This window comes from Nothoprocta perdicaria, unplaced genomic scaffold (assembly GCF_003342845.1).
Source record: "Nothoprocta perdicaria isolate Ctin4 unplaced genomic scaffold, notPer1 scaffold_88, whole genome shotgun sequence".
NCBI lineage: Eukaryota > Metazoa > Chordata > Aves > Tinamiformes > Tinamidae > Nothoprocta > Nothoprocta perdicaria.
Window position 1 is genome coordinate 928,462 of NW_020456176.1, and position 144,179 is coordinate 1,072,640.

Here is a 144,179-nt window from a genome sequence, read left to right on the forward strand (position 1 = left end):
TTTAATCCAAATTTGTGGGAACTTTGTGCTTCAATGACTGTTTAGAAGTATGGGAAATATGTACAAATGATGATCGGAAACTATATATGTTAGCTCAGGTTGCCTAAATTCTATCAGTGGCTTGAGGAATTCTTTTGTTTGATATATTCACAAAGATCCATATCACCTTGCTAAGCTTCTAGTCTGAAGTCTATTTATAGCTTCCTTAAAGATTGCAATTGCAGTTTGTTTTTTATGAAGCCATTTGCAAATAGGAATCTACATTTGTGTGCAGCCCTCAAGAGAACAGCTTTTGACAGAACTATGTGGAATTTATAACTGCAAACTTCATGTTCAGCTCAATTATAAAATATCTAAAGGAAAAATATATGTGCAACGGATGTCATCAAAATTAAAGTGCTTTTCAAAGGAAAAGACCTCTGAGTAAATTCATGTAACCCTTGAGAATAAAGCAAACCACATTTCCTAAATGAAATGACAGAAATAACTGTATAGCTTCTGAAGTTTCCAATTTTGAATGATTTTTGATGAAGAAATCAGATAATATACAGCATTCAGTAATTTTGTATTCTGTTCTATAAAATACAACTATAAAACAATTGAATATATGTATTCATTTTTAAAATCATTTTAAATCTTTCAAAAACTGAAATACATTGAAATTATCAATTTTGAAGTCCTTAACACAGAGCAAACTGTATGAAGAGGTTAATATTTCTGCAGAGATACAATGGCATAATAATAAACAAAACCCACAATCATCAGGTATAAAGATGAAAATTACTTCCTGCAATTATTTTTCCACAAGTATAAAAGCTTTGAACAAACTTGCTAACCTCAAGAAACATTGTCTTCAGGCAATTCTCTCAGCTTCCCTGTTAGGCATTAGAGAACATTTTCTCTTATTCCCCTCCTACTTGCCTTTTACAAAAATGACACAACTCTTCACACCTTTGCCTACCCATTTTTCCCAGAAATCCAGTCTCTGATAAGAATTACTGTTTAATTAACATATTACAGATGCAGAAAAGTCATCAGCTTTACCACTCATCAAGATACAGCCAAGTGCTGATCTTCGGGAATGTTAGGACCAGCTTGATCTGATTTAGTTGGAATTTTCCTGGTGTATTTATAATCCCCATATGTAAACTTCTGTTCACATCTAATAAGGATTTGTTTAGCTCCATCTTCTATCCTTACAGTCAATCAACACAGGTTATTTTGAACAAAAGGGAGAAACAGCTCTACATAATTCTTTCAGCATTTCTCCATCATGTGACATCCATACATGCTCCGTATAGGGGCTGGCGGGAGCGTGCTAGCAATCATGTTGTAATCCAAAGCTCAGTACCCAGAGCCAACAAAACTTCTTTATCTCAGTTATATGACTCTGAAGCTGTCAAAACAAAAACATTTCTTCCCTAGAGGCGTAGAACACTTTCTAACTTTTCTATGCCCTGATTAGTCAGAAGCATGAGATGATATCCTCTTGCATTCATACACTTCTGCAGCTATTAGTGTGCCACGTCTTTTGATTAGTGCATCCAATACAACCAGTCTCTGAATCTTTTCTGTCTTGTTATTCTACGAGAATGACCTACTGCATGATCATGTTTCTGCAGCCCAGGGCTTTTTATAAATGGTTATGGATTCTTCACACATTTTTCCTCCAGCTAGTAGTGTGTGGAACAAGGCCTAGGTAAAGCTCACTGAAAGGATGAGGCCACTAATTAAGCAATCTGACAAACAATTTGCATTCCTGTATGAGCCTTAGACAATACTTAAATCACTGCCAACATGGAGGCAAACGTGGAAGGGTCTCAAGGAGGAACATACAAGTTGCCATACTTGTACACCTAACATACAAGTTCCAGACTCTGAGTGATCAGAAATAATGGCTTTATATAAATTGAAGGACAGCAAAGTCTTATTTTTCAGCCCGTTTCACAGCAAATTGACAAGATCAACTCTACTGTCTTTTGTGTGTGTGTTTAATTGCTCTCTTTACTGGAGATTACCAAGGCCTTATATATGCCTGGTGGGTCTCTCTCAGCTCCATATCCTCACCAACCATCCCTTCTGCATCTGAGCATCCCTTGCGGCCAGTGGGGAGGGAGCCAGCAGGAGCCTACTCCTGCTTCTATATGTCCCTCAGGACCTGCACAAGTTCCAGTGAGACTGCAGCTGCTGGCACTTGTCAAAATGGCTGGGAATGTGGAAATGTCCCAAAAAGCCAATATGGAGGATGTGGTCAGTCAGAACGAAGCAAGACTTGGATGCAGCCCTGTGCTACGTGCTCTAGGTGACCCTGCGTGAGCAGGGGGGTTGGACTCGATGACCTCTGAGGTCCCTTCCAACCTTCGGCATTCTATGATTCTATGATTCTATGACTACCTAAAAAAAAAGAAGTTTGCATGACACAAATCTTTCTTCTATTAAAATGGAGATCCTGTGCCTGTTCTGAACTCCAACAAACAGCACTTGCTGTAACCTGATAAAGAACTTGTCCTTGGATACTGTATGAGTTTGATACCTACTTGGTGCCATATGGGATCCATAAGAATTTTCTCCAAACATTCATCATACTGAAACAGTGAGTCATTAACACTTCAGCATTTTGTATCTTCTATTATAGCTTTTATTTTTTTTAAATCAGCCCTTAGTTAAGAACACAGAATCTTACAAATAGAGAAGCCTCAGTTATCTCATTCTCTTCTACAGAATCATAAATTGTCTCATATAGTTTCCAGATACATCTCAAATTAGCAGTGTATTTTTTTCTTAAAAATCTTTGCGTAATATTAGATTCTTTTCAAACTCTAGATTCAAATTGCCATGAATGGTATCATTTATACTTCTGTGAGCAGCTAGAAACTTCTTATTTGTTCTGACATAACACCTGTACATCATCCTTTCCGAACGGAGAGTGGGAACAATCGTTGAACATTTCCTGGACAATTATTTTCACCTTAAGCGTGTCCTATTTTATAATGGCCTATCCCATTAGTAGGATCTCCTTTGTTCATAATGTATTTGAAAAAATAATTTATATTATCCTTTTTACTGGCAACTATAATTTTCTTGTGTTATTTTAGTTTCTTACCAATTATCTTTGCACTAGATTGAAGATCATGTCTATCTGTTTTGCTTTTCTTCTGTTTGTAAAGACTTTTTCTATTTCTACTTTTTATCTTCATTGCATCAGTGAATCAGCTTTTAAGCAAATTAGTCTCTTTCTTGATGTGGAATCGTGGCTTTTAAGATTTTCTAATGACTCTCTAGACAGCAGAAAGTTTATTTTCTAATAACTCTTCTTAAAGGAACCACACATTTATTTAATTTCCTATCCAGCCAAGTTTATCCAACAAAATAAGATCCAAAGCAGAGGTGACTTCTGGAGAATTCATGTTCTGGAAAATTACTGCATTTGTTTTTTAAACATCTTGATAGTGCCTGGAGGTTCTGACTTCATAAATTAGTTAAATTCTTCTTCTAATTCTTTTTCTTCCTCACTACACATTACAGTAAGGTATTCTCTGTTTTTAAATCATCTAGAGGAGTTTTCTTTTGTTTGTTTTGTATTTGCTAGCCCTTATATGGAGTCCTCATCCCTATGTCAGATATGCACCAAAAAGTGTGTCTATTTCAATTCAAATGGTAATACAAGTGGCAAATGGACAGAAAGGTGTTGTTGGACAGACACTAGTAAAGTGTTTATTACCATAAACTGTTACTATACCACCCTCTTCAGATATGGATGCCTAAAATCTGACTCAGTAATAAAGCACGTAAAAAGAGCTATGTCCAAGATATCTTGGAGGGACTGATCATTAACAGAGAGTTTTTTTCAGACATGGTATATTTTTAATTGTTAGTAGGCATTTTTTTTTATTCTTAGCAGTCATTATTCTCTTCACTGTAGAACTCTAAAATTAGTCAAGAGCTTCTAAATGTTGTATGCTTCCTAAGGGAAAACAGGAGCTCATAGTGTCGATGAACTTGAAATACCAGTGGTCCCACATGGTGGAGAAGGATGGTCTTGGTCAGGTTCTGACTCAATTCCAGTCATACGTTATGCAGAGTAACTCCAAGACCATAGCAATGCTGATGAGTTCAGGGCCTGGTCTTGACCATACTTATCCTGAAAAATGAATGCAGCAATTGTTTTCAGAATAAGAGGCAGCGTCTGTGTCTCTGCTTTTTTGTTTGTTTGTTTGTTTTTCCATATTATAAAAATACATTTTCAGTGCTGTTGAAGAGCTTTTACTGCAGCTTGTTCAGTCCAACAGTTATTTGTCATTAATTTCAAATATAACTTAAGTTACAAGCCACGTAGAGGATAGCATAGAATAAATGCTCACAAGAAAATAAAACATTCCTCCTTAGGCAGAGAGACATAAAAATAAATAAACTGTGTGTCACTTCATTGTCTGTAAAATGGATGTAAAACAAGTTTAGAGAGAATGAGATACCCTACTAATAGATCATTTGCAAATATAGAATACGCCAATGTTAATTACATTTTTATTTCACATTTGTGTGTTTGAGGTGTCTTTCTGAGACCTCCCACTGATGTAAGATGTTGTTCATCATTTGCAGGAGAGTACAGAGTTTTTATTCTTTCTTCACCTCTTGGCCCTGCCAAAATGTACAAATAACTATGCCAAAAATGATGATCTCATGGAAGGTCAGGACTTTTTTTTTTTTAATAAAAGTGAATATTGTACACAATTTTCTTTTTACTCATTTATTAAAAACTGAATACATTGATAAAACGAATGATGAAGGCGGCATGCATACTTGCTTTTCAGGTTTTCACCTGCCTAATTTTGGCTATTAATTTCATTTCAGCAAAACAGCAAGTCTTTGGCCCACACAATTAAACTGTATGATCTATTTCTAACAGTGTTCTTGCATACTCATGTTTTATTTCAATTAGTTATTTAGATATATGAATAAATTGCATGTCTTCTCTCACCTCAGGCAATCGGGTAAACAAAATCTAGGCCTCATTATGCTGTGCTCTCCTCCCTCATGCAAACTCTTTTAATTGCTCCCATTCCAAACTCTGAAAAGTGCAACCAGATACTAGTGTTGACAAACCTGAGCAATAAGATAAAATATTTTTGTTGTCACATCCTGTGCCCTATTTTTCACCTTGGCATTTCATCCCCTTTTGAGTGTGGATCCTTTTAAGCATATAAAAGGATGAAGTTAACAAAAAAAAAGAGTTTGAAATTGTACTCAGTCACTAAAAGCTTCTGTAGTTTGCATTTCAAATATGGTTACACAAATTCCACTTTTGTTATTCAGTGTCAAAGGGTGAGATCATGTTGTCCTTTAATGTAATATCGTTAAAAAGTCAATTACTTAAATGATAGAAACTCACTGGAAATCAGGCTTCATTAGTTCCACTGTTCACAGAACTATTTATTTAAACATACGTTCAACTGTCACTTATCCATGAGCTCTTTGTCCATATGGTGACTCTGTTGTGCCCTGGATGCAGAGCAAGCTTGGTCTGATAGAGCTTCTTACCTCAGCCACAGCAACAACAAAACAGAGCCACATTAATCCCAGGACACCTCTCACACACAGGCACTTCAGCTACATGATAGTGGCACTGAGGTCATAAACTCAGCAGCACTGATTCAGCTCCTGAGGAATCGTTTCAGTGCCTCAGCTTTACACTTCACAGCATCCAGTTCTTGGGTGGACACAGCAGGATGTGCCTGTGAGGAGCAGATTGGAGCCCAGCAGCCTGGTCACCAAGGCATGTGATAACTTTACTTGCAATTGCAAATGTCAAACTAGAGCTAAGTTTTGCTGAGACCAAGCTAAGGTCTAAGTGACTCCAAAAACATTGTGCTTTTCAGTGAGTTTCATAATATCTGTAATATCCAGCCATTTCCATTACTCTGGGGTATCCTAGTCACTCTTCTTTAGCATAACACAGACTTGGCTATGGCCAAAACACAAAAAGCTTAAGTCCCTTACTGCGTTCATTGGTAGATGTTAAAATCACAAATAATGATGTATGTTTGACAGAAATATCCACTATTTATTTCTATTCTGTATTTGTAATGAAGCAGAAGGACATGTTACATCCCGTATGATGTTAAGAATGCAATAAAAAGTTTACCATCTGTTGACAAAGAAAGATGTGAGTCATGGAGCATTTGCTAAAATTAATTACTTCAGATAAAGCTGGATAACTTGCATCCAAGATCCCCAAAGATCACTGGAACATTAGTTTTACTGCTAAAACAGTTATTCCAGAGAGTTGGAAGAAGTCTCGGTAGTCCAAATATCAGCATGAGCAAGCTGGAAGGTAAACGGGGCCCTCCAACCAGTAATCATCTGTTATAGGACAGGGATGAGGGTGGAAACAATTGAACGCCTGGGCTCGCTCCAGCCCATGGTAAATCCACATCTACCATGCACAAAGAGGACTGGAGGACAGTAATGCCAGTCCAGCTTTCAGGTAGTGCTTTATTTACCAAAATGCATGCTCTGGGTGTTCAGTCAGCTTCTTACTGGTATTAGGAAAATTTCTCTTTATTTTCCGTGCAACACACAGTTGGCAGATGTATTCAGAGGGGCAGAAGGCTTTCTTTTAAGATCCATGATATTGACCAACACTGGAGATGGGACACAGGGCAAGTAAAACTGTCCCATTTACTACTGCATAATACACTCTTTCTTAGCATGTCTGAGTGTTAAGCTTACGTGTTTGTATTTTCATCACAGAATTTAGAAGGCATGAACTTCCTCTGCTGCTTGCAACTGGTCATCCAGGCCTGCCAGTATCAAGAAATGAAACATTACACATTGATAACATCTGTTGTCCTTCCCTTTACCAACACCATTGATAACAGCATTGTTTTGTCTCCTGAGGTCTGGAAAAATTTTCTCCAAGTGAAGTTTTGTATAATCTCCAAGGATTATACAGAGAAATCAATGTTCAGTATAAAGGCTTTGATACACACAAGGTGATTAATCACACAAGGTGATTAAATGGTATTCAAGCTGATCACCTGAAAAAAATCTTGCATATTCCTACATGAAGGGAGAAATAAGTTGAATTTAGAAGAAAAATAAAATAGAAATAAATTCCCCACAGAGATTATGCCACAAGCTCAGAGACATGAGTGCTTCTTAGAGTGAACAGCATGGACAACTGGACCACTTCCAGCAGAAATTCTACAGAAAAACATTAGTTCACCAGGTAAGCATTTTTTCTGTATCATAGACAGAATGGGAGGGATTCATCTAATTATGGCAATGGGTTGGGTAAATGTCCTAGTTTAAATTGACATAAGTCAGTCAGACATTGTAGGACATGAATTTAAAATTAAGTGATGCAGACAAAACAAGAAATCATATTATACAGTGGTTGCATAGCCTTGTAGCCACTTATAAAGCCAAATTTTTTAATGGAAATATGTGATGATCGCATATAGGACAGGGTATATTAAAGCAAAAGACATCTTTCTTTTCAAGAACGTAATATGTCTCTACAAGCTTCCTTCCTCACTACTTCTGGAAGCTTAAAGTACTGGGTTAGTTGAGAGGCAGCAGAAACAAGCCCCCAGCAGTAAGTCATGCTTTTACATTTTCCTTGTTGATTTTTGCTATTCTAAAAATATGCCTGGAGAAAACACAGCTACCACACACGCCAGTGTGAAAGTATAATTCCATAAGCACCAAACAAGACAGAAACAGCACTTGCATATGGTTAAAATCAGTCACAGTAAGTGACAAAGCTTAAGCAGAACTTGGAGGTACAGATGCTACTGGTGTAATACAGGACACACTAAAGGAGAAAGATACAGAGCAATTTCTTATTTGCCATATCAATATCTTGTTCCTTCCTCTCTACCTATGGGGAAAAGGACAGATAAGTTAGTCAAGTTTGACAAGTCATAAGCAAACCATTAGCCAGATTCACTGTATTTTACGATTCCAGTTGAAGATTTATGAGTGGGTAGAAAAAGAGTATTTCCACTCTTTCATTTCATGTCTCCATTTCTCACATATCTCCTCCTTCTACAGGGCTACAGAGGTCAACAGCAAAGCAGTTTTCCTTCCCCTGTGGAGCTCTGGAGTGAGACCTTCCTGTTTGTTTCGTACATCTGCATTCTGCAGGAGAGATGTATTACTACAGTTAATTTGTTTTCTTCTCTTCCTGCCTTCTGTTAGTAATAAGGCCAAACTCAAGACCTCCTGAGCTCCAGAGGAATGAGGAGAATGCACAGAGCAGTGTTCTCATGGTGATTCCAGAACAGGAGCATCGTCTCCTTCATCCTCTTGGCTCCAATGTTGAACAACCATGGTACAAACAGATGAAGGACGTTGCTGATTCAAGTGGTCCCTTTTAGCATATTGCAGTACAAAAGCACCTAGCACAAAATCATATTTTCTGGCCAACATGTGCATAAGCTTTTTCACAGTCAAATTATGTCAAAACAAGTCAAAACATATATAGGGATCATCTGGACTGTGATTATGGAAAATAATTCTCTGTATGATATGATTAACCTTCCCATTTAAATATTAATTATTAAATGACAACAGTAAAATTTCAGGTATGTTTTTAAAACCCAATTCACATATTTCATGTCCTCTGAACCATAGTTTGCTTTGTAAATATTTGCTAATCTAACAAACATGTAATGCTAGCGTCAGGTCATAATTCATACAGATAGCAAAGGGGACTTCGTGCCATTTTGTGCTATGACTTCCCCATTTAATTATCTCATTTAGTCTGTCTGTATCAGAAGGTTTTTTTCCTGGCTCTTGTGTTTTTGCCTGTGTGACTAAAAAGCTCTGTGTACCATTCAGCACAGGTCAGCTTACTCCCTCTCTCATAGCAACCAAATCCTGACTACCTCTGAAGTGGATACACAAAGCGGGAGGGATTTCACATCATCTCTCACCTCTCCAGCTACATGGACAGAATGCCACAGTTCTGCTCAGAATATGTTTTCAGCACCAACGGTTTTGTGTGTGATGTTAGTCAATTTGCTATTGCTGACTATCTACTCAGTAATAAACATGAGGAATACAACTAACCTGCTTCAGCTTATTGTTTCCTAATTCAATTATATCATCTGTTTATTACAGATTTGTGTCAAATTTTAATTTTTCCAGACACTCTGAGTGTAACAGAGTGCAAACTTTAAAAAATCTACATACTATTCTACATGCTATTTCTTAAATAAGAAAGCCACAAAATGCTTCACTTTGGAAAGACCTCGATTCTATCAGTGTCTTGCAGTGATATATTAAAGGTTATATTGTATGCTGTGTCCACTTTTTCTGACACAACATAATATTTTTTGCCAACACTGAGCCCAGTTTTCCAACCCTGATTCAAGCTGCTCTCATGGGAATCATTGGTGCTATTCAATATTCCACTCTGGGCTGCTGAATCAGACCATTAGTAAAGATGTCCAAATACATGCCATTCAGCCGTAGGCAACTTGAACTTCTATGTTTCTAAATTAATGAGATTATCCTGCAGCATAAACAGCTCTGATCTTTCACAAAGCTATAGAAGAATGAGCATCGTCAAGAGTTAGAGTCTTCCTTTTTTTATTTTGCTGCCTATTTTCTCATCACCCATTCCTAAATTTTGTTACGTGTCCTACAGTCAATGCTTTGTCACTGCATTCAGGTGAAAGGGTGGGCTCATCTATGAGATGCAACTGAGTCTCCTCAACAGTTTGGTGAGATTCTGAGCTCCAAGGCAGCAGCAGTAATTAGCAGTAACGCAGCACTCGCTCTCTTTCCATAGTTTAGTCAGACCATTTACAACAGCAGAACAAAATCTGAACATGAGCATGTGCAGGACGAGGGCTTTTGCAAGAGGCTGTGCACAGAGCGCTCCTGACGTAACTCCTCGCTCCTCAGGGCAAAGGAAGGCAAGGTCACCTGTATCATGGGCCATCTTGAAATGGAAACACTAGGAAAATAATTGAAGTTAATGGTTCTTTGACCTAACGGTAAAAGAAAAATTAAATAAATGTTCAAGTTTGGGGTAGTAATGTTGCCCAGGCCAATTTCCTGCATTCCTGCTCCTCTATATGACTGCAATGATGTTTCTATCCTTTTATATAAGTAAATATTTCAGTTTTTCTATTGGAAAGAGAATATGAGAAACAGGAGGCCTGCTGCAGCGAAAGGGAGGTGGAAAGATCAGGACCTTCAGGCTGATTACCACATGCATTGCCTGAATTTTCCTTCCCCTCTCCTTGGACAAATAAGAGTGCTTCTCCTCTGGGTTACCATAGTTTCTGGTTTCCTTAGTAACCCTTTGAGAGCATTCATGTGTTTGTGTCAGCAGCAAGGGGTAGAGGTGCTCTAAAACGCACCACAAGCCTCTCCGATCTGAGGGGTGGAAAATCCCAGATGGTCTCATTAATCAACAAAACAAGGACAACTTAAAACAAGCAGGATCTCACTGTAGATCACCTGAAGTAATTACAACTGGGCACAATTCAAGTCCTTATATGACCAAAGGACAAATTTGTTCTCAAGCCAGAACCATTTAGAGTCTCCAGGGTAAAGTTGGAAGCTGAAGAGAAGAAAAGAAAAACACTTTCCCTTAATGTGTGCACTGGAGCAATGAACTCTGGCTCGTGAGGATATCTACTTGCTAGAGTTCTGGTGTGTGGTAGTGGCAAAAAATGTTTTTACCTGCCTGTAGTGCGTCATATCTGAGCAAAGGTGAGGTAACCAGCTGAAAGAGGATGCTGTGAATAGCAGAACTTGAAGAAGTTGAAGATTTATGGAAGGAGGCACCCAATCATTTCATATCAGATGTGCAAAAAGGCTGTTTCCCAAAAGTAAAACTTTCCTAAATTTATTTATAGAGTTTAACAGTTTAAACTGTGAGCAGTTTTGTGGATGATATTTCAATATAAATAGTATAGATTAATAACTACAGTGTTGGCACCAAGTGAGTCTACTCCTAGCAACAATTTTGGGAACAACTGGATTTTCATTCTGTGGAAGCCAAAAGAATGAGAAGTTACATTTGGAAGCGCTTCAGCTTCCATATAACAAAACTTGGCATACAAAAATAGTAGAAAGATGGGTAACAAATGCCTAGATGAGAGGAATGCAAAGAGTTCAAAGCCATTAGAAGAATAGAAACATAAAAAATTAAGGAATTTGCTTGGTCATATTTCCCATATTGTTGCTACCTTGTCCTTTCCCTATGCTAAAGGCTTGTGCTATTATTTAAGATTGCAGTGGTAAAGATGTTGTTACAGTTTTTCTAAGTTTTGACTCCTGTGCCAAAGCTTTTTAGCTTATATAAGAACAGGTTGAAAAATACATTATTTGAGACTTTTCTAACTGATTTTTCAAAATGAAAATAAAAAAGAGTTACATTGAATGGTGTGTAATATCTTTAATCAGGTAAGCAGTTTCTGTAGGTGGCTTGTAATCAGCTTTCTTCTATGTTTCAGAGTTGATTTATTGATCAGATATCCCTTGATTATCCAGAAGAGCTATATACCTCAGTATATATGCCTCTATTGGCAGGTGTTAAAGTGTTCTCTGATCTTGCATTTGTCTGATGCTTCTTTGTCTTAAATTCTTGTATAATTTTTACGTCAATAAAAGGTAAGAGGAAAACCAGAACAGTAACACTGTGTATCTCTTTTGCTGAGATGAAAATAACTATCTATTGTCCACATCAAAACACAGTTGGGTCCTTTCCGTTTAGACAAGCACCAGTAACAAACACATGAGATCACAGGGCACCACTTAAAAGTCTGATTCAAATCTGAGTAAAGTCAGTGGGAGTCTTTCCATTTAATTTAAGAAACTTCAGATCAGTGCCTGAATAGCTATGGCTTTTGTATACTCAAGATCTAAGCCAGCTTCTATTGTAGTCAGAGTATTCTCTTAATAATTAAGAAGTGACTCCCCAGTGGCTTCTTGAACAGTAAAAAAACTGTAAAGATGTGACTGCAGAGTAACATAGAAATAATTGAAAATACCATTACTGCAGTTTATTTCTTATTTACTGACCACAAACTCTAAGATTCAACTCAAATATAGAAAAAAACTTTCCTGTAAAGACTGTAGTTTGTGTGTGTCCAGACAGCTAGAAAATTGCTCTCTTCATACCTAAACAGTCTGGAGTGTAAAGATGATTTATAGTTTCTATATCATATTTGATTTACAGACTGAAAAAAAAAACCTCTCGGATGAATTAGGTTGTTTTTAACATTAAATATTAGTATAAAGCATAGGGATTATTGCTAAGACTGTAATATTGTAGAAGAGCATGAATTGTTACATACTAATAATTATCTTTTTAGTAAAGTGTGTTTATTTATTCTCTTGATGTTTGTTACTTAATAAGAGAAAATGAAGCTAGTTTAACTATTTTCTTCCATCTTCTGACTCCCTCTTTTAACGTTGACTTTCAGGTTTCATGAAAAAAGAGTGACCACTCTAACAGAGAAGAGTAGCATAACTGAAGTTCTATAACCAATTAGGAACTATTTCATATGAAAATAATAGTCTTTTCTTACCTCAAGATACACATAAAAAATGACTAAAGAATCATGAATTAGATATATTTATATCACAGTAACACCATTTATGTATATATTGTATATATCAAAATCACAAGATCATGTATGAAGCATCCAGTGCAGTACACTATCAAAATGCTTCTCTTATTAAGATTAAGATGCTATAATTTAAGATTATATTACAAACATCTTTCCTAAAAAAGTATCTCCATAAAACTTGCAATAAAATGTCTTAGGGGGTTAGTAAATCAGTGCTTATATTTTCACTTCCCCGTACATTATTCCAATGTCTAAGGGCTACATTTATCAAAACTTGTCATGTTCAATAAAATACACAATCTAGGTCTCATTCCACTTTTTTGAAGCAAATATGATGCCCCATATCAATGTGAGATATCTACTGGTGAGCCTTGTGATCACCCCAGCAAGAGGATCTTCAATAATGGAGGCTTAAATAATATCTCAGCACTCAGAACGTTGCCCCAAGCTGGGGCTTAGTCAAAATGATATAGGGAGCTTCTCATTAACACTGTCTAGCCTTGAAACTGGAACATAAAAATATTGCATTACCATTAAAGGGAGCCCAGGGGATAGTCTTATTTTGTACATGATGGCTATTTTTAACAGTTCCTATTTTTAAGTGGTAGGTACCGGTACAGCGAGTCACTACTAATCTGCAGTTATGAAGTCAAAACAGCAAGTCTGCGTGACACTGATATCAGCAGAAGCTGTCTGGTAAAGTCATTGGGCACCCAGTCAGAAAGGTGTCTCATCCTGATTAGACTAGTTGTTTTCAGTAACTTGTGTGATTTGCTCAGGTTCAGAAACAATGAGGGAAATTAGGGAAGAAATTATAAACCCATGAACTTTGAGCACTTACTCTTTTCTGGAATAAGAAGCACTGAACTTCCAAGGTAGTATTAAATAGAGGCATTTTCAGTAAGATTAAGAAAATCCCTGCTCTTACACAGTTAATTAGTCTTGTTGCATTAATTGAGAAGCAGTCAGAACTCAGATCCGAATAGAGGGTCAAGTGGGAAAGGGAGGATATCAGGGAGGGACACAGAGCACGTCTCTCCCCGCCTGCACATGGACATTGCCCCACATTGCTGCAGAGCAGGGAAAATGGGACAAGAAGTGCTGCTGAGGAGCCATCTACTTATTCTAAGTAATCGCATGTAGTAGCAGTAATAACAATGAAATAGGTGAAAAGGGAAATCCTTTTAGAGGGCTTTCAACAATTAAGAGGCAAGTAAAATACTGTCTTCCAGCAGCGAGGGTGTTCAGAGGGCAGTTTGATAATGGCTAAATGCTCTTCAGGAAATAGCTGTGCCCTCTTGCATGTGTTTGTGATGCCCAGAACGCTTTTTCAAATCTTTTTTTTTTTCATCCCAGCTTTGTTCTTTAAAAAATCAAATATTAAAACAATAAAGATAAATGAAAAATAAATGAAAAATTAGAACTAATTTACAAGACAGAACCCACAAGACTAGAATTAAAGTGATTTGGGGGAAATGGAAAATTGAACATACAGACATGTTTGCTCAGCTTTTCCTGGGCTTCCACACTGGAAGAAAAGATGAGAAAGAATAATGAACTACCATAGGAGAACCTACTCTTATGAAAAGGCTAAAATATTAAAAAAAAAAAAACCTTCAATTATAGAGCTGAAGGAGAAATCTTACAGTTTTCATTTGGATTCAAGATAACATCTAGTTTATGGAAAACTAAATTACAACATGTTTGTCTTAAGGAATATAAAGCTGTTTGAGTCAGAAATTTTAATTACCAAATATCAGGGATAAGAGTAGATTACACAAGTATCTTAGTAAGGCAAGGTAATAGCAGAATTCATACTTCTAAATAGCTGAAGCATATTTTTACATTTTTTCAATACAAGTTGATCCAAGTTAAATCTAATTGTGCATTGAAAGTTAACAGCAGCACTTAGTCATCCGAAAAGCATATAGGTCTTCAAAGAGGAAAAGAGTTTGTTTTCTGGCATAAGCTGATAAACTGCTGGAGAAGATTCAATTCTTCTGGGAAATGACACTTTGAAATAGGAGATGGTGTTGAAATTCTGTCCAAAAAAAAAAAAAAATGTGAACCTGAAGGTTCTCCTGGTTTTATCACATATGGGTTGGTCTAGTAAAGATATCAGTGTTCTGAATTCTGTCAGCTGGTAAGAAAACTTTGCAATTGAGACTGTAAATAAATGTCATATTTCATTGTTATATTGTGTATTTTGCTGTGGTTTTATTCTTTTTCTTCCTCCCATATAAATGTCATAAATTCTTATAATTACAGGTATTTATTATAGGCATCCTGATCATGTGTATTATTTTTGTCTTTTTGCTATTACAGCTTTTTTATTTCATAACTACAGACAGTTTGTGACCTGTACTCTTTTTGAAATAATGGAAAAAAATGGGATTAAGCCATGCATTTTTCAAAAATTGATGTTTGAATTATTAAATAGAACTTTATTCCCATGTGGGTTGAAAGACAAGTAGAAAATGGAAGCTGTCTATAATTCAGTTATAACACATACAATAATAATCAGTTCTCATTTGGACCCCAATTTTCATTGTGATCTGCAAATCATGAAATACCCAGTTCACCTCTGTTAGGCATTTTATGGTTCACAGGGCACAACTAGGTCCTTCTTTTTTTGTGCAAATGTACTTTTTAAATTTATTTCTGGCATTGAATTCTAACAATTTTGTGGCAATAAAATTCTTGTACCTGCACAAAACAAATATGTGGCACTAATAGGTATGCTAATTTTAAAAATCTCTAATTTACAAATAATTTATTCTCAGTCACAACTGATGAATCTATCCTAGTAAGGAATCAGAAACATTATTTGTTTTTTCTAAGTGATGCCTATTTAATCTGTGATGTTGGGCTGCTATGTTGAAAATAAATACCATAATTCCAGCTCTCCAGTGATGAAAATTTGTTGAGAGCTACAGATATTTGGAGAGTACTCAGACAATTACTGAAGTAGATTGATCATGCAAACCCTAACAAATAAGAACAGATCAATTCTGCTACCATTTTAAGAAGCTTTAAAATGCTTTAGGAATAAAATTCCAGTAGTTCAAGACTGAGGACTGTGCTAAGCACTACCCTGAAGCAAGGCATGACAGCTACCTGAAGATTCCCTTTGACAAGGTGAATACTCAGGTGACCCTGGCCAAGGAGGGGCTAGCACAATGCCATGAAATTCTGAGAAATATAAAATCTAACTACTACAGCTGTGCAATTCAAGTAATGGCAGCTGAAGACTACAGCAGATAGGCCAAAAAGAAATGACTGGCAAGAAAGATGCCCACTGGCAGCTGAAGGACAAGTGAAAGACACACTGTGGCACTGGGTGGAGAAGGGCATACAGTTTGGGAAACAGCAGTAAGAGCTTCCAAAAATGTATAGCCTGATCTGGGCATGTGGTGCCACTAAGGACTAGAGCTTGTGTACATGGTCAGCATGTGAATAAAGTAATTAACCAATTAAAAGGGCACATGATGGATATGATAATCTGTAGGATTATGTCTAAGGGGCTGATTAAACATATCTGAAGGAGAGGTAATTTAGATTCCAGTGGCTGGACTATTGACACTGTCATGCTTATTATGACCAAGCAGTAAACCACTGTTGTACTTTTCAGCTGCTATAGAGTTCTATTAAATAAAAAGAAGTCATGAACCAAGTGTTAAGTGAGATATTGGTAGATTTGGTAAGTAGGAAAGGCTGAGTAACTCTGGTCCCTACAGTAGATGGGATCAGAAGTAGATTTAGCTGCTGGGCAGTCAGTAACAGCCTCTTGCAGAGCCCATGAGCCCTGTAGAGTCAGGCAAGGCAGGGTAACCAGCAGCAGGGGCCAGAGGCAGCTGTCGACACATTCTCAAAAGTGCTTCTTTTTTCACCCAGGGAATTTCTAAAGAAAATATCTTCACTTTTTTTTTTTTTTCCTCCAGTTTTCAGATTCAGCAGAGGATCCAGTTCTGCACATTGCAACTGGCTGCCAGCTCTCACTGGATTTAAAAAAGATCAGATGAAGTTTCGTTTTCAGTTACATAAAACGAGTGAACATTATCTGAAAAATATGTAAGAACAAACTCCAGACTAGAGCTTGCCCCCACTGCTAATATACAGTGGGAATTACAAGGCTGCTACTCCAGCAACTAGATTACTGACACTGTATGCCACAAGTCATACTACTTTCATTTAAAAAAGGCTTTAACTCTCAAACTGATGCAACAAAATGAGACTTGCAGCTTTCCTGCAACCAAAATAGTGATTTCAGTCTCTCATAGTTGCAGAGTCGTTCTTGCAAACATAACTCAGGTGCACCCTACAGTTTTGGGAACCAAAACACAGACCTGTCATTTACAGACCTTCAGTTGCAGGACTCTTGGAAGAGTCTACCCTAACAGCAACATAATATTCCTAAGTTCTTTTTTTTTCTTTCTTATTAGACAAAAGCTGCAGTTTGATCCAGTGCTAATGTAAGGAATTCCATACTGATCAGAATAAACCTGTCTACCTGGTCTCTAGCAGGGACCAGCACACTCCACTCAAGCTTTGCATCACCAAGCACATCTGCAGAAGTGCTCCTCTGTCTAGTCCATATATTTATGCTATGAATTTTCCCATGGCATTTGCCCACAGAATTATACATTCAAACTGTACTACCATAAATTAAAAGAAAATACACCTTTTTCTAATTGCTTCTACTTTCTCCCATTTAAATTATATTGCCAATCTAAATGCTTTCAGTTACATAAAAATTTTAAACTACTTTGAGTAAGATCACAATTAACGATTGCTCCATATCTTGTAAGGGCTCTGTCATTAGACTCATGATTTTTTCTTCACTGTGAACAAGAGCATTTAAAGAAATGAAAATTAGAATTTTTAACTTAAAAAGAAGAAAATATTCTCTAGTTAAGAAATAAATGTGAGCATTTCACCCCTGGAAAAATACGCATATCATGATACAGTCTTAATAAGAAGCCTACCCCTTTTCATCTAAACATTTTTTACACCTTTCATATAAGACTAAGTATAGCCTGATTCAGTCCTCTGCCACCATATGCTGCCAGTTTCTGAGTGCAGCCAAAGTGCATTTACTTTTAAGAGGTTCTATGCAAATTCCAGCTGCTAATAGCATTCATTTTTATTTTCAAAAGGATTTACTGCTTACATGCTTAATTTCTACTTGTAGTTACTTAAAGTATATTCAGACATCAGATGGCACTTGTCTAAATCTTATATGGTTTATTCATACTGTACACCTGTGAAAGGCTCTTGAGAAGAATAAGGTACAGCTAGCTAGTCATAGAAAATATTTAGTTCATAATAAGCAACAAATTTTGAAAACAAGTGAGCCACGTCTTATATTCAGAGCCTATAGAATATAGAGCCTTCAGAATATATTCATTCCTTAACTATTACTTCTCCTCAAATAAAATGAAAATTATGGTCTTTTATTGCACAGTTCCACAGGCAAAATAGGGTGCCCAGGAGCTTGGTTACAGGAGAAATGCCTCCCAACGTTCAGGACAAGACTCTTACTCCTAACCTGTACTGCAACCATCTTTTTGAATGAAGTAAATCCGTAAGTGGACACCACTATGCACATAAAGCAATGCAATAACTTCAGAAAAATAAGCCTCCAATTAGACCCACCAAATAGTAGAACCGAGCAGCAACACTGTGGAGAATTAAGCATGCCAGATTCCAGTAATAAAATAACACTAACAGAGTGCTCCGGATCTCTCATCCCACTGTCTGCTGCAGGTGAAGCAGCAGCTTTGTGATGCCTTTATCTGTATCATATCATATCTGACATGAGCTCAGTAAAAGGCTGAATCACAGATTAAGTCACTTTGGTCATCTCTCTCCACACTGATTCAGCACAGCTATTTTGTGGGTCAAACACTTCCAGTGAAGCTCTCAATTCAGTACAGATAGTGCCTAATTTCATCTGCTCAGCTTCTCAGATCCAGCCTGTGTCACCTCACTGACTTTCCCCAGTCCAGGTAGAAAAGTTGTGTTTCTATGCATAGAAAAGGGTAGGAGAGATGTTGACACTGCTACATCCCAAAATAAATACTTTGTTTTGCTTCAGCTTGTCTTTAGTAGGTCTTCATAACATATTTAATACTTATGACTTCTCAGACAGTTTTTTTTTTTTTTTTTTTTTTACTAATAGACCCTGAACCAGGAAAACATTTTATGGCCTGCCAAAGTTCATGTATATTTTAAAGAGTGCCTTTGTACCCTTCCTGAATACAGGGTGTTGTCCTGACTGTAGGCCACAACAACAGAAAGGACTTAGAAGACCAGTATGATTGCCTGATAGTTTATGCAGGGATAGTGATTCTCTATAAAGTCTAAAGAGAGACCTGAAATACATGGGAATGCAAAAGTCTTAAAATAGCTTGGTAGCTCAAAATACTGATTAATCATTTTCTTCAGTACTATAGAAATCATTAGTAGTCCAGCTGAAAGTGTCATTGCAGGTGTGATACTTTGTCAAACACACACCCCTTTCTGCCTCCTAAGAGACAATAAGGAGAACAAATAGAAAAAAAAGCAAAGAGCTTGGGGTACTCACAAACTTGTGAGTGTGTTTTTTATCTATAGATGCCAACTTGAAATATTTCCTGGGGTTTTAATTTGCAGAAAGCTCTGCACTTCCTTTCTGAAGACCAGCCCTTGTAGGTATTTTCAGAAGTTTTGTCCAAAGATGGTTCAGGTTTTCTTAGCTGTATGGTTAAGCCGAATATCACACCACGGTAGTCAGTTGGTCTTCTAAAGAGGTGCATGCTTTACAGAATGATTTGAGATTGACTCTCCTTGAAATTCAGATCAGGCATCAGCAATCAATTATATAAAATTGTTAATCCAAAGCTTGTATAACTAGTGTGTAACTATTGACTTATGTAACTTGTGGAACAGTTACATCATCCTATTTTGCATTCATATTTTTCTGCTTTATATAATTAGAGAAAGTGACACAAAAAAACATCAAATAGGTACAAGATGCATAACAATATGTGCTAGTATAAAAACGTTTTATTGGCATGATTCTGGGAAGACTATATTACTCACAAAGAAGTTACAAAAGTCACTCTTACAAGTACCAATAAATTTTTTTCTGTCCTTCTCCACCCTTTCCTATATAAATGCTAGCACAATTTTTTTTTCCTCTATTTTGGGATAATTTATTTTATTACCATTTTAGAGTTTAGGCTTGGTTTTCATTCACCTAATTTATCCATTATTCTATATTCTATATCTGTGTGAGGCTTTCAGCAGCACTGAAATATATACATATACATATATGTATAAATATATACATATACATATATGTATAAATATAAATGTAAATCATTAATTCATTCTATCCCTCCTTCATGTGTTAGATTAAAAAACTAAGAATCTAAAAAATATCTTAGGTCATATCTGGAAATATTTATTGCTAGGCCATGCCATTCTGAACATATTATCTTGTAAAATGGCGTAACTGGAAGCACATATCTTTTTGCACTGGACTACTAGGATTCCAGTCTCCCCAAACTTTGAAGTATTTGCACTAAATGTCCTAGTTAGAGAGTCATCAGTCATATAATTAAAACACTCATTTATAGAGATAATTAAGGGATCCATTTTTGAGTTTTGCATCTTACAACAGAGAAAAAGGTGTTATTGAATGAGTGAGGCAGAACTTGATCAGGAAAATGATGCTGCACAAATTGCCTCGAATTTCTTGGGACAGACCAGGCAGGCAGGTATCTGACTGTTACATGCTCTTTTTTTCACATATCAGTTTCTCTTCTTTATAGAGTACTGCAGATTTACAGATTAAGTGTTTTTTCCTCTCTCACAGACAAAAACTTAAATAAAATCCTAGAAAAAAAAAAGACAAATACTCAGGGTTTAAGCCAACCACTATGTATAAGAAATTAGGATGGCACTTCCATGTGGAAAGGTTTTCTCTTATTAGAGAACTTTCTGTACCATCTTCTTCAATCTGTATTACCAGTCACTGGACGCTGGAAAAGCTGGGCTTTGATCCAGCACGTGCATTCCAGTATATATGTTCTGTTATTCATTGCATTAGCAAAGCATCATAGCTTTACAGACTGAAAAGACAAAAGGGATGCCTAAAACACCATTAGGGTTTTTAGCAAATCTAAAGAACCCATAAATGGTATTTCTTCATTCTGCTATCAGGTTATGTGCCATACAGATGAATTCCTCCAAGATGGCTCATCGGTCTCAGGCAAAGACTTTGCCTCCTATAAAGTTGCAGGTGCCGCCTTCTGCAAATATTAATAACAGTGCTAGAGAGAGGGCCTCAAGCGTGGGGAGCTCAGCCACCCCACCCCTCCTGATACACCCATCGTTTCCTCTGAAAATCCTTCTTACAAGGCTGCAGCCATAAAGGAATTTTTCCATAGATACAGGCCAAGGACACAGGTGAAGTAAAGGAAAGACCGGCACAGGGATATGCTGAGGAGTGACAAGGCCGCAGCCAGGTTATGTCTTTGCTCTTCCCTCACTTTAAAACCTCTTGTGAGAACTGACTGCCTTAAAAACCAACTTAGCAGAGGCAGAAATTGCCCCGTCAGTGTTCCTCAGTCAATAACTGCTTTTTTACCCTAAGCTATGGTCCTTGCCCACATCCCGTTGGACATCTCCCATGTCAATACTCTGATACTAGATTTTTTTCAGTGACTGCTCACCACATGCCATTACCCTTCCAACCGCAAGCGTTATTTCTTTGTGCAGCTTTCCTAAGTAACCTCACTAATTCCCTACTAAAAGAGATTAGGGATCCCCCAGAGATCCCTCAGGGATCCCTCAGAGAAACCAGGCTACTATAAGTAGCTGAAGTCTCCAGATCACAAGAGGAGGGAAGAAGCTAGGGAACAAAAGGGTTGTAACCTCTCAAGGTTAGATTAATAGCTGTACCTTTCCACATTAAGCCAATGATTTTGAAATTTCCATTAACATGAATTTATAGACAGAAAAAATAGGATTTTTTTATATTTAAAAGGCAGATACAAAGTTATTCATTTGATAGGAAAAAGCTAACAACACAATCTCTTAAGAGTCATATCACCAGTTCACAGAGGGGAAATCCCATATATATATATATATATATATAATATATATATATGTATAAATATATATATATATTTCCCTGCTGCTTATGTATAACTGTAGTGATAATTTCTTGGAGTAATAGAAAATGAATGAGAGTCAAAATGGGAAAGAATCAATTAATAAAATTAGGCAGTGGATTTTTGACTATAAAAGTCATTAGCCCAAAAACTAATACCCAAAGGTTTTTACAGCTGAGTAGCTTGAAAGCTGAAAAAAAAAAAAAAAATAGAACTCTATCACTGCTTTGTGACCTAGTTTCCATGGTCATGGCTAATTCAATCTTCTTGCCTTTCATATCTCTCTGTCTCTGCCAACAGACAGATGAACAGGAGAAGAATAGAAGAGGCAGGTTGGGTTAAGAGGCCAGATCAAGGAAAAGCATGGCACATGAGAGAATGGAAAATTTCAGAGACCTAGTCACTAAATAAGCAGACGATTACTCTTATTAAGAGGAAGTCAAAGGACATTATTATCACAAACATAATATGTCTCATAAATTGCCCCAAAGTGTCCGAGTAAATGATCTATGCACGGATAATGTAATGTCTGAAACAATTATTATACCATTTGTAATATGAAATTTAAATTCAGCAGATAGTTAATCAAGACAATTGAATAAATATGTTTTAAAATATGAATAAAAATGTGAATGTTGAAAATGGCACTTCAGACATAATAGGGGAATAGGGAAAAATGAATCTGTCAAAATAACATTTTCTGAAAGAATTGTTAGTTTTTGCTTTTCTTTTGAAACAGAAGCAATTTTTCAAGTGCAAAATAATCCAGAAATAATATATGTAATTTCTAGTCCAGTGAAATATTTTATCTTAGCAACAGAACAAAAATTTAAATTAACACTGTATTTTTTTCCCCAAAAAAACTCTGTCTGCAATTTGGTCTACAAATTGATAGCTGCTTGGAGATAGCTGCTTGGAGAATAGCGAAGTGCACGGGCCTTTTTAAGGCACGAGAGTGTAACCACAGGAGCTCCAGCTGTCCAGCGAGCACACGCAATCTCAGCCAGTCCCTGTACACACTGCTACACACCCAGACAAAAACACAGGTTGCATAGAAGTGCTCTAGAAGTTAGAAAACCAGAAGCAGCACAGGAGCGTTAGCACATCGGGAAGATCTGTTAGGTAAAGACAGGGGGTTTAAGATGCAGATCAATAGGAAGCTGATCTCTATTATTTTTATAAATGTTCACTTTTTCTTTCTATTCAGCCCCCCAACTCTGGTTTGTACACTTCTAATTAAATCTTAAAATAGGTATAAACTACATGAGAGAGGCCTAGAAGACAATCTTCAAATGGTCTGAAAGAGGTGTATCTGAAATCTAAGTACATTGCACTGATATTGAGGCCCTGCCTACAGAGGTCTTGGTCAAGTATAAAGGGAGCTGTGGATTGCAGCAACCCACATGGGTTCCTTCCTAAAGCTTTGACAATATTGTGGGGAAAGCATGCACTCCAGCCAGCTCCTGGGTCTGATTTCTTGATTGTCCAAGTCTGAAACCTCTCTGAACAACCCACGGGTCCTTCACAGCCAGCGAGGCTCTGGGAAGAGACTTGAACAGAGTGCAGGGACAGTCAGACATGTTTCCACATCCCACTTTTGGATTCTACAGCTTGTCACAAGTAACTTGTGACACTTGGTTCTGGTGGCCAAGGAGAACAGCAGAGCCTTGCTACCTGCTAAGCTTCTGCCATGCTCTATCTTTGGCCCAGTGTATCTCCGTACTCAAGGTGAACCAGGAATATGTGCTCAGGAATATACCTCCTAAAGAACAGCCATAATGTACCTCTACACTTACCTCCAGGAAGCACAAAGCGCACTATGTGTATGGCATAATCCAGGTGTTTGAGATGAAAACTTCTTTTCTTGAAAATAATAATTAGGCCTGAGATAGAGGTAAAGTTGGTTAGAGTACCACATATGTGGGTATCTTCCTAGTCCCAGCACATGTATATGCGTATGTAATCCTGAATTAAGTAATGTGCTGATTTTTTCAGTCTTTGAAGATCTACTATAAACAATAGAAATTTTCATGTGTTTTGATGTAGCAGGAACAGTCTGTTGAAAAAAAAGAGTTTTATAAGTTCTATTATTCTACATAGTATGTGTAACTTTCACCTATCCAGACGTAATAAAACATTTACTGCAAAATTCTATAGTTCTTCACTGAAGAGAATTATGAATCTTGAAAGGTCAGCTATAAATATCTTTTCTAATGCCTTTGACTGAGAAGAGCTTCATAATAATGACTACAGTCCTTGTCGGTCCAGACTTTCTTTTTCAAGGAAATCACAAATTGGTAATTTCTATGTGTTAAACTGATTTCTTTAACACCGTTCTTGACAGTTGCTCTGTAATATTCTTTCTGAATAGCAAAAGAAAAAAAAGTGTTTATTATGACAACTCCTATAAAGGGAGTACCTGGCACTTTTACAAAGTAGACTGAAAGGCTATTGTTTCTGCTTCAATGTGTGAAACAAAGTGAAACATTACTGGATTAATATAGAGAAACACAGGAAAACAAGACTAACAGGTAAGATTGCTCTTTTCATTGTTTCCATTGCCCTGTCATGGGCCTCATCCATGAAAGGTGGTTCCCAACATCAGAACAGAAGTAAAAGAAATGCTGAAGAGAAAGCAGGATCTGTATATGGACCTGTCAAAGTTACCATCTTCAGTGACTTTTACATGAAAAACATAATAATAGGGATGGGTAGTGAAGCTGAAGATGTGACAGACCTCTAATGCAAGTGTATCTCATCTGATGTTTAAGAGACAAAGGCAGTTCCCACAGAGGATGTTCTTCTCTGTTTATTTAAATCTCACCTTAACACCATCCCCTTACTGCAGTCTTAGCCAAACAAGGCACCACAACATGGAGCCAGGTTAGCAGTCCAAGACACACACAGAGCATGAGAATGTAACTGAATTCCTAATTTCTAGATTTTGGGGTTGTTTGGGGTTTTTAATTATCATCTTCTCAGTTGGAGCATAAAAATTATTAATTTCATGGCAACCAGCAGGGAGAAATATATTAACCTCAGTGAAATGAAAAGCTGTGCTGGGATACATCACCATATCATCTGTAATGGCTTGCTTGTGACAGAAATATGCTCTTATATACAAATACATATACATACACAACATACTTGTAAGAAAACAGGAATCACCTTTAGGTAGCAGGTACCAGGTACGTGCCTATTTAGCAAACCAGATGAGGAAAAACAGGTTTAAATCTTGTGCCTCATTCAGAGAAGAAGAGTAGATGTTTTTTCAGAGTAGCATCAGTTGACCCCAAAAGGTTGCATTTAAAGGCCTGTCAACAACAAGTTGTGCTTGAAGGATATGTGATGAGCTGAACACTGGCTCTCAACAATCTGCATGGGGAGAAAGGTAATCCTGAAGTAATTGCGTAGTTCTTGGCTTTCAGGTGTGCTTAGCAATACATACCAGCACTGATTCTCCCTTTCATGTCTCCTGAAAGACAGCTTGGGAAGAGCAAGTGTGTGGGAAAGGAAGGGAGGACAGAGAAAAGATATTGGCAAATCAAACATTAACAGCTAAAAGTGAAAGATTTGAGGCATCAGATCCTGAAGAAGAAGACTGTCTAGCCAAACAAACATCAAAAACCCACAGGAATAAAGGAGAGTGTTTGAAGGAGCCAAACAAACCCTTGTTAATGTTACTCTTTAGATCTGAAGCAAAACAGCACACAAATCTCACAGCCTCTGTAAGGGCTGCGTGACCATTGACCACCCTGTGATGTCAGGAACAGAAAGGAAACGCCGTTTACAAGCTGATCGTCTCCATACAGAGATGACATTCTGGACATGTGCAAAATGACAAAGAACGTACAAAATAGCACTAGGCTCTGTAAGCAGAAGCAATGGGACTGACAAAAAAGCGATTAACTCAGCCTTTTATCTGAGATGGATCTAAGGCATTTGGTGCATGCAGCTCTGTTACAGAAATCTGAGGATTATTTCATGTCAATGAGCTATAAAACGGGTCCTCATTTTAAAGGATACTGAAAGGATACCAAATACTGAAGTTTTCAGTGCTCAGTTTGATTCAGCAATGCTTATTTTGTGTTACAGCAGCCAGGAGAGCAATGCAATGTTTTATATCATGGCTTCATAATTGCCTTAATCCAGTAGGGATCGGTACTAGTGCTTGAGCGAGTTTAGATGCCCTCCCTTGAGCCAGTGCCCAGGAAGGTGTGCATTGGACAAGGCACAGGTATCATTCAAATGGAAATTACATTTTGGGGGGCCACATTAATATTTAGCCAGCCCAGTGCCAGACCAAGCTCACCTTGCAGCACCAGTCATAACTACTGGCATTTTCTCAAGAGAAGGGTCATGAATAGGCATCTGAGGTTGTGCCCTTCAGTAGCAATGCTGATTTATGCCAGATTAAGTTGCTGTTAGATCTTGAGGTAATGGTTGCCACAGAAAACAGATGGGGAGACCAGGCTTTTGTCTACTGCAACTTTGCGTCAGATCAGTGACAATGATTCCTCAGCCATCCCTGGCAGCTTCTTTCTCTACTAGACACTTTAGATATTTTTCTGTTCCTTAATCTGCTCAGTTGCAGTTATAAGACTTATTCCAGCCTCATTAGTTAATGAGAATTATTGCCCATTGTCATTTTTATTAAATCCCTCCGTTTAAAAAAAAAAAGTAGCCTTGCTTCTTACTTCTTTCCTCCAAGCTGAACAGACCTAGTTGATTTCCATTGTGTTTGCAAGAATAGGATATTGGCTTAATAATTATGGATGAAATCCCTGCCCAAATTGAATCAAAAGCATCTCTCTCTCTGATTGTGCTGCCAGTTTGATTAACCTATTGTCATTTTAACGCAAACGCATCCTGCAAATGCAGCTCCAAGACTCCCTTGTCTTCTGTGTAGGAATCGCCACTGCCATTTGGGCCATGAATTCCCCTAGTTTTTGACTATTTTTGCAGTGATGCTGCCCCACTGTGAAGTGAGGTGTGGATTCCACCCTCCAAGCACACAAATCTTCCCAACTGCCCTTAGCCGAATTTAAAGACCCACAGAAAATTTGCCAGACTGTTCTGGCGAAGCAAGTGGAACTGCTGTAGTCAGTGCGGGCTTCATGAGCCTGTATTATCATGTCGTATAAACATACAACTAATTAACTAAATGATGAAGAGGAAACATAAAAGCAGTTTCTTACGCCTGGGGAGTTAAAGAGCCTAAGGCTCAAATGGCAGCTTTAACTAAGCACTTCTTCGCTTTTGTTAGGACAGGTTGTTATATTTTGACATACATTTTATATTAAAATTAATTATATTGTATATGGGACTCTGTGGTTATAATTTGTAATTTCTGCTTTATGTGTCACTCACTCATTAGTTTCCTAAATAACAGGGAACACACTTAGTCAGTTGGCATTTTCCAGTGTTTTAATTGCCTGCTGTGATATAATTATTGTGACATTTTGGGATGTTTTTAACATCCTGAATTAAACATTCTGACATCCCACAGAGCACTTCATGAAAACAGTCAAACTGTATTCGAGTCATTAAGAGTCTACAGTTGTCTTTTAATATTAAAATTATTTTTGACACAAAAAATACAGGTAAAATTAAAGTATTTAACAACTTATACCTTCTGTCAGTTTTCATTCTTAAAAGTACCTAATGTTATTTAGTATAATGTGCAAAAGCATAGCTCACAATACTGCATAGTTCCTAGAGAGGATTTCACAGGTAATACTCTTGGATATTTAAATAAAAGGAAAATAAAAAGTGAATATTTGATGAATTCTCATGTTAAAATATGCCATACCTCTTTTAAACTATTTAAAATATCATGCTCCTAGCCCTCTTCAATGATGATTATGAAATATTGTATATTGGTATCTTTCAAAATCCTATTTTTCACAAAGAAAAAAGAATAACTTATGACATCTAATATGAAATGCTTTGACTTACAAATTAGAATTCCACCCTTCAAGCAATAATTGTTTAGTGGGTAAAACAACAGGAATGACACTTGCCAAGCGAAGTGTGGTGAATTAGCTCTGAAAAGGTGTAAGAATGAGTAAAATAATTCAGGTAATAAACAGCCATGTCTCCTTGTTCTTTTTTAGGAATTTCATGTATGGGCTAAGAGAGCTTGGTAGTAAGAGCTTTTGGGACACATAGAGCCCGTAGGTCGGTCCCACTTCAAGTCCACCTGAGCATGTTGGCCTCCAACACCACCAGTGCAAGGATGGATCTTGCCTGGGCACAGAGAGGAGCTGGGAGAGAGAGGCTGCACCCTGGACATTTCCAATCAACCTGCAGTCCCTAAAGAGCAGCACACCAGTACGGTCACCTCCTAACCTGAGCCTAGCCCAAAATAGCACTATTAAGATGGTGCTGCTAAGCCACAAACAATGTCTGCTTATTAAATATACTCTTGACATGCTCCATGATTTAATATTAAATAAATGTTTGATTATCCTTAGCAATGACTCCCTAAAAATTTGGATGTAAGAAAAATCTCAAGGTCATGCCTGCACATTTCTAGGCCTAAATATTTTTTTTTCTGACTTCACTGAAAATTTCATTAGTCTACAATGCTAACTAATACAAATTCAACAAGTTTTTATTACAGGCACACTCAGGCAATTAGAAATAGGTACAACATTAATCTTGAAATATTATCATGCCAATCTTATTCATGATCATATACTTTTATACAAAAAAAGCATCAGACTATTGAGCGAGTGAGATACCATATTGATATTGATTGAGCAAGATAAGGGACCGAAATAAGACTTACAGTGTCTTGTGTGGAAATCCAGCAGTTGCTATTACCAGAACTGAAACCAAAAGGAAGCAACAACAGAAAACAGCCCTATATTTTGTTGGTATCAATTTGATAGTAAGCCCATAACAAGTAAAAGCCTTCCTATTTCTTAATCACAGCACAGGAATATCTTTTAAATCAAATCCATTATCTGACACAAATGATGAAGATGACGTTCTTACTGAGGGCTATGTGTGCAAAATTAATGTCCACCATAACCACAGTTAGAAGCTGGAGGGGGAGATAATGGAGTTATGGTGACGGGGCCACTGTGCAGCAAGGATGTTACTTTTACGTGTACGATTACCTGTCTCCTCTGTGAGTTATAACTTTACTTACATAAGTACTTATTTACTTTATATCTTCCGGATTGTAAACAAATGATTCATATTGACTTTAGCACGCCTTAGTGTATTTACTGCAATAAAAGGCACTGAAATAATCCCAGTGATATAATCAAAATCTTCAATAATCAAGCTGACATTTAGTGCTGATGCTCTGTCCTTATGACGAGGCTCTGTGCAGAACTGAGAGAAGAAGGACTGTGCAGAACTGAGAGAAGAAGGAAGTAACATTTTTGTTGTCGAAATTAAGTCTTCACAATTCACATGTCTCAAAAGGATTTTAAATAACTTAATTACAACTCCAAATAGTAGACGTAGGTTTTAACAGACATAGGATTTGCACTAATAGCAAAAACCCTGTTAAATTAAGTGAAACTAGTTTTCTCACAGAACAGCTTGTATATGAAGCCAAAAATGAAAATACTACAAAAAAATATTGCTAATATTAAACTCCTAAGCGCAGTCTGCACTTAGTCAGGAGCAGATCTGACTTGGACTCAATTTACCTCAGTCCTGACTCAATTTTTTGATCCTATCAAAGCTCATCTACTTCATTTTAGCTCCTGTTCGGCCAGACATCCAAGCTAACTGAAGTAAAAGCACTCCCATCCAATACAATACTTGAGTATATGCTTCACGTGCCTGAATCTAGTGTCAGCTTAAGCACTCATAGCGCGCATCATGCTGTCCTGACTTTGCTTTCCCTTCTGCTTGTGATTCTTGCCAGGCTTTAGAATAGTGACTGGTCGCCGGGAAAAAAAAAAAAAGAGAGAGAAGTTATCCAGAGCTTCACATTCAACTGTGCATTTTCAACCACAAAATCTGAGGGGACTGAGGTTTTGAATTTGAAATATGGCCAGCTGACATTGCGCTCTGCTGCAGTGCAGTATTAAGAAACAAAGGATAAACCAAAATGTTGTTAAGTGCCAGGAACAAGATTTCTTAGGAAGGCTTTCCATAAGTGTTAGGAAAGTTACGTCTGTTTTGCAGGAATATATGTTTAACAACAAGTACTTTTTGTCCTTGCTTTTCTTAGAAAGATGCTGAAATACCATCTCTTTACTCTCTTAGAAGATGAAGTCTTGCCTAACAGAAAGCCAAGTGTACTGGTAATTTCATTCATGACTTGTTCTGAGACAGTAAGGATTTACTATTATATCCCTACTTACACAGTTCTTTCAGATACATTGAAGCAATATCTGAGGTTATAAGCAAAATCTCTTTCACAGTTCAACATTTTCAGATGAAGTACTTCACTATTAATAAATTGGAATTGGATCATTATCTTTACTGAAAGCAAATTATATTGGGAGCACCTACATTAGCATTTATTTCAATCAAAAAACAGTGTTGTAAAGCAAATCTCTCATTCTCCACATGTACCAAGCTTCAGTTCACATTAGAGCTGTTTAGAGTGGAAAAGTGTGGGATTTACTTTAGATAAAAATAAGCTAAGAGATAAGCCCCAGAAGCGTTCCTAATGTGGTCAGGCCAGGCATTGCCATGAAGCCAGCAAATCAAAAGAAAACCTCCCAAAAAAGCCGTGAAAATGGGGGCTATATAACTATGTCTAACTACTAACTGTGTAAGTGCACTAGTCCAATGAGTCAGGTTGCACTTGCTGATGTGGACTTAGGCATTCTGTCCAAAAAAAATTGCCACACAAGGTTTGATATTTAAATGTATACATGACTAAAAAAAAAAAAAAAAAACTTATAAGAGAAACTGGAAGCATGATAGCAACTGAAATTGATAGCAGCAAGTTTTCCTCTTACACAGTATATAAGCCTTTAGGGGAAGTTCCTTTCCCTAAAGTTCACCTCCTAATTCTGTGGGTTTCCCAAAATATCCATTGATAAGCCATTCATGGGATTTAAGCTTCTGTGTTATCTCTGACAAATCCTTCCTGCTTCTTTCCAATACATCTTCACTTCTTAAATAACCAACCCAACCAGGTGATCCAGACTGCACTCCTACTGTAGGGGTTTAACCCTCTCCATCTCAATACCTACAACATGACAGTGAGTAATCTGAGGGACAAGAGCTCTCCGTTCCCTCCGCTGATGCTGTGACACCATGCAGAAAGGAATTTATGATATATTGGATAGGAAAGAGAGAACTCACCTCTGAATTATTGGTCAGGACATTTCTGTTAAAGAAGGGAATACTTGGTGACAGTCCATGGGAAGGTAGTGGTGCCTAGCTCTGGTTTCAAAAAGAAAAAAAAAAAAAAAAAAAAAGGATGCATTTTACCAGTAATCTTACAGTAAATATTAGGTATGCTCTGTGGATGTCCCCCAATCAGGCTGTTTAGAGGATTTGGTAGAGAAGCAGTCTCCAGCTCACTGCCAGACTGAGGCAAACACACACAAGCTCTGAGCAGCCCTGGGCAAACACAAAAGCAAAGGTCTGGCTACAGCTGGACCCTTAAAGGCAATTAAAGAAAACTTAAAGGCAATTTAAAGAAAATAAAGGGCACCTGGAGTGAAACAGCTACCGAGCAAGGCCTTTTTGAATCTTGTTCTGGGGTTCAGCCCTTTATTTGGGCTAGTACTTATGTCTTCTGGTTCTGGAGCATCTCACTACTTTATTAAAGTAGTGGGACCCTGGGGAAATAAGTGGAGGCCAAGGCCACCCAGACAGGAGGGCAGAAGGAGGTGCCTGCTGAAGGACTGTAACTGAACCATCTTTAAGCGAGGCCGCTTGAGCCCTGGCCACGAGACGGTGAAATCCCGGGAACGGGAATGCGCGGGCGGCTGTGCTTACAGGCTGCCTCCCTGCCCGGACAGGCAGGTTTGGAATCGGCTCCGAGGCTCCGGAGCTCGGTCAGTAAGTGTAATGTAAAGCCAGGCCAGCCAAGAAGTTCAGGGTTGCACTTAAGTTCATTTCTAATTAGGAAAGTGGGTAAGTGGATGCTCAAAGTTAATCACCTGCTTAAGCGCTTGCCTGAGTTACAGCCACGCACTGGTATAATAGATGACTATATCTTTATTTAGAATCCATTTTAAAATTCTATGCAGAAGCAGGGTAGGGAAGTATCGAGATTAAAGGAAGGGGGGTGAAGCTCAGTAAATTCTATCCATGCTAATGTTGTAGGCTTTCTGAACGCTGTCATACCAGCTTGACCTTTGTTTAGAAATCTGTTTCATTTTGCCATTTGAGATGGATGCATTTCTGAGCTTTAAACTGTTTTTGAGAGAAAAACATTCCGTCCTTTTCCCTCCCCCCTCCACAGTATAACTGTAGATAAGGATGTTAGATTTGCAGTAATTCTAACTACAATTGTTCAATTATAGAGTGTGCTCCTGGCCCTCACTCTGGTGAAGCAGCTTTCTTAGTAGATATTTATAAAGAAATAAAAACACAGCTTAATTAAACTGTTCATTTTTAAGAATGACAATTATATTGTAATGAAACAAATCAGATAAAAAAAATTACAAGTCAGAATCATTACAACCCTATTCATCCTTATAAACAATGGAACATTTATTCTTGGAAAATATGGTTTAACACAGAACAACTTATGTTTATTGAATTCACAAAAAAAAATGGTTATACCTTTCAGTTATTAAACAATCCCCAACATACATCACAGAAGGCAGAAATTAAATTGTTAAACATTGTGAACAAATCCCCGGGTTTAGTAAATAAAGATTATACTGCTCATAGGCGAACCCTGAAATTCTTAATCAAGCGAGACACAGTTGCAAGAACAACCACTAGTTCAAAGTTGGAGCTTCACCTTCTGAAACTTGTTCTGGCTGTTATATATTTGCTGCATTTTGTGGCACGGGTAGAAAAACCATCCCTGTGTGCAGTACCCATCAGTCTGGATGTAGGTTTTTTTCCTTCCTATCAGGACAAAAGACACTATATAGTGCTTCAGTCTTGCATGTCTTGCATATTTTAAACCAAACTCTACTGAAAATTCACTTGTGAAAGAATCCCAACAAATGGCTACAGTATTACAGCTGAACCAATCATTTTGTAGATGCATATCAGGGTAATGACACAAGGACACAAATATTTTACTTTTTAGCTGCAGCTATATGGATTTATTTTCAATCAGGCAACCCGGAATGGCATTTTTAGCGTATCTCTAGGAAGAGTAAATGCTTGTCCATGTAACTGCCCTGCAGAATCAAGGCCTAAGCTTAGTCAATACAGAACCTAAATTCATCCAGAACCTTGAGGTCAGACAAGTTTCAGCTTCTGTAGACATAAACACATCACATCTGCTGTATGTTTATGATCCCTAGAAATTGGTTTCATTACATGAAAAATAATAAAGTAGAGCAAATTAATTCGGAGCTCGAGCTAGAAATTCAGAAATACATTCAGAAACACATTCAGAAATATTAAGACATATTTCTAAAAAATGTTTTGAGAACAAACCTTTTCCCTGAAAGCTAAGTCCCTAGAGGTTTTCTGACCAAAGGACACCAGCCAGAACAGGATAAATAGGCAGCTATCATGTCTGTCCTCAGTCAGAGTCTTATTAGTAAAATATAATTTAGAGTAAGTTATGAACAAAAGGTCTTATTGCCTATCATTGTGGGACTGATTATAACACTAAACTTGGGTTATCAGACTAGGTCAAACTCCAAGATTTGTGTTTTTTTCCTGATTTGTGTCCTATCTCCTACACTAAGATGTATATCTTTTAGAAGGAAGTGTTTCTTTATAGCACTCATTTGGGGTGTGTTTCACATTATTCATTGCTTTTACTTGGCAAGTAATCAAATATATTCTCCCTATCTCTGTTTTCTTCCCATTTTTCTAAGCAAAGGTGCTGCCTCCAAAGCCTGTGGTAAGGGCTGGAGATGAGAGATTGGCTCCGTTAGAGGGAAGCTAGAACCAGCGCAAGCAACCTTGGCACCTTCTGATAAACTCCAAAATATGTGCTCCTCTCCAGAGAGAAGCAAGAGGCCTCCTAGAACACATCCTGGTTGAGGAAAGGTGACTTCTAGTCATCACTTCTCAAGCAATTTATGACGAAAGGAAATGAAGGAAACCTTGAGGAGCTTTGGTAACTTGGGGGTTTGTGTAACTTGTACCAAAGGATCTCCTCACAGCCTCTTCCTTCTGCCAATTCCACAGAGAAGCAGAGGTTGTTTTCAATTTAGAGCAAAATATCTTGTTGTGATGACCCTTATTTTACATACTTTTATTGGAATGGTAAGAATTACACTCATCTGCTTCTTTAATTCTTTCATTGCTCTAAGAAGAAGTTAAAGGGGAAAGAAGGTGTTTAACAACATCTTTCAATGTTTCTTTCTTTTGACTTTCATTTTCACGCTGATCTTCACTTGCATGGTAAAAGCTACTAGTTTGCTACTAGTTTGTATGTTGTTTGCTACTAGTTCGCTCATATGTGTGTGTGTGTGCATGTGTATGTATATACATATATATACACACACTGATTTCTTTCTGAGAGCTAAAAATCTATTTTAGGTTATCTGGATTCTGCATGGAGTTGAACTGCTTCTGCACCTCTGAGGCTTTTCCTTTTAGAGTTATATAAACTGGCATTTTAAAGAAACATATTAGCTTGGGAAGACTTGTTTTAAATGCGCTTCCATGCCCTAAGGCATGTTATTGCTTGATTGAATACTTCTAAATAAGAGAAAATATCTTTCCAGATAACCAATATGAAAGAAAACATCTGTTTTCACATGTCTAAAATCACTACTGTCACTTAAGCTTATCTTTTTAGATAAGACCATTAGATCTTTTCTGCTTCTTGTGGGAGTATAGCTATGCTCCCAACAGAAAATTTTTCAGTAGATGATATAATAAATTCCCATGTTGGCTAAAACAGTTGCTTCAGATGATGTATGAAGGCTGACTGTGAATTGTACGAGAGAAAAACTCATAAAACTATCAACTGATATCAACTCAGGTTGATATCAGGTAAGATGTCTCAAACATAGCCGGTATGTCATAAGTTTTGAGAGATGAGGGACAAACAAGGGCAAGAAGAAATTTTACATACCTTTAACTCAAATTCTGATGTTCTAGCTAGGTTTAATTAATAATATTAATAAATTCAGAAGACCAGACTTGCAATAATGAGTAAAATTACAATTCATTTTCCACTTATCTTTTACATTTTGGGAACAAATTTAATGTTCTATTTAGTTACTTCTCTTCATACATTATATATAGTCATTGGCTTACTGCAACAAGTTGAAACTGTTGAAATAGTGAGGAAACAACTTATAAATGATGTCACTTTATAGTCTTGTAAGGTATTTGACCTAGTGTTGAATGATGTTTTTTATAAAAAAATATAGTATTTGTAATCATCACTTGAAGGTGTGAAGCAGTTGACAAATGCAGTGGTTAACAGGGAGTCACCATTGAATAAGGATGTATAGTGGGCCTCAATAAAGATCAGCAGAAGGCACAACAGTATTTGATGTTTTCAGAAATAGGTTTCTAAATTGATCTTTTCATTAATGATCTGAAACAAAATAGAAAAGCCCAAAGATTATTGCAGCTGTAAATAATGGAGAGGACAGGCTTATTTTGTGGGGCCCAGATTAACAAATAAAATGTGGGTCTCAGTGTAGTAAAGGGGAAAACTAAGCTTCTAGAAGGAAAAAGAAATGCAGACAGTTCCTACAGAAAGGGAAACTCTGCCCTAGGCGACAATGACCAAAAAAAGGTATGGACAACAGCCCAGAACAAACCCGCTCCTGCAGGAAGGCTAATGTGATCCGAACATACTCATATTCAAGTAGGGAAGTAGTAAGCATCCTTTAACCAGAATAACTTTACTTTCATTGTCTCACCAATGAGTTTTTTTTTTTTTTTTAATTCAGCTACTTGCTCTTACTCTTCCTATTTATTTTCTTAGGGCATTGAGATGGGATAGGAAAAAACACCCAAAACCAAACATCAAACCAAAACCTGAAGGAACCAAAACCTGAGGAACCACTTAGTTTTTGATTTCAGTATTTAAATGCCTTTTTACTCTCTCTCGTGCTTATCTGAAGATAAGCATTATCTCCCAAATATTTCTGAGGCACTGCATCTAACATGATTTTTTTTTTGTCTCAATAAATTTACTTCATGCTGAAGCTTATTTCTTGAAAGAAAGTTGCCATTGTTTATCTGTTTTTAAAAAAATACAGTTCTGAAGACCAGCTTAAAAACCTCACAGATTTTGATTATAATCACCAGATATTTCTAGACTGAGCACGGTGTTCTTGAAATGAGAGCTTTATGCCCTTGTAACAAGGACTGGGGTATGGGGATGGGAGGGCTCTGCCAACTGGGACTCTTCCTTACCGAATAGTGTTGGGTGTTCACTGAGGCCTAGGAGAGCCAGAACACATTATCATCTTATCTTGGGCTTGTTTTTATATTGTATCTATTGCATCACTTACATTAATATTATTTGATTAGGAAAGTGGGATTTTATTTTTGTGAAACAAATAAAAAACATCTGAAACCACATATTCAGCACAAACTGATATAAGTGATATAATATTTAACATTTAGTGTTGAGCTCTTTCCGTATCAAGATGTCCTTGGGTGATGTTGATTTGCTACCGAGTCACATATGTAAGACTTGTGTTTGTGGTATTTTAATCAGAAGAATACTCAGGTACTGAAATTTTACAACCAGGCCACAGATGTCAGTTATTCTAGTCTTCGACTGAATAGCTTTCATAATTGGGTACACATGGAGCTGTTTAAACACTAAGCACAATGCTCTTAGGTATCTTTAACAAAAGAAAGTACGGCTGTTTTAACCAAAAGCATTGAACAGAGATTAACAGGAGCGTGGAGGAGGCAGACTGCTGTGGTTGCACTTATGTTTGCAGAGAAAAAGAAAGAGCAAGATCAGAGCGAGATTTTGGTACCAGCCCTTGAGGCAGGGGCGGCTGGAGCCCTCTTAAGCCAGGACCCTGTATTTCCACAAGGAGGGCACTTTGCAGAGAAGCTGCTTGAAATTAAAGTGGATATGAAAACAAATTGACCAAATAAGTCAATTTGTGCTATAGAAAAAAAATCACCAAGATTTGAGTAGTCTCGTGAGTTCTAACAGAATTCCCATTTGAAAGAGCTGAATTACTAGAGATGTAAAACCTCTCACATAACCAATCATCAACAGTGTTATCTTGAAAATAAGTTAATCAAGATCAACATCAAAATCAGGATTGCTTTGCATTTTACAAGCTTGCAGGATTTCTGAAACTGAGCTTATAAAGCAAATTCATTATTTGTAACTACCTCTATCCCAGGCTGATAGTCTTGTAAATATAATGACAAAAGGTCACAGAGCCAATTTTAGCCAAAGAACATTAGCTAAACCAGCCCAAAATTTGTGACTTGCATTTTGTGTAGCACTGGTTAAAGATATTACCAGCATCTCCTTTTGACTAGTCATATCACACTGGATATGCATTACAACATTAATCCAGCTGATAAGTGTTCTAGGAAGCTGATGACAAGAATGCCTAAGAAAAAGGAACTGAGCTATATGGTGGCAAGCAGGAGGGACTGTCGCACTGGTATGAAAACACTCAGTATTTTGAAAACTTGTCAATCAAATCTGATGAAATGGTTAACAAGTTTTCACACTTGTCAGACCAAGCTCAGGTAGAGCTTGGCTTGTTTTCAAAACCAAACCAAATCAATAACCAGAAAAAAAAAACACCCAAATATTTTTGCAATAGTTATTTCTATAATATCTATTACTAGCTTGTGGGATTTTTTAAAACTGTAATGCTACAGTTAAGATACAGTCTCTGCCTTAAAGAAGAATGCTTTAAGAAAGCATTACCAGCCTTTAGAGTGAGGTTACAAATTACTTTACTTCTTAAAGCTAAAGATTGTGGAAGCAAGTGAAGACATGAAGCTCAGCTGTGAAAAATCTCTAGTCATAATATTGCACAAAAGCTTGAAAACATACTGAGGTTTGATTCTAAGCTGAGAAGCAAAAAAAACAACACAATAGGAGAAATAGTTCACAGTTTTGTTTTATTTTTTTCTTCATTGAAACCATACTAGATGTGGTGTGTTTTCTAGTAATATTTTTGGGGGGAACACAGCTGCTTATATCTCAAAATCCACCAAATCACTATACAATTGTCTTATACGTGGATTAGAGCCCTAAGGGCTGATAATGGCAAAAGGAGATGTTGTAATGGCCCTGTAAGTGAGACAACCTATAGGGTGGTTTCTGTAGGCTTCAGTCTGCAGAAAAAAATCTAAGGCTAATAAGCAAATATTGGTATTACTACAAATTACAAATACCATGGTACTTTGTGAATCAAAGTTTAATTTTGAATTATATCTTCTTTAATTTGTTTATTGCTATTATTGCATTTACAAATATTACACTATTTCTTGGATCTTAGTTTAGTTTTTAATTAACTCTTCTTTAATGTATCTAACTGCCAGGCATATAGGTAATAAACTGTGAAACTCTCTCAGGGCAAATGGTGGAAACCTAAACAATTCAATTTTGAACACAAAGAGGAAAGGGAAGGAAACAAATGTTTGCTCTTTCTGAGGAAACGGACTTGCATAAGACAGAGAAGGAAAATATTAATTCAATGAGCATCTGAACAAATGAATAGTGCAGAGAAGAAAGGCCGTCCAGAGATGATCAAATTACTGGAAAGGACGACAGCAGCTTTACACTTTTCTTACAGTGATCTGCAGTAGATCTGCTCTGTCATCTGCCTGTGTCAGCGGGATCCAACGAGGAGCTGTTCAGACTGTCACAGTCAGTCTACTGTGACTTACTTTTTTATTATCTGAGAGAATTATTTGATATAGGTCCAAAAAGGAATACTTAATGTGAATCTATAATTGTTGTGATAAATTGCTTGAATTGCCTAATTCAAATGTACTCTTTAGCTCAGATGAGAAACTCTGTGGTCAGACATTTTAAATCACAAGATCAAGTTTTTAAAATTCTGCTTGAGAAATAAATTTAAAAAATCATTCCATATATTTGATTTGAAATTCTAAATATGAAAGACAGGTACAACAAGAAAATCTCAATTACACTGAACCAATTAGCAGAAAATCTATTATTTTCAGTCCTTTCTCAGCAATACTGAGACTGATGAAAATCACGTGAGAAGATGCCCACTGAGAATGAGTGAAAACAAAAGAAGCACAAGGCCATAGGAAAGCAAACCCACCGTCATTGTGATTTAATGAATGAAATAGCTTAAGAAAGAATGAGTTCTTATTTTCAAGATATTTTGAGTCTGAGAAGTTGTATTACTGTCTCCTAAAATTTTCTATATGGGTAGTGAATTTAATCCACAGCATTCCCCCTTTCCTTTTCTTCTACTTTTTTTTCAGTTTGAGATGCATAACTTGAAAATGGCAGAGAAGGAATTGATGGCAAAGGAGGCAGAAGAGAGCTGAGTGGGGATTCAGAAGATAATATCACCTAAAACACGGATAATTTGGCTAAAAAACAGGTAATACATAAAAATGATAAGATGAAGCTTATCAAAATAATACAAATATTTGTCCTAAATCAAACCATGCAGAGCTCTGCTTTCAGAGGTAATAACTCCGCAAGGGAAGTTGCAGGAAATAAACTGCTTTACTCAAGTGACCAATGAGCCATTCAGTCCAATTTCCTGCCACTTCCTCTGGTGGAGGCTGCTTTGGCGGGCTATAAAATAGCAGTATATGCCAGAGAGTGCAGCTGAAAACAGGTGTGGAGGCCTCCACCTCTCCAATTTGCAGGGCAGAGGATCCAAAAGCCGGTGACGGCAGCACCCCTTCCTCTCCCCTCGCCTTCCTTGGATGCTGATTGATCTCTGCTCCACAGTGGCAGGACTAGCAGCCCTTGCAGTACTTGGCTTGAGCTAGTCCTTAGTGCAATTGCACGTGTCATTCGTGATGACAGCAAACAGTTCTTTGTCTCTTTAATTACAGCATCAGTTTGGATTACGAGCGCATGCTCTGACGCCTGGCTCGGGGTTTCATGTCTATCTCTAATATTAAGCTGCAATTAGTGATCTATTCTCTGGGGGTTTAATGGCAGTATATTTTCAGCTGCAGAGTTGCTCTCGTGATGGCATACTTAAATTACTTAGCCACTTGGGAAACTTTAGAGGGAGTGAGTGACATTACTCAGCTCTGCGGAACACAGGGTAGCAGTTTAAATGGCAGGAAAAAAACAGCCATATTTGATAGATAGCACTGTGGAGACGTTACTTAGGACTGCATATAGGATTTTACCTTCTCTCTAAATTTAATTTTAATAGTGAAATAATGACATGTTAAAACAGCAGCCCAATCTATAGAAGACGAATTTCTTATTTTTTGGCATTTCAAGCTGGCTGCCCTCATTTGCACATCTTTTTCTGCCAGGCTAGTATTGAAACACATGATATATAATATTCAGAAGAACACTTTAAGAATTCTAAATGTTTTAAACTAGCAAGGAACAAAAATTATATTTCTAGCTGCAAAGTATTATTTTAATGCATTGTATAAAATAGGCCCTTAGAATATTGCATGAAATTTATATGTTAGCATTTAGTTTTACCTTGCTAGTCTATATTGTGTTGTTTAAGCAAATATAAAGCTCTATTTTTCCAAACTTTTCACTAAAGACATCTGTATTTGGCAAAGTGGTTCTGTAAAGCACCATTCCAGATTCCATTCTGAACATGATGCTCAGCTCAGCATAAAAGTCATATTTTTTCCCCAGCTCTAAGGAGCTGCAATATATCCAGGGGGATCATAGCCCTCATGCACTGGTCCAGTTGCTTCATTGGATGAGGAGACTGAGGGCCTAGACTGGGCTGCTAAGGCCAGATTCATGCAGCCTGCCCTCCTAGGATGTCAATGGGGAAGGCAGATGTAGGACATACAGTAAACAATGCTCTGCCATACTCTGCTCTGGTTTCAGCTCGCGAGTGCCTCGATGGCATGTTAGAATCATAAAAGCAGGGAACACTGCCACTGGATAAGAACACTCCTTTTTCTGTTCAGGAGCCCACAACATGCTTCCCGCGCCTATGAAAAGCAAACTGTGGAACTGGGTGATAAGAGGCTTTGTTATGAAACCCAGAGCCTCCCGCAATGTTCTGCAAACAATTCTGGTCCGGGCTTGGCTAACTGCCTAAGGAGTTATTTATTTTAAATGTGTTTGGGGGAAGGGATTTGGGAAACAGAGAACTCGCCATGGTATCCTCGGACCTAGGAATCACAGAAGCAGAATAGCAAAATGCCGACTGTATCTTTGTAAGGCAGAAATAACGTGAGGTATTTCCTCTTCCTTTGCAAGCATTTTTCTACCTCGGAAGAATAATCATCTATTACAAGGGAAGTTGGAGCATGAATCTATCCCAGAAATCTATTTCTGAAAGAAAGAATAAAGCACACACAATATAATCACGGAGATAAAAAAAAAAAATGAAGTATAAAGTGCAAATAGAGGAGGAATGAAAATGGAGAGACTTGGAAAGCAAAAAGGATAGTGGGGAATACTTAGAATGTGCTCAAAATGACACCAAAAAGCTCTGTGCAGCCCAAGTCCTTGCATGGTCATGGGAAGGTATAAAATGGAGTAAAAATATTCCACAGGTTTCTGTCACCCCACTTCTGTCTCACAGCTCCATGCAGCAGATTGAAGGCAGAATGGCTGGTTGGTCCTTGGGCCTTAGAAAACTTAAAAAAGAAAAAAATCTGCAGGGGAAAGAAGGACAAACCCTGCCTTCTCATGCAGCACGCCGGTGTACCATTGTGGAAAGGAAAACAAAAGGAGTCGCAGAGCCAAGAAGGGTTGCTCTGTCACATACAATTCTCCAGCTTGTGTTAATATTATTATCAGAATTGCACTTCATTTGGTGTATTTGATATTTTTTTAAAGAACATTCACTTCTTGATAGCTAATAGGTCAACACTTTAGAAATCTTGGCTTGAATGTATAAGTTTAGCAAAAGTATGTGCACGTTTAAACACTACTCATTGGCTGCCTAACTACAAGAAATGAAGAACTGCAGCTATACCTAGAGGATTTAAGTATTTTGATAAAAAAAAAAAAAAGGTAACACCCTTTCTCTCCATAGCAGCTAATACCTTTACATTTTGATGTTTAAGTCATCTAGTGTCATAGACACTAGATCAGGGGGTTCTTTTGGAGGCAAAATCCTCTTTCTTTCAACTCTCTAGATGAACTTTCCACTATCATGCTAGAATTAAAAACATATTAATTTTCTATACAGTTCCTTGGCAGAGCACAGTATCACCAGACACTTAGCCTGTAAATAATAGTGATAAACTGAGGTCTGAAAATAAACTATGAAAATTTCAATGTGTACTTTTGAGTCCTATAAACTGAAAGCTCTATTCATATTATAGTGAATCATGTAAAATGGAGTGTGCCTATTTTACAGCTGTTTACCACAGACTTTTTTTATAATGCTTGCTTGTTATAAGCAAGCCTGGCTGGCTTTACGGGGGTGATATCTCTATTAAAGGAACTAGTATAGTTGATGTAGACAGGACGTGAAGAATATTGCTGCATTTGAAAGCTTGGCTGCTCTTTACCAGGTTAATTAGATGGCTAGATAAAAAGACACCTGCTTGCACGCAAACTTTGTTTTACCTATTCAGATCCTCATTGCTTTAACAGCACTATTGCTAGAAGACATGATAAGAAGTATTCCCTCTTCCCTCCCCTTTTTTTCCTTCTTCTTCTTCAATCTTCCCTTAACGAGGGCTAAAGATGTTTGGGGAAGCTAGTCAGCTGCCTGCAATAATGAGGTTTCCTGCACTCTAGGTCAATAATGTGGGCTCACACAGAGCACTGACTTGCTTGGCTTCATGCTGCTATTCTGCTCAGGGGAAACATCATGAATTTCCTGTTACTTTTCTCTAGTTAGAGACTCAAGGGTATGTTTTTGGCTAAAAATATTAATGTGTGCTTATGTATTCATGTTGGCTTTATTTGTTCTAATCTGAGCAGGGAAATAGGTGGGCATACATGCTGAAAGGCACCAAAATCTAACAGCACTGAAGAGATTTCTAAAATCTGTTCTCTGTAACTGAGAGTTATTTCTGATATAAACTAGTACCATTTTTACCTTTGCCCACAAGATATATGATATTAAGTTACAGCCTATGTGGGCATCATCGTTTGTAAATTATTTTGAATTTTACAGCAAGAGAAAAAGGAGCTTCCCACAGGCAGGTGAGCAGTAAATAAAGAGCAGCCCCTGTAATGGGGCATTTTGGTTGCACTGCTCTTCAGCTGCTGCTTTAGTTTCTTTTGCTGCAGGTTACTTTACCCCTTGATTAAGGGGAGGGAAAAAAAGTACAGACTGTATATCAGACTCAGAATAGAAGAAGTATCTTTTTGCAGCAGGTGAAATAGTAGATGGAGAGGTAATGCCTGAAACTACACAAATCCAGCTGTCGTGGCAAGGATTTACCGTTCCTCACTGTCTACTCTTGCCTCCCTTTTGGAGGCTGCCATCGCTCAGTGACGGTGGCAGAGTGGCCTTGCGTGGGCTGTTTAGTCACGGCGTTTCGCAGTGTGGAGCAGCAGTCGAAGGGGCTGCTCGTGGCGTTTTTGCTTGTGAGCCTGTGCTTTTCTGCATCTTGCCAGACTCCCACCAAGCCGCTCTCTGCACTGGCTGTCCATTCGTCATAGCCTGAATCTGGGAATGAGATGGTGTCTGAAAAATCCTGTTGCTTTTGAATAGGTCTGCCTTTTTAACACCTCAATTCTAACTCTAGAGCAACTTAAATATGAATACAAGTGCTAAAAAAAACCCTTAATATGCATGTGACTGTAGGAAAGACCAAGAGAATTCAAAATATGACTTCAAAGTTTGAATAAACATATTTAAATCTCTGAACAAAGCTGGAAGGTTTGCTCCTTGGTGCCCCTTCTGTGCAAGTTATGAATTAAGCCCCTTAAGACCTCAATGAGCAATGAGGGGGGAAAAAAATGACAATTTTAGAAAAAAAATATAAAACAGATTGTATGATTGATTGATTACTTAAAAATCACACTTTTTCCTCTGTTTGACCTTACTAAAGAAAGTGGCATATCTCATGAGTGTCTTTGAATTCTTTATAATGGACTAAGTCATTGGAAAATGGATATTGCAAATAGGTTTAAGTAGTCACATATTGGCAACCTAATACTCGCAATGATTGTTAAATAACCCTTGTTTGGTCTGGCTAGATTCGGTGTCTAAATGATCACGTTAGTGACTATGCCAAAGCCTCTTCTAGTAATATTTTTTTTACCCTTTTATTTTCTGCTGTGGCATAGCTTCCAAGTATGTACAATCCTCTGCAATACTGAATGATTAAAGCTACCCAACAACTCGCCATTTAACCCTTTTTATTTTACGAGAATGCTGAGGATTTCTAGATGTACAGATTGCTTTCATTTGAGAGGGCGAGCTCATCGTTTCCCTTCAAGACAGCAGCCTGCAAAAGGCTTACAGCAGGGCTTTGACTGTTCAACTTAGGCTGTTTTAATTACATTTCATCCCCACCCCCAGTTTCCACAAAGCAGTACTTACGTGACAAAGAGCCGTGCAAAGCTGTCTGTACAGGAGTGAATTTCACCTTTGGGGATTAATTATAAAGAGGTTTTGGTGATGAACAGTTTTGCAATGTTTCAATAAGATAGTTAAATCTCCCCAATGTGCGTTTAAAAAAATTAATTCGAAATGTCAAATTTTGATGGGGTTGTGGTATCAAGCCATAAGCCTCTGTGAGCATTTTATTTTCTCTTTACCCCCAAATTAAAATACAAGAGATGAAACATACCATAAAGACCACCAGTAATAATTCTTGTGGCTTCAAACAAAATTACTCCAGACTATGCCCTCAGAACCATTTCTAAGTAACTAACACTCGGATCCCATGCCAGCGAGCTAGGACAGGCAGCTCAAATGAACTGTTTCAGAATTAGCTCCCACTGCTCGAGCTTCTCCCATAGATCAGTCTTGGAGCCTCGATCTGACTCGTGCTCAGGTAAATGCAATCACTCTATAAAATCGCGTACCAATAATGTACAATCAAGCACTGGGGCTGGGGAATCATTTTAATAGAGAAGAAGGAAAGCCATGTAATAATTTAGGAATTATTCCCCTAATGGTTTGACTGAGCACAATCCTTGGTTTGCCTGGATTTGTCTGACTTTGGAAGGGAAAAATGTCCACATGTCTGAGATTTGGGAGGTTTTTACAGAAGCCCAGGAACACAAAATCTGCACAACTAAATTGAGTTCAAGACTTATCTTCCCTTTTCTTCTCTTCCCTTGAATGTGCCCGGCTTGGTTAACCATATTTATTTATTTGTTTTTCAATGCATGGAGCAAGTCTCTCAAATGTGAGGAATCCTAAAACAAAAAGAGTGCCAAATGAAAATCAAAAGCTTTTTATTCTCTTTATTTAACCATAGGCATCTTAAAGTAAAACTCATTAAAAGAGGAACATTTTTGTGTCCCTATGAAATTGATTCATTCAATGCACGTGATTCAGTTGGATGGATAGTATTTAAAAGTATACTGTGTGTTGATTTCAAGAAACTTAATTTGTTTTAAAGAAGCAACAGTGTTTATTTTACTGAAAATTCTTTACAAAAGATGTGTGCTAAAAAACTATTTTTTTTTCATTCCAGTGGAAGCAGAATGGATCTTCATGGCTGTGCTCTACAGGGAGTCCCTGAATATGCCCTTCACACACAACATCACCTTTAAGAAACTTGAACAAAGTATCCGCAAAGGTTTGTGTGAAAAGCAAGTGCACTATAACTCTTTAAGCATATCTTGTAACCAAAAAGTATATGTGTTTTTATAACTTTTCCTTTAGGGAACAATGTTGGTTTGAAACTAAAGCGTTTTATCCAAATAAGGTACCATTTTATTTTGTGTGGGTTTTTACCATGCGCTATGGAGAGTTTTCCAGGGTTTTGCTGCCTCTCTTTGAGGAGAGGCCAAGGGTTGTGTTGCTGATTGGAAATTCAGTGCAAAAAAAGATGTCAAGATGTTCACAGCAGATCTGGGGTGAAGCAAGAGGAAGGAGGGCGACGGCCAAGCTGCTGCTTGCTGTTTATTGCTGCCTGCTCTGAGGAAAAGCTGGGAGAAGCAATAGGCTGTCGTTCGGCCTGCAGTTCTGATCTCATCGTTCTCCTGAAACACTCCATTAAAAAGCTGTAAGGGCTCCATTCCCCAATAGCTCTACCTCTGCTTTCGCCTTCTTTCTCCGGAGCTACGTGGAGGGCAGGATCAGTGGGGAATTACTTCCAGTTCTTTGTTCCAAGTTGAAATCCATTTGTGTTTGTGATGCAGTGTCACCACGGCTCTATTGGCCTACCCTACAGCACAGGACGAGTGTGTCTGGATGGGGTTGACATTCTGGGGGAAAGGAGGGAAATCGGGGCATCTCCTGCTTTTTATGGCCTTATTAAATCCTGGTTTATACCACAGCGCACAAATAAGCCCAGATAAACGGTGGCTGAAACAAGGCATATCCTGAGGAAGGAGGTGCAGAGCAGGAGGCAGCACTCCAAGATGCACCAGGATCAGAGAAAACAGCGAGATCTTGATTTTCTGTCTCGGGAATTCAAGGCTGCTAATTGCTCTCTTGCACGGCACGGGCGGCAGCCGTCACGTTAGCGTGGTACCGATCGGCGTCTCGTGCGGGAGCCTGGAGGTAGCGCTGGGGGCGACCGCCTGCGCGGCACGGGGAGAGCAACTGCCCCAACGGCTGCCAAGTGTTCGGGTAATCCGGTTTGACACTTGCATGTTAACTTTCTCGCCGTTAGCTTAACGTGACTTTATTTCTGAAGTAATGCCTGCGTGGACAGCAGGCTTTCTCATGCACATGTGCAGGTGAAGCATTTCTAAGACATGAAACCTCTAGGTTTCACACCAGCCCTGTCCAAACAGGGGTGGGAATAGCCCCATTCCACATGACACTCTTCCTCGCTTGCTCTCCTTCTTTGGCTCGAGGTCATCCTCACAAAAAGCAGGCAAATGGCATGACCATAAAAAATGCTCTGGTGAACTGAGCGGTGCCATGAACAGCTTTGAACCCCCTCTGGAGCAGCTGGAGCAGCACTTGCGCCGTGCCTGCGGTGGAGCTGCCCTGCTCAGCTGTAGCGGTTAAGAGCTGGCTCCCGGAGAGATGAGGTATCGTTTCCTGAAGCCCCGTGGCAAGTTCTTGAATAACTGTGGGAGGAAAAGCATTTGCTTTGTTTTCTTTCAATGTGTAAATTCATAGTGTCCATGTGGACATCCCGCCGGGTGAGCGTCCCAACTGCCACCCTGCAGAGAGCACCGCGAGGGTCGGAGGTGACGAGGAAGAGGCTCGGGAGGGCACCAGGAGAGCAGGTGAGGCCCGGGCGACCCAGGGCCAGGCGAGGGGCGGCTGAGGCAGCACGAGCCTCCCGCCCCCAGAGGAGCGGACTACAACTCCCAGCATCCCCCGCTGAGGCCGGCGCTGGGCGCGGGGCGGCGGGCGCCGCGCTGCCCGACGGGACTTGTAGGCTCGGGAATGGGGGGGCGGCGCTTTCCGCCCATTTACGGAGCGGCTCTGGGCGAAGTTTTTAACGCCGCGCGGGGGGGTGGAGCGCGCGGGCCGCCGCCGCTGCCGCGGGGGACACGTGTCCGGAGCCCCGCGAGGCGGCGCGCGCTCCCCGCCCCGGATGCTGGGGGGGGAGAGCGGGAGGCGGCTCGTGCACGCGCACGGCGGGGCCGGGGGAGAGGAGGAGGAGGAGCAGGAGGAGGGAGCAATGGCGGGCGGGCGCGCGGCGGGGCTGGGTGGCGCGCGCGCCCGTATGTAAATGAGCGGGCGTGAGGTCAGAGGCAGATGGAAAAGGGAACAGACAGAATGGCCGCCGCGGCGCCCGCTCCTCCCGCCGCCGCTGCCGCCTCGCAGTGCCGGAGCCCCCGCTGCACGGCGGAGCGCAGGGGAGTCCGCCGCGAACTCGACTCCTGGCGGCACCGGCTCATGCACTGTGTGGGTAAGAGCGGGGAGGCGGCGGCGGAGCGGGGAGCAGCGGGTGCCGGAGCGGGGCCCTGGGGGGACGCGGCGGCTCGGGGAGCGGCGGCTCCGCGGGGAGGCACCGCGGCTCCCGGGGCGGCGGAGGGATGGAGCAGCGGCTCCTGCCGTAAGCGGGGAGCGGCTCTGCGGGCAGAGCGCGGGTCCCGCGCCGCCCCCGCCGCGCGGAGCGGGGCTGCGGGGGCTGCCCCTCCATCCCAACGGTCGCCGCCGACCCGGAGCCGCCCTGGGCTCGGGCCCTTTTGTTTCGGCTCCTCGTCGCTTGCGCGGCGAGTGGCGGTGGCTGCCCCCTTCTCCTCCCCCCTCCCTGGCAGCGCCTAGGGGACGGGGACGGGGGGAAGGGAAGCCGTGTGTGTGTGTGTGTGCGCGCGAGGTGCGTGCGCCTTTAAGAGGGAGCCGCTCCTGCACTGACGGTTGGGATTTGAAGTTTTCCCTCCCCCCGCTTCTAAGTTGTCATGGCGACCGCAGCTCCCCCCCCCCCGCCCCGCGGGAGCGGGGGGGGTGGGTGTCCCGGAGGGTCTCGTGCCGTGAGGCTCCCGCGTCACGTGGCCGCGCGGGGGGGGGTCCCGCGCACGCGGAGCGGGGTGGGCCGCGCCGAGTGCCGGGCCCGGCGGCGGGAGCGTCTCCCCCGCGCCGCGGTACCTGCCCCGCCGCGGGCCCTGCGCGGCGGGAGCGGGCGCAGCGCGCCCCAAGGCGGCTCTGCCCGCGCCTTTCCGCCCCGTCCTCCGGCGCCCTGGCCGCTGGCGGCGCGGGACGGGCCCGGAGAAACCCGGAGTCACTTTAGTCTTTTTATATTTTATTTTTGAGAACTTTTCAGTACGTAGAATTACTTATTTTTGTCGTTTCTGCAATGATCTGCCCTCTTAGGGAAACCTTTATTTTTGTTATATATATATATATATATATATATATACACACTTTTTTTTTTTTTTTTTTTTTTTTAAAGCCCACTCTTCAAACAGTAGCCTAGCCTCTGTGCTGATCTTCCCTCATGGCTGAGCTGTGAAAACATATCCAGGTGTAACTGAGGGGATAAGCAGTAGTTCACTCGTTGTTCCTCTGTGTACTTGAGAAAGATTAAAGTAAGAATTGAGTATCTAACAACTAGGCAGACTTATAATTACAAGGGTTTAACTTTGACCATGCTCGTGGCCTTTTTGAGCATCTCTGGTAGCTGCTTCGTGCCCACGTGTGCTTTGTGTTCTTGTGGTGTTGCCGCTTTTAAGGCACCTGTTTATAACACCTGTATGTATGATACAGTTGTATACTTGCACTGTCTTTTTGAAGTTGCGATCCTGGTTAGGAAGAAAGTGTTCTTGTGTGTGTGTTCAGAAAGGATGTAATGGCCTTTATGGAAAGAATGTGATTTAACCAGAATCCATGGGGAGGGCTAGTTTATTGATGAGGAAGCTGTGATAACCCATTAAATCTGACAAACTAATGTCTCACAAATAATAAAACAATTTCCTTTCTTTTGGTTTCCTGCTTTGTGACATTTCACTTTCTGGTTTGAGAAACAATCCTGACTGTTGGATTCAGCAGGGGACTGACTTCTGTTTTTAAGTTGGTTATGTTATTACTTTATGCTCCACTGTATATTCTTATCTTGGAATAAAAGCTATTTAAGATAGCATATAATTTATTTGTAGCTGTATTATGCGAAATGCAACTAATATAAAGGAACTCGGTGTATACGGTTACAATCCGCTGAGGGGAAAAACTTTGTTTACAGTTTAATAGTAGTTGAGGCCAGTCTTTATTGAGAACTGGTATTTAGTGTGCCTATTGAGCTGAGCAGCCCTTATCTGAGAGAAAGTGTAAACAAAGTGGCAAGAAAGTGAGTAGTCAGGAGAATGGAAGTAGTGTACTTACAGACTTTTTTTTTTCTCTACTACTTTGAAACTCTTCAGTAAAAACTTTTGTAACATAACATTATCAGTTGAAATAACTTGCAAAGTGAAAAATTAACTACTTTGAGTCAGCAAAGTATTCTTAAGAGATTTGAAAATTCCAAGTTAGTCTTAACTTGCAGAGTCTGAAAGATGATCAGTTGATGGCTGGAGCAATAGTAGTGGCACGAGAGTGGTGAATATGGTGTAACTTTTTTTTCTCCAACCTTCTCTGTTGCCATGCTTCTGGAGCAATGTGAGGAAATGATATTTTAAAGTAGTAGTTCCAAAACTTAGTAGTCTTTAAAAGAAGGGGGTGGGGGAGAGCGAGGGGGAAGCTCATCATTCTACTTTGTGAAAACTTTACTTTTCAAACTGTTTTTCAAATTTTGAAATATAAGAAAAAGTGGAGTCTTTTATCTGTAACTTTTTAGTATTCTGTTAAAAGAATGAACTAAAGAGAAGTCAGGATGTGCTATATTGTTTCTGTGGACCCTTTGACTAGAAGTGTGTTTTGATGTCCTATCATATTGATACTAAATTTGATGTTTGCATTTGTGTATTTACATCTGTGCTGTAGCATCACTTGAGTATCGCTGTTAGAAGGCTTCCTCATCCACTTAATTCATAGAAATGGCAAACCAAGCCAGAGGTAATCCCTCTAAGTCAGATTGCCCCATGTGAGGCTTGTAGGCAACAGATTGTTCATATCCACAACACCAAGATAGAAATATTACTCAGTTGTCTTCTGTGTGTGTATATGTATGCATAGTACATATGTTTGAGGATCAGTGAAGGTAGGGGACCTCTGTTCTAGGGGGCTAACTTCTCTTGTTATATTGGGGGAGAGTGTGTGTGTGTGTGTTTTGTCAGAAGCCGTTTGCAGACTCATATCTTTATAGATTTAAGAATTAAGTTTTTTTCAACCTATTATGTTAATTAGTGACCTACAAAATATGAATCAAAGTCAAATGTTCAATTTAAAATGAGTTTGAGAGAGAAGTAGTGATAAAATTTCATTGAAATTGCTGGAGATATTTGATTGTTGCTTGAAATCTAAAAATTTGAAGACTCAAGCTGTATTTAGAATTTTTGTAAATTTATTCCATTTATTTTTAAAAAGCTGTTTAGATTGTAATCTTGTGTGTATTAGATTGAGTACTAACATTCCTAAAATGCCTAAGGTCCATCTTATAGATGTGTTTTAATCTTGACGACTCAGCTTTCACATGATCCTGAGCAGAGTTTTAAAAACTAGATGCTCTTTGAAGTTGTCTGAATGGCTTGATTCTATAGGTGTCCTTGCAGTATGTGCCAAGTTCTGTTTACAGCAGTGCTCACTGGTAGGTTTTGTCCTAAGTAGCATCTTTGTTACTTTACTAACAGCAACAAAATACCCTAATTCTAAATTCTGTTTATGAGTAGGTCTCTAAAAGCTCAGGGTTGCTCTCCACCAGCCAGGTTGTGCAATGTTTTAAATTTCAAGATATTTTAGAGATGAATAACAGATATTTTCACTGCTGTTTGTGGTGCGTTTTGATTACAATGTTACTTGTTAAATCTGTTCCTTTGCATTGATTTGGTGGTGTGGAGCTATAAAAGTCTAGTCTAGCTTCATATTCTCTTCAATTCTCTTCTCTGGTCTGTCTGTGTTCTGCTAACATCACCAGTTTGCCTGAACTTTACCTGTAAGGTGAAATAAAGCCTCTACCTTTCATGAAATGGATACAGGGGACAGAAGTAGTAAATGATGGGGCATAAGGGAAGTACAAGTTACAAGTAAGGACTGGCACAGCAATTTAAGGCCTTTCAAGGGAAGGTGCAGGTAACTCCAGTCATCTGAGTTGATACCTTTTTTTTTTTGTTAGGGCTGTGCATCTTGTTGAAATATTTTTAGAAATGAGAGTTTAAATAACATCTTGGCTACTTTTTAAAAAGTAAATGCATCATTATTTATTGATTGAGGTTTCTTTTATCTGTTGGTTGAGGTTTCTTTTGTGGAATGTCTTATATAGGTGTTTCTTTTAGTTCAAGAAAGCTTCCATTCTGCAGGAAGTATGCTTTGTATTGCTTTCTGGTAAAAACTCAAATTTAATCAAAATTAAAACTATTTTTCGTATGCTTGTGGAATCATACCATCTGCTTTATTTCTGATGTATTTTTTATGGCCTTTTTCCTTTAAATTAGAATAAACAGGTATGTCCAGTTCTTTGTTTTGGTGGATCTAGGCTTTGGCCTTCTCTGTAAGGGGAGACTGTGTTTTGGCTCTGCTTTTGTAGAGGATTGCTTTAAGACTGTGAACTGTTTTTGCAAATACTTTATCTTCTGCTTTAGCTTACTGTTCTTGAACAAGTTATCCCTCATGTTCACTTGCCAGGAAAAACACTTCACACCAAACAAAAGATTTATATCTACTGCATTTGATATCACCTCCACACTTGCACTACTGCTGTGCTAATTGCTTCATATCCTTATTTCTACAATATGCACAGGTATTTGCACTTTCACTGTGGCTGTACTGCAGCAGATTATTTTTTTTTTCTCCCTCAAATGTGGCTGCAATTACAAGAAATGTCTTGTAGTGCTAATAACAGAACTAGTTATTTCACTTTAAATCTATGCTGTTCTTGCCTGTCTTTCAGTGATTGCTTTGATGGCTCAGTGCTTTATTACCTTTCAAGCTAGTAGCTATAGCTAGTAACTGTATGTAAGAATGATCTGAAAATTATGTTTATTTTGAGCTCTTTTTTTTCCCTGGCACTTCAGCTTCTTAAAACAGCAGGCAAGCTTACTATGGATGTAGCATGGTCATCCAATAGGATGGGTAGTAATATTGGTTTAAGGTAATCCTGTGCTGCTGCAATGCTTTGACTTGCAATATGAGTCTCTTGGTGAGTCCTGTGTGAAACATATTGTGGAAGTAATCTGTTACCACAAGCATAACATTGTTGGGAAGAGGAATAGGAATTAAATCTGGGATGAGATGCATGGCAGCGTAATGAATGATAGCAGAAATATAAGCCTTTAAACTAAACTGCTTTAGCTGCCTGTGGCATTCGTATCAGCCGACAGTGAATAGCCACCTGAAATGTACAATTCCTATTTCCCCCAAACTGGATTAGTAAACAAAATAGAAAAAATGGTCAGGCTGTGTGTGTGTGTGTGTTCGCTGTGCTGGAAGTGCTGCAGCTGAGCATAGTGACTGTCTTAAGGTCAAAAGAGGAAATTCATAGGGCTTGTTTGTTTTGATATTATCTTCACTTCAAATATGTAGTGTTAAAAAAAACTTGTGCTGTTTTTGCCTTACCACCTCTTTTCTCAGTAGCAATGGCATACTGCTTTCAAAATGTTTTTTAAAAGGTTAACTTATGTTTACATCTGTATTTGAATTTTGAAAAGATTTTTTTTTATTCTTTACTGAGAAAATAGCGCAGGAAAAAATGGAGACTTGTTTTAAAAAGGAAAACAAAATTCTGTATGTGTAACAGTTCTATGTTCACTGATATATTCTGATATATTGAGAAGGTGCAATTGTAGGGATATATAGAACATAATTCTACAAAAGGGAAAACTGCTACATGGACAACTTCATGGTCTACATAGAATGCAAGAAAAGTTTTGTGAGTTCTTTGTACTTGAAACAGAAATTTATTGCAGAGTTAACAGATACTTTTCAATAGTGTGGGTGAAACTGATTATCTTTTTAGTGCTCCATAACTCTGAGTATGTGTATGTGGTGGAAGCTGTTCAAATCTTAATGTTTCATGAAGCATTGTAGGTTCTGTCAATGTTAGATGTGGATTGAACTTTCTTATTGTACCTTCTTATGCAATAGCTGTTTACTTTTTATGTGACTGAAGTGATCTGAAAAACAATCTTTTTTCATTGCAGGCACTTAAAGGAGCTCCTTAAGTTGGAGCTTCTGTCAGCCAAAGGAAGCAGAGTTGTTTGTTACAACTGGCTCTCCATTATTGCTTTGGGTTGGCACCGAGTAACTATACTAACAATTGAAATGAGTGGCTTTGCATGACAAACAATTCTGTTTAGTTTTTCTTTCTGAACTTGATGTACATCTGTGGTCCCTGTAGAGCAGCGTGAACGTTGATTCATTAAGCTTCTCAATACCAAGTGGATAGTTCTAAACTAATTAGTTTAAAACTAACCTGGAAACAGGAGGGGAACATAGCATGAACAAGAACAGGAAACTTATCCAAGTTTCCTAATTAGGTTTATTACCCACTAGCTTTTTCTCCTAGTGAGTGAGGTATAAGCAGCTTGGCTAAACAAGGCTGCTGATTTTAGCAGTTCTACCTCTTTTAGCAGTGGTTCTTTGTAAGTTGAAAGTCATCTGAAAACTAGTTAGCTGAACAAGATCCTGGTCAACAAGATTATGTTACTGTAATCTTGTCAACAGTAATGTTTTCACTTGTTCTTCTCTTGAAGGGAAAATTGCAGTGATCTAATAGGGAACTACTTTTCTGTTTTAAGTTGCTTTGGGGGACTGCTGTGGTTTCTGGGATTTTTTTGTGGCCTGGATTTTGTTAGCTGAGCCTCCTGAACTGTCTTGCTGTGGTAATAAGTGGTAATAGTTATATAAAGGAAATAAATGTCATGCTGTTCAATTTATTGGATCAATTTGTGCCCTTGAGGGGTTTTATTCCAGGGCTGGTACTACCTACAGCTGGAACATGAGAAATTAGTACTTCCTCCTCTTCCTTCCCCCTGACTCTCCTCCTTTTTTTTTAATTATTCATATTATATTAGTGTTCTGAGTAGTTATGATGGTCTCTTCTTGAAGTATGACTGAAATATGAGGGCTTAAGACAAGGTTGTTCTAACCTTCAGAACTTGCTGTATTTATATAGATTGCAGAGTTCAACTCCAAATTCAGTAACTTAAAATTCTTTATGTTAGTCAGGACCACTGTCTTTCCTGTTACTCTTGAACCTTGTTCTCTTCCTTGTGTTTGTTGGAAACTTTGATAAGAGAGGAAGCAAAACAATTGTGATCAACATCTCTGGTACCAAATTCCTGGGGGGGGGGGGGAAAAAAAAAAAAAAAGAGGGAATTGTAAGTTTCACCACTCTCTCTCTCTCTCTCTCTATATATATATATATATGGAAGGGACCAAAGGAATGCAGGAAATAGGAAATAAAACTATTATGTGGTCTGTCCTTTTGTCATTATTAATCTACTACTTTATCCTTCTATCTGTTAAAGGTGTGGGAAAGCCAGGAAGAAAGAAGAAGAGACTAGAGAAGACTTGACAGTAATCCCTCATCTGACTGAGACCATAAGAGGCACAGATATGTTGCAAAGAATAGGTGGTGCAGAAAGTAGGGGACTTTTGATGTAGTTCTGTAGATTCAGAAGCAGATGTGCAATGTCCTTTATGAGAAGGTTATTAGGCAAAGGTAACTGTGGATCAAAGACTTATGCTTCAGGTTGTCTCTCTTGTCTCTCCATTTCTACTTTTGGCACAGACTACCTGTGTAATATCTTAGAAAGCTGGATTAGTCCCTTCTTAGATGTTTTATTCTACTGACCTCTCAACTGCTGCTATTATAATTGTTTTGAATTCCTGACCTGCATCATAGTAGGACCGCAGGGTTTTTGTTCAAGGGAGAATTGTGCAAATGACTCTAGATGTGGAGATATGTGTGTGTATATATATAAGGTGTTAGAAGGAAACCCACAATTTCTACCTCCTTTAAATCATCTTGGTTAGATAAAATCCATTATATGAATAATAGTTTTCACCACCATAATTCTACCACTTTATAAACTGAGGGCATTTCTAGTTTGCTGAGCCACAAATAGGTCAGAGGGCAGTGATTAGACTAAGGCTGAATATGGGTGTCACATTTTTATAACTCCTGTTTAAAAAGCTTTGCAGATCATACTTAAGAAATCACTGAGCAATTAATAAGGACTGGTTTTTTTTTGTTGGCTTTTTTTTTCTTGGTGTCAGTGGTGTTCTAAATACTTCATAGTTAATGAGTAACTAATATTGCTGCTATATATAAGGTTGATTACAGAAAGCTACTTTAAAGTGCTTCAATTTGTGATTTTTAGCTGTCGGATTTGCTGACAATAACAGAGAGCATATCACAACAGGGGGCCAGCTAAATGTGAAAATTTGACTTCATCTGAGTGTAGCCATTGAACCCCCTAATCTTGAAGGAGGGATTTTCCAATGGCTACTGCTTTGTCCTAGAGGTTGATTGTGGGTCATGCCAGTGTAGCCCTCTGATGTGGGGAAGAAGCGGGGGGGAGGTGGAAACCCAGGCTCTACTGCCTTAGCATCTGTGTAAAAGTTGTACTGTCTCCTATGCCAAATTTGATCTCAAAATTGAATTTTCTCTCAGCTTTTTTTCTTTTTGGCATGCTTTTGTCTCAATGGCCACTAAAATCCTGTTGACCCAGACAAGTTTTACCTTCTCTCTCTTAGTCCAAGAGACTTCTGTGATGTTATCTTCGCCTGAGTGTCTAATCCCGTTTCTTTGTTTATGTATTCCTGATGAATATCCCTTCCTCTGGTGCTTGAGGGAAAGAAGTATCATCCCTTATACTACCTTATTCTGGAAGTTCTTTCTCTTACAGTCTTGTCAGGTCAAGAAGTCTGCCCTCCTCACAGGCTTCCATGTAACTGGTCTGTAGCCATTTTAAAGGACTTGATTTTTGTTTCTGACTTTTCTGTTTGGGAATGTGTCCCCAACTCATTCTGGGTATAAGTGTTAGAATTTCCAGCCTAGCTTAATTCCCAGGTTACGTATAGTTGCAACGTTGTCACTTTTTTTTATTTCCTGTGAGTTATTCCCATTTAGATATTCTCCGAAATATCTAAATTATTTGCTCTCTCAGGCAAATTCAGCATTGCATGAGTAGTAACAACTCCCATACAAATGGATGGATTCGAATTAGTTCGAAGGCAAGGGAGTTGGACTAGATGACCTCTGGAGGTCCCTTCCAACCTTACGCATCCTAGGATTCTAGGACAGTGGAAAAAGGATTGCTATAAAAATACAAGCTAGTGTAGGCTGTTAGCACCTGCTATTATTCACACTATGGTACAATTAGGCGTACACACTATGTTACAATTTCAGCCGTAGGGACTACTCTGTTCTTGTGAACTGAGAAGTCTTTTCTTTACTCCCATTCAAGTTTGAATGGAGTCTGTAGTGTCATTCTGAATACTATTTCAAATATACTCAGGACCATATTCAATAGGAAACATAAACTGTAGAAGATCTCTATGGGATCAGAGCAAATATCTCTCTAATTGAAGATCCCTTATCAACAGCCACTGGTGAAAATTTAGGTGGAGAAAAAAAAATATGTATTTTTGAAATATTTCCAGCCCTTTAATGCCTGTCCATCTTCTGGAAAGAATAGCTTTCTTGTTTCTGATAACTAATTTCCTGCATTATTTTTCCACAAGTAATAATTCAGCTATATCATCCTTGAACATCTTTAACTTAGGTTGTTCACTTTTTTTCTGCCTACATGAGGCTGTGAAGTTAATATAGAGCATCTTGTTAATGTTTTCTTAGAGAGACAAGAGACAAGCTGAGGAGACTGTTATTGGGCCCTCTGCGGAGTAGGAGAGGCTTCTTCCTTCCAGATATTGCTTGAACTTGCTTGAGGAAGAGAAATGATAGGATGTAGTGGATAGTCACAGCAAGAGACTTAAGCTTGAAGGCAGATTAAACTGGAAAGAAACAAGTATGAATAAAATAGAGATGTGTTAGTTGCTTGATCTGAGGGGTTGGAAAGAAGTTTTTGTACGTCAAGCTATACAGAACTTGCAGAATTCTGGGCACCCTATTCCAGTGTTCAGTCGCCCTGATAGTGAAGAAGCTTTTCTTATGTTCAGTTGAAATGTCTCTGTTTTGGTATGTTCCTGTTGCTGCTTGTCTTGTCACTGGGTACCACTGAGAATCTTCTATCATCCCATTTATATCATCTCTTCAATTATTTAAACACTTTAAGATGTGTCATCTTCCAACTGTGTCTCTCTGTCTTCTCTGTATTTCCTCACATTGAAAGAACATTTGTAGGACTTTCTAGAATGCCTTGTATCAGGAGTCAACCAGCATAGCAGGCTTGTATCATCATGAAGCGCTTCCTAAAAATATTTATCTGTAAATATGTAAATACGTGGATTTCTTATTGAACTAATTGATACTTTCTGCAGTGTTTTCAGGGGAGTAAGCTGAGTGAGAAACCATAGGCAACACTTTCTGCAGTGATTTTTGGGGGAGAAACCCTAACCTTGGTGTGCCTGGAGGAGACTTGCTGATTTGGTGTCTGATATTTCTTACGTTATTTACTAAAATGTATGGTCTTACTTGATAAATGTGCGTTTCAGCTTTAAGAACACTTGTCTGCTGGCTTGGGGAAATGATTTTTCAAAGTTGTTTTGAGAAAACAGATATTAGTGAGACCTTAGACTAGAGCTACTACTTATTTTATCAAGGAGTTTGATCTGTATCCTAGGCAGGAAAAATGGATTGTTTATCTTCTGCTCACCTTGTCTGCTTCAGTCAACCAACATGACAGATTATTTCTGTCGCAAACTTGGAAGAACCAGAGCAGCATCTTCTGCTGATCCCTGAAGCTCCCTGCAGAGGCTAGAAGGTTTACTTGGAGAGCTGGAAACTAGTCCTTTCCTTCTGTGTGGCTCTGCATTTCTCCCCAATAGAGGGAAGTCTCTTTTAACAAGCAACTGAGTTGATTGTGTGGGATGCTGACAGTTCTAACCTGGAAATGAGAACATTTTTAGTGTACCATACAGATATACTACTGTGTTTTTTCTCTTCTTTCTTCTCATTCTTGCAGTTTGAGAGTAAAAACTGGATTGCTATTTGCATGGGGTGTAGCTTTGACATACAAGATGGATCAAGATGTTTGGTACACAGTAACAGTCTGCCTTCATATGGTGTTGGCAGAAATCTGAATTGGAGATTTATCTGATTCCTGCAAGAGTTTTCCTGTTGCTGAAAATAAAAATCATACTTATATCTTCCTTTAAGAAGTTGTTGCTATTGTCTTTCCAAACTATTTCATGGTGGGGGGGCTGAACAGAATCCTGCTTGTAGATGTGCAAGGTAGTGATGTTTCCTGTTTTATCTTGAGACGTGTTGTGAGCAATAGGATATGACTCTTGAATTAAAGAAGCACACTCAATTATAAAAGGAGTAATGAAATTCAAGATTCTGCGTTTCCTAATTCTCTTACAATTTACAGTCTTCCAGACCTTTTTGGGTGGGAGGAGCAGCTTAAATTGTGGTTAGGATTTGCAATAAAGCCGTTGCTACAAGAAACAAAGTAGGTGCTTGCCTTTGCCTTTTATGCTGTTTAGAAAAGGAGTTATCTGCTATCTCCATGTTTAGAAGACCCCTAAATTAGGACTCGATTTAGGATCAATGCATCTGTCTAGAGATATTTTTTACAAAGCGAAGGAAGAGATGGTGTTGGAAGCAGTAGAGTTAGAATGCAGGAGTATGAGATTGATAGATTTGACAAGTCATCCTGATTTAGGAACAGTCTTGTGCAGGAGCCATTGGCAGGACTCTTAAGTACTCTAAACATGCAGAGGTACAGAACTAGGTACTTGAAATATATGTTTTTCCTGTGTGCCCTTCTGTCCCTCTTGCCTCCCCCAACTTAGGTTTGAAGCTTACTAATACTGTGAGTTTTATAGAATGTAATCTGAAATAAATTAATTAAACTACAGATTCTTTCAATAAATTCTCGAAAGTGGTCCATGGCCTCGTTTTGGAACTGCATGAGTTCTATTCTAGCCCAGGTGCAAGCCTAAACCTCACAATTTGAATGTGGTCATGTGGTGTTTTGTCTTATGCCATTTAATGATTGGGAAGAAAATGATCAAAAGTTTTATAAATGTGTATTAACTTCTAAAAAATGACTTCTTAAAGTGTGTTTACTTTGCTTTAGAAGTATTTTGTTTCCACAGTTTTCCTTTTTTTAATCTCCAGTAGGAAATAGTTTCAGTTTCTCTAATAAAACACACATGAGTACATGTTCCTCTTAACCACATTACACTAGTTCAACAAAAAATAACTGCCATTGTAAGATGGACTATCAGTCTGCAACTTGCATAGTATGTAAATGGAGACACAGTATCTACTTACCTTGCAGAATGTAGTCTTGTATGGATTTGGCATGTTTAGGAAAAATTGTGAAATCAGTTTATCTGTATTCAGGATTCTTTCAGTCAAACGTAAGTATTTAAAACAATTTATAAATTCTGAATTCTAGCAAAGAAATTTTACAGAAAAAGAGGAATTATTATATTTTCTTTAAGAAAAGCTCTTGCATGAGTGTGAACAACTCATTCTTGCTGACCTAGTTGACAGTACCGGGTTAGATTTGTGTCTCAGTGGCTGATCCAAATGCTGGTAGCACATCTGATTTTAAGCTGGTCATTCATAAAATAAAATGCTTTAGGTTAAAAGTGGAAATAGATAGCTTAAGTATCATAAAATAAAAACTTTCAAAATCGCTGGTTTAGAAGGTTCACTGTATTTTCTTTCTGATAAAGTTGTGGTATGGCTAAGCTTATTATAACTACTTTCTGATGAATGGTTTTAAGAGTTTATGTATATTAATGATCTATTGGAAATAAATACTTTAAAGACTTTAGCATTAGCAATGGATAGCCGTATAAAGACGACTGGGATGTAACAATTGTAGATTGCTTGTAGAATTGATAGTTTGCTTACCAGGTGATGCTTTGCGATCCAGATGTCAAAGCTACTGGATTGATGGGTGGATGAGGAGTAAGTGTTGATTTCAGTGAGTTGCCGTATGGGTGCACTGAGTTCCTGCAGTTATTGTTTTATAATGGCAGAAAAAAAAATAAAATAATCTGAAAGAGTTTGATCTGATGGGAGATAAGAATTACTTATCTTGCTTTATTTCTGAAAATACTTGAATTTTGGGGGAAAAGACAAACCCACTGAGTAGGGCTGAAATGGTAGTTTAAAAACTTGGTGAAAATTGTCGTGAAGTAGAAGTTCAGTCTCTTCAGAAAGTCCCCTTTCTTGTTAAATTTGTCAGGCATCAGTTGCATGAAGCACTTCCGAAAGGTTGAAGGCTCCTAAGCTTCAGTTTTTTGAAAATTCATCAGGCTTGGAATGTTTTGAATTAAATAGTTTTTTGGCTCAGTGAACTGACATTTTTTGATAACTGTGTTTTCTCCAACAGCTTTCAGCCAGCTTCCCTTCCTTAACAGAAAGCTTCATAATCTTTAATTTTGATAATCCAGGAAGCCTGCCAGACCTATTTATTCATTAGTTGACTGCTAGACTTCCCAGATGCTGGTGAGATGCGTGGTATTGCATAGTAGCAAAGTGATGTTGTGACCTATTTATTGTTACCGATTTCCATGTAGACTTTTCTTTTTTTGTGAAGAAGAAACATGTTACTAGGCCTCCATAAAGAAAAGAAACCTAGCAATCCTGAACTTCTCGGGTAAAATAGAAGAGGACTGTAAAGTTCACCTATTACCTAAAATCATGGTTAGGAAAGTTTTCAGAAGAGATAGCAGCTTCTGTTTTCTGTCTTGAGAATAACTTTCCTCCTGCTGTATAAAGGTAGGTATATCAAGCGCTTCTTTCCTCTCCGCCCACCCAAAACGATGATATCTTATTAACAGTGACTTACTCTGGATTTTTCTTCTTTACAAGTTTTTAACCTGTACCCTTAACAAGCCCAAATAGTCATTGGGGTAGTTGAGAGATATTGTTGAGGTACACATGGTATCTCAATACTATTTTGATGTAGTGCTTTGAACAAAGAAAGACAATAGGATAAACTTCAGTGGCTGAAAAATTTCTAACCAGCACTTGCATCACAGAATCACAGAATGTTCCAGGTGGGAAGGGGCCTCTAGGGATCATCTAGTCCAACCTTCCTGAGCGTGTGGCACAGGGTGGCATCCAGGTGGGTTTGAAAGATCTCTAGAGAAGGAGACTCCACAACCTCCTTGGGCAGCCTGTGCTAGGGCTCTGTCATCCTCACCTGGAGATGGAACTGCCTGTGTTTCAACTTGTACTCATTTTCCCTTGTCCTGTCACTGGCCACCACTAACACCTTGTCCCCTTCTTCCCTGCATTCTCCCTTCATGAACTTATACATGTTAATTAGATCCCCTCTCAGCCTTCTCTTCTGCAAGCTGAACTCACTCAGAGACTCAGTCTCTCCTCATACGAGAGATGTTCCAGTCCCTTAATCGTCTTTGTTGCTCTTCTCTGGACCCTCTCGAGAAGCTCCACGTCCCTCTTATACTGGGGAGCCCAGAACTGCACACAGTACTCCAGGTGCGGCCTCACCAGAGCTGAAATACAGTTAAGGTCTTTTGGAGCCTTTAGCAGCCTGTGGTCAATTCTGTGTTTGCTGCCAGGCTGGCCTGTTTAATGAGAACAACCGACAGTGAACATGGAGCTGGAGGCAGCAATAGGCAGTTCTTGTAAGAACATGTATCTGAGATCGCTGTAGGGGCCTGAGGCACCTGTGCCGATTTGCATGGTCTTGAATTTGATCAGCTTTCTCCCCAAGTTTTAACTGTTTTCAAGCATTGAAGCCATAATTTGTGAAATATTTTTGCTCATTAAACAACAAAGAAGAATGTTTGCTGTTTCAAGACTGGCCACCACAAGTAGTTGCAAAATTCCTGTCTGGCTGTCTTCATTGACTTGCAGATATGTAAAGATAGGGTAATCATAATTTATGCATGCAAGATCAGTACAAACCCCGTATGAAGTTAACATTCCCAGTGTGACAGCTGGGGTTATGCCATTGTTCAAAAGACGGTGTAATTGTGTGTTGTTTGCATTTTTTTAAAGGGCAAGTTGGAATTAAATTCTGCTAATTGTCATTTTAGAAGCAGTTTTCTTTTCCCTTGCCCACAGCAAACTCTGTATCTGAAGTGTCTTGCTTGTGTTTCTCAAATTATGAATAATGCACCAATCTTGCCAAATACCTTGCTGTCATTATACATATTAATTTAATTTTAACTAGAAACTACAATAAGGGGTGTCATACTTACCTTCTGTTTACAGGGCCACGAGGACAGTCATTTTTTTCAGTCCAGAAGATTGCCCTGGAGTGTGGGGATGTTTCATTTTTGTCTATTTATATCAAATCTCATTTTTGTACTGTGACTTACAATTACCTGAGAAGCTGACATACTCTCTGATTTAGTGCTGATTTTGATCTTTAGCTTACAAATCTTAATATTTGTCTGTTGCCACTCTCCTCTTAAGAGGTGAACAGATGAAGCGGGTGGGAGCAGGACATTTCTTCTTCTAGTTTTGCCTTTGAGATGCGGCTAGCGTCAGTCTCCTGACACAGGGGGCTTCCTTCTTTACATTCGGCTGAACGACTTAGTGGGCTCACTTGTTCATTTGTCTCCTTGAAAGCTGTTTTCTTCAGCTGTCTGCATCTCCTGAAGATAACGTGGAGGGTTGAAACCAAGGATGATTTTTTTTCCCCTACTTTTTCAGTAGCTTGTTAGAACTGAAATTGTTTGTAGATCCATTTTCTATCTCCTTCGGAAGCAGCAAATTTGGCTTATCTAATCTGTCCCTGCTGGCAATAGCAGTGGTGTGCTCAGCTACATTAATTTTTGGAGTTGAGATCTGCATTGAGGACAACAAATATCTTTTTTAGCTATGGTTCTGAATTTGTGCTGGAATCTAAATAGAGGATTTCCTCTCTTTCACATTGGAATCTCTGGTATGTTGGTTCCTGTTTGCTCAGGGACCTGAATCAATATGGTAAAGAAAATGAGAGTGTATTGAGGTAAATGTTTTGAAACTTCCTATTCTGTGAATACTGTCTTTGGTCCTATGGGCAAAAAGTAGATGCGAGTTAGGAATAAGTTTGCCCTGTGCAAAAGCTGTCTGAAATTGTGCATGTTCCTGAAAGGGATATGGGCTGCTACTTTTAATGAGAATATTTTCAGATTTTTTTCAAATAACACATTTTACCACAAAGATGTTCTGTAGTAACATTGAAATATTTTTTCCCATTTTAATAAAAATATCATTTTTTCACCTGTTGCCATGCTCTAGATTTTGAATATTCTGTGCAGTGAGTTAGTGTGTTACTGTGTGGCTTGCTTTTGTTTGTTTGTTATTGTTGTTACCCTTTGTAGGATTTGTACCATTTTACCATTGCTCAGTTTTGATTCTGAACTCAACTGCTCAGTGGTTTCACAACCTGTTAATTTTTCCAAATTATTATTATAATAGATTTCTTTTTAAAAAGATCAATTGTGGAGTTGGATAGCTATGTAAATACGTAAGTAAAACTAGACTCCAGATATGAATGCATCTTCATTCTTGTGTGTGTGTATGGTGGGTAAGGGAAGCCTTCTCTGACCAGAGAATCCTTTCTAGAAAGGAGAGGTAGAATAAACTGTCAGACCCTCTACTGTTTACAAGAGTTATTTTTGTGTTTTATAAATATACAAAGTAGTCTTAACAAATGAGGGAGCTGCTGTTTGTGTTCTGAAACAAATAGGTGTAGGAGTAGAAAATTGATGTAACTGTTGGACACTTTGAAAAAGTCCTACAGAAAACTTACAAAATTAAGAAAAAAAACTTTCAAATTGAGAGCAATCTGACATACCAGAGTAACCTGGTGAAGAATGAATATTAAATGTATATATTCTTAAATAGACTACTTCATTAAAAAATAAAAATAACTGCTTCTTTGAGGGGAACGAGCATCTCTCTGTAGTGTCAAATACAGTGGAAAATAGAATGCAAGAAACACTTGTAAAATGGCTGGGGGATGTTATAACTTGGAAAGTTTTAACTTGATTTATTTAGAAATGAAAGAATGATAAAAACATGGGTTCCAAGCCCAATTCTTATGAAAGGGGTAGTCTGTAAGAAAGGTATAGAGAACTTACCTGCTTTAATAGAAGGCCAAAAGAAAATACAGCTTTCTGTTCTTGTGCCTTAAAGGTAAATGTTGGAGCACTTTTGAGAGAATTGGCTGAGGAGGAGGAAAGTTTTTGAGACCTTTGTGTGCTTAGGTTACCTCTTTAAAAAAAAGAGTGATTCTAGTGCTTGACAGAACTGATGAATTTGGGGTGTCTGTGGTATGACTTAGTTGAATTCAAGGTAGCTCACTTGCTAAGCAGTGCAAGCCATAAAAACTTATACAGATGGTTTAAGTCAGTACAGAATTCTAAATAATAAAGTCTTGAAATTGTATGGAATGGGAGGGGAATATTGCCGGAGTTTTTCTGTCATTTTTTTTTTCTGATTGCACAGTTTGTTAGAAGGGACCACTTTTAAATAAGTTAGAAGACTGTATATTTTATTCTCTTCTACTAACCTATTATGGAAGAACTATTTAAAAATAATTTAAGCTTTTTAAATATTTCCATACACAAGGAGAATGCAGCTTTTGTGTTTGTTATTTCTTTTAGTAACATCAGTATTGATGGGTACAGGGGGCAATTCCAGAGTGCTGCTATTGAGGAAGGTTTCAGCTGATGTCGTACCTTGCAATGAAGTTGTTGCTACTTGAATAAAAGCATATGGAGCAGAAGAGGCTAGTGCTTAGGGAGCAGATTAGCCTGTTCTCTGGGTACTGGACCGGCACGTGGAGGGCCTGTGTCTTTGTCCTTGCTTGTCCATAGTTGCTTTCCAACGTGACTTGCGTTTCTGAGCCTCCTTCTACAATTTGTGTCAACACTACTTACGGATCAGGAAATGTCACTTATAGGCTGTGATGTATGGCTTCAAAATAGGAGCAAAATTTATTTGAAGAGTATATAGTGATGTTTCCATGGTCAAAGGAAAATCCAGAACCAGGGATTAAACTTTTAGCTGTACTTCCAATTTCTTTAGCAATCAAGTAAAGTTACAATATAGTTGCAGAGCATCAGGGGGAAAAAAGTTTAATGCTGTGTCTGGCAATAGTGTGCACAATCTCATTAAGGTTAATCCTGTTCTCTGGATTTTCCTGATTACATTTTAAAGAGCGTTTGTTAAATTTTACAGTCCTCTAAGAATTGAGATCATCAGTTATGAACCTATTTTAACATTTCAACTTTGATTTAGAAAGCAGCATTAGTGTGCTCAACTCCATACTGCCTACAATGTGTAGATTTTTTTTCTCGTGTAACTTTTTGTTCTATTTACTTAGCTTAGAATATTGAACAAAACTCGGATAACCTGCATCATTAAGGAAGATCTATATCTAGTGCTGAGCTTTAACCGCTCCTTTTTCTTAAGTTAGAGCAATGATACGTGATTTTTAACTCCAAATAAGTTATTTAGCTTAAAAAAAGGACTGTGTATTGAAAGCAATTATAATTCAAATATGTTTTATAGTGTAGTAAGCCACAAAGTAGAGAGTGATGGAAGTTCTTGGGAGAAATTAATATTTAGACATCAGCAAGTGATGAGGATAACACTAACACTGTTAGGTGGGCTATGTGATCTGTCTTGCAGATCACAAAGATGATCTTTGTGTGCATGTGCCGCAAGAGGCTGCAGTGTTTGTTAAAATAGCCTTGTTTTAATGCAGTAAATAAAAATACTGGTGCCTGAGACACCAGTGTATGGCAGCTGTAGAGCAGAAGGGGAAAACTAGAATTTGACTGGCAAGTACCTGCTATGTTCAAGTTTCATAACATGTAGCACACATGGTCTCTTCTAATGGGAACCTTTCACCGTCAAAATGAAAAATATGAATTGGAATAGCAATGTTGTTATGCATCTGTCTCTTCCAGTTGAATTTTCTATGTCTACATAGATGAAACTTATCTACCATTTCTGTTCTGCATCCAGAGAGATGAATAAAACATGGTCTGTGACCTGGATAAATATCAAACCAAAAAAAGAACTTTTTAATATTTTGATTGAAAACATCTGGGTTTTTTTCTGTCTTACTAAAGCGTAAGAAGCTGCAGCAGACTGCAGCAAGCATGAATGAAGGCTTTTCCTGCTTTTAATTTACAGGAATGTGATTTGCACCAATGGAAGTGGGAGTGCAGGGTTTTCCTTTGCTGGTATTTCTGCTTTTTTTCTGACCACAGTGTGGCAGGTGCTTTCATAGACTTCAAATTCCTCTTGCAAATTTCATCTTCAAATCCTCTTTCAAGTGACTGTAGACAAGTACTCAGTGTATGCCTGCATCAATTGTAACTATTGTTCCTTACCTGATCTCGTGAGGCTCTTCTTTGAGATTATTTAGTATTATAATATTCTGGCATGAAGTAAAAGAGCAAAGAAATAGGCATGCATTCTTGTGGGGTGTTTTTGTCTTTTTTTTTCCAGCAAAATAGGATTAAATTTTACTTAAGTACTCCAAATTCTTTAACTATAGCTCAAGCACTGGAGTTGGATTACTTCGAAAAAAAATATATAAATGAAAAAACTTAGAAGGACTGAGTAGAGGGTAGATATATTTCTGTCTGCTTTTATTAAATGGACATTTATTTGGGGAAAAAAAAGAATATAAACACATGAATTAATATGGTCACAATGCTACAGAAATCTAGAAACTAATTGGATCGAGAAGTTCCAGATTTAGCATTTTAATTTAACCAGCAGATATACTACTGTCTTCTTTCCAAGTGCATAGCAATCACTTCACCTACTTTCTCATGTGCCAACTGATGCATTTGAGAGCAATACTCAGATGTCAGCTTCCATTTTAATGTGTGACATTTGTTCTTTTTGGCTGTAACACATGATCAAAGTTGTTTGAGGAAATTTGTTGAAAACGTGCAGTCTCGGTTGTGATCACCAACACGGCACGAGGAGGAAAATGGGAGAATGCAGTTGGACATGGAATTGATTTGAGTTTAAGCAGGAAGCTAAAATAAATAAAGCTAAAATACCATAATGGAAATTCAACTTGTAGAAAAACAGTTACTAATGCAGAGCTGAACTTTCGCACTTCTTATGTCTGACCTTAATCTGTATTGTAAAATTGTTTAATTACTGTGTTTCAAAGTTAACCTAGGTCAATCATTGTATTAAAAATACTAAGCCTACAATTGTGTGTATTTTTGTCTAGACTTGGCACAAAGCACTTTTTGGATTGGGGGGGATTTGGACAGGTGGATAACTCTGTGAGACATATATGGCCTGGGAGTATTTGGTGGGAGGAGTGGCGTTCACAATAATAGCCACACTATGTAAAGAACAGGTGATTGCAAGTTGGTTTTGCAGGGAGGGAGAGTCTTTGTTCCTTGAATAGCTCAGGAAAAGGCTGTATAACATGCACCACCTGGGAAACTTGCACAAATGCATCAGTTCAAGTGTTATTCTGTCTGTTGTAACAAGGGATTTTACAACCCTTCATACTTCTTATACATTCCCTGTCAGGGGTAGGCTTTTAAGATGTAGCAAAGCACTTGGTAGCTGACACAACAGCTGAATAACTGTTAGAGGAAGCTGAAATAGATTGTATAGCTCTGAGCACTTGAAAGCTAGTTTCTCATTAGATTATCTTTTTAAATCTTAAACACTACATCAAGTAACATGTTGGAACTAACTCAGAGAATGACTATTGCTGAATCCTTCAGTAAAGAGCTAGTCCTAGCCCAAACAAACCTTGTCATGGACCCTGTCTCAGGTACAAGATAGTAAAACAGTCCTCCTAGCTTTATTACACCTTTTTTCCCTACCCCGTGTTAGGAGATTAGCAATAACCAAAATAAAGTTGGGGGCCAAAATCAGCACCCGCTAATCGGGGTCAGCAGCAACTGTGAGGACAGTTGGTTGAACATAACTGCTGACTAATAGATGTACCAGCAGCCTAGCACATGTTCCACACAGGTACTAATAATGTTTTTTTTTCTAGCAGTAGTAGTAATAGTGGAATTTTACCCCAAGCTGTGATTTCCCCTTCCCTCTTTTTTAAATAAGGCTACATGAACAGTGGGTTTTGCAGCTGGTTGTGCTCATGAGTAAGCTTAGACTAGTTATTAGCTCAGGGATAAGATGGGGCAGTGTCTTTTGTGTAACATAGGACTATCTACTCTTAATACTGCTTCTCGCCCCCGCCCCCCCCGGCCTTTTTGTCTTCCTGAATCAGTTAGGCAAAAGATTGCACTGATGAGTCAGCCACACACAGAAGCAACACGAGATATTTGAGTTTTTTAACCCATGGGACATTTTTCCCTATTCTGACAGCTATTTAAAGGTGATATATTAATAGCTTTACACTGATATTAGCTGATAGCCTCGTGTGCCATCCTAGCTTGCTCCATGGACTTCTGCATAGAGTTTGCTCCAGTGGTCCCTACCTTGACTTTCTTCCAGCATGGGTAGTGCTTCATGTCCTGCAGTTTGCCACTGTTTACAGGGCCATGGAAGGCTGAGCAGATCTTTGCCAGTATAAATCATTGGAAAAGAAAGCACAAAGTACTTCAATGTTTGTTGTTTCCTCTTTTACATGTCCGTACTTCATTCAACAGTGGGACACTGCTTAGTTGTCTTTTTGCTTCTGCTCTACATCCAGAAGCCTGTCTCTTTACTCTCTGTGTTGCTTATCGGTTTCAATTCCAGCTGATCCTTGACTTTCCTAGTTTCTATTCCTGAGTATCCAGGTGATGTTTCTATTCCTGCCTTTCTACAGCTCCTTATGGAGTCCAAGTTGGCTGTTCAGGCAGGCTGACTTGCCTTTTGCAAAACAGTGTACTGTTTTGCTCCGAGGTGACTGTTTCTGGTGACAAGTCAGCTCTTCTCAGCCCCAGATGCTGCCTTACTTTCTCTGTTGCTCCCCAGCCAAGCTACTAATTTCCTAAACGACTGAAGTCTGCTCTCCTGAAGCACAAATGCTGACTTCCCTTCCTTGCTTTTCACAGGGTCTCTACCACCTGTCATTTTGCTAGCAATACTGCTCTCAGCTCACATGTCCCTGATCAGTTCTTCCTTCATGCTCTTCTCCATTTTTGTTCCCACACTGCATTCCCTTTGTTTTCTTTTTTTTTCTAAAGAACCTGTATCCATTGTATCCATCATCCATCCATTGCAATATTACAGTTGTACCAACTATCTCACTACACCTTGGTAATTCTCATGAGATCAGTTATAGACATTGACACATTCCTTGTGAAGAGAGTTGCAAGACTCTAAGTAGCAGTTAACTTAAATCAAAAGGGTGTCAGGAAAGTGTCAGAGCTGATAAAGTTGTTACATGAAGATACAAGAAGTAAAACAAGAAAGAGAAGAATTTTAGTAGAGGCCGAAGGGATTAAAGTGACATTTATACAATAACCAAACAAAAAACAATAGAACAAACTTTCTTTTGAGTTTGTAGCCACATCATGCCTGGCTGGAGAGGGAAGTAATCCTAATGTTAGTTTTGAAAGCCAGCTAGGAATCCAGCAGGTGATCAGGAGCTGAGTCTGATGTGAAAAGTTTTGGCAAAGGAACTCAGCAGGTTTTCTTGATTGTTTGGTAAATCACAGAGCGGTAAGCGAAGAACCTCTGTATTCTGATTGGGTTTGAGGGCTTGCCAGATTTGGAACAGTTCCAAAACCACCTACTATTTTCTTACATGTACTGTCCCATGAATTTTTATTTATTTTTTATCCCTGTGTTCAGATGATTGCGCTTTATGAAATAAAGCCAATATTCATCTTTAGCTCTATTAGAAACTAAAATGCATTCTTCCTGTTCAGAGCAAACTAAAAATGTCATGTATTCCACTGAAAAGGAGCAGAGGAACTTGGATCTTGTAGAAAACTGTACAGTGCAGTTTTGCTGGGAAGACTTTAAAGTAAGCACTGGAAAAAAAGGGCTTTGTGTTGTGAAATCTTATGAGTCAATTTTTGAAAGAAAGGATCTAGGATCCTATTCAAGGACAAAAAAAAAAAAAGGCAAATATTCATCTTGAACAAGTCTAAATTGTAAAAATTGTAACACTAGAGAGAATTTCTGGGAGAATTTATAAGAGTGTTTTTCACATTGGATGGATGGGACAAAGGAAGAGTTCACAGAGGTGGATTTTGTGCACTGGTGTTTGCAGAGATGGAATCATAGAATCATAGAATGCTAAAGGTTGGAAGGGACCTCAGAGGTCATCTAGTCCAACCCCCCTGCACATGCAGGAATAAAGAGCAGATACATGAGTGGGACAAAGGGAGAAGTGATGAACCTTCTCCCATCCCCTGGTCCAGGGAGAAATAAAGTAAGGGAGGGGGAAAAAAAAGAAGAAGAAAAAAAACAGTAAATAGCTGTCAGTTTTAGAGGGTGCTGATTGGAATTTTAAACAAATTCTCTGTTTATTTTGCAAAGTGTGGAGTAGTGACAATTGTTATATGTTCTTTTGGAGTAAGCTGTCTCCAAGAGATGCTTCAAACCAATGGTGTTTTTAGATAGTGATAACAACTTGCAAGTACCTAACTATTGGCTAGCTGCTCACTATTGTTAATTATACTTATTGCTAATCTGTGAACATATATTACATTCAATTTAGCATCAGTAGATAATGCTTTAAGATAACTTTCAGTGTGTGCTTGGGTCTTGGGTTTTTGCTTTCTGATTTTGGTAGGTTGTTTTTTATTTTAAAGCTGAGAGGGGATGGTAATTCTGTCAAGTAATACGTTCCTGATGCTGCATTTAATACAAAGAAAAGGCAAAAATTAAGTATCAGTGTGTATATATTTATAGTACAAATTGTAAATTTATAGTAATTAAAATTATAAATTGAATGTGATTGTCTAAATACATGTAATTAACAATTTTTATATATTCATTTTGTATGTAAAATTGAAAGGCAAATTTTTAAGGCAGTGTGACTAATCAAGCTAAACAGCTCTTCTGTCTTAAAATAACTTCTTTTATCTGCTTTAGGATTCTAATGTTATTTAAGATGCTAATTAAGGTGTGGTAGGTATTTATTCTTCCTCATACTAATGTATAATCAAAATCAAACCAAATAAATTTATTTATTTTGTGATTCAACAGCGGTATATTTTGTTGTCAGAGGGCATTGCAGTTATAAAGAAATTTGTAATTCTAAGGGCAACTCTACTGAGGGTAATTGTTTCCTGAAAACATCTGTCTGTTTTAAATAGTAGAATGATAAAGTGGTCTCACAAAGTACTGTAAAACAGCTACATCTTTAATATGGACAGGTCTTGAGTATAAAGAATGAGAACATCCAAATACTGCTTTGAATTATCCTCTTAGTTGAAAATAGGCTTATTATTTGGAAGTCTATAGGAGAAAAGGAAGGACAGTTGGAAAATGTTTCTTTGCTGAACTAAACTTCATTTTTATTATACTGAGGATGTTATAAATTCTCGCTGCATTTCATCAAATATCCTGGATCTCTGCTTCTGTTTTATTTTTCTGTTGTTTTGCTTTGTCTTCTTCCTGACTGCATTGATTTTCCCAAGGATCTAACACAGACTAGCTGGTAAATCTGGAAAATAATTGGATTTATCTAATCCCCAATTTTAAAACGTTTTTGTACAGTTATGCAGGACTAGAAATAAAGCTGTTATGACATAAAGAGCAGAAAAAACCTTCGTTTTTTACATTTAAGGAATTATTGGAGTACTCAGATTATGATGGTGATCTAAAATTCGGTATTTCTGATTTGGTTTGCTTTGTTTCTTATTTTGTCATGTATGGTTCTGCTTCTCAATGTAGGAAAGGCTACTTCACTTGAGTAAAGCTATGAGGTTAATCCTCCCACCTTTAAGATTCTGTGGCAGTTATTTTAAGTCTAATGAGGTTGTTGGGGCATGGCTTAATAGGCTGATTCTGTGCAGATGGTAATTGCCCTGTCTCATGTTTATCTTCTGATTCTGTTGAATGGTACTTTAGAAGAAGGAATAAATATTTGTGTGATAAATGCAACAATTTCTTAAACCACTGCAGAATTCCAAAATATTTGTTGATAATGTTCTCTAATTTGCTTTCTTTTAAGAAACTTTTGTTTTACTATTTTAAATGTTTCTTTTGTTTACAGGTTTTGAAAGTATTTTAGAAGGGCTTTATGGACCAAGGCTACGAAGAGACCTCAGCTTATTTGAAGGTAAATGAGCCAGCATTTAGTGCAGTGAGCTTTATTTTACTAGGTAGTTTAAAGCATATACTGAATTCTGAAAAAGAAATCTTCTCTTGTTTTCTTTCTTAGCTGTTTTTCATATATGACTGTGTATTGTTCTTGTCTGTACCATGCATATGCAAAACAAGGTAAAATTGTAACTAGGTCTTATTCTCTTGCAAGGAAATGTTGAATTAACTAAGCATGCCTGAGTAGCTGCCTGAGAAAGATTTACTTTTCTGCAGTATTTCATCCCCTAGTAACATTTTTTCCTGGCAACTCTTAGAAAGGGAGGACAAGAAGTTCAGTTTGTTATCAATATTAAAAGGAAAATTATGCGTGCTAGTTTGTTTTTGTAGTTGCCTAGAAAATAAGTATTTTCTTGTTGCATTTTCTGCCACCCATGTACACCTATCCTTATCCCATATCTTGTAGGCTACGCCGAAATAACGGTTAATAACACCTGAGTTTTTAGTTAATTAAAATAAGCATGAAATGACTTACCAGCCATTAACATACACACACACACACACACACACGAAAGAAAGCCTTGAGGTGTTAAAAGGAGGCACAGTGGCATGTTCCTTTCCATGGTTATGAAAAAATTTCTTCTGCTATCAGTGTGTTGCTTTGCCTACTTTTTCATTTCTTCATTATTTATTTTTTGATCATATAGTTCATAGAGCTTGTAATTTGTTTGCTGCCAGTCCATGAACAGCAGCATATAAAGAATACGTTTGCTTGGAATAACTTTGGAATAGTTTCTTTAACTTGATTTTGGTTTGGTCGTCTTCAGATTATGCAAGTTCGTTGGCCTATATTGAATACTTAACACAATGTTTTCAAGGGAAAAGGGAATTTTGAAATGCCATTTTACTGATATTTTAAGAAGATATTTCTGCCAGATACAAAGCTAAGCATGCCAATAGAGACTTTTAAAGCAGCAAAGAGATGTGTAAATTTGGGCTAAAGTTTATTTTCATGAATCGTACTTCCATCTGCTGTGATTGAAACGAGCCTGGTTTTGCTTTGGAAAGGGAATGGGACTTTCTTAACCTTGTGTATGTAGTATCTTTTTCTTCCAGTTAGAAATTCCAGTGGGTTGCAAATTGTCAGGCTTTAAATCAATTACTGATTAAAGTATAAGTGTGTGTGTGTGTGTATGTGTGTGTGTATTTTTATCAAAAGGTATTGAAAAAAATTAAAGGCATTTTCTGTCTTTTGTATAATAAGACTGAAAGCAATTTGGAAGTTACGAATATTATTTAACTACTGACCCCAAAACAAATGTTACAGTTTAAGCTTCATAGTCGACAATGCTGTGTTATATTGCTGCTTTGTAGTTCTTGCATGTATGTATTAGCATGGTCTTCTGGGAGAAGCTGAGTTTATTTATAAGCACATGTTATTGAGAATTTTTGTGACCTTCTATTTAAGATTTATCATCTACATTTTTTCTAGTATTTACTGTCCAAGCAATTTTGGACTGCATTATTGACTTTTTATCTGGCAAATAAAAATGTCTGTTAATCTAAAATGTAAAGTGTTAAAACTATGTTTTTTCTCTCGTTTGCAAGAATGCCAGTAATGTGCCTGATTTTCTGAACAGCTGAAGCTTGTGCCCATATGTTTGACACATCTGTTACATTCATTTTGCTTCTGGAGCAACTTGAGAAAAGAGAAAGAGTGTTAGGTTGGGATGTCCTCCTTACATTACTGCTTTTGATTCATGTTTGTAAATAGAATATTCAGAGAAAGGATTTGAAAGAGATTGATAGATAGTACTGATAGTATAAGACTATTTCTGGGTGGATTCTGAAGTGCGTTATAAAGGGTTGTACAAAACTGCAAAGTAAAATGGGTAATGAATCTTCCCAATGTAATTTAAGTGCCATTTTTCAGTTTTACAGATGGTCAAGCTAAGAGACAAAGTAAATGATGTGCCTCAGTTAGCAAAATGTACGGTTGGTAGAATCTGAACTAGAAATACAGACTCTTAGCATCATGCCCAAATCAGTGCAGCTGGTAAGGTCTCAGTCTTGCTTATCATAACCACTGAACCGATATTATCAATATGCAGTGTTATGCCTCACAAGCAAGGATATCTGTTTCATTAAATAAAGCCATGACAAATTGTATATTTTTGTTATGCAGCACTGCAAGAATGGGAAATTGGCTGAAATATCTGCCCCTTAGTTGCACTAGCATTCTGCTATTATATTGCTAATCTTATTTGTTGTTCATAATATAGCCAAAAAAAAAAAAAAAATTACTCGGCAGGAAATTTAACGTGTCTGAGTATTAGTTGCTGTTTCCTCTTTGATTCTGTCTTGCAATAGTTTGATCTATAAATGAAATGATTGTATTTAATGACATTTGAGAGAAAATAAAGTAGAATGACAAATCTGAATGATGAAAGGAATGCTTCAGTTTTACTAGGTTGGGTTTTGTTGTTTGTTTTTCTTTAGGAAAAAAAAATGTAAAGCCAATTTTACTGAGAAGGTAAATGAATTTCATCAGGAACTCAGCCAGCTATGACAGTTCCTAGTTACCTGAAGACAGCACCATTTTTTTCATTCTCATCTGCATTATTCAGTATTGGTTTCTCCCTGGCTGTTTTGTCTGTGTAGCTTCTGGTTGCAATGGTGTCAAGTTCTACATCCTGGCATGATCCTTGATCATGCTCTCAGCTGGCTCGAGGCTTCTCATCCCATTCTTTCTTTATACCCATTTTCAGCTAAGCAGATACACTTGTAAACTGTTGTTATTTACATTCTACTTCCGGACAGTTAGCTAAATTGTCAGAAAGCTTTTTCTCTAATCATCTGGTATGTGTGCAATGTTTCTTTTGGAGTTGTGTGCTGACACTTTGGGTGAGGTTTGTTGAGGAGATACTCTGGGTTCTCTTAAAAAGAGAAGGGAAAAAAGCAGTGTGGAGAAATGCAGAAATCTTTTACCACATTCCCTCTAGCAGGAAAAATACTAATTCTTTAGCTAGGATAAAAGGCTTATTTTGAGGGCAGGACTGATTTTTTTTATTATTAATAGCAATAATATATAAGGTAATGGGGTGAAAATTTATATTAAGAGCATGTCTTTAATATTGTTCAAGTTTTTATGAAAGTAAAAGGATTAAAGAAAGTAATAAACGCCTCAGGAATTTTATTGTGCTTATTAGGTATCAGTAGTGCTATATAAAAAGAAGAAGATGCTTTGTTTGAAATTTTGACAATGGACAGGAATTTTTGAGGAGCTAATTTTGTAATAATGTAGGAAGTGTTGGAAAGCAAAGGTAGGATTTTTTAGGTTTTTATATTTATTAGACAACCATTTCACATTTTAAAAGGTAAATATGAAAGCTCTTCAGTCCTATGGCTGTCTCAGTTTGTGTAGTGCAATGTGACTGCTTGGAGAAAAATGGGCTGGGGAAACAAAGGATTGAATGGCTGAGGAAATGACAACAGAATAGCAATCTTGTCAAAATTTATTTCCATTTTTAAAAATAAAAGTGGCTTTAACAGATTTAAATATAAAGACAGTGGTTTCAAGTGATCCAAACCATGCTTAATAGTAAATGTTCATTGTACAGTCTGTTATAACTTCTTCTCATGGACCAAATATTCTTCGAGGATTTTAAGTGTAAAAAAGCAGGGGGAGAGGATCCCTGTGCTCCTAAATTGAATGCAACCAACAGAAAGGATGTTCTCCTTAAGGAGTCATCTCTGCTCCCAGGTCATTTGCAGAGTGGTTGTCAGTCTGCAGTAGGACTGATATGGTGGCCTCTGCCGTGTGTTTCCTGTGATGCTGACCCGAGACTGTTGTATGCTTGTAGTTTGATATATCTGATATATCAAACAATAATCCTGGCAGTTATCCGGTTGGATTTTGCTTTTCTCCTTGGATGAACACTGATTTGAAATGAGGGGGAAGATTTTCTGAGGGTATTCTTTCAAAAAGGGGTTTATTGCACCTAAAGTCCTTTGCAGTTAATCTAGGTCTAAAGCTGATGTAAAACTAGCTCAGGAGTGCATACAGAGGCAAACGTGGGTAGTTTGTTCTTTCTTTTTTTGTGTCAGTGAGCCAGAAGCCACACTAGCGCACACAGGCTTATTTGACTCTCCTGCACTGCTGCTGGAGCTCTGCAGATGTGAAGGAAGATGTGTGCTGTGTTTGAGGGGGGGAAATTGAAATAATCCTGTTAGGGCAAAGGGATAAGCCTTTCCTTGGTTGCCTTTTGTTTTTAGTGTAACCTTTTCCCTGTAGTATCTTAACTGCTAGAAAAGAGAGAGGCTCTGACAGTATTTAGGCTTTCTCTTTCAATCAAAGTATTACCACAACAACTGGAGGAGTGATATAACTGCTCTTTTTACGGGTTACAGCAATTATTCTTTTCTCTCCCTTCCCCCCTTTCCAAATATTATTTGGATATGATTCCTAACCTTTGTATTTTGCATTTTTATTCTGTCAATCTTGCTTAACCCCCTGGAATTCTTAATACATTATCATGGTGTATGTTATTTCTTTGAATAAATTTATTTCCACACAGAACTGACATTTCTCAAGTCTTGCTTGTATGGTGACACAGAAGGATTGCTCTTCATTTAGGTTCTTAATAATAGAAATGAGTGTGCTTCAGAATTTGAAGGCAAAAGAATTTCTGTCAAAGCCTAAAGTCTTGGAGTTATGCTCAGAATCCCAACATTCGTAAATGGATTTGTTGTGGTTGCAAAGAAAACCATTTAAACATGAACTCATTAGGAAAGAGTGTGGTATGGGGCTTTTTGCAGACATCCTTGAACAATAGCTCTGACAGTTAGGGACAGCTTAGATTAATTCGATAAAAATAATTCATTATTGTTCTTAGACACTAGGTTTTCTTGACTGTACAATGTTTTTCTTGATCATCAACTGTCCAACCTGTCAAAGCCTTCAATTTTCCTCTCTGGGATTGTTAGTAGAGAATTCTGATTTAAATTAATATTTTTAGAGCTGAGTAAACTAGTCTGGGGTTAGGTTCCTATTTAGCTTAGGAACTTTTTTCATTTTATTTAACGTGGAATGCGAACTTAGGTGGAGTTTTGCTTTATTGTCTTGATTCTTCTTGTCAACGTGCCTGTTTGGGCATTTGTAACTTCATTTGTGTTGTGGTAGATTTTGTCTTTGTACTTTGTATATGGAAGTCTGTGACCTTATTAAGTGCTGCTGGCATGGATACTGATGTGACTAAATAACATTCCCTTAAATGCTTCCTTTTTTGAAATTGCAGAAGATATTTTTGTGTAATTGCTTCCCTCCTATAGGAGAGAATTCATCTTTTATGAAAGATTTATGATATACATATTCTTCCCTTAGGAAGTTCAGCCTGGAAGGCATCAAAATGGTGTAATAGGTCACATACATTCTAGCACACCTAAACAAGGTGGGCAGCTTAACTAGCCTCTGTTTGAGGCAGAGGGGTTCATAAAAACTAATTGACTGTCATCTATGAATATCTAGAGTAATGTGAATTTGGAAAGAAACATGTATGAGAAGATTTGGATTATTCAGAGTTTGGTGAGTTACCCCACCTCCATGTGCTGTGGTGGCAGTTTTAGGTTAAAAACATGTATTACTATTAACATGGCAGAGCTCATTCTCTCAGGATGCGACCTCATAACTTGTTCTTGAATTAAAGCATGCTGCAGTTATCTGGGGCTATTAAATTAAATTTGGTCATAATCTTGAGACCTAGTCAGCTGTGTTGACAAAACAGGAGTTCCAATGGGAAAAATGCAGAGAAGATGAAGACGGGGGGATTGAATCTCACAGGAGAGAGAAAACATGTGGACCAAGAAATTAGAAGATGAGTTTTAACAATTAGCAGAGTTAGTTTAGGAACAGTTTTATGGTGATTGTTGGTTTGGGAAGACTGGAGTACATGGTAGAAACCCTTCCTCCCTCCCTCCCCATTTATTTATTTAGGGAACTTCATAACTTTAATAAAATGTATTATGTGCTTCCTTTCACTAGTATCATGTGCCTCCTTTCAGTAGGAGGAGACTGGACTTGGTTTGGGCGCTGTCTTTAAGTCCTGTGTTCTGCCTGGATTAAAATCTGCCATTGGATGCAGCATATAATGTAATTTAAAGTTACCTGAATTAATCAAGTGTTACAAGTAAATATAAGGGCGTACTTATTTCTAGTGTTAGTACAAAATAAATTAAAATACCTTAAGTAAAACACAGCACATACCCAGAAACACAGAAAGAGACTATCCTAATTCTATCTTAACTTGCTCTTAAACTTGCAAACTTATTGCTTTGTTAAAAGCAGTAATGACTGGATTCAGAGAGATACCTATATATAGAAACTGCAGATGAAGAAACTGCATCCAGTCTGATTCTAATCAGTCAAAAGATATGGGTTTACTTTCATTCCAAGACAGATGCCTTCTGCTGTTTGAAAGAAAGGACCATATGAAACAAAACAGAAGTTGGAAATACCTGAAGAATTTCATGGTGTATCAATAAATGCATGTCAGATTACATTTTAATTTAGTTGAGAGAATTATAGGATGTATATTTTGTTTTCAAAATCTATTTTTGCTTTTTAAAAACATTTAGTTTTTTTGTTCTTTTTTTAAGACTGTGAGCCAGAAGAGCTAACTGACTGGTCTATGGATGAGAAATGTTCCTTTTGTAATTTACACAAAGAAACAGTCAGTGTAAGTATGAACATGATATCAAACATGACTCAAACATCACCTAGTTTGTGTTATGAAAGTAAGAATTAGAGAACTGCATTTTGCAAATAGGTTGCAATAACTCGACTCGAGTTAGTTTGGTTATGAGAAGTATTTTGGTTTTATAGTAATACCTTTTTAGGGGGTCTTTCTCGCTCAATGTCTCAGTAATTGCACTATCACTACAATAACTTCTGAAATAGATGATAATCTTCATGTCTTCCAGGATCGTGCATCAGTTATCGGTTCTTCACAGTCGACGCCTACGGAGGAACTGTCATCTCAGGGCCAGTCCAACACTGATAAGATTGAATGCCAAGCAGAAAATTATCTAAATGCACTCTTTCGAAAGAAAGGTAATAAATCATGTCTTTTATGTTGTTACCTGACACAAATCTAGAAGAATTCAATTATTTAGCGCACATTTTCATTTTCAACTAATTCTTACTAATCTGCCAAATGCTTTTTCTAAGTCTTTTTATCTTCTTTAACCTCAGCAAATGAGGTATTATTCACTTCTTCCTTCTTGTCATTCCTCTTAGTTCTATTAGTACTATTTATATTTCTCTTGACTTTGAATTTGGTTATTTCTCCCATGAGCTACTCTTCCCTCTTCTTGTCAACTTCAGGTGCCTTTCTCTGGAATTCTTAAGCATTTAAATATTCTGCTTTTACTTCTAGTTTTCAACAAAAAATATATTTTAGATGAAACAGTATATCTTACAGATTTTAAAAAGAGATTTTGGATCTTTTCATATTCAAGTTCCTGTTTCAAATACATGCAAGTCAGTAACTGAAACTTCTTGCCAAAACATAGTCGAAGAAAATACAGAGTTATGAAATGCTATGCTCATTCTTGGTGCCCTGTAAAGTTATTACAGTACATGAGAGTGGCTGACAAGTCTGCATGGTTCATTTAGGTCACTTGGCAATAAACTAGTCACTGTCAGCAGGACTAAAATACTCATTTACTACCATAAATTTCCATGTGAAGAATGTGGATGTGGCTCTACTCAGTAAATTCAATCTTCACTTTTTTTTTTTTTTTTATTTAGTAGGTGTACTTGAATGTCAGGATAGATGAGTAGGACCAAGTGTGGCAGTTCTCCCTCTAACTTCAAGTGTAGAGAATCAATTATAGTCTCTTTCTCCTCATAGTCGGGAAATGATGATAATTTTTTCCCTTTGCCTAGCTGTAGTATGAAGAGTGTACTGTTTCTTGAAGAAGTGGATTTTTATTTTTCTTGTGTAGGACATGATGCTCTTGAGCCTAGAATTTGTTTAGGATTTAAAAATCTTTCAATTGGAGCATTTTGAGTTCCTCTTCGTTCCCTGATTTCTTTTTTTTTTGTTTGTTGGTTTGTTTTGGTTTGGTGGGGGTTTTGTTGTTGTTGTTGTTTGTTTTGTTTTGTTTTGTTTTTTGTTTCCTCTCTCTTTCTCAAGCCTGGTTAGTTCCCATTTGAAATACTATGTTAAGTTGCTACCTCAGTACTACTTAAACTTTTATTACTCCAAGATCCTATGGTAATAGCATGTCCCTAAAAAGGTGCTTTGATAGTTAAAATTTCTGCTTTCTCAGCTTCCCTCCCGCCCCCCCTTATTCTTTTGACATAGGCTTTTTCACGATTGGCCTGATTCATGTTGCGTGTATAAAAACGTTTGCTATTTTTTGGTTCTTCTTGAGCAGAGCTTTCATTATGGCAGAAAAGAAAGTTGATGTAGCCTCACCTGTTAAGTTATTTATGTGAAATTTGTCCAGAAAGAAAATATTTTTTACATAATTGTTGTGTGTTTAGTCAGAAAAGTTTTGTGTATTTTAAAAAACAGGGCAAGTCTTTTCACGTTATTCTTGTTGTTCTGAAGAACTTATGAACTCTTGGGTAGCTGGTGATTTTCTGAAGAGTTTTGTAGGGTTATTGCCTCAGGTTAGGTTCCAGCAAAGTCTCATAAGTTGTTCAAATATTGGAAGGTGAAGAGGAAAAAATTGTTGTATCAGCAAAGGCCATGTAAAGCCAATTTATGAGGTATTAAGTAATTGTCTTGGCTTTGCACGGGCAAGATGAAGAGCTTTATTAGTTGGAGAGAGTTAACTCTCTGTATTCTTTGTGCATTCTGAATTTTATTAAGACTTTTGAGATCAGATGCTTAGGACAAAAGGAATCCAAAAAATTGCATTAATCTTAGCTAAGGATTGTTACTGTACTCAGCTTTGTAATATATACCATTTAAATCTTAAAAAAAAGAGAAAAAAAAAAAAAAAGAGTTCCTGGTTTGTCATTTTTAAAATTGAAATAATACTTTTATTTTTTTCACTTGTTTTGGTTGTAAATTCTTCAGGATGCTACAGTTTCCTGCTGTGATAACCAGCACAGTTTCTTTCAGGGCATCTAAGAGCAGCTTCTAACCTTATGAGCAAATTTGTGAGTTGTATTTATTGGTCTCATTTTAATTATCCATTTATTTTGAGAACAAGTTAGTATGTTGGTGGATTTTTTATTTTCTTTTGTTGTTCTTTGTGTGTTTTTTTTTATTTTTTTATTTGCAGATGTTTTTTCTGGCATCATGAAATTAGTGCAGATGATTTCCAGACGTGTAGCAGTGTTGTAAATAGCTGTCTACTGAATGCAATCTTCAGGCATTTATAAATGAGGATTGTCTGTAGAATCCCAGACAAAAATAATTGCCCTTTCTTTTAAAGGACTGATATAATTACTGCTAAGATAGGTGAAATTGTTGACAGGGGAGGTGTGTAAAGTCCAGGGAGACATCATTGGATCTGAATGCATCCGATGTGTGCAAGCTATCTTAGGACTACAGAAGACTAATCATGATCATCTCTATATGCCAGAGCCATAGTTTTTTAAGAGCGTTATCAGATATTTTGACAACTGAATTTTAATTCTCTGAGATTCCAATGATGTGTAGTGTATCTTCTTGGAAGTTGTTACTGTATGCAACGTTAATGTGATCCCTTGATCCTAAAAAAGTCATTTCACATGCGTTAATCAGTTTATATCTTCAGAATGTGCTCAAACAGGAAAATATATTTCTAAAAAGGCTTTTCAGGTTTTAAGGAGCAGAGCTACAGAAAGCAAGAGAGTAAACCAGTCAGCTGACTTGCATCTGTCTAGAAACTCTAGGCAGCTCTTTAAGTATCTTCAGTATTATGCTAAGAACAACAAAACGATTTTTAAAGTTTTCCCTTGTTTCTAAATCTCTCTCATGTTCCAACACATTATATTTCTTATTCCATAGCATATAATTGCCTTTGCTACTAAGAGTCCTAGTTCTTTGCTTAAGCTGTGTCTCAGAGTTAACAGAGTTGTCAAGACCTGGTTAGGTTTCCTGGGCTGTACACCCAGTTTGGCAAGCCTATGAATATCTAGTCTTGCAAACAAGATTGAAGTCTAGTGATGACATACACTGTTCATGTGCAATAAAGAACATGCATTTGAATAGAATAAGATAATGTAGTACATAGACTGAGGAAGACTTGTTCTTAAACATGAATCCTGAGTCTTAATCATTACTATTAATCATCATAATAACAAAGCAACTTTATTGTTGTTTTGTCTTGTGTTCTGACTGGAATCCTGACAAAAATCCAAGCACACATATCAGGTCATTGCGTGCAAATGCTTCATTTAGCCTTTTCTGATTCGAACAGTAGCAGGAGGTCTGCATTGTTCTGAGAGGAATTAGAGGAAAGCAGAGCTATCTTTACACCAACTCCTTAAAGACTATTCTACAGGAAATATAATAGTACGAATGTACATACATCATCCCTGGATTAAATGTAGCTGCCTTGTGGTGTAAATTCAGTATGTGGACAATAGAAGCTCAAACAGATGTAGACATATAGATTTAAACGATTGTAACAGCTCTAATCATGACTCCTGACATCTTAGAATCAAAACTTCTAGTTCATACACATACAAGTGTAACTGGTGCCATCTACTGATAATAAAAAAGTATTTGCTAGTGATAGAGATTTGCAAACTCAGAGATCTCATAGTTTTCTTCCCCTACATTAAAATGCATTTACCAATTTTAAACTACTTTTTAAGTATTTATTATGTACAATGAAGGGTTACTGCAATAAACATCAAAACACAGGGAGCAGTAATTTTATCTTATAATTATGTGATTAATATGTACCTAAAAGCCATATAGTACAAAGTGTGTGTATGCTATTCTGACTCCCCAGAAATCTTCTACTGAAATGATAAAATATTATATAAAATTCTACTTACCCCTAAAAAGACTATTTTTTACCTTTCAAAAATTGAGCATGTTTCCTAAACTATCACCTTTTCTTCTTTCCATTCACTAGACAGCATCTCTCACCTTTCTTTCCTTTATTATGTGGAGATACATGGGAAATTACTCCTAATTTCAAAATACTCATTATTATTTCTTCTTTGTAATATGTGTATCTATAGCTTTGTCTGATTAGGAAGTAATGCATTCTGCATAAAAATGTATTAGTAGTACCAGTAGTACCGTTAGATTCCAGTACCACTGAGGAAGTTCTCTAGAGAACTGGGTGAAGCTCTTTACAATGGTGGATAACAGGAATATGGGAGATGACACAAATGGAAGCACAAGATATTCTGACTGGACAGAAGGGAAAATTTTAATCGTGAGGAGAGTCAAGCAGTGGAATTGGCTGCTCTGAAAGGTTGTGCGTTCTGCTCCTGTGGAAGTCTTCAAGATCCAACTGAAAAAAGAAACCTGGTCTGATCCCATAGTTGATGCTGCTTTGAGCAGGAGGTTGGACTAGAGACCTCCTGAGGTCCCTTACAAAATGAGTGATGATTGAATGACTTAGAAAAAGAAACAGTTGGTGCTGAAGATGGGATAGCCCTGCTGTTTGCATTTTTGGCAGATAAACTTAGACTGTGGTCTAATTCTGTGGATTGATATCCATTAGCGGGTAAAACTATAGCAGATGAATTTGTCCCTGGGGCATGTCTTTCAGATTATTTAACTTGAAAGAAATATGTTTTTTTGTGCTCTAATATACATTTCTCATAGAATTGTCTTCTATAGTAAGTTAAATCTATAAATGAACAGTAATGGTGGCAATAGAAAATATTAGAAATGTTATTGTGTTTATTTTTCTGTAAGGAAGTATTTGAAAATGATTAGAAAAGGGTTAAAATACTTAGTTCTAAAGAAAATATTACAATACAAAACACATCTTTGTTATTTCAACTAGGTTGAAAGGTGGTTTTTTTCTGTTTTGCTTTTTCTAGGAATGTCTGCAAGTAAGTCATGCTTAGATATTAGCAATGCGAGAAATCTGCAATAGAAAGGGAATAAAAAGCTGGCAGTTTTGAAGGATTTTTTTTCTTGCACTAGTATAATAATTGATGTTAGTTATTAATGATAAGCAATTATTTGTTCCTGACTTTTGTTCTCTCTGCCTAATGACAGACACACCTCATGTTCCGTGATTCTTTCCTTTTTAAAGGCACTGGCTGTATCAGGATGTGAAATGTTTCTCCCTGCACTGATGGTTACCTGTTGTCCCAAACTCTTCTAACACAAACACACACACACAGGCACACATTCCTTTTTTTCTCCTTGGCTACATGCAACAAAATAACTTCTCCTATCAGTAGAGTCTTTCTGAACTAGATATCCAGTAGATTGTAGAGTGTTGAGGATATTGTATGTGTTTTGAGTTCCTTGATTACTTGCAGTCTGTTCTTTTGTTTGTTTGTTTCTAAGTTAAAATCAGTAATTTCATCACTTGCTGTGAAAATCCTAAGATTTCTCCCTGCATTAACAGGTGCTTGTTTCTCTTTTCTTTTCCTCAGTAACTTTTATTAATTTCAACCTCTTAATTTTTCTTCTCCTTTTGTCATTTGTGTAAGCTATATTATCATTTTGACACTTAGGTGCCCTACTACTGCAAAGTTTGTTTTCTTTTGATGTTTTTCTTCTCCTTCACTTTCTTTTTAAATAAGCTTATCACTAAAGATGTCCATTGAGCATTTATTGCATTCATGATCTAGAAGAATCAGGAAATATTAATAAACCGAGTACCTGTGGATGGGTGTTACATAATGAGGGAAAGATTTTTTTTTTTTTTTGTCTGCATATATCCTCCAGCATTTTCACCTTGAAATCTTTTTCCAGAACCTCTTACAGTTATTAGAAACTGAGGTAGAGAGTTGGTTGAAAGAGTTCGAGAGGATAGGCCTTCCACCATGAGCCCTCTTGTTCTGTTGTTGTACAAATGTCTCTTGAAGTGAGAATACGCAGCCTGCACTCTGGAAATGCTGGTGCTTCAGCTTGTCTGCTAAAATTTAACCAAAGAAACAGCCAAAAGCATTGACCAGAAATTCCAGTTCTGCTGCCCTTTTGCGTACGCTTAGCAGGACATCCCATTCTTACCAGGTAACTGTGCTGCAGTTCCTTGCAATAGCTTCCTGGTGAAAATGGGTTCTCCAAATTGAATGTTTTGAATAAGCCTCAAAAAAAAAAAAAAAACCCAAAAACAAAACAACAAAAAAAACCACCTCTCATCTTGAGCAGCATTTCTTGGTCTCTTTTGGCAGTTACTTTCTTGCTGATAGATGCATAAAGCTTTATTGCCATGAAGTGCTTCAACAAATATGCTATGTGATGTTAACGTACTCTAAACTCTTGAAGATTTGCAATTATTCATGAAAATGTCTGCCTGATAGAAATAGTCCCAAGGTCCAATCCTTTTAGTTTTCCCATCTCCAAGAAAACAAAACTCAATTGATTGTCTCTTCTGTTTCAGACTAGGTTAAGCAACCAAATAGCTGTAACCACGTCCTTTGGCATTTCTTTCAGGCAATCAAGACACAGCTAAAAGTTGCCACGCTTCTGCATCCCTTTTTTTTTTTTTTTTTTTTTTTTTTTTTTTTTTTTTTTTTTTATAGTTTTTTTTCTTTTTTATTTTTTTGTTAAAATGTGTTTTCAGTGGCTCATTGCATATGGGCTTAAGAGGTAGCAGGTGTTAAATAAAGCCTTGGAAGGGGTGTTAATGTACTCTGGGGACACAGAGTTGAAGGAAAGAACAAGATAGCATGGATGGGATAGTGAAATACTACTACAAATCTTTGAGCATTGGGAAATTGTGCCTGCCTTGATAAATAGCACGTTGCAGGTTTCTGATTGCATCTGATTGCATGGATGAATGAGTAATATTTCTCTCTCTCTCTCTCTCTCTCTCTCTCTCTCTCTCTCTCTCTCTCTCTTTTTTTTTTTTTTTTTTTTTTTTTTTTCTAACCTATCTACTGGCATTTGTTTTGATAGCATTTTGGAATTTCTGCTTATAATTTCACTCAAATGCAGTTTTTTACTTCAGTGATTCTCAAATGCAGTTTTAGTTAGGTGTCTAATAAGGTTTCCCTTTCGTTTTTTAGCAGCTTTCAAATAATTATTTTTGTTATGATTTTCATAAAAAACAACTTCTTTATTAACTGATAAGTTTATTTAGCTTACATTATTTTTATTCTTTTTTTATCGTCCAAACTGAAAGTGAGTCTTCAAGTGAAAATTCCACTTGTTTACATGGATTCTGACACACTTGCATTATTTCTTCTCTCCCACACAGTTTAATTTACTTACCTTATTCCACAGTCATAACATGCAAAAGCTACTGCAATGTATAAATCATGCTCTTCCAAGTGCTCTCCAATTAGAAGCACTCATAGGAAAAAAAAAATCACATCTAAATCAATGTGTTTGATTCATTGTACTTATGAATAATACTTGTTTAAAGAAAAGCAATTACATATTGTTTTCTTAACACACCTGTTGCCTGTGTGTTTGTTGGTTTTTTTTTTTTTTTTATTTCTAGATCTTCCTCAGAACTGTGATCCTAACATTCCCCTAGTTGCTCAGGAATTAATGAAAAAGATGATCCGTCAGTTTGCGATTGAGTACATTTCAAAAAGTAGCAAAATTCAAGAGAACAGAAATGGTTCATCATTTGAACCAAGTCTGATATGTAAAAGTATCCAAATGAACCAAACGGAAAACTCCCTTCAGGAAGAACAGGATAGTCCTCTAGACCTCACTGTGAATCGAACTCAAGAACAGAATACTCAGCAAGGTAAATTTCTATATATACTTACTCAATGAAAAATCATACTGCTGCTCTTTATTACCTTATTATCCCTTATTATTGTGTTCTGGTTTCAATTACCTTAAAAAAAATCTATATCTCTTTACCAAATATCTGTAATTTCTTTCTACTCAAAATAATAATTAGTACAAAGAAGGAAAGTTATTATCCTATGTGATTAAAATGAAGATTGGGAGGAAAATTGTTATTGTATCAGCTTAACACTTACGAAAAAATAATATATTATAAGCAGTAATAAAAAAAAGTTAAATTAGAACTGTGAAAACATTCTTTCTGACAAAAAAAAGGGTTAAAAGATAAATAAGCTCATTTCTGAATGCATGACTTCTGTTATTGGCATGAAAATTTCTCAGCTTTACAGTATTGAATCTAAATCAGCTCAGCTGGCCTGACACAGGCCTGCCATAGTGTCTCTTATTTCATTTGACTTTTGTACTATGAGAAAAAGGCATTTCCTTCCTGCTGGATACCAGTATTCTAATTAGAGAAAAAAAAAATGTTGCCAGCAGGGACAGAGGAAAAGGGTGGCTGAATATTCTGTTGAAGACATAGCTTTTAAGAAGCCATGTGAAAATAAAAAGATAGAAGATACTGAATGTTTCAGGATTAAAGTTCATTTTGGGCTGTGTCGTACCTTAGACCCTTCATGATTCTTTCAATCTAGACTGTATTAAGTTTTGGAAAGAGAAAATAAAACTTTCCTACTTTGTGTCTTCAATGCCTTAATGATTATAGTTTGATGAAACAAGGAAACCAGAAAAATAAAGTCTGTCCATTGTCACTTTAAAAAAATGAAATATATATCCTTGCCTTCATGAACATAACTATCTAAAACTGCTAACAATGTAATCACAAGAAAGCTTTGGACTTTGAGTTTAATTTAGTTAAGCAGGAGTTTTGAGGAAGGATAATGACTGTTCTGTGCAATCTGGAGCATGCACAAAAGCAGCTTCTGTCTTTGGAATATGCACGGTTTCACGTCAATCCAGAAGTAAATGTTTAAAATTATGTATGCTCTCCAGTTATTATGTGTTTGTCAGAATTAAAGTGTCTTTCACATGTGTATTCATAATGATGCAGTCTGAAATTAGATGACATATTTAAAAAAAAAAATTTGATGTGGATGTGCCTTGCTTAACATGGTTATTGTAAACGAAGCTTAAATGCACTTTCTTTTTGACAGCAGAAATGCTAACTGTGAAATTCCTACTTCTATTTTGTGTGGTCAGCAGAGACAGTTCATGTCAGGGATTACCGTGTGTAATTCGAATCAGAGGGTATTTGCCCACTGTGCTTTGATGTGTCCCAGCTATAGACAAATTACAGATTTTGGAGATGTACTACTGGCCAGCTCAACATAGAGTTAAATGTGTGGGTAGTGAAACTACTTTTCTGATTTCAGCATCATAGGCTGTTGCTTCCCTGCACAATTGATTATTAAGAATAACGAGTTTCAGCATTAAAACAGGATGAAGTCCCCCTAGACATGTATGGTTGCTCCCTGAGCCTAAATAAATCTTTGAGCTTATTCAAAAGGAAGGCAGAAGGTGAATGGGGTAGGGATGGGAAGAAAATTCTGCTGCCACCCTCAGCTAATCTGAAAGTGATGATCCTGTGTCCAAAAAGATTGAAGTACTGAGGAAGTTTGAGATACTGTCATACTTCCTTTTTTGTTTTTTTAATAATCTTTCTCATAATGACGGTAAACAGCAAGCTTAGAATCATACAACTCCAGCAAAACATAGGAGACTGAAAATAGTTCCTTGGCTTGCATTTATTGGGTTGTAATTGTAATTTACAGTGCTATCTTCTTTAAGATACTCTAGATTCTCAGACCTTACAAACCGCTGTGTTTGCTGTAGTGTGGTTCAAGTATTAAAGATACTAGTCTTGCTATGAAGTTTTGTGCCACAGCAACAAAGCAACCTTAAATTGAGATACAGAAGGATGCTATTCTTTGCTAAAGTACTTTTTTCTTCTTTGGTATGCAGACTTTCAAAAAGTAGGCAATTGTTTCTTTCCTAACAAAAACTTTTAATTTTCTGGCAATTTTTTAGTCTATTATTTTAGCTATAGTTATTGTTATAATTATTTCCAAATGAAGTGGCAGAAATAGAATAGGAAGTTCAAGATTTGCCCTGTCAATATTCAGTGTTCGAATCTTTGGAACTCAAATTCTGCTTCTCCAGTAAAACAGGTAAGGGTCTCAATACAGATGATTTAGGTTCCTTTTCTTAGTTAGACAAGTTCTTTGAATTTACAGCAGCCGTCTTTAAAATGGCTTATCTAAATAATAAATCCTGTGAGTCTTGAGTCTTTACTCTGCAACTCTTGGATGTCTTTTAAGAAGACAGGAAAAAAAAAAGCTTTATTTTAAAGATACTGAAAATAAAGGACGTTGTGAAAGTAGTGTCGGTGGATTCAAAAAGAACTTCCACCCAGTAGGACCCAGGCTGGTAGTGAGGACAAAGTGAGCAGGAGAGTGACCCCTCTCACGTCCTTAACCCAATGATTGTAGTTACTGAGCAATGAGCTTCGGGTAGTGGCCAGGCTGATGGGCGCTCTCCCACCCTAGGAGTAGAGTCTGCCAGCTGGAGACAGAGAGTTGGCCAAGATGATCTCACCCAAAAGAGTAGTTCATAACAACGAGTGGCTTCCTTGAAAAAGAGAGAGGTCTGTTTGCCAGAACTACCACAGAAGTGTCCATTTGTAGGAACTCAAGGATATCCAGTATTGCCTCTGTTCTTTGTTCTATGTTTTCCCCCGTTTCTCTAACATGACCAGTCTGGAGGAGGTTCAGGTGCTGGTAGCCCTTGCATGTCCCAGACTATTGCAGATAACCTTTGGTCAGTCTTACTTGTACCTTGGTGTTGTTACAGCTAATGTTGTCATGCTGAAAACTAACACCAGAGGTAGATCCATTTCTTTGAACATAAAAATAATCTGATTTGCTGAAAAAAGAGTTTCATTAGATCTTTTTGTAAAGCATTGCCATTAAGAAAATCAATTATACCTAGTGAATGCATAGGCAGCATTGGAGGAACCAATTGTCATGGACCTTGAATGATCATTTAGTTCTCCTGACAGTTTAGAGGCTCAATGCCTTTTTTTTTTTTTTTTTTTTTTTTTTTTGGGAGCTTGTATTTTCAGTCCTATTCTCTCTTTTACAGCTTACTTTACCACCAGGTAAAGTCAATTATGTTGTCAAAGTCAATTATGAAATACTGAAAATGGATTTTTTTTACACTTTGGTTAATTTCTGCTTTTTGGATTTTATTATAGAAATTTGAGGGTTTTTTTTATATATATATATATATTTATATATATGTATATGTCTCATGGTGCCTGTGAATATCAAGTAAAGTTGGAGAAAACGTTGCGAAAGGGACATGAAAGGGGACTTGGCTGCACAAGAGTCAGGGATTGGTAATTCACATTTTTCAGCAGCTAGATAGGCTGAACAATCCCTGCACAGTATTTCTATATGTTAGCTTTTCCTTTTGGAAGATTGTTGCTTAAAATATAATTTCACAAGAAAAGTTAAGTGCTTAAAACCTATGTCATAGGTATGAACGTTTGCTAACAAAAGTTCCTAGGCTGTCCTTGAACAGCAGCTGTCATGACTGCTCGTTTTTTGCAGGGGATGGAGTGCTAGATCTCTCTACCAAGAAAAGCGCAAGGTTGGAAGAGTCAAAATACGATCCATCGTGTTCTGAAAACTCAGTGTCTGGGTAAGCAACATTTAGGCCTCTTTTCAACTTATGTAAAAGGAAGTAACCCAAGCCTCTTATTTCTCTGAAGCCAAGTTTTATGTTCATAACATATTTGTAATGTATATACTGACACACACGTGCGGTTTTATATTTTGCTTTTGAAAGAATTTTTGTCCTCATAAGTGTGTGTGTCTATGTATATATCATGTTTCATTTGTCTTTTTTCCTTTTTTTTTTCTGTTTAAAGAAAAGTTATCAGAACAATCACCAAACTTTAGTTCATGTTACTAAAAATGAACTGAAATTAAATAACATAATAAAAGCAGTAGGATGATAAAGGAAATGTGAATGTATTCTCCAAGAGTCTATTTAGGAAACGTTGATTTTGGACAAAAATTGCAATATTGATATTTAGATTTAAAATGCTCTTCCACTAACATGAACAAGTTAAATGGCTATTCTATATAACATTCCTTAATAAGAGAGGGAGAAAGAGAGGGAAAGAGAGAGAGCTCTTAATCATCATACTTGCATCATGGTTCTGGCTATGGTGTGTGGTGGCAAGTTGTTAAATTTGTTCATTCAGCAATAGGAATGGTATTGCATCTGCTGAAAGCTACCACAAAACTAGTGAAACACTCTTTTTTTCTTTTTTTTTTGATTTTGTTATTATTTTGGCATCCTCCCATCTGCTAGCTGTAGCAGGACCCTTTTTGTCACCTGTACGTGTTACAGAAGTATTTGCTACAAATAGGACTGCAAACACAGTATTTTGCTGAACGATGTAAAACTGCATTTTAATAATTTGATGATACAAAGAAGTTTAATATGACTTTGTAATAGAAAGCTATAAGTAGTGGCCAGAAGTTCTTAAAACTGCGTTTATGCTGCCAAAATGGACTTGGTTGTTAATTACAGCGCTTTACCTTATTGTTGTAGAAGCCTAGTTTTGTGCCAGTGTGGGCTGTTTGTGTGTAGTTTTGTACTTAATACTGCAAATTTTCTATGAGGGGGTTGACTCTTTTATTACTTGTTTAGCGGTAACGTCACGTTTCTACTAACAAAAACTCCTTCAGGATTTGGGTATTTAATGGACCGTTAATTGTACAACTAAAATTATAACAGTGTCGCTCTGCAAGCATGCGAACAAGGGAGTATAGCAAGCACTTGAGAATATTACCAAATACTGAGCTAGGATATAAAGTTCTTGGAAGGGCTGCTATAGAAGCCACCGTACCATTTTGACACACTGTCCTACCAGAACTGTAACATTTTGCTAGGATAATCATTTAACTACCACATCTCAAAGGCTTTAAAGTATCAGAAGCAGTGATGTTACCGAAGCAAGGAGTATAATAAAGGAGTGGACCCTTCCCTTCCATAGCTGTGTGAGAGTCTCTCATACATCAGTTTACCATCGTTTCATTCCATCCATCCAGGAGACTACACAGACACAGAGAGGACTATGTGGAAAGAAGTGCTGAGTTTGCAGATGGTTTGCTCTCAAAAGCTTTGAAAGACATTCAGTCTGGAGCACTGGACATAAATAAAGCAGGCATACTTTATGGCATACCTCAAAAAACTTTACTTCTCCACTTAGAAGCCTTACCAGCAGGAAAGCCTGCACCTTTTAAAAACAAAACTCGAGATTTCAATGATAGTTATTCCTTTAAAGACAGTAAAGAAACTTGTGCAGTCCTACAAAAAGTAGCCTTGTGGGCAAGAGCTCAAGCAGAGCGCACAGAAAAAAGTAAACTCAGTCTACTTGAAACCTCAGAATTAAAATTCCCAACAGCTTCCAGTTACCTCCACCAATTAACTCTACAGAGAATGGTCACTCAATTTAAAGAAAAAAATGAAAATCTTCAATATGAAACTTCAAGTCCTACTGTACAATTAAAAATTCCTCAGCTAAGAATAAGTTCTGTATCCAAACCACAGTCTGATACTGCTGGTCTTCTGGATGTTATGTACCACGTTTCTAAAACCTCCTCAGTCCTAGAAGGATCAGCTCTTCAAAAATTGAAAAATATACTCCCTAAACAGAACAAAATTGAATGTTCTGGAGCTGTAACTCACTCAAGTGTTGATTCCTACTTTCTGCATGGGGACCTCTCTCCTTTGTGTCTTAATGCTAAGAATGGAACAGTAGATGGAGCCTCAGAAAATACGGAAGATAGTTTGGATCGTAAAGATAATAAGCAGCCAAGGAAAAAACGTGGCCGCTATCGGCAGTATGATCATGAAATAATGGAAGAAGCAATTGCAATGGTAATGAGTGGGAAAATGAGTGTTTCCAAAGCACAAGGAATTTATGGGGTACCTCACAGCACTTTAGAATATAAAGTAAAAGAAAGATCTGGAACGTTGAAGACTCCGCCGAAGAAGAAACTCCGATTACCAGATACTGGCTTATTTACTATGACAGATTCAGGGACTGGCAGCTGCAAAAATAGTAGCAAGCCTGTGTAGAATAATTGTTAGCAAATTGTTCTGTGTGTGCGTGTGTGTGCGCGTGTGTGTGCGTGTGTGTATGTATGTCTTTATACACACACTGTGTGAGAAATACATATGCTCACTCTGACAGAAGACATGAAATTATACAGTTCAAAAAACCACATACATGCCTTTTGAAAATAGTTTTATTCAGGGTTTTCACTGTGGACAGAATTATAGAGTTGCTCACTTAATTCTGATAGTGTGTATTTAATATAATCCTTGTATAAATAGGTGAAAAGATTCAGGTTTTATTTAGTAGTCAATAGCATAAAGATGTTTCGGGGAAAACAAGTATTTGTCATGTGAAGCATAATTTTTTATTGGTAAAGAACCACTGTACCCATTCAACAAACCATCTTATTACGGAAATATATGATCAAGGGTTTGCAAAACTTTTATACTTCACAAAATACTTGCAATAAATTGTAAGTAACTCAGATTATACAAATCAAGGGATTTTTTTTTTTTAAAGAGCTAGTTCCTTAAAAGGAAGTGGATTTGTGAAGTATTAGTAGGATATAGTACATTCTGTGAAAGAAAAAAAAATTCTCATCAATACTTAAATATCCAATACAAGTAAGAAATAAACATTTCATTGATAAAAATGTATGTTAGCAGTCATAAACTGCATTTTTTATCATTTTAAGAGAATTTTGTTGGTGGTTTAGCAGGAAATTGGTGTTTACAAAATGTACACTTACGAAACCTGAGAAATTACTGTAGTTTTAGAATTATTAAATATGAAATAAGATGGAATACTAAGAGCATAAAATAATTTAAACTTTATTAACATAATTTTCCTTTTTAGTTTGAAAAATAAGGTAACTTGTAAGGTTTAAGAAGAAAGCTGGAATGCAACTTAGAGCATGTTCATAATGTGCACAGAATGAGCTTGAGAATGGTTTTTTGGTTTAAACGTGCTGGTTAGTTGATGTTATGACTACTTAAAATTTATTTAAGGATTGTGTCACACTCCTATTGAAAAACCTCACTGTAACTGTAATGTATTTGCTGCTGACATTTCAAAACATTTTCAGTTTATCGAAATGAAAAACAACTTACATTATCATTTTGCTAATAACCAAATTTGCAGTTCAGGGTCTTGATAGAAAAACAAATATTAAACAGTGAAGCTGTTTTGAACTTTCAGTAATATAAATTCTTTTATAAATTTGGTAGGTAGAAGGTAGACAGTTCACTTTAAATATGTAATTTTTAATAGAATTTAAGAGAGACCAATTACCTTCATAATACAGTTTTTAAAAGAATTTCAAAATATTCACATTGGACTTTATGTGAATTGTGTTTGTTCATATGAAGGCATGTGCTTTGTGATATAAAGAATGAAGACTTGCTTCATACATCCAATATTGAACCTCAGTTTTTGCAAACATCTAATTTGGCTTGGGGAAAAAAAAACCCTTTTTTTCCAACTTTTCTAGATTTTGAGCACATGCACACACAATCAGACCTGTTTTTTTTTCACTTAAGTGTGCATGTGCATGTGTGAACTATATACATGAAGTGGGATATTAGACACATATGGGCCTCAGCATGTAATTTGATTTTTAGATAAATTTGCTACCAAGTTTGGTGATACTGATGGCAAAATCTGGCCCATATTTATTAACCTTCTTAAAAGATAACAGCTTACATTTTTAAACAGAATAAATCCTTAAGGAATTAAGTGAAACTGCACAGCCAGTGTATCACTACTTTGGTCTCTCAGATCTACACTGAATATTCTTCAGTGGTTAAGGTTTACTTGCATATTACAGAATGAATCCTTTTTTTAAGCAGAACTGTACCTAATGACAAGCAGGTCACAAAACAGCAGATGTCAGGGTCATCTTTCATTGTAAAAGAATTAAGCCATATTTTGTGAGGGCCAGAAGGATTAATTTGTTGATTTACCCCCACTGAAAAAAAGCTAAGTGTTTCAAGAGCCCTCTTTTTACAGTTTTACTAGCAAAAAGTTTGGTTTCAATACACTGCCTCATATTTGTACCGTACTGAAATTTTATACTCCTCAGACAATGCTATAAACTTGAGTCAAAAGTTTATATTGAAGGCAAGTTACGATACTCTTTTATATCATTTAAAAGATGACCTGACCAAAAAAAGACAGGATTCATAAAATCAGGGATCATTTTACTATTGACTTAACAGTGCTCAGTAGTTTTGTATGTAATATTATAATTAATTTTCAACATTTTAGTACTTGTATTTATTTTTTGGTCAGAAATAGTATATTAAAATATTTTTTGATAGTTTATAGATGATATTCAACCTGTAAGTGTTTAAAAGGAACAGAATTGTTTGTTTCTAATTATTAGGCTAACCTTTGATTACACAATTAAGGAAAGGCAGGGAAATGTGTAGATTCTCCTTCCCCAACCCCTGTGTATTCCATTAAATGTCATTTAAATTATACATTTTGAACTGTTTTATAAATTCAGTTACCAGTCACTATTTAGTAATTGACGATTTCTGAAAATTCTTGTTTCAGCAGAATTTTAAATGAAGGCGAAAGCAAGCCCTACATGCTTTCTACTTATTTGAATGTTTCTCAAGTATTTTATATTAAAAAACAGTGCCTCTGTTTTTAGAACTACTGCTCAGTAAAGCTGTTTAAACCATTTTCTGGTAGCTAATGACAATTTTATATTAAATTGTATATTAACTTTAGTGAGACTGATTTTTTTAGTTGTTTACAGTACAAATACTTGTATTTGTTTTTTAATTGCAGTATTTCCATTGTCGCAGTAATTTAGTAAAACTCTGTGGCTGCCTTGATTTTTTGACAGATTTTGTTAACAACTGATTTCTAGGCAATTAGTTATATTTATGCATAAATCAATTGCACTATAATTCATGAATTATTTATTACAATATTTTCTAATGAATTCCATGTATTTGTCTTGTGTTGTAAATGTACTGTAATTCTGTTTCTTCTTTGTGTTGTTATATTCCTAAATCTGATTGTATGAATTTAATTGTTTAGTTAACGTGTTTCTACGTTGTAATTTGTAGTAAAGCACTTCAATGCTTTTGCACATAAATTTACAACACTGATGTGTGATTGATTTGCTCATTCAGTAAAAAAAAAAAAAAAAAAAAAAAAAAGAAAAGAAAAAAGCTGTACACTGACTCATTTGACTTGCTCCTGAGGCACGAGGTTAATGGCAGTGGCAGAAGATCAAAACCTGTACAAATTAAGCACTTAGTGGCTGTTCTGCTGTGAGAACACTTATAAAGCAGAAATAGGTGTGTTAAAGAAGGGTTTTTTTCTCAGAATTTGTTACTCAAGTGAGAGGAAATTCACTCTAGAAAACTAAATGATCTATCGTAAAATTCTTTCATAAAAGCTGAAAATCAGCAAAAACATTAGCTAAATGGAACTGAACGCTTGTTTTCCTAATGCAGTTATCTATATATCTATTTATGTTAGCTTTTTGGTGGATATTTTCTTACCTAGTAAAGCCAGAAAATGAACATTTCAGTAAGTCCAGATTTGTATTTCTCTCAGTTCTGTTTTTTTCCTGAGTATTTGACGGTATGTTTTGTTCAGTTACGGGAGCAACTTGAAGTTGCTCTGTTAATCTCAGTTGTTGTCTATGGCTGAGAAGACAAGATAGAGCCCTAGGAAGGGAAATCTTTTGGCAGTCATCTTCTTATTAGAGTCTTTTCCCAACAGTTTTTTTTTGGGGGTTTGAGGAGATGGCAAAGATTTACCTTTCTTTTTTTTTCCTATTTTTTCGTTTTTAGTTTTTTATTAAACATAATATGCTGAAAAGATAGTTCTTAACCTTAAGCCATCTCCGCCTAAGTGCCAGTTTTGGGTTCCAGGCAGTCCGTGCTCTTGGCTGCCCCAGCCCCCATCAGGGAAGTGAGGCAATTCCGTGTCTCCCTCTCGCCTTCAGAGACGCTGTGCACAGCGGGATCGGGATCGGGAGAAGCGGCGCCCGTTGGTGCTCTGGGCCCTGCCATTCCCTGCCCGCTCCCGCTGACCGGCTCCCATGGGATCTGTAGGAGGTGCAGGGCAGTTCTCTGAAGGAAGCTGGCGGTTCTGGAGGCGATGGCCCTTCCTGCCCTGCTTGGCAGTCGTGTTAGAGCCCTCTGGCCCGCGGGAGAGCCTAGATGAGAGCGTGACCACACACCCTTAAGAGGTTTATAGGAAAGAATTGCAGGGAATATTAAAGCTTTAACTTGTTTGCATGTTAAGCTCCGCTCCCAAACTGCAGCTTATTAAGGAGCTTGGGCGTTTGTGGAGATGTGGAGGTGGGGGGAGTCGTTTAGGGTGGTACTGTTACAATAGACAAAGATGCCCATCAGCTTAAAGAACTAACACATCAAGGGAAGATTTCTTCCACCAGTGAGCCTACATTAAGTAAAAATTACTCACATTTTGGATATATGGTCTCCAACTGAAGCTATCCAGTGAAACGCCATTAGACATAGCATGTAAGCCTAGGAAGACGAACGTGTCTGCTTAGAGACTTCGGTCGACAGCGGGAAGTTCCGTAGTCATCATTTCAGCAAACTAGTACTTAACGAATCTGCTGCCATTTACCAAATTGTGAAGATCTTGCGCTTTGTTCTTTTTTTTTGTATATAACTTTACCAAGCATTATTTCGTTAAAATCATAGTGATGAGGAGGGCAACTAATTTTTATCCATCATTAAAATATTAGAAAAAGGTTTCTTTTTTTAAGTGATATTTTTGACACACTGAGACTCCTGAATTTGTAGGGCAATCTGTCACAAAATGAACTCAAGTTAACCTAGACAAGTAACATTCAAATTATTTTCAGTGCAGTGCTGTTTCAAAACCAGTTAGATCTTGCAAGACATGCCTTGAAGGATTTTCTTTTTATTTTAGATTGCAAATTGTTTTTCTTCCTATGCTAGCAGTTAGTTTAAATATAATAACAGTTTCATCCAATAGCATCAGGCTTATTTTAGGCTTTTATTTTTAAAATTCAGGGGAGACAAGAAAAGCACAAAATCATATATGTATAATTTTTAGTGATCAATCAAAAGCAAAATAAATGGTTGATGCTAATTACAACAAATATGAACTAATTAATAGGCCACTTTAAATAAATATGTTAGCTTTTTAAAACGTTTGTTCCTTGATTGTTACAATTGTAAAATAGATCAAAATGATTTTTCTTTTTTAAAGTATAGGCTTTAATGCAAGAATTACATGAGATTATATTAGGTTGAAAAGTTAGTGTCATGTTCAGAGTTTGGTGATATGTTTAAACAATACATACTTTTCTAAAACAGAATTTTTACAATATTTTTTGCTCATGCAAGTGGTTTCAGTAAAACTTTTGCATTAGATGTTAACTATCTGATAGCAGTTGCTACCCAAGAAATGGATTTTGTCTTTAGTTGGAGAGAGGTCTGTATAAATTTCTACTATGGAAAATTTTCAGTATAAATGATTGATTAGGTAAGTAGCTATGTTAGTTTTAATAATTGACAAGAAATGACTTAAATAGTTAAGGTAATATTTCACAAGTGATTTTATTCTGAGTATCTTTCAGAACAACTGCTTAGAAGTCTTATTAGATATAGATATAGGCCTGCCCTGGATTTGAGGTTTAAAGGATTTAAATCTTTGATGCAGAATTTACTTATTTTAGTGGTGATGATCTCTGTTTCTGTATTGTTGAGGATCCACGTGTGCTGTGTGTGTGTGCACACGTGTAACATATTGCAATGAAAAGCCTGTGACAGGCTTCTGCAATGTACTTAAAAATGAAAAAGGGAGGCTTATGTCTAAAATCAACAGTAACAAGAGCAAATGGCCATTTTAAAACACTTTCCATGAGCAGTTTAAGACTCAGTGTCCTTTCATAAATAAATCCTAAAAAGGACTTTTAAATAGATGGTCACGTTGAAGCTCATGCCTGGAGCGCAGGAGAGGTGGATCTGCCTCTGCCACAAGCTCCAGCGTGTGACCGTATGAAGCCCATTCACCTGTTTGTGCCTCAACTACTGAGTTTATGAAATGGGAGTAGTAATAAACTCTCAGGCTTGTTGGTGAGGCTTTGCTGTTGGTAGTGGCTAGCATAGTTTGAAACATCAGGAGCCTGATAATATTGAAATAACTTTCCTAAGAAGCTCTATTTCCGAGTATTGGTTTTGTCCATTAATTTCTTTCTAATTGTTTTACTTCTTACAATGGTAGGACTGTCACCACTATGTATAAGATACACATCCTTTCAGCCGAAACTTGCAAAAATGAATGAATTGTACAAATTGAATAGAAACTGTTTGCAAACTTCAGAGTTTTAGTCTTGAGTTTAACCATTATAACAGACATTCTCTATGGTACTTTACTGTAATTTATGTTTTGTTTTGATTTGTTTTCATTTTCAGTTCAAGTTCCACAGCTGATGCAAAATCAGAGGAAACAACTAATTTGGAAAAAGGAAAATCAACATTAAACAAAGTGTTGGAGACTTTTTGTTCATATCACTGGCAACAGACTTTGGCCATGTTAAAATTTTTAATACAAGATGAAAATGTTTCTGTAGTTTGCAATTGCAAGCAAACACATTTTGTCCACTCTGAAACTCCCAGTTCCCTCACTGAAGAGGATGTTCACATTTCATTTAGCAATTGCAATGGGCATATGCTGACAAAAAGGTGCTCTTTACCAAATCAAAGGCCAAACACTTGTTTACCGCCTCTGTCTGTCTGTATTAAAGATTTCCATTGTCTGTCGTGCCAAACTGTAGCAATTGGATGTATTAAGACAGTGGTGACCAAAGGGTGTAGTTCTCATAGGTTCTGTGCTGAACAGTTGCAGAACGGTAACCGCAGGCACTCTGTGGCAGCAGCAGCAGCAGCAGCGTGTGCATCTCCTGCATCTCCTGCTGGCGACTGTGGTGCCCTGAGCAGCACGAAACATTCAAGTAGATCCCGCAGCCCGTCGCCGCCTCCACTGTCACCTGTGCAGAGGGAGGAATTTGAAACGTTGGAAGAATCGGTTACAGGCTTTCCAACGCTGGACAGCAAGCTTGAAATAGCCGTGAACCAGCCTCCCTCTCTCCTGCCAGCTGAAGAAAGCAATGGAAAATTTGAATGTGAAAGTAAAATACACAGAGGAAGAGTGGCAGAATGTTCAGAGGGAACTTTGCTATCAACAGACGAAGAAAGCAGCAATTACTATATAAATTCTGAGAAGTTTGAGAAAGGTGAGCATTCTGCCATTTTCCAGGATTTAATGGACCGGATTAATGAAAAACTGAAATCAATAGAAACTACAGATATAGCAACAAATCTTGTAAAATTCTCTAGCAGTGACAGGGCACCAGAAAATGATGTGAAGTTGAGAGACTTCATAACCTCTCTCTTGCATAATGCTAAGGCAAGTGATTACAGTTTTATGGAATTACTTAGCCAACATGATAAGCAAGTGGAAAATAAAATTATCCAAACAAGATTTCGCAAGCGTCAGGAAACTCTATTTGCCACGTATAATTCTCCTGATTCGCCATTCATTCGACGCCAGTCTTTGCAAATCAAGAGGGAACTTGCAAGCCTTGATGAAACTCTCATAAGGAAAAAGTCCAGTTCCGAGAGAAATGCCAAGAAATCTCCAAAAAATTTTGATAAGATATATCCAAACAAAAGACACAAATTTACCATGATAGAAGGTAAAGCTTTGCAAGACCTTGAAAGTAATCCGTGTATGAGTTGCCAAAACAAACCAGTGTGCTTTCCAGTGCACCGAGCAGATTCTTTCAAACTACCTCTTGCTGATACTCAGAGCAGCTCTGGCTTTCTCTCTCTTTCAGGAAACAGCACTATTGCAACCAATTCAATTAATTTTGGAAAATCACAAGGAGATTTTGCAACTATAAAAGAGACTGATCAGATGTCTCTGAAGGAGGAAAGCAGGAGAATTTGGGGCAGAAATAAACATGACCTTGTGCTGCCTAGATGGTACTCGGTGTATGTAACAAACAATATTGTATTTGGGAAACCATCCAAAGTAAAAAGCTCTCTGCAAAGTTTGGAAACAATGAGAATAAAGAAAGATGTTTGCGCTGAAAGATGTAGTGATAGAAATGTAAGCAAGATTGTGAGAGACGCAAATCTACAAGTTATTGTTGAACGTTTAGAAGATACAATAAACTTAGCCCAAAAGACCAACAACTCATTGTTGGATAGTTGTAAAATAAGCCAAAAGTTAAAAGATGGTGCTTACGAGCACGTTATGAGCGCAGCTGCGAGGAGTGGCTTACCCTTCAGCGGGAGTGAAACAACGTGCCTAGCACAAGGTTTCCTTCCACATTGGCACGTGCCGAGCACAAGTAAAGCCGCAACTTTGTGTGTGACAACAAATAAGCAAACAGTCGATATAGATCAAGAAATCGATGGCAACTTTTTGAAATCTTCATGCTTTGATTCACCCGGTTCAACTGCCAGTAATGGGGACTTGCCCACAACTTGTGAAGCTGGAGAGATCTCATCTCCCTCAAACTACTCTAGTCCTATTAAGCTAATGTTTGTTTCAGAGATTAATAGTAGTGAAGGAGTCAAATACACTTTGACATCTGCAGTTGCGACTGCAAAAGCAAGTACAGATGGTGGCTTGGTGCAGGGACACCCAAACACTGTGTTGGAAGAACAGGCCACAGAAGATCCTTCTCGTGCGATCTGCGTCGAGGATTGTAATCACAATGAAAATGGCACTAAGGAGCAATCAAGCTGCATTTATGCAGAGGCAGATACAGACTCTTGTGCTGGTGGTCAAACAAACTCAGATAGTTCTAAGCAGAGTGAAGAAACTGTGGAGAAACCGAGCAGCAGCAGTGAATTGGTGTTGAAAAGAAAACCTGGTAGACCAAAGAAAATAGGTCCTCAAGTTGTTAAGCAGATTAAGAGACCTATTGGAAGACCTCCAAAACCAAAACCAGACTGTACAAAACCTGAAAGTACAGAACATAGAACTGAACTTAGTGGTGCTGGGAAAAGTACCAAATCTGATGCAGCGCTAATGGAAGAAGTTACCGGTAACAAAAACATTATTGTGACTGTTGTTTTTGGAAGGTCAAGAAGAACGAAAAGACATGTTTCTGAAGGTAGCCTAAATGCAATCAGCGCTCTGCCTACACAACACGTTGATTCCAGTTTTGCTGCTGATGGCAGTAAAGCAAGGCAAAATGCAGAAAATGCAAGTGCTTTGACTGAAATAGTAACAGCCTTACGGAGTTCTGCTGAGAAGGAGGTCTCTGGTTATGACCATATTAGGCCTATCAAGAGTAACCCAGCATCACCACATCCTTGCAGCAACATTATACGGCCAGTTAAGAAACCTTTAACCACCGTTCGAAAACCTGGTAGACCAGCAAAAGTAAAAATCTCTGGCATATCAGTGACTGTTAATAGGTTTTCACCTCAGGAGAGAAAAGTGAGTATTAGCAACTGTTTGCCTCCTTTCCACCAACAGGCCGTGTTAGAGAAGAACATACCCCAGGAGAAAGGCAGCGCGCTGGGCAGCAAAATGGCCCAAGTGAAGAGCGTTCAGAAGGAGCCCAGGAAGGATGGATCAGACCGTGTTACTACCACAGCGTCAAGAAAACGTGAATCTCCGATGAGACACTCGGTCAGGGACAGAAAACCCTCCCTTCACTTTCTGCATTCATTAGCATCTTCTAGTGCGTTTACTTGTAGAAGTGCCTTGCTACATAAGTCTTATAAGCTCCATTTGAGAAAAGCTAAAGATCAAAAGGATAAATACAGGCAATCAAATCAGAGCGTAGCACCCAAAGATACCTCAGAGATGAGAAATTCAGGGAATGCAAGAAAGGGTCCTGAGGAGGGTGAATTCAGGCCCGTTAATGAAGTGTCATCAGACCCCATTTTTTCATCAAGTCCTTCTCTCAGGTGGTGGGCTACTTCCACCTCAAGCGACACTTTGTTGGAAGAACTAAATAATAGATTTGAACGGATAACTAATACCTGGTTGCGAGTGGGGGGAAATGAGTTTGATAAATGTGTGTGTGAAAAAAGGGATCCCGTTGACCGAGACTGTAACGCTGAAATGTCAAGTCCTTTAGACTCCTGCCTAGTAGAACTTGAAACATCACCTATAAAAATGCTTTTTCAGAAAAAGTGTAATATGGATGAACTGTGCGCCTGGTTTATGCAAACCACAGAAACACAGTCTCTCTCTCTAGTGAGAAAGGCGAACGCTCGCAATCCTTTAGAAGTAGTTAACACCAGAGAGCTAAAGATGGAAACGAAACAATCTGACCTTAGTACTTGCCCTTTCAGGAAGCACTTTAAAAAGTTTGCACTATCTTCTCCTTCAAAACCAGCAGGGAAATTACAAATACTGCATAACATGGTCAGCTCTCCAGTCTTGAACGTGAAAAGTAATTTCACGTTAGCCAGATTGAAAAGAAGTGAATTTAAGAAGTTACAACACAATAGGTGGGGACAAACAAAAAAGCTGTATAATCAGGCTCCAGGAGGCTGGAAATCAAAAAATAAAAAATTACAGTTCTTTTGCCAAAGCCAGTTGTTTAAAAGTATAAGTGAGGAAACCGGTGATGAAATGTCCAAGCTCCAGGAAAAAAATTCAGTAGAAATCCAGACCACTGAAACTTTGGTGGAATCTCAGAGTAGTCTCTCGCCAACTGGAAACGAAGCCCGAGGTGCATTTGTCCAACAGATGATGGGATCTTCTGAGTTTAGCCCACATCCTGGTTTAGCAAATATACTTAAACCACATGCAGAGACAAATGGAACAATTTGTAGCCAACAAAGTATTAGAAAAGAACAAAGCCAAGATAAACTCTTTCAAAGTGCATGGAAAGCCAAAACCTTTAGAGATTGTAGAATATTTCTGAGAAAAATCAACCATATTGAGCAGCACAATTCATTTAATATAGATAATATCATTTATTCTCCTGAAGTTGTTGAAAGTAAGAGCAATCAGGCCTATATGGAAGAAAAAAGGCATCCTCTCTTAAGGTCCCATTCCACTAAGCAAAATGCATTAAAGAAACAAGAAAATGAAATGGTAACATCTAAAGGACCTAACTCTTCCAAAGTGACTGAAAGGCTGGATGACCAGTTTAACAGCAGAAAATTAACTTGTGGGGTAATCCATGATGATAATCCCGCTGGTAATTCTGATGTTCTTATCAGAATAAACAAAAGAAAAAGTCCACAATGGGAGACAACAGATACAAATATAAAGAAAAAGCATAAGAGACAATCTTGCAGTAGTGGACAAATGACAACTTATTACCCAAAGTACCAACTAGGTAAGTTCTTGCTCCCCCCGTCACCCTAACGCTGTAAACTTAAAGAATCAGATAAATAACTAGGGCCTTCACATTTTTTTATTGCATGATACTCATTTTAATTCCAGAAAAGTAATAAAATTAACATTTTATAGAATTGTAATAGTACAGAAAGTGCAATTAAAATGTATATAATAATTTACATTGAAGTCTTCTAACTACAATAGATTTATTACATTCTATGATGCCTATTAATAGAATACCAAGACAGAAGAAAACGAGCTAACTAATATAATCTAGACAGACAACAAATTAAGTTCTGATGTATCTTAAGTCAGGGGCGGCTAGTTATTCATTTCAAAAGGAACAATTTCATTCCTCTGTGCAGTTTCTGGTATTATGAGAAAGGTTTAATTAATGAAGGTTTAATGAAGCAGAAACTCAGTGTATTAACACATAATTGTAAAACAATAAACTTTTTTTTTTTTTTTTTTTTTATTTAATGATTTCTAGTGTAAATCTGTAATGGATTTATAATTAAAGTAACCCGTAGTAGTGTATACTTCTGAGAAGTACCCGTTCAGTCTCTTTCAGTGTCAGTTCAATGCCAGATGAAATCCCTTGACTCGAAGGGCTTTGTTGTATTGACTTCTTAGAGAACAATTTCAAATATGAAATTATTCTAGTCAAGAACAACGTTAAATTGCCATGCTCGGTGTATTGGGTTGGAATATTTTTACGCAACTCTGAAAGTAAAACCCTTTGTTAAAGCTGGATAGTTACAGCACATTGATGTACAACCGACCTCAGAAAGGCCACTTAAGAGCAGGCCACTTGTGAAATGGTTTTTTTCTTTTAAATGAAGAGAATTCAAACAGAAGATTCAGCTCATTATAATAAAGTATTAAATACTCACCCAAGTAACAAGAGGTTCTGCAATAGAAATTGTATTACTGCAGAAGTACTAATTTATAGAAATAATATTGTATTAGTCAGATTATATTGCACAGAAAATTAAAAAATATTCAAAGCATCATAGCAAAATCTGACATCCCTGTTTGTATTCTATACTGAAGAAAACTGGTGATGAATTGAATGATTAATTTAAGTTGTAATGTATACAATATTATGGCTACTACAATATACTATATGGTATACTTCATGTCTTTCGTGCTTTATGTAATGTATGAAATCCTCTGTATTAATCTCATTCAGTATAATCCTACTTTTCCAAAAGTTCTTGAAAAATGCATATTTATGCTATTGTATTGTATTTTAATTCACTGATTTGGGGCCAAATGCAACATAAAAAGATTGTGTTTAAGAAATTCAAACTGAGACACAGGATTGCTATAAAAAAAGCCAGAACTAGAAAGGGAAAGAGTAACACATACCCATTCTTTTTTTTTTTTTTTTTTTTTTTTTTTTTTTTTTTTTTTTTTTTTTTTTTATTTTTTTTTTTTTTTTTTTTTTTTTTTTTTTTTTTTTTGGCAAATGAAGAAAGAGCTCTCTCATAGTTCTTCTTATTTTGCAATTTTGGCACAGTCAAGATAATTTTGTTTTCAAATTATATTGATCTAAAACCTTTTCTTGCTATAACAGTGTAAGAACTACTACAGTAATGTGGTTTCATGTAGGTTCTAATTGGGACTTAATTGTATTTACCTGATAAATTTCCTCCTTCAGTTTTGACTCCTTAGGAAATCTGATAACTATTTTAAGATTGTACATTATTTCATTTTCAATTTTTGTTATTTCCCAGTTCTACTCATAGTTTCTCATATCAATTGTTGTCTTTAGAAAAGATACGACAGAAAGTTCACTGGTGAAAGAAATGTTAACTGTAGAGACACAGAATTGTGATTTGGAGCTTTACCCAGGCCTGTGACCCCAGGGCTTTCTTGGGGCCCTGCTGCAGCACCTGGGGTTGTCTGATACAGAACAGGATGTCTTCTCTTGGCATGTCGAGTCAGCTCTGTGTCCTGTCTGCACCGGCCAAGGAAATCATATAAACATTTTTAGTCAAGCATACAGTTACTGGCTAAAAAGAAGAAATATGATTTCTCCTTGTGTATGCATGCGTTTCCAAACATATCTCCTGCATCTGGAAATTTTATGCACATGAAAACATCATTATTCATTCATATGTTCTTTGGATTGCATTTTTGTTGATGTTTGATGATAATTTATATCATTGTTCTGTTGCCATATTTGAAATGCTATTATACACACATTTATGATAAATATTTAAAGGTTTTCTTCAAGTTTTATTATCTGGATGTCTTACTGAATATTATTGAAATGTGTTGTGATGCTGTTTTGTTGTGAAGCAACAACTGAGGCAAGTAGGCCAATTGCTGTGCATAGCCAATTTCAGTTAAAACTCTACAAGCAGAATTGGGTCACTTGAAATCTTAAGATTAGGCTAGTACCAAGCAGTTAGGACTGGTCACACATTAGGTCTAGCAACAGAAGAGATCCGGATGCATTTTATTCTTTTTTTCAAGGTAAGGTAGATGTTAGACACATTGGTCCATATTTTGGACACTATTTGACATGATTTGCTTAGGGTAGTTCCCTTCCACTCGAATTCTATGCTCTGGCTGTGTTATTTGTTTATTTACATAATTTACTGCCTGTGGAGGCAAATAAGATCACGTAAGGATGCTTTTAGGCAAGTGTGTTTGTCCTTTCCTTTGGGAGCGTTCCTCGCTCAAGCCCACACTCTGTTATCCAGTGATAGAGTGGGACATCATAAAAGACTCCATTATAGGAACTTAGCAAATAACAAGTATTTTAAGATTTCCTTCAGGAGGAGGCGTGGATTTATCCGAGCCACCAGGGGAGCTGTGGAGCTCCCCCGGCAGCAGGCAGCATCCCATGCCTGGATCACAGCGCTCACTGTTCCTGCCCCTTCAGACCAGGCTGGGCGCTCACGTGAAAAAAGCAGCTTTTATAAAAACAATTCTGATCACTTGAAAATGGATATTTTTTTCATTTGATAAGAACTATTTTCATTTTCTCCCTTATAGTGTGGTTCTTGGGGAAGGACTCAGGAGTTTTAGAAAAAAAAAAAAAGTCTATTCTGGATGGTGGAAGAATATTTAAATTGTCAATTTATTCAACACTATTTGAGTGCTATTTTTAAATGCTTTCTTAATGAGATGAAGTTAGCTGAGTGCTTGAAATGAACATTTGCTAATCCATGTAACCAATTCAAAGTTGATTAAGGAATCTAACTCAAAACTGGGCGTTGTGTTTTTATGTACTTAGTGACTCCTGATTTTACATCTTTTAATATATTAATATGCCAACAATCAAAACTTTTCTCAAACTTTACATGCCATGTCTGAAACAATCTTAAAGATGAAAGGCAAGAATGCACACATCTTTTGTACATAAATTGCTTTATGGTATTAATCTTCCAGTGTTGTTTACGTGTATTACAGTAGTGCAGTCCAGTTGAGAGTAGCTGCTACCACGTGAATCACTTTCCAGCTATAAGGAAAGAAGACATTAGCCCCACGCTCATGACCCAGGGACAAAAACAAGTTTCTAGCAAGCGTCTCAAGCTGTCTGGCTCCTCAAGGATCACGCTCTACTCTCCCGCTGTGGGACAAATTAACAATGCTAGGTCAGGTAAAAGGCTGACACGTGCTGAAACAGTCATTAAATCCTCTGCTTCTGAGAAAACCTCTTCAACAGCCATGTGCTAGCCCTTTTCTCAAAGGGTTTTCATCAGAAGCATTACTTGGCTTCAGAATAAGCTCCTCCTGTGATGCAGAATAAGCAGATGGGCCTCTCTGTAACTCACTGTCAGCAAGGAAGTTAGTTACAGTTTCTAAAAGTCATAAAACAAATTAAGCAAATGAAAACAGGAAAATATTGGCATTCCCCAAAATTGGACCTTTCTAATGAAGAAGTATAAAAGCAGAAATGTAAACTCGATATATATAGTTGACTAAGCGGACATAACAAATCCAGGCTCGTTAAGGAACTCAGTGGCCTCTGCCTCGCTTCCCATAATGCGGCTGCTGCAGCTCCACTACAGTCCAATACTCCGTTTTCTCCAATGCTTGGGAATTCCAGGTGCCAAAGGCAGGGAAACAGCCTTTCCTTCCCTCGTGTTCCCTCTGCCACAGTGTAGTCTGGCGAGCAGTGAAAAGTTGAGCTGTGTGTGAATTTTGCAAGCTCTGTTGTTTCAAATAGGGCCCACTTTGAAATGGGGTCTGCAGTTCCTCGCATTATCGTGAGGATTTGGAGCCAAAGTTTTTAGTTTAGCTGTGTGAACTTCTCTTACAGACCACTGCTTTCAGAACTAGTGCAGCTTCATGTGCTTTTTAGTAAATCTTCGTATTTATCATTGCCTAGTTCTGCCGCTCCCTGTTCTCTTGCAAGAGCTTTACTATATTACATGAGAAAGATACCAGCTACCTGCTTCAAAGATTTTTCTCAGACTGGGCTATGAAAAAGCTTTTCTGAACAGGCCCACATACCTTTGAAACCATTTCTCTTGCTTACTGAAAACCATTTAACCTTTATGTTTTTCATAAGATATGCAGATGCAGGTCTTTTCCAAAAGCCAGATGGGTAAATGGATTTTGTATTATTAGTTCCCTGCTTTCAAGTCAACAGCTCGGGAAGCTTAAAATTTCTAGAAAAATACAGTTTTTGATTGCTTTCTCATAGGAAAAAAGTTAGTCTCTTCTAATGGAACAGACTTAGCAATTTATACTTCTATTTTCATTTTTCATAGATAAAGGAAAAAAGGAGCTTTTTCTAGACATCAATAAAGGCTACCTAGGTTATTTTTTCAATGGTCTTTGGAGTTCAAATAATGGGAATAGGTGACTACTGCTCTGTTAAGTCTAAAAGGATATAAATAAACAGTTAAGGAAAAACGTTGTATTTTATGGAGTCTTAGACTTGTTTTCTACATTCTTATGTGTATTTTGTTTTTGTTTCTGTCATTTTGACAGGTTACTGTGTCTTTTGAAAGGCTGTTTCAATTCACCTGACTTCCTTCTGCCGTTAGCTTTGTGTCCTTAGCCCCAGTGACACTGAGCGCGCAGTTCCGCAAGCATTTGTGCCCATTGACCCACTCTGCAGCCTCTCCTTGCTCACACTGATCCTTTCTCTCTCTGCTTTCAGGCACATAAATCTTTCCAAGCTAAAGCTCTACTTGTCCACAGCTGAGCTCTGTACCCTGTCAGCCTGCATATTAAAACTACTTGGATTCAAGTAGCTTTAAGTAGAAAGACAGACAAGAACAATGATTTTAAGTCTTAGGAGTACAGAAAGGTCCCTTGTTGCCTAGTTTAGTAGAAGATTCAATTCAAAGAACTTTCTATTTAATTATTTTTGCTTTAATGGTGGAAGTGGCTTGTGGCAGGGAGCAAGAATCCTTTCCGCTTGCAGCAGTTTGGAGACCGTGTCACACGTAGGATCCATGAGGCTTGTTCTCATGGGACTGCCAGCCTTTGTTGGAACGTAGCCATCACTCCTTCCCTGGAACTGGTGAGAGACAGTGAATGCAGGCAGGAGGCAGTGAATTGAGGCTCACACTTCAAGAAAGAGCCTTTGGAGGCAGCAGTGATGCTTTTCTAGAATCATTGGCTTCCTGTGCAGCAGCCACCAGAAGCAGCCAGGAAAGTGGGAGGCGGTGGGACAGTGTATTGAGGAGACAGGTGAGGTCATTTTGTCGCTGCGTAAAACTTCAGTGTGGCCCCAGCAGTTGCACCTCACACAGCACAGAGGCTACATCTCTACCCTCATTTCTTCCCGCATTTTATCATGGTAAAAGCGCCTAAAATCCTAAACTTCTTAGATTGATGTTAGCCATCCTGGTGATGTGAAAAAAGACGTTAACTTTACCTTCTACCTGCCCTCAGGTGTTTTGTATTTTATGGGGTGGGAAGGGCAAGGGAGGGTTGATAGCAAACCAATTATCAGCATATACTCATCTACTTTGGCTTTAGTTTTGCAAAGTCACTGTTTCTTACACCTTTACATGAATTTGTACAAGAACTAAAATTAAAATACACATTAATCCTAGACCACCCTGTCAGCCTGATCAGTTTGTCGTATGCCATCAAAGTGGTGCTTCTAGCCCTTCCCAAAGCTGTCTCCCTGCGTAGGGGGACACAGGGAGACAGGAGGCCACCACAGCCTGAGTGAGTCACAGCTCCCAGGGAAACACCAGCATTTAGTGGGCAGGAGCACAGTCAGCTTGGTCACAGCTCAGTCTACATGAAAACACTCCTGCAGCCAGAGAGAAGCTCAACTGCTTCCAAGCAATTTAATATTTACTAGATCACACACACACACAGAGAACAAAATGTGGTTTGGTGAGGGACAGAATGGGACATAGCCCCATTACATGGACTGATGCTTTAAGACCGAATGTGGTTACCTACCACATTGTGGTTGCCTACTACACACTACCACTTCACTTAGGAACAAACAGAAACCATCAGCACCTCACAGGTTCGGGCTGTGCTACCCAGGAAAACACGGGAAGTAGGAATAGGAGCGAGGAAAGCTGCGAGACTTCAGCAGCCGACCCCAGTCCCGCTCACACACGTTTAATGCCATCCTCGGGAGAGGAACAAGCCCCTTGCTCGAGATTTCCACTTCCCGCACAGCCGTGGAGGGGTCCAGGTTCACAGCTGAAGAGGTTACGAATGCAAGAAACTCACCTTGCTCACAAGGGTCACCTCTCTGTGCCACCTACCCCTGCAAGCAGGGCAGTCATGTTTCCTTCAACAGGGAAAAGGCCACAGCAACACAAAGACAGTGAAAAAAGCAGAAGCAATAATAAAAGGTACAAAGGACAGAGGCAGGAGAAGCATGAGGAAAATATCATAAAAAAAAATGCTTAGGGGAAGGAATTAGGAACCTTAATACCTGAGGGTTAGGATTAACTGTTAACTATAGTGAAATGGGGAGAAACGCCCAGTCTGTTTCAGTAATATGTTAAAAAGACACTTATCATTGTAGGTATCTTGCATAAAATTTTTAAAGCCTAAGAACCTTGCTGCTGAAACGTGGGGAAAATATTGATGGCCACTTTACCTGCTGCACGAGTTGTCATTCCCTCCTGCTGTGAAGTAGGAAAAAGCGTCATCAAAACTGGTCGCTAGCACTGAGTGATACAAAGCAATGTATGCAAACTAGCCCTTCCTTATACAAACAAGATTAATTCATAGCATATACTTAATTATTCAGGTTAACACACTTGAGCAGACTTGTTCCCTGTTGATTTGTGCTTAGGTCATTCGAGAAAAAAAAATTATAGAAAAATAAGTTTGAAATATTTAAGTGATGAGACAGTATTCCCAATTCTTCCTTTTTGCCTTCTTAAGCATGTAGAATTAAATGCTTTATTCGGCAACAAGCATGAATCAGTCCACATTTATGGCCCAGCTTGCTCAGTGATCTCCAAGCCAGCCGACTCCTTTCCCTTCCTGTATCCCCTGCTTTCCCAGATGCGAGCCCCAGTCAGAGCTGCTCATAGATTAGTCTCTGCTAGGGCTGTGTTCATTTTACACTAACTTGGGGAGGGAGAGGAGAAGCTCCTGCTCAGGGAGTGGCTGTAAGGGATCCCTGTCCCTAGGCAGAACCAAAGCCAGAGGCCCAGCGGGAGCCGGAGGGCCCCGGGAGCCGCCTCCAGAGCCCCCAGGGCTGCGGCCGCTGGGCCAGCCCCACAGCCCTGCCCTCGGGCAGCTCCCTCCGCTCCGGAGGGGGAAGCGGAGGAGAAACACCAAGTACTAAAGCTCTTCCCCTTCTTGTCCCCCTCCCACCCCCATTTCTTTTCTTACAGCACGCTACAAGTGAAGGTCTCGGAGCCGCAGAATTCGGTAGACATGAACACAGAAAACGAACGTTTGAAGTCCATAAAGATGTGCCTTAAACAGCCCCCCGAGTGGAATCTGAGTTTTGCAGCAGCAGCATCCCTTGCCAGCTGTAAAGTTTTTAACCAAAATCTCAAAACTGATGAGAACAAATAGAGCGCAGCTGTTCTTGCACTATTATTTTGTATATTGTTCTTGATTTCTTTTTTTCTGCTGAATAATAAGCATTTATTATATTGATCTTGAAATGATCTTGTGTGATTTGGCTTTATATTACTACTAGCATTATTCATTTCAATGTACTTTTTTTTTAAATGCAGTTTCACATCTGACCATCATGAAATTTTTGCAGTACAAGTTTATATCAGAATCAAATGCTTTACTAGTATTGTGATTTTTCTATGCTCTTTCAGTTTGTTACTTCCCAGTTTTATTTTTGTGCACGAAGATTAATATATTATGTGATTTGTGACCTAGGTCACCCTGTAAAGATTTCTGGTAATAACAATTCAAACACAGCAGTAACAGGTGGAGATGGACTACCTCGAAGGAAAGCAGGAAAAAGGTAGATTACCCACAGAGATCTCCTTCGTAGATGGCTTGGAAATATACTGAACCACCATGGATTTCTGCAGTATCTTGCCATCCTCGTTTATCTGGAGAACCGTTGTGTGCTGGTGTTTACTGACTGTCATGTCTAAACGAACAGCCAACTGCCCGGGAGGATCTCCTGAAGAGATTGTTCAGCAGCAAGTCTGTATCTGCACTTTCTGAGGTTTCTGCTAAATGGTCTTTCTTCCCCTTCTGTTTTTATAAATTTATGCCTGCCACCAATTAAAATGGATGTAAATGCTCTTCCTATTTCATTTCTTGTACTTTGGAATTTAATGTAAGCATCAAAATTATAAAATCTACTTGGAAAAAATATGGTTGTAGTTGACTACATTGTAGACATTTCAAATCTAAATCAGCTTTAGCAAGGTTAGTGTACGTCATTCATCAAAACTTTATTATAGCTATAACGAAAATGTTAGAAAAAACTGTACTATATATTTCTCTTTTCTGGAGTCATACATTCAACAGCTAGTGTAGAGATTCCTTAATCACTAAACTGTATATCCTTTACTTGCCAAGAGACAATTTTCCAGCAGAAAATTTCCTTGGAAAACATTGTATTCTATATAACAAGGGTTTTGAGTATTCACATAAGATTGTCTTATTTAATAAAATGAAGTTGCAATTTTTCTTTCTATAAGTTAGTTGCAGACACAATCCAGTAATTAAAGATTCCTGTGAGTTCAGGTAAGTCTGACAGCTTCCCACAAGGATATTAAGTCATTGAAATGTTGGACAGTGCAGAACAAAGTACTGCACTGCACATGTGTTAATAAACATTCATCATCAAGCCATGCTGTCTAGATGGTCTTTATGTATCTCACCTATTTAATATGTTGGATTTGGCGGGGGGGAAAAGCAGCTTGCCAAAGCAAGAGTTAAATTTCCTGGGGGACAGGCACTGAAGTGGAGCAGCACCGAAGCAAAATAAGCAGCAAGTAGCTGGCCCAGGCAAAGGGAGACATTGAAACAGGCTGATAAGCAACAAACCTGCTGAGATACTGCCCTTGTTCGCCTGTCTCGAGGAAGCGGCGCCGTGGGGTTTTTCTCCATGTCCAACAAGACCGAGCTGACAGCCCAGCTTGTTCATCGCGGGGTGTGGGAGAGGTCTCACCTCAAAATTTACCTGTGTTATTGGCAGAGCACTCACTGTCCTTCCATTGATTGGGAGCAGCCAAAGGAGATTCTTACCAAAGTCAGATTTGTTGTCCTAGGGGGGTTGGTTAAGCATCAAACAACAATCCTAAAGGTGGTGCTAAGAGAAAAAGATTACTGAGAAAAAACAAACATTTATAGAACATTGCACATTTGACAAGAGATATTGCTAGTTTATAATTCCTTAAAATGGAAGGAAGTTTTCTAATCCAGGCCCCGTTTGGCTCTTGACTCCCCTCACTCAAGACATTCCACCACTGTTCCGTACAAAAAACAGTTGGAAGGTAGAGACAAGAGCCTTCAGAAAAGCCCTGGAAGGTCAGGACAGTGCCCTCCTAAAACAAAAAGAGCCCCCAAAGTGACCACAGGTAAAACCCTCTTGTTTAGCCAGCAAGACAGGCCGCATGCACAGCAGTTGCTCCAGAGGGATAAAGACACCACGGCCTTTCAAGCAGACTGGAGTATTTTAGAGATAAAATCTGACGCCTTAATTTAGCAAGCAGGCAGCTGGATAGCCCAGCTCTACAGAATTAAAGTAAATAAAACTCAGTGACATTATTTTAGCTTCCACGAATAATGCATAGCAAGCCTTTTACCTGCAGGTAATAAGCTACTTCCCATCTCCTTTGAATGTACCCAAATCCAACTGTATGGGACTCTCAGAAATTCAACTGTATATATTTAAACTTTCATTATTGACAATAATCCATTTTGTGGCTTTTCTCACACTTTTCAAATCATGCTACTCTGTGATTTAGCAGCCATCACAAAAATGAGGTTATTTTGCAAGAGTATATCCCCTATTTTCCCTTGCACTGAAAACCCTTCTCAGGCTTAGGGGGCAAAGAAGGAAAAAAAAACCCACAGTTCCTGATCAAGCTTCCATCCTGAAACAGGAGCACAGGATAACTTGGGGTGGAAGAGAGTGGGTGGACCAGCCAAGCCCTGACAACGTAAGTCAGAGACTCTGTGAGCTCTGTGCTCAGCCTGTTCCACTGCTTGTTCCTCCCCACGTGTGACACGAGGCGCTTCAGGAGGAGCCCGGCTCCACCCCTGCCGCAGGAATCAGGATCGGGGGGGGGGAGCTGCAGTCAGGTCCCCAGAAGCCCTCTCTTCTCCAGGGCAAGGGGAAGCGCTGCAGAGCCCAACCCGCTGGTAGCCCCCCCACTCAGTGTATCCCTTTTGCCTTTGTGGAACTTGCAGACACAGGGAAGCCACATCCACAGCAACACGGGGAGCTGAGCACATTGCTCAGCACAACCTGCCTGAAGAGACCACCGGGAGACAACCTGCAGCGTGGCCAGGAGCGGTGGGGCAGCAGAAAGGCCAAAAGTGGCATCTCCAGCATATTCCGGACATCGTTCCCAGAGAAGCCTCTTAAAATCGCTCATGTTCCTGCTTTTCTTAGAAACTCATCTTGACCGAAAGAACAAAGGGAAGTACCAGCAGTTGTTGAAAGCCTATTAGAAGCTGAGGTGTGAGCCACTCAATCCTTCCTGGAGAGAAAAACAAAGACACAAAACTTGTAACTAAGTATTATAGTTTCCACCCACCCTCTCCCCTCCCTTTTTAAAGTGCTCCGACTGACAGATAACTGGGAAAAGAAAGAAAGGAAACACTTCACCCTTCAAGATGCTCAGGCAGCATTCAAGGGGATGGGCAATGTGGTTGCACAGGCCTAAGTTTCCATTAGGAATGCAAATTGGAGTAAGTATGTGAAGGAGAAAATTTAATAAAGGAGGGATCTCAAAGCTTCAGAACTGTAAAAATACTTGGCCACAAAGTTGTGGCCACAAAATTGTCTTAGCTTCTAAAAACATTAGAGCACAACAAATGCATCGTGGCACTTTATGGTCTGAAAGATTTCAGTAAAAAAAATCTTTTAAATGGAAGCTCCCTAGAAAGCTGCATTCAACATGAGTAGGTAACATGCCCACATCAAGTAATCAACAGGAGCTTTCTCCTTCCCTTATGGATTCTATTTTACATTAATGTGAACCCTAAAACCTCCCTTGACACAGGAAAGGTAGGTGCATTAAAGGCAGGTACATTCAGAGGTGTTGCAAGGAAGAGCACTTACTCATAATGTATCCTAAAGCATTATCTTTGAATAGTGTTAAAACATACCACTTTAAGTACATAACTCTCAAACAGAACTATTAAATACTTACCGCTAAACAACTTTCACTTGAAGATAAATAAAAAAACTTTAAAGGCAGAAAAGCTTTGTTCAGGTTATATTTTAAGAATAAGATTTTTATTACAAGAATGATACACTAATTTGTTGAAAAATATCAAAAAGTCTTAAAAAACCTGCAATTTTAAATGAACAGAATTATCGGAGAAGTTAAATTGACTAACAACAAAAAGAAGCTTATTTTTAAAGTCTGCTACTAGCTGCTAGCATGAGGACATTTTTAATCTACTTTTGTCTTCATTTGTCTGCTTCTCTATCCAGAAGGTGGGCAAGATTCATTCTTGTTTTTTCAAGTGCTGCTGTTTTTGCTCGTCTTGAAGGCCTTGCACTTGACATGGGGACTGGTTCTGGAATTTCATCACCACTGAAATACAAAAATACCTTAAATTAAGGCCAAAAAGACTATAGGAAATATAGGAATATATATAGGAATTACGAATTATATATATAGGAATTATGTATTCCTATATTATGTATAGCAATACATAAAAGTATTTATGTTAATAAATTTGAAATTATGTATAATAAAAGCAGGGTCTCACAAAAAGTGTTTTTACCTTAATAAGTATATATACACTTCATACTTGCAGAGAATAAGAAGTGATATAGCAGTACCAGAAAAGTGTTGGTAAATTGCACAAAAAGCATAAGATCACGTGGAAAGTGGATCTAAGTGAATATACTGAATGAGCACATTGGAAAGGTTGACCATGACTAGTCTAAGATCTGTGGGTTTCCTCCATGAGAAAGAGCGAGCACAGCTGCCTATTTCAAAGACAATGGCTTTTTAACACTGATGGCCTTTGTGATCTGAAGGGAAAAAACGTATTGCGCCTAGGCATCTATGGCTCGTTCCTAGAAGCTCATCAATTAAGTGGTGAAAAATAAAACATGTGAAAAGACAGCAGCTAAATGTGAAAAACATCAGCTTCTTGCACACAGCAGTTAAGGGGATAAAGATGCAAACTTGAAGAGGAAAAACATTTGAATTGAATTCTCTTGCTGGAACTGACATCACAGCAAGGCTGAAGGAGGGATTTACCTCTCACTGGCAGACCTTGCGCGCGTTTTCCTTCTGCTCACAGACCTGGTTTCTGCTGCTCCTTTTCGCCCCCCTAAGTGTAAGTGAAAGTCACTTTTTAAATCATCGAACTATTTTTAAAACAGTTTTGCATTCTTAAAGCTCTATTGAAGCAATATGCAAACTGGTGTTATTTTGTTCTGATGTTTCAGTTAGACATACAGTCTGTAGACACCCCATTGGATTTTTTGTTTTGTAAAAAAACAAAACAAAAACCAACAAACAAAAGACACCCCTAACACCCACAACCTACTTGTATTCACATAAAACAAACAGCTCTACATTACTGTAAATTACTTAAATTACTCTAAAAATCTCTACTCAGAGGCATTTTTTTCCTGTTTTTGTTGTGGAGTCCCTAACCTTGGAGATACTCCAAAGCATCTATAGTCTAGAGTGATCTGCTGCAGGTGACCCTGCTTGAGCAGAGGGCTTGGGCTCAGTCTCTAGAGGTCCCTCCCAAACAAATGACAGGATGACTGAATTTCACCCAGAATCTCTGTGCTATCGTTAAACAAACAAAGAAATAAAAATAAATAAAAGAAACCCCACAACACAGTATGAAGACTGAATTTTTACAGTAACTATTGGAGCCAGAAAGCAGCACGTACCTCTGGCAGCTTTGCGCCTTGTGGATTTCGATTTTGCAGATGCTTTACTTTTAAACTCGTCAGCTGAAGCACGATCGGCTTCCTCATGAATTTCTGTCAAACACAAGGGGGAATAGAAATGCCACAGATGACCAACATCACCTAAAATACTGCTTCTTAAACTGTCTGCTGTTATATAAAAGGCCACACAATCTTAAACCCACATTTTCTGTCAATCAAGGCTAGAAGGAAGCTTAAAACGTCATTCAAGCTAAATTCTCCCAGTTCTAGGAAGCTTCTTTCTTACACAATCTGTATTATTCATAGGGAGTATTTTTTTTTCCTACCATCTGATCTAGCTCTCCCTGATACAACTGAAGGGCAGAAAGTAATGGTTGGCTCCCTTTTGGCTTCCCAGCTGCTACAGAAATATTTGAAGCAGTAAATATTCCTTTCTTTCAAGGATCCCGAATGTGTGTTTTGTTTTCAAAAGGGGATTTGTTTACTAGGGGGAAAATAAATTCTCTTCACAGAGATGTGCACAAGTTGCCCACTTGCACATCCCCTACTAAGTAACAGTTCTGCTGAATAAGAGAAGCTGAATAAGCAGCAGAGGTTCTGCTTACCTTCTTCGTTTTGACTACTGTTTTCAGGTAAGGTGATGCCAGTTGCCTCTGTCTTTTCCGAGAAGCCCATTTCCTCTGTCCTTTCCGAGTCCTCTTTGCTCCTGTTAGGCCCTTTGCTTAAGTTTATCTTGATCTTCTCAATAGCTCTTTGGCACAATTTGTCCTTCACTTTCTGTGGAAGATGCATTTAATTGTTAAACATTGTTTATTTTAAAAAATAATTTATTGAAAGAAACCCTGAAAGATACTATTTGAGACATGAAGAAACATTAAAAACACAGTGACTGAACCCTTGCAGGTGAGTGCTGGAACATTCCTACTTGGAGATGACTGGAATTCTTGTTTATGTTTCTACAGGGGCCCCATATTCCTTTGTCCTACTCTCAAATTTTTACTGTAACTTCCACATTAATAAAAGCAGTAGCAATAAAGCTTTCCATCAGCCTTGTAGTCCCTTCCCAGCTCATCTCAAACAAAGCAATCTTTTCTTGTTGCCCAATTATCTTAAAGGTAAGTTTAGGGGTAAACATTTTGGCCCTTAATTATTAATGAAAGATAAGCTATGAAGACTGTGAAAGACTTAATACCAAGTGTAAAAAAATAAACTACACCACAGCTACTGAAATAATCAATCAATCGTATCTAGCTGCTCACACTGTTTCAAGCTATTTTTATAGCCAAAATATTTAAGTTCTACAGCGAACTCAGCTCAGATTTTTGTAAATACTTATCAAAAATGAATTTTCAATGAAGACTGTTGCTAAAAAGAATATTCTGGTCATATTACCCCAGCAAGGAAAAAGTAGATTTTTTTTTAGCATATCAAATTGTTAGACTGCTCCTGATGAAAACAGTAACAAACATGTTATTTATGAACTACCTCTAGAATCTCATCCAGCAGAAGCAGAAGATTCTCTGTGGAAGAACCACTGAGTTCTAACGAATTTAAAGCTCTTGCATAAATACGAACATCTGGTGCAGTTGGATCCATCAAAATTTCATTGCAAATTTTCATTGCCAAATTATCATGCACTGTTAAGTCCTATAAAGGAAAGAAATCAGATATTTCTGAAATGCAACTGGATGTTATTTACAAAGGACAACAGAATCCTTCCAATTTAGGCAGATAATCAATAACTTTACATAGTGAATTATTTCTTCAAATGCAGCATTTTGAGGGCATACACCTGATACCTCTGATCTTTTGAAGTACTTTCCCCAGTAAAGACACTTAGGCCTGGTGCAAGTTCCTACCCTAGCATTATGTTACAAAAGGAAACATGGAGAGAAAGAAAGGAAAATCACACTGAAAGATTCCTTCCCTGTATTGTCAGTTGCTTAGACCAGCAGGTGATGCACATGTGCAGCCTGAGAGAGAGGCCAAAACACCTGGCTAGCGGGAAGTGAAGGGGCTCCATGATCTCTAGCCATGAACATAAAAGTGCCTTCCTCCAGCTCCAGCCATGTCACACACCTGATACTCCAGAGACTTTTGGGCCTGAGGTTTGAGTCCGCTTGGTCTGGTGAGGTCCACCAAGAGCTCCGAAACGTTACTGGCATCTACTTCAGCCAGGGGTGAAGTGGCGGGAGCGTTGAACAGCGTCCGCAGGGTGGGAAGATAGGCCTCCTCAAAGCACTCCTGGTTAGACCTGTTTCAATTGAGTCACAGATAAGGAGCACAAAGCAAATTAAACTTCAGCTCACCTCTAGACTTTCTCTGCTGCAACAAAACTCACAGACCCATTAAAATACGTTCAAGCTCTCAACGAAAGCAGAGTGACAGGCACAGCCCGCAGGATCAGACAAGACTGTCTCACAGAGCCCGTTTCCTTCAGCTTTAGCTCATGGCCACGTCAAGGAAGTTTTAAGTCATGTTTCCTACTTCAGGACAGCTTGAACGTCCACCCTTACTACTGGAAAAATCTACCTAATATATACAGACAGATTGCCCCTCAAGGGACAGAATCACTTTCATACATTTATCATTTTCCTGCTCATTTTGTCTTTCTGCTTGTATCCTTATTCAGGGATACGTCTTCCTGTGAGAGGGTAAGGAAGCCTAGCAAAAAAAAAACGTGTCAGAGAACAAGCCTTAGGAAAAATACTTGTGTTTTCTGTTCTTGGAAAAGCTGTCTACTCCTGCTGTGCAAGTCTAACAATCATGTTGGCCTTCTGCAACAAGTTATGTAGAGGTGTAGCTCCACAAGATGGGTCAGAACCATTGCCAAGATAACTACTGGCAAAAGAGCAAGGCTTCGCTTCTCCAAATAGTACCTTGTGCTGACTCCAGCACAAGCTGGTGTGAATCAATTTAATCAAAGCCAACTTTGGTGAGAAGTCAGTACCAAATTAGGAACACACCTCAAGAGAAAGTCACTCCCCAAGTTTTCCTTTTCTAAATGGCAATTTTGCAGACCTCTTGGAATCAGTTGCCCTATAAGGTAATAATTCTCTTTTGAAAATACATTTCTGGAACTGATGATGCTCCGTGATGCATCTTACTATGAAACATCTGTGATCCGAAAATGCAGATAACGTTCAAGACTGAAGAATAATGATTCTGAACGAGTCAGCCAGGCTAAGATTTAGGATTTTTCCCCCCCTCTGTTTTTTCCACCATTTTTTTTTCCTTAAAGAATACTGTGCTTTTCACATAAAAGGACAGATGGTTTTCTCTGAGGTGCTCAAAGGAAGTAGTTCCTCTTGCAAGCACCCACATTCCTCTGGTGAGCCTTGGTGGGATGGGCATTAACACTCATAAGAAAAGAGAACAAATCATAGGTCAGAAGGAGGATGTTGCCAGCAGGTCAAGGGAGGTGATTCTGCCCCTCTACTCAGCTCTGGTGAGGCCGCACCTGGAGTACTGTGTGCAGTTCTGGGCACCCCAGTATAGGTGGGACGTGGAGCTTCTCGAGAGGGTCCAGAGAAGGGCAACCAGGATGATTAAGGGAATGGAACATCTCTCGTATGAAGAGAGGCTGAGTGAGCTGGGCCTGTTTTCTCTGGAGAAGAGACGGCTCAGAGGGGATATGATTAATATGTATAAGTTCAGGAAGGCAGAATGCAGGGAGGAAGGGGACAGGCTGTTCTCACTGGTGGCCAGCGATAGGACGAGGGGTAATGGCCACAAGCTGGAGCATAAGAAGTTCCGTCTCCAGGTGAGGAGCAACTTCTTTACTGTTAGGGTGACAGAGCAGTGGAACAGGCTGCCCAGGGAGGTTGTGGAGTCTCCTTCTCTGGAGGTCTTCAAAACCCGCCTGGATGCCACCCTGTGCCACATGCGGTAGGTGTGCCTGCTTGAGCAGGAAGGTTGGACTAGATGATCTCTAGGTGTCCCTTCCAACCTTAAATATTCTGTGAATCTGTGAAGACGCTCACGGGTAAAAAATTATCACTGGTAAATGCTTATAGTTATTATTCAATATAAGAAAGTCTATAAGCATATTAAATTAGTTTTTCTACTTTTTTTAAATAGAATTTACATGGGCAAAAAACTCTGGAAAAGGCTTGGCATTTTTCCTATTACTTTGACAACAGCAAAGACATTTTTTCTAAATCAATTCCCCTTTGAACTATTATTTTCACTGTGGCCACTCACAGGCCATACAACTTCTTTCTGTTGTTGCCAAAAAGTAGATAAGGGCTCATATCATAATCCTAAGTTAAGTTTCAGCCATAAAGAGCAGAAAAAAAACAGTAAGTTCAAAACTGGCTAACACCACTAGCAGCAGGTCCAGGACAAACCAATGTTTTAAGTGAAAGGAAAATTGCTATTTATGCTCCTGCCTGTTTACACAAGTCCTGTACTTCCTCTGTCCTTTCCTAGAACAAGGAGGAGATTTTGAATCCGATGGGAAGTTAGGGGGTTTGTTTTGATGCAATCTGCTTCATTTATATCTGCTTGGGACTACTTCCTTTTGAAGCACTGCTGATTGCTCTTCTTCGGTGAGACTCATAGGTTGAGTTTATGCACACTCAAAAGTAATAAGCATAGAAGACTGAATTGGACCTTTAAATCTAAAGTCAAAGAGGGTTTAGAGGTAAATAAATGGCTGGGAGCTTAAAAGACTGGAATTGTAGCTGTTGAACCCCAAAGAAAAAGTCAAATGACCACTAGTCTAGTGACAGCTTTGGTACGCTCAGCTCCAAAAATCCCAGCATTTCTTTTGCTACTGCACCACAATAAAAAACCAATTCCACTTTGGGTAAGACCAAAAAAGATTCCTGTAACTTCCAGTCCAATGTATGTTTCGATACAGTGTTTCACAAAGGCCATACCTATTGGCATAAGCAAATAAAGGGAAGAAAACTCCCAGACAGTGTCTGAGCCGAGTATCCTCTTCGGTCACAGGATTGTACCACAGCAAAACGAGACGAGAAAGCAGCTTGGCACTAACGAGCCTGCCAGAGAACATGAGCTTGGCTATGCCTTCTGCAGCTTCAGTCCTAAGTTCTGAAAACTAAAAAGAAGAGTTGATCATAAACGTACACAAACACCATAGCATTTAATCACTAATATCCTGCAATCACATACACCCTGTTCTGCCAGTCACACCTCTGTATGTTCGTGTAATTGCACTTGTGCACTCTCAGAGTTAGCCCAAGAATAATGTTCGTAGGTATCAATGACAAAGTTGCGGTCATTTTCTAGGGCAGTTATTTTAACATTAGTTCGTTCATCTCACACATCCTGTAATGTTGAATTGCGACTTAATCCAACAGAAAACCTTAAAGAAAAAAAGTATTTCTTACCTCACTGTCTAAGAAACCAGAAAGAAGCTGTAGGAGACTGTGAACTGTAGCAGTGTCTTCTTCTTTCTCTATCATTTTATTTTCTTCCTCACAATCTTCAGCTGTAATCTTTACATCTTCATTCTGAGACTCACTGCCTCTCCTGGTTTTGAATGGTTCAATCCCAAATAACATTAGTTGATCAAAGACTGCTTTTAAAGCACTCAGCTTAACCCTGATATCATCTATCTGTAAAACCTAGGGAAAATAAGGAAAAGAGATGCAGAAGGTGTTATGTAGATTGAAAACAGCACTCTTGCATTCCTATTTCCTTGTCTTCCTAACAGGATTTAAAAATAAGAAAGAATTTTAAAAGTTAACTTCTAGTGGCATCAGTCCCTTCATCCATCTGCCTGTGCTGCTGTACAAGGGAAGCAGAAAGTGGAGTGGGTGGCTAACTGTGTGTGTGCATATGCATACGTAGTCTTATTATGTGAACCTATAAACAGACATAATAGAACAGGGGGAATGACTACAGTAACTGCCCCAGCATAACCAGAAATGCAATATCCACTAGAAAACGTTGTAAGTATGAAACTCATAATACAGGTACATGAACTTTGGGAGAGAAAGAGTATTCCACCATTTTATACTTTTAGCCAGATTTCTTTTCCTGGCTTGGATACTGTTTTATCCTCTAATTAAAAACTGTTAATTAATTCATACAAAATTAATAATACAGAGATTAACTCAAATTCTTAAACGTTTGACGGATTTGATTCAAATATGAAAGAGAGAGAGATCTTAAGGATAAAGAATCTTTTTCTTTCAAGAAAATCTGCAATCTTATCATGGAAAGCTACTACCAAGACGCAATGTAAGGTTTATTATTAGAAATCAGGGAAAACCTACATGAGACGGCACCCTCCAGATGTGGATGCATATGAGGCATCACGGGTCCTCAGCTAATATACCTATAGAGGATAACTTCCTATAGACACAATACTAGTTTTATTTGCTAGGTAACAGGGAGTCCAATTCCATTATTCAGTCATTTTTACCTGTAGCAGTAAGGCAAGGTGTTGTCGGGCAAAGTCTTTGCTCTGAAGGGCACAGCAACCCAAACACAGAACCGCCATGTTTCTCACAGCTGGATGGACATTGGTTACGCCAGGAAGTATCTGAAAATTATTTTAGACTTTTTAGATGACATGCATAGATTTAAAATAGAATATTGACCACTGTGTAAAATGTTCTTATCCTGAAACTAAACGTAATTTAGATAGTTTTTCGGATTGTATAGTGGTCTACACAGTCTGCTATGTACTGTGCTTCACTAGACAAACAGAAATAGATTTTGGGTAGTTTTGTTGAGATTATCAATAAAATATCATCCAACTTATATGAGTTTATTACCCTACATTTGATTTTAGTATTTAAACCCTAAATATTTGCTTTCAAACTAGATTAGTTCATAATGAGCTTTCAATTCAGTAACCAAAACTTATGCGTTTCTTCATAAAAATATTATTATTATTGCAAATAAACAACATCCAGTTCAAAGTTGCAAAATACAGAAGCTCATGTACTTGGAATAGTTTTGAGAAGACAATGGTATAAATGCACACAAAGGAACAGCCTGGTCAGAGAGCACATGAATGCCATGCCAAGATCGGGATATACCAGAACCCTCTCGTGAATGTGAAAGTCAATCCAACAATAAGAAAGATGTCCCAAAACAAGTGGAAAACCCATCAGGAAAGATAATACGGAAAGAGAGTGAAAAAAGTGGTGTCATGGGGAAAATGTAAAAGTTAGTGAAACCCCCAAAGGGTTTCACTAACCCAAAGAAGGGTTTTGGGAAACATACTCATACTAATTATGATTTCTTAGAATATCATTATATACAAGGAAGAGATCAGGAGTGGTTCTACCTCTTACTTTCTCTAAGCTCCTCATAACCTAAAAGATAAGTGCTTGATGGGTCTCTATCACATCCTCAAGTCCTCCTACCTCCACGTTACAAAGACGTAGCCCATTTACTGTACTCAGCAGCTGCTTCACACTGTTACAATCCCTGCTGCACTTCCAGTTCTAATACGTTCTTTCTAGATAGATGGGATAGGAATTGCATCCAAACAGTGTGTGCACCAGGCACACTGCTTTTTTCTGCACCAGTAGAGAGTTTAAGCTGTCTTAAAGCAGCACAGTCAGTGAGATATATAAGAACATGCAATACTTGGAAACAAGCAAGAAGTATAGGCCTTCTATACTCTACTCATCATATTGCCACTGCTCGACTCTACAATCCAAAAACATTTTGGTCTTCAAAGGTGATAGGAAAACAGAGCAAGAAAAGAGGGAAAAAAAGAAATGTTCTGAAATACTCACAAACTACCCTACCAGCAACTCAGCACCAGCTCTATCATACTATTTTGCATATGATACAGATGAGTGTTATACTATTACATACCAGAGATTCAGTTATTTCACTCATGGTTGGACCAATTCCTTTAGAAAGGGACATCACCTTGAGAAGCTCGTAACACATCATCAGACACTTCAACAGAGTTTCAGGATCATTCTTCAAGGAAGGTCAAGAAAAAGAGCAAAAGGTCATTATTAAAATTCCCTGGCCAAATCAACCCAGTCAAAGTACTCATCTGCCCCTTATGCACTAGCTATTTATAAATGTAAAACAAGTAATCATGAAAACAGATTCAGTTTCAGGGTTTTTTTTTTTTCAGTTATTTAAGCTTGAAAGCATTAAGAGTAAAACCCTTTTATAATTCCTTAGCCATTGTGGGACAAAAAACATAGGTTAAGTGCAATAAATTTTTGCTGGAGCACAAGAACACCTTTTCTACATGCAGAAGGAAAACATCAACATCAGAAATACCATTTTCATTTTTTAAAATGTACACTATATGAGATCAAATTATGCTTTCTTTTAAAACAAAACAAACACTTGACAAAATGTTTGTAGAGAATAAGGAATAAGAGACCTTCTCAACACGCATTTCTTTAATTTCAGGTTGCTCTCCTTCTTTTATCATCTCATTTTTTGTGTGCTCCAATTCAGTTATTTTCTCTTTTAATATTGATGCTTGATTAAAATCCTGTCGAGTAACGCATTCTTCCAAAGCTTCTTTTGCTTCAAAGATTTTCACTTTAATTTCAGCCAACTAAAATATCAAGTATAAAGAAATTGAAAATCCCAACGTTATAACCTATCTGGCAACAGTTAACACCACAAAATTGACACTAGAAAATAATAAACTGCTAGGACTACTACTACTACTACTACAAAAAGATACATTAAAAAAAAATAGCATGACAACTATTTTCCTACAATTAACTAAAATTTGCTCACCTTAATCTCTCGCTTTCTTATTTCAGCAGCATCAACAGGCTGGTCAACAGCAACAATTGGCTCACGAACTTCTGAGATAATTTCTGCAATCTATTTTTACAATTAGAATGTTACATTGATTTCAGTTAAAAACAAATTCCGATCTTAAACACCATTCAACCTTAAAAATATGTATATTTGGCTAGGATTCCAATAGAAATATGCACATGTATTATTAGTAGCATGGTAATCATAATCCTGTTACAAACCCTAATCTTATGAACTGAATGGAGCTTTCTAGAAGGCATCTCCACCTCTAAGTTTAGAATTTGTTTAGAATATTTGAATAAAACTATATAGGTCATTTTTTATGTTTTTTTAAGTACTATATAAAAATAAAATAAAATTCTTTTCCTGTAAAGATTTCTAGTATTTTCTTAGCTAAAATGAATAGGAGGAAGAACATGGAAATTTGGAAGCGTAGACAATACTTTGAATGCACCAGTCAGAACTGTTTTACTTGAATAGGGCAAAGGAGATGAGTCACTTAGTGAAATCTACTATTTTTCTATTTTTAGGCTTACATTTACAGCATCAGACAATCACTCTAAAGTTGGATGCACCTCTTCAGGTACAAAATGAGGCCATTCTGAAGAGAAGGCCGGAGCAGGGAAAGAATGTAAAGGCTTTTCACGACTCAAAATATTTTAATTCCTGACATTTCTAAACTTTCAAAGGCTGTGTCACAGAAGGGAAGATGGGGCGCAAAAAACAACCAGTCTTTAAAATTACTTACAGTTTGAACCCTTCCATCATCATCCCTGATGATATTGAGTAATCTTTCTGCAAGCAGAGATATAAAGGCTGTTGATGTGGTAGGCAGAATAAGAATCTTTTGTAAAACAGCTATCAGATGCTTCCTTTATTAAAAAGAAAAAAGAGAAAACAATACTTTAAAAAAAAAAAGAGAGAGACACTTAAGAGCTATCCACTTTGACTTAGTTCAGTGAATATCTTATAAAACCACTCTTTGGCTTTTACTAGTCAGGTAAAGAATGCATCTTCTTATCTAGTAATGTTTGTCTTTTCCTGATTTTACCTATTTATCCCGATTAGAAAATGTTGGGTTTTGTTGTTGCTTTTTTGTTTTTAAATCAAATGCAACTACAGTACAAAGAATGATCCTTTCAGCAGGAAATAGCCAGTGTATATGAAGGTGTTCTACCCTGTTGATAAATCATTTGGCTAGAAACTAAAGAACAAAGAGTACAAGCTTAATTATCCTGTCAGTCTAGAATGACACATAATGTTTTACAGTGAGGGTTTGAAATTACTGCCATGAAAATTTGTACCATAACTGCAATTTTTCTGAAAATGCCTCTGATGATAAAAAATTCCAGATTTATTTTATTGCAATTACTTCACATGAAAGGTTGTTCACACTGTAGGAAGATCATGTGAATAACTCAATTAATCCAGTCCAGTTCAGCTTGGATCTAACACATCTGCAAGCCTTGGCACATGGGGCTTCAAGCACAACCCCCCGCTCCAGGCTCTTTACCGCAAGCCAGTAAATGGGCCACGTATCTCCTTTCATGCTGGAATATCCAGTTCCAAAGGAACAGTCTTGTAACATCACCTCAGTAACTCTTTAGGAAACAACTGAATTTGTCCTCCACAAACAACTGAGCAAGTCTGCATTAAAATTTGTTTTTTCCATAAAACTGTTTGGCATATTATTGGGAACAACTCCATCAGTGAGATGCTGCCATTTGTTTTCAACCAGCACATCCTGTCTGTTTGATCAGGTTATTTTCCACAGTAGAAACTATGCCTGTTCTCACCTATAAATTGACTATCATAGCATTAATAACAGACTTAACAGAAATTTACCTTCCTCCCTCTTCACTGGTATCCGTGCAGCCTATAATATGGATCAGTTGCTGACCTATAAATTCTTTTGTCATCAGGTTTTCATAACAGGAAAAGTCTTCTCTCTGCTCCTCACTAAGAGCCGGCATACTTTGAAGGTAACTGAATCCAAACAGAACACAGGTAATTACATTCAAGATCACTGTTGGAACGTCAAATAAAACCAAACCTTTTATATCCCATAGGGTTACCATAATTACAAGCCCTTAGATTCATTTTAGTTTTCTCCTTATTGAAGGCCAATTTGTCAGAAAGGTACTTCTGACAAATAAGTTAAGATTTAAAAATAATGCACTTCTTTAAAAATATTCCTTGTTTCAGAAAGTAAAATACTAAGAAACAGAAAATGGAAGTTATGCTTCTACTTAGGCATAGGTACAGATGTACCTTATTTTTAAGGTGATGTCTACATGTGGGGCACAGAACTAATTGCAATACGTGCAGTTAGTTCTGTACCCCACATGTAGACATCACCATAAAAATAAATGTGTACCATTTATCATATATATGTGTGTGCGGGCACTATTTTTCATATAGACATAAACATATATACATGTGTACATATGAGTATCTCATATTTCACTAGGATTTTTTTTTGCACATTCTAGTTATGCCCTGGTGTGATGCACAACCTGTATAAAATTCAAATACCTATTATCTGTGAAAAAGATTTCCTATTTTCACTAAAATTTTGTAGTTAGATTTCAGCAACAGCTCATTAAGTTTAGCAGTGTAAGAAATTCTCCAAACTTAGGAAAAATGCTTTGTATGCAGCTATGTCTTCGGACTATCTGAAATTACAAAACAGGCAGCAGCTGCTGATCCTTTAACAGTCTGCAGCAGGCAACAGTGAAGCATCAAAACGAGTGCACGGAGCTGCACTCGCTCTTAAGGCTCAATGGCTCGTCGTTCCCTGCTCTTTCTGAACAGCAAGCTTAAAGTGCAATAAATCCAAGACCTCAATTGGGCCATTTCAAATCTTACCTGAACAACTGGTGGAGGAGCTCAGCAGCTCACCAATAAATAACATAAGAGCTCACACTACAACCAAACACCAGCAAATCTAATCTTACCCAGCCTCTTTTTAAAGGGGAAGATAAGTGAAGGCATTTGAAGTAAGATTGGATGAAAGAAAAATAATTTTTTTTTCTAAAGGAAACAAGTATTTCATGGACTCTTAGATATTTATGAATAAATAAATTTATAGCTGCCGTACTGGATCCACATTTCTACATTAAAGCAGCATGGATGTGAAACAAAGTGTTTATGAAACACTATTATATTTCATATAAAACATGAAGGAATTTGTCATCTGCCCACTGAAGATACATGTATCATTTTTAACTGTAAGCACCTATCAAAACAAAGCATTTTTACCTCCAGATCTGCTTTATAATTATTTCAAGAAGCATCACTACACATTTCATGGCTTAACTGAGTAATACTTTAGTTAAGATTCTTTAGCAGTCTCCATTTTAATGGTGTTGTTCATAAATAAGAATCCTATTAACTCTTTAAGGTAAGATTCATACTTTTCTGGATGAATATACAGCTGGGATAAAAGGAAAGAAAAAAAAATGGAAAAAAAAAATCACCTTTCTTCATTCTGGTAAAAAGCCTGACTTAACAAAACATTTGCTGTTTTTTGCATGGTTAAGTGTTCTATAATTGTCTCATTTAGCAGCTCTACCATATATATGTATAAATATTTTTTTCTTTCTACAAGGCAAGCCTGTTTCATGAACGGTTTGCTTCAGAAATATTTTGGAAGAGCAGTCAGGTTTCTGCGAATTGTGAACAAATAAATCAAAAAAGTACTGTTTTCAAAAAAACTCCAAAAAACTTTTTGCAAGTTTTCCTAAACACAAAATCATAGTGACAGATGGGCAAAGAATAGCCGTATATTACAGTACAATTAGTCAATTATTTTAAACAGCAGAGATTTATATGTTATAAATCCAGCAATCCACCTTGCTGATAATCCATGAGAATAAAGATTTTAGAGTAGCTTTCACATTGTAACTTTGTTCTTTTCAGTTTTTAAGTGGTGAGTCTTCTCAAGCTTCTTTAAAAGGAAAAAAAAGGGTAAGGAGTTTAAACGTTAGAAACTGCCAGAACTAAAGCTGCCTACGCTTGGATTTCTGCATTCCAGAGGCACTGCAGCTCACATGCATTATCAAATTACAAATTATCATTAAATTACATAAGTGTGTGAATGTTCTTAATTTAACAGAATTGTAAGCTGCAAGAACTTATTTTGCATTTACCTCACTGAAAAGGAATCATTTAATTTTAGTCTACACTATACTCCAGCAGCATCCCCATGCTTTTACCATGTCAAGTAACTAGAGTGAAAGGTAAAAAATTTGAACCAGACTAGAGTGAAAGGTGAAGTGTTCCACAGACATCTTTAAAGTTAGTTTGCAATACTAATTCTTATTCATTCTCATTTAGTACATCCTCAACCGTACTGTCTCCTGCATTTTTTTCTGACTTGCCTAAACATTTAAATATTTGGTTCTAATTCTGATATTCCTCAAAAAAAAGAAAGCTTTTCAGAAAAAATAAACAATTGAAGTAAAATATTAACTATTTTAAAATGCATTTTAGTGGTATTTAAATAGTTTATTTTTAAATGTAATGTACCTTAGTAAATAATCTGCATATATAGCAGGTTCTGGCAACATCTGTTCTAGTAAATCTTCACCTTCTTCCCCTTTTGATTTTAGATATTCACAAAGAGATCTCCAGTATAACACATTCTCAGCTGTTAAGTCTGCCAGTGGAATCAGTTTCCTTAGTGCAAAAATAAATAAATAAAAATATATAAATATATATAGAAACAGATAAATAGTAACACAGGCAACAAACACAGAAATTTAATATAAATAACAGACCTCAAAATTTAAGCATTCAGCAAATAGACACTGCATCACTCAGACTGTAGTAAAAAACATCATAACAAGTCTTTCCCATAAATCAAAGAACTACGAGGTGAATCATTTCAGTCAATTCTTCTGAAAATGTCATTAGCCTGACAGATCTATTCAAAAATATTTTTCAATTCTCAGTTAACCCAATCCTTTATAATGAAATCCTTGTTTTGGAGAGGATCTAAGACACATAAGTCCATAATTATGAATATTACTGCTGTGAACCTTTTAAAATACTAGCACACTTCCAAGGGCTGCAAGGAAGTTGTTGTAATTAATGTTACATTTAGAAAGCCAAACAGCCCATAGGCGGCTTTGAAATGCAATGTATCTACTAAGTTACATCCATCAGAAGCCCCTACTACATCATATGATAATACGACACACTTTTTTTTTTTTTTTTTTTTTTATTGATCACTTTTTATCCTGTGTTTTGGCAAAAAAAAAAAAAAGTCACTATTTTCCTTTAAAATTTATCATTTGTTATCTGACTTTTCTGCTGCCGCTATTAATCATCATTTAATTCTTGTTTCTTCAGCTATCTCAATGCTGCTTTTTTTTTTTCCCCCGCAACTTTTTGCCTCCCATACAATTGCCTACATTTTCCAATTTTTGACTGTATTCATTATACTCTGCTTCTTTCCTTCTTAAGTTTTGCTTTTATGTATCTTAATACCGATCATGCCATCTCCTCATTGATTAGGAACTCACCTGGTCTAAATCCACCAAATAGTAACACAAGAAAAGAAGCCTCCAAGATACTCAGTTCCTTCAGGCTCTCTTAGCACAGGTCAGATACATTCCCAGAAGACTAATACTCTAATTCTCCTCGGATTGATTCTACCAATTCTCAAAACAGCATAAGGATAACTGAACAATCCCCAAGTTGGGCTGCCCAGCAAAGACACATAGAAGAGCCAAGGAAGACAATGAAATATATGAAAAAGACCAGAATTATTACTAAGAAATGGAGGAAAGGTAGGAACAAAACAAAACAAACAAACAAAAACAATACTTTTCAGTATCAAAGATTAACAGAGAAAAATGCAAGGGTAAGTCAGAACACTGCCTTTATTGCAAGCCATAGAGACAGAACAAGGAACTAAAAGAAATTACACTGCATTAGTTCTACTTCTCAAAAAAAAAAAAAAAAAAAAAGCTAGTTTAGTTGATAAATTTACTCTGCAGCTTCAAATCTCTAAGAAAATGATTCTGGGGATGTGTGTGTAAACAAAATCAAAGATATTTTACATCTTCTTGCTCAATTTGGTACACACATATTCAGCTGGTGAACACAGAGCTTTAAGAAAAAATTAGAATGCAAACACCAGGGAGACATTATGCCTTTTGCAACACAACATCTGTCTTCTAATCACAAGCTATCCATTTGAATATAGCTTTTAATTTAATAATCTTATGATACAAAATATTCATCTTTTAGAAATGAAAACTGATCTGCATACCTGTTGTCAAGATTTTTACAGTTCTGAACAAAGTCACTGACTGGAGATAATGAAAATATTGCATTTAATACTGGGATGGCCACTTCAACACAGTTTTCCACATCTAGTCGATGAAGAAGTTCTAAAACATTCCCCTCTGTCAAATTTAACCAGGCTTGAAGCAGTTTCTTCTTCATTACCTCCTTAACAGCCTCTAATAAAACAGGTGTTTAAATACTTCAAAATGTTAAAAAGGACAAAGCATATTAAGTTTTCAACATACTGTCACAAATCATTTGTTTTGCATGTCATTTTATAACCATTTGTTAAGTTAAACAAGAACCATCTATGAAACATTACTGTAAGAGTAAGCATTTGCTGATCTTACAGTAACTGTAAATAAATGCAGGACTTCCTAATATTTTTGCCTGCATGGAATTTGTGATTAACACATATCACACGTGCATGCGCAACTGGAATCTTTTGAGCAGTAAACAGCTAACAATCTGTACCCAATCTCCAAATAGTCATCACTTGAAAAGCAAGATTGATTCAGTCATTTTTTAATTCCTTCGCTCATCCCAACAACATAATTTTACCTAGGGACATTAATATTAAAGAGAAATAAATATACAATAATTTTAATGGTATTTGACCCTTTTTCAAAGCTTAGTGGTTTTCAAATTTTTTTGAAATCTTCTTTTTCTGGTTTATCCACTGAGTAGGCAGAAACTCTTGAGCTTAAACATTCCCTAATAACCTGTGACTACCTTTCAGTTCCTGCTGTCACAGATTCTCCATAAGTTATCTCTACAATATTAAAAAGTATTATTTCTTAAAAATATGCTTTGTTTAAAAATATGATCTCTTACCTGATCTGTCATTAAGTCCCTGTTGTAGCAATTTTACTCTTTGTGCTATTGAGAGAGCTCTCATGTGAACTTTTTCTGCCAAAACCTTAAAAAAATACAGCAAAATGCATTTCTAAAAATTAAAACAACTGATTTTTCAAACTATTTGTGGTTCAGAATTCTCAGTATTACCCATACACAGAAACTGTAATTCAATAAAAGCCTGCAATATCTCTACCCTCAGTCCTGTAAGCCAACAGAAGATTCTTGTGCAGAAAAAAAAAAAGGTAAAATAAGCTAGAAATTTAGTTGCTCAATTTGATTCCATATTCTGCTGTTGCATGCAATTTTCTCTCCTTAAAAGCTCCAAGAGTTCTGCATACCAGCAGTGAAGGCATACATCCCTTAAAGGCCACTAACACAGAGCTTCAGTCCAAAAACAGAAGACGGTTCTTTGAATACAGAAGACTGAACATATTGTTTGAAGGATCAATCTTATAGTTCAATTATTAAGCTACCTGCACAAGAAATGTACTTGGTAACATTCCTTCTTGCATAGCTCTAAATATAAACATAAGTAATGCTGATATTTCATAAAATTTGAATAAACAAAAATATACAACATTTTATATTAGTACTGCTGTAACCTTAGGTCCCTAAACTTTATAGATCTATCTATATAATTCTCTATTAGACAATAACAGAGAAGTAAAAACTGTTTCACAAACAAAACCAAATGCATAGACAAAATTAACAGACTGCAAAAAATTATCTTTCCTCTAACTTCCTCATCCTGATAACTCAAGCTCTATCACATGAAAACTTATTCCCTTTTCAGAGATTTCTGCAGCAGAGTTCAGAGGATTTAACTTGAAAATTTGCATTAAATGACTCATGAAAAAAGAAATGGCAACGGAAAATAAGTTATTTTAACCGATCTGTCATTTAACCTGAAAACCTACCCAAAAGCCCCCACCCTATTAAGTCAATTTTTGAAATTAATATTGATACAATTTACCTCATATGCGAGCTTTCTGACAGCCTCCTTTACATCCATAGTGCGACCTACAATTTTTGACAAAGTCCTTGCTGATGGAGCAATACACGACAAGACTGCACGTCTTACTTCTGAATTTGAATCATTTTCAAGCAATGTGTTGTAAACTGAAATTTAAAATCATAATAATGTGACTTTCAAGCTTAGAATATTACAGGAAAACAGAAAGAAAAAAAAAAGTAGTCAACAGATATTACTACAAAATCTCTGCTTGCATGCTTATCCAAATTTAGGGTACAGTCCAGGTTCACCACTCCAAGTTTATGGCAATTACATGCCAAAACTGCATCTCAAACCTATAAACAACCACTTTGTCTTTTACTGGATAAATAGAACTTCCAGAAGTTGTCTCCTTAGGACCTCTCTATTCTCTGGCAATTTATCTTCACCACCTTTGAGGAGGATCCTCAAATTTTCCTATAATTGGAAAACTGCAATTGCTATTAAGCCTACCAAAATACTTTTTTGAAGTAGTAACATTCTTATATTAAATCATGTTGTTACATTCTTGCCCCTTCTTGAAAAACAAAAGCATCAAGGAGATAATACAATCAATACTTGACTTATCCTTCTTCTATCCTTCTAATCCTTCCAAGCAGTTTCATCTTCTCCACTTCAACACACACAACTTCTGCATTTACAATATTCATGGCAAGAAGTTCCACAGGTTGATTACCTATCACATGATGAAACTCCTCTAAGATTTGTTTTTTTTTTAAAAAAAGAAACCAAAAAACATTATGACTTACTATTAACAACAGGGCAATTTTCATCCTTAGGATCTTGAAGTCTCGACAAGGCCAGGACAGCTTGAATTCTCACATTTGAAAACTTATCTTTAAGTCTAACCAGCATAGCTTCATTAATTTTATCAAATAAATCATCATCAATCTGGGCATTCTCTGGCATATTTCCCAGAAGCTTGTTAACAAGCTGGCACGCTCGAAATCTAACTGCATGGCTGGTTGCATCGTGAGACTGGCAGGGGGGAGGAGGGTGAGAAAAGGGAGAAAAAAAAAGGAAAAAAAAATAAAGGAAAGAAAAATGTTATTATAGCCTCTTGTTTTTTCTATATATCATCATCAATGTGCACATACAACTAGTTAACATTCTATATAGCACATAATATGTGTCCCTGCACACTTCAAAAGCTGTCCCTATTTCCAAGGGTCTTTTTTTGATAAAAGTCACAGACCTGAAAAAATATAGTCTATTGGTTACATCACTGTTTTTCACATATACACACACACACAAAAAAAAATCCTGTCCACTACTCAATGCAAACTGTACAGCATTAGCTAAAATGCTCCTTTGCATCCATTAAGATTCAAAAATCATCAAAGACTAGTTAGCAAAGACCAGTGGTGTTAGCCTAAAGAAATATATATTATATACTTTACATTTTGAAATATCAGTCTAAGAAAATGTCATTCAACTTGCGTTTTTGGGCTACTGGAATTGACAGTCTTCTTTATGGGTATAATGCAGGCAATGCATTACACGAGCAATACACTTATCAACTACACTTGTATGAAAGATCTTCCAGTAACTTCTCAAAAAATATCTGACACACCTGGGACTGCTAAATAAGAAAACTTGTAGGGTTTGGTTTTTTTTTTTTCCATAAACATACGGTAAAACATTAGCCTTGCTTCACTTTCATTTTGTAGGTTGTTTCCAAACATCTGTATGTCGGCAAGTTTTCACTTATCCCGTTAAAGGCGTTATAACAATTATTACGATACCTCCAGCAGGAAATTGAACACGTAATTCAGAAGCGCGTTATCTTCCTCTCCTTCCCTGCTGTCGCTCTCCTCCGCTTGGTAAAACGAAGTGACAAATCTCGCCACAAAGTTGGTCAGCTGCTCCACGGCCGGCTCCCGCTTGTAGATGACCATAGCGTACTTCAGGAAATGGATGAATTTTTCATGGAAATCTTGCTTATCTTCCAACTGAAATTTAAAAAAAAATAATATTAAAAAAAAGCAGTAACACAAATTAAAGTGAGTGGTTTTGTAACGGACAGTCACTCTTTAAGTTTTTAAAGCGCTGAAGAGGGCAGAGCCGCTCGAGGAGACCCCGCCGCCTCGCGTTGCTGCCGCCCCCGGGCCGGCCTCACCTGGCTGTAGGTTTTCTTCAGAGCCACCACGAGCTTCGCGTGGTTCTGGTGCGGCTTCTGGGCCAGCTCAAAGGCCTCCTGGATCTGCAGGGGCTTCTTGCCCGCGCCCATGGCGGCGCCGGGGCGACACACGGCCGCTCGGGACGATCCACAGAGCCCCACACGGAGCCTTGCGGCGGGCAGGGCTCGCACCGCGAGCGGGGCCGCTGAGGGAGGTCGGGGACACCCGGTCCCGGGGCCGCCGCTCGGGACCCAGCAACGGCCGCGGCTCCCGCGCCCCCAGCTTCAAACCGGGCGCGAGCGCCGCTCCAAATCTCGCGAGAGCAGCGGGGGCGGCGCGCGGACAGCACGGGAGACGGCGCCGCCAGCGGGGCGAGGAAATGGCGGGCGGGTGGAGAGGCGCTCGTGAGGGGAGCGGGAAAACGGCGTGCTCCCCGTCCTGCCCCACGGCTGCGCTCAGCCGGACAGCAGTGTCAGCGCACCAGCTGCAACCTAATTGCGGGGGGGGGAAAAAAAAAAAAAAGCCTGGGAATGTGCGAAGGCGCGAAATAGTTGAATGTGTCTGCCCGTTTGGTACCACTCCGAACCGCTTTCGTGAAATCCTGGAAGAAAAAAAAATTACGATCCGGAAGAAAAAAACCTCAGAGTTGCCTTTTGTACACCTTAAACCAAAATAACTGTGGGGTGGCAAACGAGCAAAGCGCTCACAAAATGCTACAGCCCTTTGGAGTGTAATTGTGGAGAGTCACCAGGAAAACAGCTGCTGCCCCTGGAGCGGTGGTTTATGCCTAAAGTTAGCAAGTTAACAAGTAGAATTGAACTATCAAAGGAAATGAAGTTAACCAAGCAGCGTTACTTGATTCCCTGGGTGAACTAGGGGAGCTGGATCCAAGTTGCAGACTGTGTTACTATCAAAACATCTTTGTGCTTCATAGTGGCTACAGGGGAAGAACAGTATGGGCAGCTGGTGGTTGTCTGAATGCAGATTTTTTTTTTTTTAATTTCAAGTTTTTATTTGCATATTTTTCCCTTAAATTGTCAAGCATTTGTTATGAACCTCACGTTTTCCCAGAAATCCTTTCACTTGGGAATAGTAAATTCTCAGGAAAGCTCAAACTTGTTGACAGATTCCAGATCTGCCAGCCAGATACCACAGACGTACACGCAGGAATGACCACGTCGAAACCGAGCTGTGGGTGATGAGTTGAGGGGAAACATCTCGAGCATTTTAGCTACGCACGTAACAGGCAGAATTCAAAAAACGTGGGCAAAAACTAAACTGCACTCTAGGAACATAAGGTATTTAGCACATATATGTGTTAGGGCATTTTTTTAAAGTGCCTAATTACCTCAAACAACAGTAATTATTTATGAAGGAAAAAGGATATACAATCAAGTTAAAGCAGGTCGAATACACAGAGCACTTACTAAAGAAAAATAATTTTGGTCTTTAAAACAGAAAACATTAACAAAATAGGTAAGCACTAGGGGTCAGTCTTGTTTCAGGTCTGGATCAACTCACTATTCAAGTAGCAGATTTTTATCCACAAAATAATATTTTTTTTTTCTTTGCTGTTATGTCAAGGGTTATGGGGGAGATGATCTATATGTGGAGAATGGAGGGTAGCAGCCATATAGGAAAACAGAATTTTATTTTATGGGTTAAATTTAAAAGTCATGTTTATTCATGTGGCAAGATGAATTTTAACATATTTTCCTACCACACATTTGTGTATGCTTAAAACAGATGTCTACTTCAAAGAAGAATCATATATATTTTTTTATTGTCCAAATTATGGATTTGGCCTCATCCTCTCCTGCTGCTCCAATAATACTGGGAATGTCTTCTATATGCTCAGATATAGTAGTAGCATCACACTGTATATGCTAAACATCTTTTTTTTTTTTTCCCCCAAATGAAGGGTGAAATCTATCTTGTGTTAAAGACTCACCAAATACTATCATTAACAGAAAATCCTTGATTTTTTTTCCAAGATCTTATTTTCTAAGGAATTCACAGGGACCTATAGAAACGATCCTTGAAAATTTGAGATATGTGTTTTTTTCAAGAATATGTAGCCATCTTTATATTTAATATATTTGTACAGGAAAATTGACTTCATTATTTTTTTTTTCTCCTGCATCTCCTGCTTATGGAGACAAGAATGGAAACAGAAAGAAGAGAACAGGTAAAACTTTGTCATTTTCAAGTCTTCACAAACCCAAATCTTTTCCTTTAAGTGAAATTAATGCACACACAATTACTTTTAGCCTGCTTATGCTTGCCAGTCCAGTTGCTCCTGCCTGCATCTCACATCTACAGATACGGATTTTCCCTGGTGAATACCTTGCAAGCCCTGTGATTCGTTTCGTCCAGGCTTCCAGATTTATTTCTTCCAGTCTGCTTTAAATATTTCTGTTAGACTTTGCCTTCCTAGGTAGAAATATTTCATGTTTCTGTTGTAGCTAATTGAAGTCTAACTTTGTTAGATAGGCTGCCTTTCGGGGTAAATACGTCGCAGAATTCCCAATTTCCAGTATCTTGGGTTTATAACACACTGAAGTAGGGTCACATGTGTGGGACAGGGCCTAACTGGTCAAAATAAGGTATAGCAGCCTCTGTGCGGTACCACTTAGTTGCTGTCTTTACCCAATGGAGTGGTTTGCTGTGAGACAAATCTCACATGGGGTTTCCACCCCAAACCTTTACAGTTGGGCCCAGGAGCCCCATTCAGTTCCAGCAGCCCTTCAGCCCTGTTCTTCTACCCAGTTTAGTGGTGGCCTGAGCAAGGTAAGCAGGATGGACCCAGAGATTGTGGTCAGTGGGTTTCACACTTCCAAAGAACAAGAGGAGGAATGATGGAAATCAAAACTTGGAGGCTGTTCTAGGCTCTGAAAGGAAGCAGGAACTCAGGATTTTCTCTCCTTTTCTCCTTAACAATAACCTCATCTGCCAATGCCCTCTTTCTAGATGCATCTCCCTGTGCTTCTGACCTTCTAGATGCATTCTGAGTCCAGTTGTGTGTGCAAAAAAGCTACTGCAGACTAAGCTAAGCTTTCAGCGAACTATTTTCTAAGTGTGCACATCAAATATAGGTCACTGAGTAAAAATCAGTTTGAAATGGAAAGTTGTTGTTATCCTATTTAATAAACATTCCAGAGCTTTTCTAACTAATTTATGTAGTGGACTCCTCTTACAGTCCCCACGTGTAAGATATTAACTCATATTACTACGTCCATAATTAGGCTATCATTTACAATTGTAATCAGAGGTTCTGTTCATCACATTCCTCCAAAACTTGTATTCATAAAAGGCAGCTATAAAAGTTTTGGAAAAAAAATAGTATTTTTAGTCAATTGGTAGCATTTTTGGTGGGCTTTGAATTGAACTCCCAAATCCTGTTTTCTTTACAAGATGAGATTTATGAAAAAGGTGAAATATGAAAATTATGAAATAGGTATGTAAACCCATCATCATAATGACCCAAGATGTACCAATGATAGAACTATTTGCCATCTTTCTCACATTCAACTATAAAATGGCTTTGTTGGAAACAGGATACTGAACTGGATGAATGGCATTTCTCATGGGCCTTCTGATTGCTTCTTCCTCCTTCCCAGTTTTTCCTGTATGAAAGAAATAACAGTCCCTGGACTCTCTGGCATCACAATGAGTTTAAATAGGGTGATAATGATAATCATGATTTATGAATTAAATTAGAATAATACTTAGGAAGACATCTGCTTTGGCTGAGGCACTACCTTGCGGAGTTTTAAATTCATCTTCCTGATAAAGCCTCTTAATTTGAAATATTTTAAGACCGTTAATGGCTAATGATAATGTTCTACAGTTTTTAAATGCTAAATCTATTGGTCTGAAAAACAGCAGTGGAGTCAAATCTGGGGGATCAGCATAGCTGTATTCTCCCAAATACATTATTAGAAAACAGATCTAAAGCTCAAACACGTTAAACAGAGTAGCTATTTTTGTGGTACAATGATAGCATAAGCCTCCATCAAAGTAAGACACAGCACATCCTGTCATGTAAAGATGTTATTCATACTGTGATTTTCAAAGGTTCAAAGGCTGAGAAGGCTAAAGTTCATAGAACCATAGAACAGGGTCTCATACAAAACACACTACATGGTTGGAAGGACTGCAAAGGAGTGAATTTTTCAGAAACTGTGGAGTCTGCATATTCAACAAGTAGCAGATAGTGAAAATCAAGGATGTGTTTATTCATATATAGCCTACTTTTGCCAATAAAAAAAGTAAATTGCTGATCTACCTAAGCAATAAAGCTGTAGACTCATACAATATAAGTTGCTCATCTAGTTAAAAAGCTGGTAGGGTCAGAATGAGTTTCTTCTATAAGCTTCTTAAAATCAATGCAGCAACAATAATTCAAATTCAAAGAGCAGTTTATGTGCATGTTTTCTATTTAGACTGCTCAGATTGGATTTTAAACCGTATGTTTAAACATCCTGCTTCAGGTTCAAAAACACTTTTGTTATCAGCCTGTGTGCTTGACGTGGCCCTCAAAACCTGTACTTATGGAACGCATACTTAAATTACATTTTGTGACATCTTTGCTTTGTCCTTTTTACTAATCCATGAGTGATCCCTAGATCAGTAAGGAAAGAAGAAAAAAAATAGAGTCAGATTTTCTTTTTCTCCTTGAAAAGCTCTGGTGTTATCTATTAAAATTCTGTCACTAAAAGCAAGTATTTTGTCGGGTAGTGGAACTAACAGAACATTGAGTCTCTTATGAATTTATGTTCTGTGTTTGCATTTTCTGGTGCATGAACTTTGACCGAAGCTTTTCCAGTATTTGAAGTGTTGCTGACAATTCTTACATGACATTTTTTCGCATGTCTAGCAAAGAGTTGATCTCGTCCTGCAGCCTTTGCCAAGGGGAGTACTTGCATGGGGACTTCATCCTCTACCTGTTACCTTAATTTCAAAACAGAACTTGATTATCCTTAACTTTTCTTCATCTCTCAGGACTGCACAGGTCAACTGGTTAAAAAATGACATGGTGCTTTGCTAGAACCATCACAGCACCACACACCAAAGGCTCAATACCTTCCTTTCCTCCCACCCCCTGCCCCAAATACACGAATTGCCAGCTTGAAAAAATCCCTCATCATTTTCCTGGTGTATCGGAAGATCTGAGCTCCTCTTTGCTGCTTATCCAGCCTCCATCCAACCATGCCTTCAGGTCCAGGAATGTCCTGTGACATTCAGCAGAGGAAACAGGAATTTGTTTGTCTTATCTGTGTATCTGAGTGATAACATAGATAACTTGGGTACCTTTGAAGTGCATTGCATTTTTCTTAACTTGGTTTGTATATTCACTCGATTTTTCCAATTCTCATTGGAAAATAAAACCTTATATAACTGTCCAGTCCTTTTTTTATTATTAGTTTTTTTTTTTTTTTTTTGAGTGCTCTCTTGATAGTCCTAATAAACTCGTCAACCTTATCAAAACTTGACAGATAATAAACCTCACACTTCTCTCCCTCCTCAGGCTGGTGTCAGGAGGAGAAGATGCCGTGACCGCATTAACTGTGTTGAACTCCATGTGAGTAACACGTCTCACCTGGCAGCGGGGCGTCCCTGATCCCTAACCACGGGAAAAGCTTCCTGCACAAAGCTGCTCTCCACCTTCGGAGTGCCGCCGAATCCCGGGAATTCAGGGCTCTGGTTTCTGTGTCCCAAGGTCGGACGGGCCCCCCTGCCTGGTCCTGGGCAGCAGCGAAGGCTGCGGGACCGCTCGCTGCGGCTGCTGCTCCCTTCCCTGCGCATCCCCGTCTCTTGCCTCCCAACCTTCCTTCTCCTCCTTCCCATTTCTTCTGCTCTTGTTTAAACTCGCCTGCTAACCGTTTTACGGCTTGTTTGACCTCTTACTGATTTTTCTCTTCTTTTAAAACTGCTTCATCTGAAAAGCTTGGATTCTGTGCCACGTGCTCTCGGCGTCCCTGCTTGAGCAGGGGGTTGGATTACACGATCTCCAGAAGTCCCTGCCAGCCTCAACCATTCCGTGATTTAAAACAAAAAACTTTGACTACTTTTTTTTTTTTTTTTTCCCTCCTCCCTCTCTTGAGGGGATTTAGAAGCCTTATCCCTTGGGGCAGAGGGACGGGCTGCGGATGAGGAAGGAAGACGCCCGCTGAGGTGCAGCCCGCGTCCTTCCCGGCCGCTTCCAGCGCTCCCTGCGCGTGCGAGGCAGCCGGAGCGGCCGCGGCGAGGGCCGCCCCGCTCCGCCTCGGCGTTGCCGCGGGGCCGCAGCGGCTCCGGGCACGCGGCGGGTTCAAGCCGCGGGAGCCGCTCGGCCAGGAGGCGGCCCCGCGGCGGCCCCATGGCCTCCGGCGCGGGCCGGCCCCCGCAGCCCGC

At 37.9% G+C, this 144,179-nt stretch overlaps 4 protein-coding genes across 9 annotated transcripts in view; 3 read left to right on the top strand and 1 right to left on the bottom strand.

Moving 5' to 3' along the window:
- Window positions 1-45,580: 45,580 nt before the first annotated feature.
- On the top strand, window positions 45,581-113,326 carry LCORL (ligand dependent nuclear receptor corepressor like). 3 transcript variants are annotated; one of them, XM_026052376.1, is made up of 7 exons: window positions 45,581-45,670; window positions 72,828-72,893; window positions 79,529-79,608; window positions 79,853-79,982; window positions 87,470-87,724; window positions 91,398-91,488; window positions 92,910-95,132. In XM_026052376.1, the coding sequence occupies exons 1-7, from the start codon at window positions 45,586-45,588 to the stop codon at window positions 93,940-93,942; spliced, it is 1,740 nt and encodes a 579-aa protein (XP_025908161.1). In that variant the 5' UTR covers window positions 45,581-45,585; the 3' UTR covers window positions 93,943-95,132. The 3 variants fall into 3 exon arrangements, with proteins under 3 accessions (XP_025908161.1, XP_025908163.1, XP_025908160.1); XM_026052378.1 differs by lacking the exons at window positions 45,581-45,670; window positions 92,910-95,132 and adding exons at window positions 47,758-47,911; window positions 113,071-113,326; XM_026052375.1 differs by lacking the exon at window positions 45,581-45,670 and adding an exon at window positions 47,758-47,911.
- LOC112958522 (putative uncharacterized protein ENSP00000382790) lies at window positions 104,390-107,240 on the top strand. Its single transcript, XM_026052379.1, has 2 exons — window positions 104,390-105,269; window positions 107,049-107,240. The coding sequence occupies exons 1-2, from the start codon at window positions 104,555-104,557 to the stop codon at window positions 107,075-107,077; spliced, it is 744 nt and encodes a 247-aa protein (XP_025908164.1). The 5' UTR covers window positions 104,390-104,554; the 3' UTR covers window positions 107,078-107,240.
- A 3,810-nt stretch (window positions 113,327-117,136) lies between the features above and the next one.
- On the bottom strand, window positions 117,137-137,970 carry NCAPG (non-SMC condensin I complex subunit G). The gene is made up of 21 exons (XM_026052411.1): window positions 137,783-137,970; window positions 137,409-137,615; window positions 136,413-136,641; window positions 135,625-135,770; window positions 134,628-134,712; window positions 133,777-133,969; window positions 132,027-132,176; window positions 129,342-129,482; window positions 128,245-128,368; window positions 127,470-127,559; window positions 127,102-127,281; window positions 126,570-126,680; window positions 125,158-125,277; window positions 124,118-124,354; window positions 123,644-123,825; window positions 120,840-121,014; window positions 120,246-120,407; window positions 119,366-119,537; window positions 118,761-118,853; window positions 118,111-118,183; window positions 117,137-117,432 (listed from the first exon to the last, which is right to left on the bottom strand). Exons 1-21 carry the CDS (start codon window positions 137,891-137,893, stop codon window positions 117,306-117,308), a joined length of 3,108 nt encoding a protein of 1,035 aa, XP_025908196.1. The 5' UTR covers window positions 137,894-137,970; the 3' UTR covers window positions 117,137-117,305.
- A 1,957-nt stretch (window positions 137,971-139,927) lies between these two features.
- Window positions 139,928-144,179, top strand: part of FAM184B (family with sequence similarity 184 member B) — a 42,159-nt gene continuing 37,907 nt past the window's right edge. For 3 of the 4 annotated variants that reach the window (XM_026052362.1, XM_026052363.1, XM_026052366.1), the window contains exons 1-2: window positions 139,928-139,971; window positions 143,314-143,367. In XM_026052362.1, the coding sequence (XP_025908147.1) occupies window positions 139,936-139,971; window positions 143,314-143,367 (90 nt within the window). In that variant the 5' untranslated portion in view covers window positions 139,928-139,935. Of the gene's footprint in view, window positions 139,972-143,313; window positions 143,368-144,167 lie in introns of those variants that run through there. The other variant, XM_026052365.1, reaches the window with a different exon arrangement.

Coding starts and splice junctions, on each gene's coding strand:
- LCORL (XM_026052375.1), top strand. CDS start 47,758: ATGGAAAAGGGAACAGACAGAATGGCCGCCGCGGCGCCCGCTCCTCCC. Junction 47,912..72,827: donor CCGGCTCATGCACTGTGTGG/GTAAGAGCGGGG, acceptor TTTTGTTTACAG/GTTTTGAAAGTATTTTAGAA. Junction 79,609..79,852: donor TACACAAAGAAACAGTCAGT/GTAAGTATGAAC, acceptor CATGTCTTCCAG/GATCGTGCATCAGTTATCGG.
- LOC112958522 (XM_026052379.1), top strand. CDS start 104,555: ATGTCCAAGCTCCAGGAAAAAAATTCAGTAGAAATCCAGACCACTGAA. Junction 105,270..107,048: donor TTACCCAAAGTACCAACTAG/GTAAGTTCTTGC, acceptor TGTTGTCTTTAG/AAAAGATACGACAGAAAGTT.
- NCAPG (XM_026052411.1), bottom strand. CDS start 137,893: ATGGGCGCGGGCAAGAAGCCCCTGCAGATCCAGGAGGCCTTTGAGCTG. Junction 126,681..127,101: donor AAGAAATGCGTGTTGAGAAG/GTCTCTTATTCC, acceptor CCTTCCTTGAAG/AATGATCCTGAAACTCTGTT. Junction 120,408..120,839: donor AAAAGTCTCTGGAGTATCAG/GTGTGTGACATG, acceptor TTTCCTTTATAG/GACTTAACAGTGCATGATAA.